Raw genomic sequence first — 144,179 nt, 5'->3', positions numbered from 1 at the left:
CACTGATAAAACATAGCACAAAGGCTATAACTCCAACATGGCATGTTTAACAAATACTGATGATATGAATGAATGAGATGATCCATACTCAAATAACAACAATGCACAGTGTCTCAAGATTGGGAGCGTACTTGTCACAACAGTTTTTGCCTTCTTTGAAGGGATCGAATCCTGCAGTGGAATCGTTTTGTTAGAATGCCTTACATCCCGCAAATTCGATTTTTACAATAAACAAAATCATTATACTAAACAGAATGTATGAACATGTAAATTAGCATGCACTAGGAAAAATATTAGAACGATTCTTACCTTTGTAGATTCCCTAATGTCACAAACAAGCCTCTCCAAGGTTCCAACGAACGGATTTCCAAACAGTCTTAATCACGAAAAACTCTTTAAGTGATCTCGAACACTACCACGAGAATAACCTCGTTATTCTCTTAGGATTCCAATAGAGGATAGGTGGTATCCAACTATTGGGAGAGGGAGAGGAGAATGGGGTTTTGGAGAGTAGAGAGGTCAGAGAAAATTTTGCACAATAACACTAGGGTGTTGTATATTGTTAGAGTTTCTCTGCCGTGAGACTGTATGAGAACGTGTGTTTACAAAGGGTCTTAGGGAAGTCTTTATATAGAGAAGGGTCAAGCCTCTTTCCTAATATGTTTTCCTTTTCTAGAATTAATTAAATAGCATTTGTTTAATTAAATAACGTTTATTTAATCAATTAGCCCAATTAAATAACACTTATATAATTTTAATTTGCACAATAATTAAATAACCATTTATACATTAAACCCAATTTAATGGATATGCTTAATTATAATATACATCGCATGTATATGTGCAACACCTTCTATTAATTAATTATTTGTGAATCTAATTCACTTGATTAATTAATTTGAATCTTATTCTAATATTATTTTTCAATTTAATTATAGATCATATCCATAAGTAATTATATATTAATCACATAAATATATAGTTTCCTCAAATTAATTTGAACGATTCAATAATGCTTATAATGGCCATAACTTTCATGTAACAAAAGTGTATCACATATTCCAAATAATGCTTCTAGAGTCCATTTGATAACTTGATAAAGCTAAGCTAGGGCACCTGACACAAAAGCACTAGTAATAGTACCACTTACCTCAAGGCTTAAGCTTAAATAATAGACAAAATAATCCCCTTGGCTTAGGAATCTTGGATCAAAGTCCCTAATGCAAAACACAACATTCAATTTCAACTTTTAGGGCCAATAAAAAAAAAAAAAATCATTCCAGCAATTCCCAAATAACTTACCGAAATCTTACAAAAAATACCCTTAACTGTGTTGGACAGTTTACCAAAAAAATGCTTTAAAATCTCAACTTCCACCTCCAAGAAAGCGCCAAAATGTCTCAACTTGTTGGGATCCAATTCCCCGCATATGAATATATATATATATATATATATAAATATAAATATAACACTTTCCTTTTCCTTAATACATTCTAATTCCAAATCCAATATTCCTATCATTTTTCTTCTTAAACAACGTATTTTGATCAAACAAACATCTCAAATTAAAAAGAAATCAATTAAATCCAAATAATCCAATTATCCCCAAAATTAGAGAGAGATAAATTAATTATTTTTTAATCAATTAAATTCAAGTTAACTAACTACCTTAAATTTTCTAGAAACTTTCTAGAAACTCAGATGTCACATTTGGACTTGAACACACAACCAAGAGGTAAAAGGAAATTGTGGACATGTAAAAGTATCAATAGGCCAAGAATGCATCTTGTTAAATTGGAGACATGGTTTAATATAAGAAACAAGGAATTTTATTTTTTTTTGTAGTATCTCAAAATTTGCCTTTTTCTTTTTTACATTCCTCAAATTTTAGAAACAAGAAATGAGAACAGTTATTAAATAAGTCTATTTCTTAAAAAATGAGAAACAGAAAATGGAAATGTTATCGAATGAGTCCAAAACTGCCGCCAAATTTGCCTCCCACAGACAAATATATAATAATAATAATAATGAAAACCAAAAGATAGATGTGATGGCCCATCATCACATCACAACTTCTTTTTCCTTTTGTCTTTTTCCTTAAAAAGAATAATTATAATAATAGTGATAATATAAATAAAATTTCACAAAACCAAGTATAGTATTCATAAATCCACATAACTTCTTCCCTAATGAATCTCACTTCCCTCCTTTATGATATTTTCTCTTCGTATCTACACTTCTGTATATATTTTTAACTTCAAAACCCTCTCCACATCTAAACTCAACACTTCCTACGGTTTTACCTTTCAAACTACAAAGAAATATCTCTACTCTAAAGGTAACCTTCTTTTCCTTTTCCTTTTCCTTTTTATTTTTTTTCCTCTTTTTTCTTCTTTAAACAACATACCAACACACACTTCTTGATCAATTTCTCTTTTTTTTTTTTTTTTTTTTTTTGAAAAAAAAAGCCAAAAATAAAATAACAATAACAATAACTAAGAGACGAGAGAAAGGAAAAATACTAGTGATGTGAAAGGAACGAATAGGACAAAAAGTAAAAAAAAAAAAAAAATTAATAAAATTACTGACAATAATAAGAACGCAAATATTATTAGATGAACATAAATGCAAATAGTAAATATTAATAAAGAAATGAAGCAAATGGACGTAAGAACGGGAAAAATTGAAAAAAGAACATAATAAACCTGGTAAAAATGAACATAAATGCACTTTTTTTTTTCTTTTTTTTACAGATTTGAAGAGACAAAGGTTCTTAAAAGAAAATTTTCTAAGCTTTTTAACAAATGGAGAGAAAAGGTATGTGGAAAATACTTTCTTATTACTTTCACTTATAGTATTTATATACTTCAAGTTCCTTTTATAGAAGAACTTGTTAGTTTGCTTGACTAACTAACGGAAAATACAAACAAACTCAAATAGAATCTTAACTGTTGTAACAAATAAATTGTTATAACAGAATGTAACAAATAAATTGTTGTAACTAATAAACAGAATGTAATTGTTTTACTATTGATTCTCCCCCTCAAGTTGGACGATGAATGTCAATGATGCCCAACTTGGATACTAGTTTAGACAAAACAGATGTAGGCAATGCTTTAGTGAACATGTCTGCGAGTTGTTGACTAGATTGGATAGGGAGAACCTTAAGGAACCCATCAGCTATCTTGTCCCGAACAAAATGACAATCAATTTCTATGTGTTTTGTCCTCTCATGAAACATTGGATTAGAGGCAATGGCAATAACAGTTTGATTGTCACAGAATACAGTAGTGGGCATTAGGATCTTAACCTGAAGATCTTTGAGGAGTTGAGAGATCCACATTAATTCACTAGTAACTGAGGCTAGTACCCTGTACTCCGCTTCTGCAGAAGATCTAGAAACGTGGCTTGTTTCTTTGATTTCCATAATATGATAGATGCCCTAGGAATATTCAGAAACCAGTAATGGATCTTCTAGTATTAGGACATGATCCCCAATCAGCATCCACAAAGGCTTTTAAATGAAAGAAAGTGATAGGGCTGATTAAAATGCCTTATCCAGGAGACCGTTTTAGGTACCTGAGTAAGTGATGAGTGGCATTGATGTGAGCTTTAGTGGGCTGTGGATGAATTGGCTTAGCCGATGAACAGCAAAGCATATGTCTGGCCGAGATATTTGAAGATATATAAGCCTGCCAATCAGTCTCCTATAACATGTGATGTCATCTGCCTTTAGAAGCTCTCCTTCATTCTTTGATAGTTTCAAATTGGGATCCATAGGAGTTGTAGCTGTTTAGCTTCAAGAAATCCAGTATCCTCAAGTATTTGGAGGCAATATTTTCTTGGAAAATCATGATCCCTTGTTGAGATCTGGATAATTCTAATCCTAGAAAATATTTTGCATGGCCTAAATCCTTGAGTTTGAAATGTCCTTTGAGGACTTCTTTGACTGAGCTGATTATTTGAGGGGATGGTTCGGTTAGTAATATGTCATCTACATATACCAACAATGCTACAAAATCATGTCCATGTCTTCAGGTAAAAAGAGAATAATCAGACTTGGATTGATGAAAGCCATGTGAAGATAGAGCAGCTGTAAACTTGAGGAACCATTGTCTCGAGGTTTGTTTCAGCCCATATATAGATTTGTTAAGTTTGTAGGCCAGTTTCTCACCTTTCTGTGGTACTTGTGAGGTTTGATAACCCAATGGCAAAGACATATGCACTTCTTCAAACAAATCACCATTTAGGAAGGCATTATTGATGTCCATTTGAGTGAGTGACCAATTGTAGGATGTAGCAAGGGCGAAGAAAACTTTAACAGTGACAATTTTGGCGACAGGTGAGAAGGTGTCTGAGAAATCTATTCCTTCTTGTTGATTGTAGCCTTTTGCTACAAGTCTCGCCTTATATCTGTCAACTGTTCCATCTTGTTTGTACTTGACTTTGTAAACCCATTTACTGCCTACAGTATGATGATTCTTTGGAAGAGAGACAATAGTCCATGTATTAGTTCGTTCCATGGCTTCTATTTCCTGAATTGTTGACATTTACTGACTTGTCCTGAATGATACAATTGGTGTTAGTAAAGGATATAGAATATCTTCCATCCTTAAGTAAAGGACTCACTGATAGCAAGCTGTATTTGAAATCAGGAATGTATAGAACATCCTTCAATATCAACTGTTTTGCTATTAGAATGTCCCCTATATACTCAACCTTCAAATGAGCTTTAGTTGGTAGTATAACTGACATATTTTGAGTGTTGTGTAGTTCTTTAAACATAGATTTATCATGGCATATATGAGAAGAGGCTCCAGAATCAATGATCCAACAAGAATCGATGAGTGAAGTAGAAAGACATGTACCTACTATGTGGGTAGTATCTATCTTAGGGATCTCATCAATTTGTTGAGTATTTAAATGTGTTTGCAGCATGTTCAAGAGCTGTGAGCATTGGTCATTATTCAGGCTGGCAAAGAAGGCAGACTAATTGCTCTTAGGAGCTTCTAATGGCTTTTCATTACTAGTTTGCATAGAGTTCTGCGGCCTTTGTTGATGGACTGAATTGTTATTTGCTAGTCTATGCCCTGGTGGATAACCATGTAGTCTATAACATTTGTCAGAAATATGACCTCTATATCCACAGTTAGTGCATACTGATCGAGTATCTTTCTTCTTAGATTTCTCAGATGTAAACCTTTTCTCAGCATTAGACATTAGAGTTATACTTTCAATTGTAGGTGTGGATCCAATGGATCTTTGCCTTTCTTCTTGGATGATAAGAGAGAATACCTCGTTTATTGTTGGCAGAGGGTCGATCAATAGAATTTGTGCTCTGATTTGTGCATATGACTTGTTTAAGCCCATAAGGAATGTCATTACAAATTTTGCTTTCAAGAATTCTACCATCTTCTTTGACCCTTGACAAGTACATTCATCCATTGGTCTGTATTCAACAATTCTTGCCATATTGTAGTGATTTTTGCGTAATATACTTCCACTGAAAGGTTTCCTTGAGTAGTAGTTATAAGATCCTTTCTCAACTGGTATATATGTGGCTCATTGGACTGACGGTACCTTTCTTTTAATTCATCCCATATCTCTTTGACGCTTCCCCTGTAAACTAAGCTGGCAGTAATTTCTTTTGAGACTGAGTTGATAATCCATGAGGTTATCACATCATTATTATATCTTCATGCTGATTGTAAGCTTCCTTCTTATGGTTTTTCAATCGTTCCAGTAATAAAACCAATCTTGTTCTTCCCTGAGAATGCAAGTTTCATTGCTTTGCTCTATGAAGAGTAGTTGCTTGATCCTGCAAGTGGTGTAGATACCAGATTAGTGGTTGGGATGATTGAATGATGAAAGATGAAGGGATTCATTTGGGCGTCGAGTTCCGAAGAGTTGCCGGACGTTGAACTCTCTGATATCGTCATGATAGGACTGCACGAGGGTAATGACGTTCGGGTGGGTTTTTAATTTTCTCTCTTGCGGAAATGCTCTGATACCATAACAAATGGAGAGAAAAGGTATGTGGAAAATACTTTCTTATTACTTTCACTTATAGTATTTACATACTTCAAGTTTCTTTTATAGAAGAACTTGTTAGTTTGCTTGACTAACTAACCGCTGAAAAATACAAACAAACTAGAATCTTAACTGTTGTAACAAATAAATTGTTATAACAAAATGTAACAAATGAATTGTTGTAACTAATAAACAGAATGTAATTGTTTTATTGTGATACTTTTCTTTTTAGTTGAAGGTTGTTTTAGCTCCATCAACTTCAAGAACTAGCTATGGGAAGGGAGATCACGGTTCGTGGCTCAAGGTGCAGATCCTCGGGACATCCTCCCTACCGTGCAATCTCAACTGAGCATGAAACATTCAATGATTTCTCTCTATTCCTTTTTTCTAGGGTTCTCTCTGTAACTTTTTTGCTATAGGGTTTGTGTAAAGGCTGGATTTACTCTCCTTCACTGTGTTCCTAGAGTTTTCTTTCTGTCTCTCTCCTCTAGAGATTCTGTGTCGTTGTCTATATTTTTTTAGGGGTTTTCTCCACTTTGTAGCCTCCTTTTGCTGAAGAAACAATCAGTTTTATGGCCAAAAAGTTTTCCCCATTTACCAAAAATATTTACTCGCAAGTTTCTCTTCCATTTGAAAATATGTCATACATGGCTTACACCATAAGAGGAAATGAAAATTTTGGCAACCAAAACCTAATGCAAAAAGTTACTTTTTTTTTTTTTTTTTTCTCAACTAGCTTAATTACTTTAACTTAACCACACATAAAAGTTAATAAAATATGTAAAAACATTCTTAAAAAAAGTGGGTGACCAACAAATTAGAAAATTAGGAACTGTACTTGGAGCATTGGATCACTCGAGCGACTGAAAAATATGATTAATAAGCACCTCAGAATCCAAAAATATTTGCAAGACAGATTTATCATCGAAAACATGATACATGAAGAAGAGGAAGTATTAATTATTATTGAAGTTGGAAAGATGATATTATAATTAGGAAAGAACCGGCGTAACGAGGACTTTGCCGGAAGAGTCGACCACTAACTTAACACGATCAAACGATAATGGAAGTTCTTGGGTACAAGAATAGCCTGGTGGAATGACCTCAATCTTAACTTCCTCACCCATTTCTTCCTTTATCTTCTTCGTTGCTTCTTCGACTGTCAAACCCACCAATGAAGGTGCTACCTTCAGTTCTTTAGGTCTAATTGGTTGAACTGAATCCCAATTAAATATTCCTGCCACATACACATAAAAAGGTTTTAATTTTAGATTCAGTTTTTATCTGATTCATAAATTTTAAAAAAATTTTACTCTTTCAATTCCATATATAGATTTCTAGATTTATACTTTTAGTTAACCTCAAATTTTCACTAATTACTCACTTTCGTCTTTTAAATTAATTAATACTAAAGTAAAAGTGAGTAATTAGTGAACAATCGAGGTTAAGAGTGTAAGTCTCAAAACTTAAGAACCAAATTAATACAAAACGTAAATTTCAAGGGTAAAATTGTAAACATTTTGAAATCTAGGGATTAAATTGAAACCATACTCAAAACCTAATAATTAAAATTATAATATTTTGAAGCGTGGGGACAAATAAAAACTAGACTAAAAATCTAGGAACGAAAAATGTATCGTTCTTTAGTTTTCAAGCTTGAACTTTGAAACATTATTAAAAAAATAGAAGAAAAAAACTGTTGCAAATATAGACATTAGACTCAAAATATTAGCAGATATAACCTAATATAAAAAATTACAAATATGGTCAAATTTAAATAGTCTATCAATGATAGACTATAAGTAATAAATCATATCACCGGTAAAAGTCTATTAACGAAAAGACTATCGCTAATAGGCTTATCTATATTTGCAATTTTTTTTAAATGATGTTACATACATGGTTATTATTTATAAAAATACTACCAATTGCAATTACCAAAAAAAAAAAGTTAAAGAAAAGTTGAAAATGAAAATAGGTGTTAATAACCTTAATTTTGAAAAAAAAGAAAAAAAAAACTAAATACTTATGGAACGAAACCGAATGTTAAAGAAAAAAAAATTATATAAAATGAAAATCAATATTAATTGGCAAGAAAATAAATGAAAATCAATATTAATAAGAAAGAAAATAACATTTTAGGAGTTTGAACATAAAGCCTCAAAAGTTTAAGCTAAAGAATAAAGATAAATTTAATATTATATCATCTAACGAATAATCAGGAGAGTAAAAAAAAAAGTAAAAATGACTTACTAAGAATGGTTGGTGATGCTGATTTACCAAACTTCTCCTCTTGAGGAGCTTTGGTGTTTTCTGTCATCTTCGGCGATTTTGAAACTATTTCCAAAACTAGAAACAACCAATAAGCAAATTTGTCAATGATTCAGCTATGTATATATAAGGCTGTTTTTAAATGTACAAAAATAAATCAAAATAGATATAAAATATAGAAAAATTTTAGAATAATCAACGATAGACACTGATATTGATAGAAGTCTCGACTTCTATCATTAATAGTACTAAAATTTTACTACATTTTGTAAATATTTTCAACAATTTTATCATTTGAAATAATTTCTTTATATATTATTAAAAAGTTATGGGAGAATCAGTTTTGGCCAATACATATTTAAAACAAGTTATATTTTTTTGCTAGTTAATTGATCTATAATTAAACTTTTTAATTTATGGTTCGAATTATTAATAAAAAAAATGAATAAGTGAAATGTACATATTAATTTTGTATGTGTAAAAATCTATAAAAAAAAAGGTTGTTTATTTAAAAAAAAATAGAAATTAAATAAAACTTTTTTTGTTCTAATAATAAAAAGATTTATATGAAACGGAATTTTTATTAAAAAAAAACGAGGAACCAATTTAAAATCCCTTGAAGTTAAAATTTCTAATATTTTTCTCCCATTTAAGGAAGGGAAACAAAAAAAAAAAAGGTGATATATGATTTTAGTTTTTAACCATTTCTCTTTCTTAAAAAAAAAAAAAAAAGAAAAAAAAAACTTTCAATGGCGAAGTAATATATTGCTAAAGATTATTAACCTTTAGTGACGCACGATAACCTGTAGCAAAACCTTTTAGTAACATTGATTTAGACTTTTCCATTAATAATTGTTGTTTGTGATATGTTTTTGAACGTGATTCTATAAATTAGATTTAGCGAAAAGTTTTGCTTGTGTTATTAAAATTTTTTCACTAAAAGTGAATTTGATTAGATCACTCAAGTGATTGAGAATATTAATAAGCACCTCAAAACATTATAATATTTGTCATCGAAAACGTCATAAAATACATTATTTGAGCAATGGTTGGATATATGGAAGAAGTATTAATTATTATTGAAGTTAAAAGATGATATTATAATTAGGTTTCAAAATTTACACATTTAATTAATCTTGATTTATCATTAACATCAAATAGTGAAAGTGAGTATTTAGTAAAAAAGTCGAGCTTCAAAAAGTACAAATCTCAAAACTGAAGAACCAAATTGATACAAAATTCTAATCTTAAAGATAACATTATAAATATTTTGAAATTTAGTACTAAATTGAAAATATATTCAAAATTTAAGGACTAAAATTATAAAATTTTGAAGTTTAAGAACCAAATGAAAACTATACTCAAAATCTAGGGATCAAAAACATTTTTTTTTTTCTCTTTCTTTATTAAGTATCAAGCTTGAACTCCGAAACATTATTAAAAAGTACGGGGAAAAAGTTAGAAAATGAAATAGGGGTTAATTAACCTTAATTTTAAAAAAAATTAATATTTATCAAATGAAACTTAGCGTTAAAAAGATAGATTAACTAATTTAAAATCCCTTCAAGTTAATTTTTTTCTAACTTTTTTTCTGTTCATACAAGTGTCCTTGAGTCATGTGTATAGTAGTTTAAATTCAAAATTCCAATTTGCTAATATATTAAATTATTCGTTCAAACGTCTAAGTCATCTCTATTTATTCTAATGTCAGTAAATTTCATATTATATCATCTAACACTTCCACTCACTTGTGGGTTTAAAATAAATATATGATCAACAAGTAAAAATTAATATTAATTGAGGAGAAAATTATAACGTTACAGGAGTTTGAACATAGGACCTCTTAGACCAGATATCATATTAAATTAAATCATCAATTAATTCAAAAATTTAAAATGACAAGTAGTAAGTCATAAAAAAAAAAAAAAAAAAAAAGAAGATAGAAATGACTTACTAGAAATGGTTGGTGTCTCTTGAGGGACTTTGTCTTTTTCTATCACCCATTTTGAAAGGATCTCCAAAACTAAAAACAACCCATAATCAAATATAAAGCAAAGGTGTCAATAATTCGGTTATATATAAAGTTACAGAGAATCTATTGGAATAAATGGTACGTGACCATTTGTTAAAGATTGTATACTTTCAATTTCGATCATTAAGAGATGCATCTTTTCAATAAATAACCAAATTAAATAAAGGATATAACTATTCGAATGATCATGAATTAGTCTATAAATATGACATTTCTTCAAATTGATTTTTCATGTTTTTCATAAACATTTTCTTCCTTAAAATTTTTTTTTGTTGAAGTTCAGTATATTAATAAAGTATAGTTTGTTGATCTTATTGTTATGGTGCTACTTCGATAGAAAATGTAATCCGTTTTATCTTCAAGCATTTTTAATCTCTAAATTTAAATACTAAAAGTGAGTAAAGTTTTCTTACACAACTTAAATTCTTTTATTGTAAACGAATTATGGTTCTATGTAATCTGATTCATCTAACCGAATCACTATTCATTTGAACCCAAAACCCAAAACAAAGCAATTGATCAGGTCATCACATATATATATATAGCCATTGCACTAACTGTATAAAAACTTTGGAAAAGTTCGACAATTTAGTGAGAAATTCTTAGTTTTGGCCTATACATATTTAAAATAAATTAAATTTCTAGTTAATTGAACTATAATTAAACTTTTTAATTTTTGGTTCTAATTATTAATAAAAAGATTTATAATAAACTTTCTAAAATGTACATATTTATTTTGCACATGTAAAAGTTTATAAAAAAAAATTTATCTATTTAAAAAACAAATAGAAATAAACATTTTTTTTGTTCTAATAATAAAAAGATTTATAAGAAACCCAACGTTTAAAAAAATGGGTGTTTTCAAATATAGAAAAATGAACTAAAATATTTACAAATATAACAAAATTTATTGTCTATTTGTGACAAATCACAATAGACCGTGATAGACTATGTGTCTATTTGTGTCCGGATAAACACAAATAATAGTTTATTGTGATCTATCATAGATACATGATATATTTTGTTATTATTTATAAATGTACCACAAATTTATCATTTAAAATATTTTCCTTAACAAATACGAGGAACCAATTTAAAATCCCTTTCAAGTTAAAATTTTCTAACAAATCTTTTTTTCATTCAAGTGTCCATGAGTCTTGAGTGTACTAGTTTAAATTCAAAACTCCATATTTGATATATCATATTAAATTATTAGTTCGACATTACCACAAACATAACAAAAATTTCTAAGATCAAATTTAACATTTAAGTATTTACCTATCTTTTTTTTTAAAGATATATATATATATATATATATATATTTAAAGAATACTATATTCTAAAACGAAATGGTTATTGGAAAGGAAATAACATTACAAGGGTTTTAACACAAGATGACTTTCTAGCTAATCTGTTGTGATACAACGTTAAATCATACATTGATTCAAAAGCATGAGGACCTAAAGAAAGCGGCAAGAATTAAGGAAAATCCAAAACAAAATAAAAATAAAAAATGACTTACTAGAAAGGGTTGGTGTTGCTGATTCACCAAGCTGCTGCTCTTGAGGGGCTTTGTTCTTTTGGTCATGTTCAACCATTTTGAAAGGATTATCAAAACTAAGAACAACCAATAAACCAAATATGAAGCAAAAGTGTGAATAATTAAGCTATATATATATAGAAGGCAAAGTTATGGGAGAATCACTATTCATTTGAACCCAAAATCCAAAACAAAGCGTTTGATCAAAGCAATTGCTTAGGTCATCCCAATATAAGTATATATATATAAAACAAAGCGTTTGATCAAAGCAATTGATTAGCTCATCTCAATAATGTATATACATAAAATATACACACAAATACTTTGGAAATTGAGTTCAACTATTTTGAGAGTTGGTCAATACATATTTAAAATAAGTTAAATTGCTAGTTAGTTGATTAATTTTTATAATAATAAAAAGATTTACAAGAAACTTTATAAAGTATACATATTTATTTTGTATATATATAATTTTTTTTCTTTATTTAAAAACATATAGAAATAAACCTTTTTTTTTTGTTAGTTAAAGTAAATAATAGTTTAGAATTTTAACATTTTCTATATTTTTTATTATTTATATTTCCTTATAATAATTGAAATATATACTAAAGTTTCTTTAAATAAGTTCAAAATTATTTTTTTAGTATGAATTTTGAATCTCCTAACAAAACTAGATAGGTCAATACATCATATCCCCTTTCAAAATATTTCATTTATATGTAGTTGATGAAAAACATATCGTAATTGTAGGCAAGTTTAGAAATTACCAAACCCTAGCATTTTTAATATAACTAATGGAATATAAAGACATGAACTTCTCAGTTACTGTTTAATTATGTTCATTTTGACCCTACTGTTCAATTATACTCATTTTGACCCTGACTTTCAATAAGTGAGATAAGCAAATTCATTTATTCTAAAAAATAATTAATAGACACTTTTGCTCGGCCATTATGAAGATTTGGAATTATGATTCCAGAGATTCTTCTTAGTTAAAAGTGCCTACCACCTTGTTGTCTCTTTGGATGGTTATAAAGAGATTTCCTCCTCCTCTAATGACCAACTTCTTCGAGTGTGGAAGAAGCTTTGGAAAGTGAAATGTCCTTCCTAGAGCGAAACACTATATTTGGTGAATCTTTCAAGATGTCATCCCGACCAAAGTTAATATTATTAAAAAATGAATTACTACTAACTCAATTGTATTTGTTTTGCAGGAAACACTTAGAGACTTCCTCTCCTGTCTTCTGAACTTGTAAGCTCTCTAGAAGCATTTGGCTTTATTATCTTTCTAATCTCGAACCTGTTTACTGATTTTAAGGAAGATTAACCATTGACAACTTTCTAGGAATGGATTGTTGATAAGCTGAGGGATTTTGATAGAGTCAAGGCTATTACCATCATGTGGATCATTTAGAGCTATTGAAACACTATCAACATTAGTATGGCTGATGCATCTTTGAAGAAACTCCACAAAAGGTTAAAACTTTATATTGATGAGGGGACTAATTTGCCCTCTGTTCCTTTATAGGTCGATCAGGTGGAGCGACAAACTAGTCATGCTTCGTTGTCCCCTCAGGGCGAACAAGTGAAGAATGAATCCTCTTGGAATGCTATGAAGTTATATAGCGCTGCTGGGTGGGTGGTCTGTAACTCCTTTGGAGCTATTATTTGTGTCGGGTTTTGGTAGATCTCATAGAAGTGGTTGATCAAGTTGTTAGTGAAGAAATTGAATTCCTTAGTGGAAGTGTGTGAACGCAGTGGCAGTGTTTAATCATTTTCGAAAAACTTAAAACTAGAGAAATTAAATAGAACATAGAATAAATAGATCTAACTTAAGCATGCTTTTAAGAGAAGGAGAAGAGATTAGGAGAAACTTACCCTTGAAAACTATCTTCTTAGTTTTTCCTTTCCGCGTCATGGAACAACACAATTTAGGTCTCCCTCACACTCAACATAGTGTAAGTTCTTTCCATGAACACAATCGATGACAAATAGAGACAACACCAAAAGGACTTCCTTTCTATTCTCAGGACAAGGAGCACAATTGTGGGATCTTTTGTGTTTTTAGGAAAGAGAAAAGAATTATGCAGAGAGTTTTTTTAGAAAAACTTAAGAGAGAGTTGTTGAGAGCTTTGTGTATTCTCTTTTATAACTCTTACCGAATAATACATTGAAGAACAACAAATACCAAAATTGTATTTGAGAGGGATAACTTCCCCTCACTAAATATATATAATTAATTAATCTTATTAATTATTTATAAAATTGAATAATTAATTAATTTTATTAATTAATTATGAACTTAATTAAATATCACATATTTAATTAAACATGCATTTAAGTCATATTCAAATGCATAACTATCTCATAACTTATAGTTTTAATATGAATCTCATTCATAATTTTAGCATATAGTTTTTATATGAATCCTATTCATATATAAATAGTATTTGGATCTTATTCAAACATATTACTCTCATATATTATATAGTATTAATTATAAATCATATTTAAATTAATTATATATTATAATATATCAATATACATTATATTAATTTGAATTGAATCTTATTCAAATATTTATCTCTCTTATATATAGTATTAATTATAAATCATATTTATAATTAACTATATATTATAATATATTAATATACATTATATTTTATATTAATCATATTAATATTAAATTTTCTTTAAACAATTTGAACAATTCAAATTATTCAAAAAAACATTTATTCTTTGTTTTATCCTTAGTGAGTTAGCGATGGAAACTAATGGACCTACAGATTAAAAGCTTCAATGATGCAAGATTAATTAATTAAATTTTTAATTAATTAATCAACATTCATTAATTGTTGATCACTCTACTAAAGATTCACAGTTGCCTTCTTTGCACTGTAAATATATTTCTGTTTTCACGGACAAAACCAATCAACAGTAATTATGCCTTCACAAATTGCCCATAACTACAACTGGGTCAAATTACTATTTTACCTTTTAATTACATCTAACTCCTTAAGTACCACTAATCCCTCTAATGAACAATTAGTTATAGTCCAACTATAAACTAGGTCTCTCGTTGACTAGTGAGAAGGTGAGACACTTCATTATTCAAGACGCTAAATCAGCCCTTAAGGTCGAGTCACCTATGGTCATCCTATTGAAATGTTAATCTCTTCAAGTAACGACACTATAAGAGAAATTAGTCATTTCATGATCCGGTCTTATACAAACTCTTTGTATAGGATACCTCCACTCACATGCCTCCACATGAACAATTAAGATCACATCGTTTGTAACACTTTACAATTTGTAACAATTACAAAGTGGGTTGCATCCGTAGTTTCACCATGATAAGACACCTAACCTTTACCCATATAATATAGATCATTTAGGTTATTACTTAAATATGATCTTGTATGCCAACCACATACAAGTTTAAGTTACATAAAATAACCTTGGATCTTAGTTTGGATTGAGTTAATGCACAAATAAAATAATTCTTATTTTATTAATAACAATTTGTTTATAAAAATTTATAAACTATGAGGACAATGAGATTTAGGACACCAATCCCAACAATTTCCAATTTGTCCTAAAGCTAATGGGTGCAGAATACAAAGTACATTACAAGTAAAGTACACAATACAATAAACTAGGGTATGCACTATACCCAGTAACATCTCTCACTTGCCCTAAACAATGTGATGCATATCTCGTAGGCTTAGACATTTTAGATGACCCTCGAACACTTTAGCCGTGAGAGCCTTTGTAAGCGAATTAGTGACATTATATTTTGAAGCAATCTTCATGACTATCACGTCACCTCTTTGCACAATCTCCCGAATCAAGTGATATTTCCTTTCAATGTGTTTACCTCTCTTATGACTCTTGGGTCTATTTGAATTTTTCACAGCACAACTATTATCACAATAAAGTGAACACTTGTGGAGTTTATGATGCAGTCATGAACTTCCTTAGCCAAACAGCTTCCTTAGTAGCTTTACAAGCAGCTACATATTCAACTTTTATTGTGGAGTTTATGATGCATACTTGTTTGATGTTTTGCCACACTATAGCTCCTCTATTAAAAGTGAACACTGATTCTAATGTAGATTTTCTAGAATCCTTATTAGTCTGAAAATCATGTCTGTGTATCTTGTAAGAAAAAATTCCTTAGCCTCATACACAAGCATATAGTCCCTCGTTCTCCGCAGATACACTAGGATTATTTTGACCATTTTCTAATGATCTAATCCTAAATTGGATTAATATCTACTGAAAATCTCTACTGCATAGTGTTAGGAAAATGATTCTTGAAATTCTTTATTAACGTGACAGTAGGTATAATCTTCTGGAAAAGAAATTAAACGATGAACAACTTCTTTATTAAACGATAAGAATCAAACAAGACTAATGGTTACGTACAGTTGATACTCGATTGCTTACCAAACGCTAAATGATCGCTTAAAAGTTCTACACGATCTCTCAGTGTTACTAAATGATCGCTTGCAAAATACTCCGCGATCATTCACAAACTCCTACACGAACGCATACAATCTATTACACGATCGCTTACCAATATCTATACGATCGCCTACCAAATGCTACATGATCTCTGAGCTTTACTATACGATCGCCTAGTGGAAGTAGACGATAAGCGGCACACTATGATGGCTTTTCCACGACAGCGTTTTCCGAACTCCCCCTCTCGAGAGCTCCTCTCCCTCACTTATGATACTCAGAATTCACCCTCTCCCTTCTGTTTTCTTCCTTCTTTTAAACCTCAACTTCTCCCAACAACCTTGACAATAACTCTTAATAGATTCAACCGCCGACTTCCCCTTTTCTCTTTTATTCTTTTTGTTTTGATATTGCCACATAATTGGAGTTCTATCATTACCCCCGCCCTCCACTTTTACCTTGTCCTCAAGGTAAAGCTCTGTTTGTTCAGCTAACTCTTTGCCATTCTTCTTCATTTTCTCTTGAGTCATCCTCCAATGCTTTCGAAGCACTCGAAAAGCCCCATCCTATATCCTCATCGTACATTTTAGACTAACGCCGACCTCTGTCCGACTTGGATTCTCTTGCAAAGTAATCTTTCGTCCCTCACGAATAAATGATATTGTTAGGTTTTGCCAATCGACTTATGTTTTCCCCAAAGAGTGTAGCCATTGCATCCTTAAAATTACATCAACACCTTCCAACTCTAGTGGAATGAAACTGTCACACATTCTCCAATCTCCCAGTATCATTTCCACATTTTGGTATACTCCCTTGCCTCGTAAAGCAAGTCTCAATCCCAAAACTATTCCATAACTGGTCGTGGTTGTGATGTTCAACTGCAAACGATTCACTAAACCCTCTTATATGAAGTTATGTGTCGATCCATAGTCTATCAATACCACTACCAATTCTCCTTTGATATCCCCTATAATCTTCATTGTTCGTGGATTTGTCAATCCCACAACTGAGTTCACAGTCAGTTCAGTAACAGATGAGATTTCCTTACTCAGTGTCAGCATACGCAATTCTAACGTCGTTTCTCTTGCTTCGTCTTCCTCATGCAACTCCCACTCCTCTCCAAACGCCTGCACCACCAGCAATCTCAATTTTCTCAACTTTCGCCCTTTGCACCGATGTCCAACAGTGTATTTTTCATCGCACCAGAAACAGAGCCCTTTTTCTCTCTTCGACTGAAATTCGCCATCTGTTAATCTTCTCACCGGAATTTCTCTTCGGTTATCATTACTCGATGTTTCTCACAAGGTAATGGTCCTCATCGGAAACGACTCTTCGGTTTCTCCCCCTCTTTCATATCATTTTTGCTTACTGATTTACTCACATTGTCAGCATTGGATTTTGAAGCGTTCGAATTATGGAACTTACCCTCATATGACCGCGCTCGTCTGGCTTCGACCCGTGCATTTCTCTATCTTCAATATGTTATGCTAGCGACATCATTTGCACTAACCCGGTGGGTTCTTAGCATTCAACTTTCGTCTTTATCCATGGCGCCAAACCATTCATGAATGTCTTCTCAAGAACCTCGTTCGGCAGATGCGGCAATGGCGCAACTAACTTATCGAACAGATTTCGATATGCCTCCACCATTATTTCTTGTTTAATAGCCAGGAATCTTCCACAGATCGATCCCTCTCTTAAAGATCGGAATCGCACCAGTATCCTTTTCATTAAATCTTCCCAGTCCTTGAATAGTTCTCTACCCTCCTTCGACCGGTACCAATCTAATGCTGCTTCATCGAAACTCACAACTGTTATGTTCATCTTCTCAGTTTCAGTCAACTTATGAATTTGAAAATAGCGGTCTGCTCTGAATAACCATGCGTTTGGATCACTTTCGCTAAATACTGGCATTTTGATTTTCTTGAATTTGCTTCGGTTGCAAATCGGATCTTCTCCGGTGGCTTTCCCCGAACTATTTGCTTCGCACCCATTACGGGTATTCGATCTTTCTACCTCCTCTATCACTTTTGCCTTTCCCTTGGTCAGTTCCATAACATACGAAAAGAGCATCTGTTGATGCTTCTCTGCTTGCAATCCCAAATTCTCTATGTTCTTCACCAATGATGCCGAATTCTCCTCTATGGTTAGCAATTTCTATATTTCGACTTTGAATTCAGAGATCTCTTGTTCTAATAATTCCAGTTTCTCTTCAAAACATCTCTGAACCATGCTTGCCCAGATGGTTGCTCTGATACCAGTTTGTTAGGAAACTGATTCTTGAAATTCTTTATTAACGTGACAGTAGGTACAATCTTCCAGAAAAGCAATTAAACAATGAACAACTTCTATATTAAACGATAAGAATCAAACAAGACTAATGGTTGCGTACAGTTGATACTTGATCGCTTACCAAATGCTAAATGATCGTTTACAAGTTCTACACGATTGCTCAGTGTTACTAAATGATCGCTTACAAAATACTCCGCGAACGTTCAGAAATTCCTACACGAACGCATACAATCTATTACACGATCGCTTACCAATATCTATACGATCACCTACCTTTTNTCAGCATTACTAAAAGATCGCTTAGAAAATACTCCGCGATCGCTCACCAACTCCTACACGAACGCATACAATCTATTACACGATCGCTTACCAATATCTATACGATCACCTACCTTTTTCTATACGATCGCCTACAAAATGCTACACGATCGTTGAGCTTTACTACACGGTCGCCTAGTGGGAATAGATGATGAGCGGCACACAGCGATGGCTTCTCCACAACACCGTCTTCCGAACTCTCGCTCTTGAAACCTCCTCTCCCTCACTTCTGATACTCAGAATTCACCCCCTCCCTAATGTTTCCTTCATTCTTTTTAAACCTCAACTTCTCCCAACAACCTTGACAATAACTCTTAACCGATTCAACCGCCGACTTGTCCTTTTCTCTTTTATTCTCTTTGTTTTGATATTGCCACATAATTAGAGTCCTATCACATAGCAAATGTCAGACCTCGTACACATCATGACATACATAAGGCTATCCACAACCGATGCATAGGGAATCTGTCTGATTTTCTCAACTTGTTAAGCAGTCTTAGGATATTGTTCCTTAGACAATATAATTACGTGCCTGAAAGGTAATACCCCTCTTGGAATTGTGCATCAAATATCTGACAAGCATCTTGTCAATATACAATGCCTGAGATAAAACAAGTGTTTTCTTCTTACGATCCTTAATAATCTGAATACTTAGAACAAACTGTGCCTCACCCAAGTATTTCCTTTGGAATTGGGCGGCTAGTCATTTCTTTACATCTGTTAATAAGCCTACATCATTCCCAATGAGTAGGATATCATCCATATACAACACTAAGAAAGCTACTAAAATGTTGATTATCTTCTTGTAGTCACAATGTTCATCAACATTCTGGTCAAAGCCATAAGACTTGATCGCAGTATCAAATCTTATATTCCATGATCGAGATGCATGTTTCAACTCATAAATGCACTGATTAAGCTTGCAAATCTTTTGGTCTTTACCTTATTCAATGAATCCCTCTAGTAGTTGAATGAACTCTTATTCAAGAGTACCTACCGAGCAGAAGTAGATCTTTTCAATTCATTGTAACAGAATTACCACATATACATTCAAAACATACTAATATGAATTCATAATGCTAAAGAGATCAAGAGATCATACCAAATGAAGATTTCTTCTTCACAGCGAGTTTAAAACCCAACTGTCTATCTCGAACAATCACCACTCGGACAGAAGAAAATGGAGATGACACCACCACTTAGAGCCCCCAGTATTCTTGGAGTGAGAATCCAAAGTGTGGGCTTTGTTCGGATTTCGTAGAGGGAAATAGGAAGAGAGATCATACACAACGATCAAGCAAGTGGGAGATGAGGTCGTCTATCGCACAAACAAGATACTTGATCATTTAGGTGAAGTACATGATCGTGTAGGAAAAAATAAGTGATTGTCTAAACGATCGTGTAGGAAAGAGTAAGCGATCGTCTAAACGATCGTGTAGGAAAAGGTTGAGTGATCGTCTAAACAATCATGTAGGAAAAAATTAAACGATCGTCTATACGATCGTTTAGTAAATATCGGGAGCTAAACAATCGCTTAGGAAAAGTTAAACGATCGTTTAGTTAATAACGCGCAAAGGTGTAATTGATAAGGGATCGCTTAGCAATATCATATATGTAAGCGATTGTGCAGGCAATATATAAATTAATATCATATATTAATTATAATATTTTCCTCTACTAGATATAAATCATATTTATATTCAATTTCCTCCAAATTAATGTATCTCATACATAAAGTTAATTATATCATATTTAATTAACTCGTTCAACTATATCATATATAATCGAACTCCCTCTTGTCAATTTGAACATTTCAAACTGATCCAAAAACTGACTCTCAACTTGTATCCAAGCTACCAAGGGGACCTAATAGACCTATAGCTCGAAGCTCCAACGGTACGTGAATAGCTGTCTAAACTCTTTAGTCACGATATCCCCCATCCGTTAACTGTCAGGCATTCCACTAAAGACCGACAGTTGAACTCTTCTTACCATAAATATATTTCTATGTCCATTGTGTTGGGGTTTATGCCATAAAGTCTCATGTCCAGTAGTTTGTAAACAACTTTGTACGAACACTTGTGATGTATAATATAAATGATATTTACTTCACTACTTGACTTTGCACATTTAGATTTTACCACAAACCAATAAACTTAATATCACTGGTTATCTGTATGTAACTTAAGCATGTATGTGATGACATACAAGTGGATCATGTCTTGAGTGATAACCAAAATGGTTTGTAGTATATGGATATAGGAGCGAAACCTTATCCTGGTAATGCTATGGATGCGGCCCACTTTGTGGAATGGTTACAAATGTTGTGACTTGTCACAGATGGTCTGATCCTGATCATTCGTGTAGGGGACATGCGAGCGGGGGCGTCCTATACAAAGAGTTTGTATAAGACCTGACCACGAAGTGTTAACGTTAACACCGTTCATAACTAAGACTTCACTTCACTAGGATGACCATAGATAACATGACCTCAATCCTGAGTGAGTTGGGAACTCCTGCCATTGAAGGCGATCATTTGATTTGCATGGGTGCGAGTGGCCAGAACATCGACTCAAACCTACCATTTTGACTGCCAAACTTTAGTGGGATGTCTGGTAGTTAATGGATATCGTGACTATAGAGTTTAGTCAGCTATTCATGTACCGTTGAAGTTTCGAGCCATAGGTCCATAAGGTCCCCTTGATAGCTTGGATACAAGTTGAGTCAGTTTTTGGGTCAATTTGCAATGTTCAAATTGACAAGAGGGAGTTCGATTATATATGATATAATTGAACAAGTTAATTAAATATGATATAATTAACTTTATGTATGAGATACATTAATTTGGAGGAAATTGGATATAAATACGATTTATATCTAATAGAGGAAAAATATGATATTAATTTATAAGTTATGAATGTGATAAGATCACGTTCATTGGATGGTTATAAAGGAAATAGGAAGGCGTCTCTTCTGTTCTAAATAACGGATGAGTGCATTATAAATAGCAGACAGTGTGTTGATCTCGGCGTGCGCAGATATTGTGAAAAAGATAGTGTCATCGTTTAGAAAATCAGTGCCTATACAATAGTGACTCCATGATCACTTACATATACAATATTACTAAGCGATCGCAACCGATTACACCGTTGCATGCTATTATCTAAACGATCATTTACCTTTTTCCTAAGCGATCATTTAGCTCTTAATATTTACTAAACGATCGTATAGTTTTTCCTATGCGATAGTTTTGGATAATCGCTCACCCTTTTCCTACACGATCATTTGGACAATCATTTACCTTTTCCTACACAGTCGTTTAGACGATCGCTTACTTTTATTACACAATCATATACTTCACCTAAACAATCAAGCATATTGTCTATGCGATAAACGACCGCATCTCCCACTTGCTTGATCGTTGTGTACGGTCACTCTTCCTCCTTTCCTATACCAAATCCGAACAAAGTCCACACTTTGGATTCTCACTCCAAGAATACTGAGGGCTCTGAGTGGTGTTGTCTTCTCTGTTTTCTTCTGTCTAAGTGGTGACTGTTCGAGGTAAACGGTTGGGCTTCAGACTTGCTGTGAAGAAGAAATCTTCATCTGGTATGATTTCTTGATCCCTTTAGCATTATGAAAGTATGTTTGAATGTATATGCGGTAATTCTGTCACAATGAATTGGAAAGATCCGCTTCCGCTCATAGGTACTCTTGAATAAAAGTTCCTTCACATTAGATATAACCAATCATCAGTATGATGACTCTTCACAGATGCTCGTAATTACAGTCGGCCAATTTACCTTTTTTCCCCTGTAATTACATCTTCCTCCTTAAGTACCACTGATCCCTCTAATGAACAATACAACGTAGTCCTACTATGTGTGAACACCTCTCAGACCATGAGAAGGTGCGTGGCACCACATCGTTCAAGCCCCGGGATTAGCCCTTAAGAGAGCAATCTATCTATTTACCCCTACTTTGGGGAAGGAGTGAACTCCATCTTGTGAAACTGAGTTCCCAGCTCCCAAATCAGAAGAATCCCCAAAATGGTAGGTTTGAGTCGGCGCTCTGTCCACTCGCATCCATGCACATCAAAGAACCACCCTCAATGGCAGGAGTTCCTGACTCACTCAGGATTGAGGTCATGTTACCTATGGTTATCCTAGTGAAGTGAAGTCTCAGTCATGAACGGAGTTATATGACAAGAAATTAGCACTTCAAGGTCAGGTCTTATACAAACTCTTTGTATAGGACGCCCCCGCTCGCATCTACTACACGAATGATCAGGATCAGACCATATGTGACAAGTCACAACATTTGTAACAATTCCACAAAGCGGGCTGCATCCATAGTGTTATCAGGATAAGGTTTCCCTCCTATATCCATATACTACAGACTATTTTAGTTGTCACTTAAGACATGATCCACTTGTATGTCACTCCATACATGCTTAAGTTACATAAAGACAACTAGGGATATTAAGTTTATTGGTTTGTGGTAAAATAAAAAACATCTAAATGTGAAAAATCAAGAAGTGAAGTAAATATCATATATATTGTACATCACAAGTGTTCGTACAAAGTTGTTTATAAACTACCGGACACGAGACTTTAGGGCACAAACCCCAACAATAGTTTCATGTAAATTTTCTCTTCATGATTACAATTCAAAAAGGCAGTATTGACATCCATTTTCATATCTTATAGTCATAATATATGGTAATAGACAAGAGAGTCCAGATAGACTTAAGCATGACAACAGGTAAGAAAGTTTATTCATAGTCCAGTCCCTCAACCTGGGTATAACCCTTTGTCACCAGTCTAGACCTTAAAGGTTTGTATTTTACCCTTTACACCCTTTTTCTTCTTGTAAATACATTGCAACCTATTAATTTTACCCCATCAGGTTAATCTATAAGATCCTAGATAGAATTGAAGTACATGGACTTCATTTTTAGATTCATGGCTATAATCCACTCATCTTTGTCGACATCTTCCATTGCTTGCTTGTAAGTCAATGGATCGTCAACCCCATCATCAAATATGATGTCTTGGACTTCTGTTAAACCCATATAGAAAATAGTTTGGCTCATAAACCTCCCACTACGTCAAGGCATTCTCAATTCTTGAGATGGATGTGCTTTACTAGATGAACCAACAACAACAACTCTTATTGATATACCAGCCTCTACAACAACTCTTGTTAAGGTTTCAATAGTTTCATTAGAAATTTCACTTAACACTATTTTGCTTCATGGTTTATGATCCCTCATGTGGTCTTCTTCCAAAAAGGTAGCATCTGTGTTGATACAAATACTTTATTCTCTTTAAGATCGAAGAAGTATTCATATCTCGTTTCCTTGGGATGGCATACAAATAAACACACTTTTGAGTGAGGTTCCAACTTCTTTAAATTTGTCATTAGTACGTGAGTCAGACATCCCCAAATTCTGAAGTGGTGTAAACTATCTTTACGACCTCTCCAAAGCTCAAAAGTGTTTCAGAAACACTCTTTGATGGAACATTATTCAAAATGTAACATGCAATCTCCATTGCATATTCCCAGTTGAGCATAGCTCATCATAGACCAAACTATGTCCAACAAGGTTCTATTTCTCCTTTCTGATATACCATTTTGTTGAGGTATACCAGGTGCTGAAAGTTGGGACATTATTCCATGTTCTATCGTATAGTCCTGGAATCTCAAGTTCATATACTATCCACTGTGATCAGATCGAAATGTTTTTATCTTTTTACCTAATAAGTTTTCAACTTCAGTCTTATACTCATTTAACTTTTCAAGAGCTTCAGACTTATGTTACATTAGGTAAATATACCAGTACCTTGAATAATCATCTATGAAAGAGATGAAATATGTGTACCTTCCTCTTGCTCTTGTTAAAAATGTCACAAAACTCGCAGTTTATAAATATTAAATATATTTTATTCACAATAAAAGTATTATTGAGATTTCTTTTAATAAAAGTATTATTGAATTGCATTCATTCTTATATCCATTAAACTAGACCATGGCTATAACATGAATATTTAAACTTTATGTAGAGACATAAAAGAAGATCAAGTTTAGTATATAGCCAAAAAGGTATATAAATATATGGATAGGTTTGGGTACTTTATCCTGGGGACACTATGGATGCAACCTGCTTTGTATATTGATACAAACAATGTGATCCCAAATTCGTTCATATGGAGACATGTGAGTTGGAGCATTCTATGCAAAGGATGTTTGCATAAGATCAGACCACAAGATAGTCACTTGTCTTTATAACGACCATTTATTGTCAAAACTGACTACTTCAATTCGATGACTTAAGGTAACACGATCTTAATCCTGAGCTAACTACGAACTCTTGTGTATTCAGGATTATCCTTTAATTTGCATGCACTGAGAGTGGCTCAACATCATTGCTCAATAAGCCTCCCATTTTAGGGGTAAGACCGGATAGATAGTTGAGGACATAGTCCTACAAGATGAAATTCACTCCTACCCATTTTTGGATTAGCAAATAGGTTGTTCTCTTCAATACTGATTCTTGGTCTTGAACAAAGGGGCCTCGCCCTCTCATATCTGAGAGGGATTCAGTTTATTAGGTAGGACTATATACTAGTTGTTCATTAGAGGATCAATGGAGACTTAAGGAGCAAGATGTATTATAGGGGTAAAATAGTAATTTTGACCTAGCTATAAATACGAACGACCTGTGAATGATCGACTTACTGATTATGGTTAAATCAAGTGGAGAGAGATATATCTACAGTAAGGAGAGTGCAACTACTAAGTTATAGTGGTATGTCTCGGTAATTAACGAATATTGATTAATTCGGTTTAAAAAATTTAGCCAATTAATCCCAAATCGTTGGAGCTCATAATTTTTAAGTCTATTAGGTCTCTTTACTAGCTCATAAAAGAATTAAACCTTAGAATAGCGTGTTAAGAGAATTTGAAATGTTCAAATACGGTTTAGGGTTTGGATTATTATATCTAATATAATTAAATGTTTAATTTACCAATTAAACGGAATAAAAAAGTTGAAAATATTTAAATTTAATTTAAATATCAAGTACATGAATAGTGTCATGTATGGATTGGGTGTTTTATTAATTTAATATTTGATATTAAATTAATTAATTAAATTTTATTTAAAATAAAGTATTTTAAATAAAATTAGAATTTGAAAATTCACAACTCAGATTTTAAATTTTTATTTTAATTTTTATTTTAATTTTTATTTTAATTTTTTTTAAACTGAAATTAATTTAAAAGGAAAATTTTTAAATTTTGGAAAGTGGATTTTTTCAACTTTTCCAAGTTTTCTACACCTTATCCACTCAATTGAGTTGAAGATTGAGCGTCAATCTCCATTACCCACTAATTTGCATGTTAATGTTGAATAAATAGAGATCAATTTGACTGGAATTAGGGGATGCAATCTGAAATTAAAAATGTGAAAATTGTCTGGTTTTCTCTTTTCATCGAACTCCCAAATCACACCAAATTCCCTTTCAATTTGAGTTCTACCACTCAATCTAAGGCCTGACTACTTAAGGATTGTTGAAGAAATTCATGCAGATTAGACACAATTTGGAGGAATCTACAAAGGTTGTATACTAGAAACCTTATTTTTGTTTTCTCCTTGAATATGCATGATTTTCCTCTAAAATTGATATAGTTAGAGTGCTTAGATCCTTAATTACTTTCGTATTTTGAATGTCAACTCCATCAGCTTTTACATTTTTCAGACCACAAAGATCTAAATGTATAAGCTTCATGGGCTCTTTGACTTTATAACCCTTTTCAGTAAAAGGTTGTTTTGTCATTTTGTCTTTAAGGCATGCCTCACATAATGGTAAAAAGTTTTATTCTAAACCATTTAGAAGTGAACTCTTAACAAATCTCTCAATCCTATTGAGATTAATGTGACCTATCCGTAGATGCAAAAGGCGAGTATTTTGTTCAGGAGAAATTCTCTGTCTTTTAACTGTTGTTGGTAATTTTAATTTAATTATCTTGAGTTATTTGGGTGATAATTTCAATAGTGGAGCTATAATTGAAATATCGGGTTAAGATAATTTAATTAAATTTATCCGTGGAAAATGTTTGAAGATTTTATTTTAATTTTGGATTTTATGGAAGGTTGGTTAGTTATCTGAAAATTTGGATTTGATTCAATCATTAAAAATTGAATTTAAATGGAAGGATTTAAGAGTTTTTAGTTGGGAGATTTTGGTGGAATTATTTCAATTGGTATTTTGTAGATGAAAAAGCAAGAGAACAGTTAATAAAGAAAAACTATATTTTTTTTTTTTTTTTTTTTTTTAAGTTTATAAACATTTATATAGGTATCAGGGTTTCAATAGAAGGAAAATAAAAAAATAAAAAAATATGTATATTTTATTATGAAACTCGATTAGCGTGCAAGAAAAGAAAAAAAAACAAAGGAATTTGTCTTCTTCTCCTCCTTTGTTTTAGCCGTGGGGAATCCAGCCACCGCTGTCCACGATCCACGATCGCCGCGCCTACAGAGACCCAACCGCCGGCCTAAGCTCCGCCTGGTCATCCGTCCGTGTACGCCGCCAGTTTGCGGGTTTGCCGTTGGAGTTGCAGCAGCTCATCACGCGTCCGCCGTGGAACTTCTTAGTCCGTTCTCGCGTCGTCCACCGTCGCAGTAACCTATCCTCATGTCGTCCGCCCCCCCTATAGCCACCGGTCATTGGTCTCGTCCTCCACCGCTGTCGTTCGCTGTCAGTTGCCGTAATCTTGAGATTTGGGTAAGATTTTGGGGTTTTGTTAATTTTCGTCGATGGTCTTGAATACCCATTCAATTTTAGCTTGGGTTTTTCCTTACCCATAACTTTTGGATAATAGATTTGGAAATTGAAGGTTACTAAGCCGCTATCAGCAATATCAAAAGTGTTTTTGCACGTTTTGGTGAGTGTGTAAAGCTTTGAAACCCATTGTTTTAAATATGGTTTGTTGAAATTTTTGGATTCTAACCCTTGTTATGGAAATTTTACCTAGATTGGGAGATTTGTTTGGGAGTTTTGAAGCGATTTTTGGGAGTAAACTACACTTTGGGTAGTGAAAACTAGAATGGAGGTTGGTTTGTTAAAGTTTGGGGCTTAAAATTAAGGTAAGCAATCTCGTTACTAGAGCCACTCTTGATTGCATAATTTAATAGATTTATCTAAATGATATTGAGAAGCAAGATATATGACTAGAACTATTTTATGAGCATGATGTTTAAAGTATGTTACTGATATGACTATGATTAAAGTATGTTACTGATATGACTATGATTAAGGTATGTTACTGATAGGATTATGATTTAGTTATGTATTACTAATATGATTGTGTGTGGGACTTTAAGACATGTACTATGATTTATGATGTGGAATTTTCTGAAAGCATGATATGTCAATAGATAAGAGTGACGATTTACTTTCCTAACACTTTTATGCTACCAAAAGCCAACGAGTTTCCTACTATGTTACCGGAAGCCTACAGGTTTCCTACTATGTTACCGGAATCCGTCGGATTTCCTACTATGTTATTGGAAGCCTACAGATTTTCTACTATGTTATTGGAGGCCTATAAATTTTCTACTATAAATTGACAGGTTTTCTACTACGTTACCGGGTACTGATGGGTGGCCTACTATATTTGTGAGCCTTTGGGCCACTAGATGTGTGTTAGGTTAAGTTAAATCACTTACTAGTTGGCCATCCAGGATTTAGTTAATTGGATGCCACTACAACAAATACTTTCCATAACATATAATTATAGCTTTTGGCAAAAAAATGTTATAAAAATTTTACCAAAGAAAAGGTGCGGGTCACCAAAATTAAAAAACAAAACACGGGATAGTATTGTCATTGTTGCGTGCATAATAATATAATACAGAAAAAAAGTCCCTCCCTCTAGCTTCATTCTTCTCAATCGTGTTCTCTTTTTGTTGCCCTAATCTCCACTTCCTCATTTCAAGCAGAAGCAGGTTTCCTCAAGCCATTCTTCCCTTTCAAATTTTCAAATCTTTACACTTTCTCTCTCCTCATTCGTGTACTTCGTCCCTCAATTTTCTCCTTCATTATTTCGCTCCATCGTCTTTGTGCATTCTCTCCACTCATCTTTTCTTTCTTTTTTTTCGTTCGTTTAGCAATTCCACCATTCGAATGGTAGTTAAGAACCTCGTCGTTCGAACAACCGCATCATTCAAGCACTCCATTCGAGAAGCTCAATCGTTCGAGCAGAATCTGGGCAATGTGTCTAGAATCTGTATGTGAAATCCATAAATCAAAATCAGCACATATATAACCGAAGTAGAGAAGCCAAATCAGGGCAACCGCGAACTCGATTGAGTAGATCTTGAGTGGAACTAGGTAGATCTACATGAACTCTAGGCGGTCCAAAAGACGGACGGACCTGGGTTCACGACTGGCGGCAGATCTATAGCAGGGGGTGGCGGCTTGAGTTTGCCACACAAAGGTCAGTAAATTTTTCTTACACAATTTCAAAATCTCTTTTATTCAAAGTATTCTCTATTTTTTTTTTTTTTTATGCAATCTGAATCACATTTAAATTTTAATGTCCTATTCTGGATGTGAGCAAAAGTAGAGTTGTATAATGTTTGGATGATAAGAAGATTTATAGGCATTATATAATTGGAATGGTTAATTTCTTCTTTAAGAAAAAAAAAAAAAAAAAAAAAAAACTTGATTTTGTAGCTTTGTAGATAATGAATTATGAAATTTTGAAGTTTTGGTTTTAATGGAAATTCTGAAATTTTAGTGTGTACCATATTTTAGTATGAAACTTAGAAAGTGTTTCATTCTATTCTCAATTTTATATTGATAAAATATACATTCTTCCGAGAAAAAATTAGCGATAAAGTATGAATAGAAGTTGAGTAATAAGTTTCCTTTCACTTCCCGGTATAAGAAATAAGTTATTCTTGAATCTCTTGTGAACTAAAAAAATGTAATCAATTTCTTTAAGATTTATTTTTTTTTATAAACTATATCCATGTTCAAGTTTTTCTTTTATCTCTTTTCTTGTGCTAATTATGCTTTTGGGTGACGTGAGAAAATATACTAAAACAGTTGTTCTACTGTTTATGATGCCCTGTAATTAAAAATTTTATTGCAAGTTGCTTGACTTGATTGTTCAAGCAATTTTGGGAGTTGGCCTCACATATAAAAAACTGCTAGAGAACCAAATTTCAAAACAAGAACATTTAGTGGATTTAGTCCTTCTATAAGTTAAAAAAAAATTGAACCATTGGGGAAAATGCATTCTATATATACTGTTGCTGACAAATTATATAGTATATTGAGGAAATTATTGGTATACCTAGGGATTTTCTTATACTTTTTATTAGGAAGTGATGAGAGATATGGATGCAAAACTAATTTCACTGAAAAAATGAAATAAACAAGATCAAAGCTTGCAAATGTCAAAGAATTATAGAGTGTCAGTTTATTTGACATTTCTAGTGGGGTGGTATCTTTACTTTAGTATGTCAGTATTATTTAATTTTTCATAGAGAAGAGTATTATTTAATCTGAGGGTGAGGGGCATTGTTTGTATTTCCTTTTTAGTACCCTTTCTGCTGTACCAGTAAATATTTCTTTCTATGTTGTCTCTTTGCATTCAAATATTTCTTTATTTTTTAGTACCCTTTTTGCTGTAGCTTACACACACATATATGAACTATTCTTTGTTTCTTGTTGTCTTATTGGTCATTTGAAAAAAAAACGTAGTAGTTTCTAAGTTGTGATTCAAATAAATGCTTCAAGATATCTCCTATGTGGTTTTATTTATTTTAGTAATAGGTGAAATTTTTTCCCCTTGGTTTCCTTTATTAAAGTAGTAATTTCAGCTCATTTTTTTGTTGTGTAATAAGCAAGTTTCTTTTGCAATTTAGAAAAATGTTAAAATGTAGTAAAATGAATGCAAATTTCTCTTAAAAAAATTACTTGTTAGTAGGAATATTTGCTTCTCTAGATGGATCTAAGTTTATTTGTTTTGTTTTGCATTTTTCTACTTTGTATACTTTCTTTAAAAAAGAAAAAATTTGCACCATATTTAGATGTACTCTATTCTAGAAAAGTTTTACCACATCGGATGAAAGAATTTGATGGTAAGTATGTTTTCATTTTGCAACATTCAAAGATAAAAGATTAGTCAAATGGTAGGAATTGCCACATCGTATTTAAAAAAAACAAGATTAAAGGATATGTGTGTATCCTTAGAAAGTAGAAAGCCAGGTTATTTTTTTGTATGGTGACTGCACCTAAAAAAAATATGGTTCTTTAAGTCTTTGGAGTTTTGTAGTGTTTGAAGTACCACCTTACAAGTGATATATAAGTTTAGACTTTTGAAAATATATATTGATGTAAATGCACTTGGTTAAATTAAATTGGCTATCATATAAAATATTAATTTTACAATAACACTTGTAACAATTTATTAATCGTATAAAATGTTATATTGTAAATATACAACTTGATTATAAGTGAATATCATGACAAGGTTAAAAATACTATATGTTTTGTAACATTTTTTAAAAAATGCTATTAAAAGTCAACCCTAACATATTCACTATTAGAGAAAATTCTATACAATGTAAATCACAGCATTTTTGTAATGCTATAAAATATTTTTATTACATTAAAATTATGCAATTAAAGTGGACTTTTTATAGTTTTTTTTATAGCATCGAAAAAATGCGATGGAAAGTCAAAGACTTTCAATAACATCGACTATCATAGTATGCCTAAGACACTATAGAAAGTTTTTTATAGCATTTTTTTACGCTATAAAAAACTCTATAAAATACCTTCTATAACATTTTTTACTAATATAGAAAGTTTCTACAACATTAAATATATGCTATCGAAAATGGACTTTTTATAGCTTTTTCATAGTGGTGAAAAAACGCTATGGAAAGTCAAAGACTTTCAATAACATGGGTTATGACCGCGTTCCAAAAATGCTACAAAAAATCTATGATAGCATTTTTTTAATACTATCGTAAGTGATATTTGTTGTAGTGAATGGTAATCTAAAAAGTGAGCTCCAATTGATTACTTTTGTTGTTGTTTACCTACTTTCCTTAATCCTAATGAGATGTGGGTCCCCCTTTGAAATTTGTAATCAAATCATAAAATCTAATTGAGGAATTAAGGGTGCTCAATCTGATTGTGGTTGAAACTTACGTGGGACTCACTACATTTATCATATCGTTACCATTATAGATATTTTTACTGTAACAGTATGAAGATTATGAATTTTTCACATTTATTGTTACCTTAACCTTTTCCGTTATTATTACCGTTACAGTTATCATTACCGTTAAGGTTAAGCAGTAATGGTAACGATAATGATAACAATAAAATGTAACATATACATAATTTTAGGTAAACACGATTAAAAGCAATCCAATTAAGTTTATGATTCACGCCTATTATGATTCATCCATCAATAAAATCTCATTCCGATTACACCAATTTTTATAAATGTGGCATAAATAACAAGTAATTAATTTATAAAAATTTTAAATTGTGCATGGTTTTAAAGGCCAAATATATAATTAGTTAATCGGATTAATTAATATTGAAATAATCACTGCTAATACAATGATAAGGTTGGCAGTAAGCGTAAGTGCAATCGCAATCCTTATAAATTTCATTAATTAATATCTCTCCCGCCCTAATGCACTCATGCAACCCTGTTGGGTTACTTTTGTTTCACGTATAATGCATTAGACCCTAACAATTAGAGCATTAACTTAATTGATATATTACCCACTTAATCATAGATTAGTTTTTGAAAGAGTCAATATTTAAATTGTTTAATATTACTTACACTCCTTAGTTCTTTCGTATTGTTATCTATTTTTTATTGATGTTTAAAAATCAAATCAAATCTTGAAAAATAAAAAAAATAAAAAGTATTTTTCAAAATTTATTTTTTTTTTAGAATTTGACTATTTTTTTATAAATACAAGTCAAACCATAATAGAAGAATGAAGAGAAAATAAACATAATTTTAAAAATAAAAAATTAATCGTTACCAAAAACAGAGTTTAATAATACGACTTTAATAATGTGTGCGCCTCATATTTTATCGTTTACATCAATAAATAATATTCTAAAAAAGGAAGCTTGTGGTTCAAGCTAATTTGACGCAGAGATTTTTTTATTTTTATTTTTTTCAAAGGAAAGCAGATTACATCAACATGGGATAAGTTAAATTATATGTTATAGATTTTAGATAGAAAATCCTAGAAATAGACAAAAACTTGGGAGACAAGTTACAAATTTTCAACAAACCTTGTGGAAGAAGTTAAAGCATATGAGCTATTATGCATAGACTTGGGAATAACACAATTTCATAAGTCTTCTATTGGTGAGACCAAAATGTGAATGAGCTCATTATAGTTTATTTGAGAAAATTGTAAAAATTAAACCACCTTTAAAGTATGGTGGTATATACAATTATAACCTCAAAATTTCAATGGTAAAAATGGAGCCATCAAATTTATAAATGTTAAAATTGGATACTCAAACATAGATAATTTTAATAATTGTATAAGTTTGAGGGTTCCATTTTTATCATTTGAGGGTCCAATTTCAACAACTATTGTATATTGAAGCCGGTCTAATCTTAAACATTTTGTATAAGTTTAAGGGTACAGTTTTTATAATTGAAAGTTTGAGGGTGTATTTGCAACTACCACCGAACTTCAATGGTGGTTTTGCAATTTTCCCCATTTTTTCCTTCCAAAATGAACTTGGAATTGTCCTAATCGTTGTGTACATGATGCAAAAGCACCATTAACTATATATATAGATAAGTTGTTTGGGGGACTAAAATTTAATCAAGATTACTGAGAATCAAAGGAGTGTTGGAATGAGTGAGAAATTGAGACCGGAATGAAAATGGAATCGTGAAGTGTGGAAATATTAGGAAAGAAGGGTGGGTTCAACTGTGGAAAAGGATTGAGTTTGGTATTACAAATTAGGAATAAGATGCTCAATCCAAACGTGGATTTTGGATTACATTACAATCTCATTCTATTATAGACACTCCAAACACCATAAAGACATGGTTCTGGAAAGGATGGAGTGAATTAACTCCTAAAAGGAAAATTTAAGTTGAATAGCTTCGTAGTACATCATCTTACAAGGAAAAACAATTTGTCTTTGATATATTCCAAAAAAAAAAAAAAAGCTCTATTATTAAACCCTTTAGGAACTTCACTTCATTTAACATTATTTTCGTAAGGTATACATATATGGTAAATATTATACAAACATTTCAAACTAAGAGACTATTTGGAACAATACTTTGGACAGCGTTAAGAAAATTGTATTCTTAAACATTTGAAAAGTCATTCCAAACACACTCTCTTAACCAATAACAGGTGTTTGTACAACTTTACCAGAAGAATCAACGAATAACCAAACACGATTAGATCTAAGATCAAAAGTTATGGCGTAACTCGGAGGAACCACTGAAACGTAAACTTCAGCCATTTCTTCCTTTATCTTCTTCTCTGCCTCTTCTGCTGTCAAACCCACTAATGACGGCCATGCCTTATTTACCGATGTTTTGGGTTGAAATAATTGCATAAACTCCTCGTAAGATTCTGTGTAATATGATTGTCATAATCGATGCATAACTAATTTCTTTTTAATCGCTTTTAATACAATATATAGATGTTGCTGCTATATAGATTTGAATGTTCGAAAGATTAATCAAAAGTTATAGATATGCATGTTTCTCAAGATCAAGTTTGGATATATTTTTCATGTCTTTGTTTATCCTTACCCATATAATTAAGAATATGATTATAGTTAAAAGGAAAGAAGAAAAGGTAACATTACTTACTAGGAATGATGACGGTTGCTGATTTACCCAGCTGCTGATCTTGAGGGGCGTTGGTTTTTTGGTTGTCTTCAGCCATTATGAAAAAGCAAACAACTAAAACCCAAGACCAAATCTGAAGCAATGATGCTTTATGTACCTTTTATATATATATATATATAATAGTTCAATACACTTTGTCACTGGGTAGACTTTTAAAACGAATATTTTATAGACACAATTTTTATGTTCAAATAGGAATGTTGAAAAATGAGTGCAATTATAAATAATTCTTCGGTGTGAACTACACTTATCTTTGTGCAATCTACTCTTATCACACAATAAAAACAACCTAAAACTATTTTTAAAAAGAAAATTAAAAGATTTGTAACATAATAAATTATAGTTGGATAATGGGGTGGAATACACTTTGTGCAATCGAGATGCACCGAGATGTGTGTATATATGAAAGAATGTTTATATGAGTATAAAACAATCTCGGCTCGTATTTTAACCTAGCAATAAGTGTGGAGAGAAAAAGGTTGAACATTGTCTTTTCTTTTTTGAGTTCAACTGTGGCAGAGACAAAACGATTGAACCATTGATTGTTGAATGATAATTAATAATTTATCTATCAAGTCATGTGTAGATTTAACTATTTTATTTATTACAAAGGGAAAAAAAAAAAAGTCTCTTTCTTGTTTGATCGCCCATATTATTATATTTTATTGCAATTGTGTTTTTTGGACAAGAAAAATGCTTTATATAAAGGCTTGGAAAAGTTCAACTATTTAGAGCAGGGAGACCTCAATATTTTGTTAAATTATTACTTAGTCTTTATAGTTTATGATTCATTTCTATTTTATTGTCATTCATAATAATAATAATAATAATTTGGTTCATATAGTTAAATTAAATAAACATAGTAGGTCTTTGTTACTAATCATATCTTTTATGTCACGTTATTTTTAGATGGGACCAACAGTGAATTTACATAAAGTTAGGGAATCACCATCAATATTAATTAATATTTAAAAATCTCCATTTTCATTCATAAATTTAGTTCTTGGTCGACTGAGTCAGCGTACCTTCTACTTTCTCTCGAGTAACTATGATTGAATGGGAGAATCGAATATGTTGATTGTATAATACTGTGCTAATTGAGCTATACTCATTTGACAACTATAATCGAATCTTTGTTATATTATATTATTAATTACAATATTTTTATAAAATATATTGTATATATAACAACATATGAATATAGTTCAACCGAATATAAAATATGTATTCTTAAACATCCTAGATTAAATGTGAATTTATCATACCTCTTCCTCTCAAATTATATGGAGGTATTAGACTTAGGAGATGACTTAATTTTATTGTATATATATGACAACAACACACATTTCTCTACAGTTGATGAAATTATACATTTTGTAAAATTAACATGTATTACTATAAAAAAGGAAAAAGGTTAGGAGAATCATATGTTCAAACATGCATATATGTTTGCTTTCATAACACCACACCAAATCTAAATCCTGAATCGGATATTTTCAAGTTTTAAATAAATTCAAGTTTTGGGTATCAGCATATAAAATATCGATTTTATATAATTTTTCCGTGATTTTTTTTTTTTTTATAGATTTAGACCGTTTGAACATTTGATCTTTGGTTGATGATAAGATGTCTTTAATTTTTAGATTACAACTTAAATTAGATTCATGATGATAAAACATCTCACTAATGAACGTTGTTGGTTTTTTAATTGAGAAAATTAAATGATAAAGTGAGAGAATGATTAAAAGACAAAAAAAAAAAAAAAAAAAAAAAGTTCATTTGGAATATATTCCCGAGTGTTTAATTTAAAAAATAAGTCATTTTAAAAGAAGTTGAAGTGTTTGACAACCACTCTTCAACCACTCGAAATAATTTTTCTAGTGTATTTTAATAAATTTTTATCAAATTATATTTAAACAAAAATGAATTTTTTTAAAACATTTTTTTCCAAATTAATTCAAATGGCACTTTAGAGAAAAGGGCTATTGACTTTCTTCATTAACCTCCTTTGGGGACTTTGTCTTGATCAATTCAAATAGTTAATAATAAGGAAGAACAATGTGGTTAAGACGGTGAATAAAATAAATCAAGAAATGGTTTAAATATATTTTAATAAATTGAATAAAAAATATTAAACAGAATTCTTTTGTGAAAAATTAGGTGTAATGCAATGCTTGTAATATGTCTTCACTTTACATATTATATTTACTTAAATATTTCATTTCAATTCTCACATGTGAACCATATCTTAAAAAAGTTCCCAAGCTAAAAGAAGGAGAAAGAGAAAAACAGATTTATTGACTCATCATTCTCCATTTACATTAATTATCATATTTCAACAACCAAAAGTTATAAATTCATTATTCATTATATAACGCACTATTTAATTTCTTTTGAGATTTTGTTTGAATTCTACAGTTTCGAACTATACACATTTACGTTTATCATTAGTTTTCAATCATTCGCAACAACTTTTGAAAAGTGAGTCAAACTTCATTTAATAAAATTAATTTTATGGAGTAGGTTGTTGGCTTTATAATTTTCTCCAAGGCAGTAGTTCTGTAGATGTCTCAAATAAAATCTTAACATTCAGTTGTGGCATCAAATTACTTTTCTGTAGAATACTTTTCTTATCTGGAAATATCCAGCTATGATATTTAGATTGATATTTTCTTTTATTGCGACGCGACTCATTTTCTCCATTTGGGGAGATGTTTTATTTTCTGGTTTTGTCTATAAAAGGAGTGTCTTGGTTTACTTTCAGTGAGTAGTTTTATTACGCATATTTGTGTTTTTTAGAGCAAGACGTTTGTAGTATTCTAGCTGAATTGTTCTACATTGTGTTCTTGTTCGTTGCTCACTTTATTCTGCTGTGTAAGTTCTTCATCCGTTGATTGCAACACTTTGAAGATTATCACGATTTTGGGGGAGCCTGAACCCTAGCTGCTAGAGAAAGGATCCTCAGTCTTAGGGGAAGTTCACTGACATGAGGAAATATATCATCGTGAAAAGGAGTCTCACACACTGTCTGGTATCGAAGTGTTAGATGCTAATATTAACATACTTAGGGGGAACCTAAGTTCAGTTGAGAAGGAGTCTCACATCTAGGGGGAGACTAGGTACTGTGTGAGTTAAGCTCTACATGAGCCACTATAGTAGTTAATGTACTACAGATAAGTACTATGTTGTAAATTGCTTTACTCTTTAATATTAGTGGATTGTGTTTCCTAGGCTTTCTACCCCAACTACTATGCTCATTTACTTGTTTTATTGTTGTTAGTATTCTATAGTTAAATGTTTGTCAGTGCTTTCTATTTTACATCTATATATCAAATGGCGATTCACCCTAACGCTTTTTCAATTGGTATCAGAGAATATTACTTTTATCTCAGGTGTTCCGATCATGGATGGGATCAAAGAAGGTGGCTCTACCACTTGTCCTCCGATTCTAGATGGAACTATTTGTATTGGAAAGCTCGAATGACTGCCTTCCTGAAGCCAATCAATAACAAAACATAGAAAGTTGTGGTTGCTGAGTAGACTCATCCTACCATTAAAATTGATGATGGGAAAGAAATCTTAAACCCAGAGTCATAGTGGTTTGGAAAAGAAGATGAAGCTTCGATGGGGAATTTTCATGCCCTAAACACCATATTTAATGGTGTAGATCGCAATATATTTAGACTAATTAACACGTGTGTCTCTACTAAGAAGACATGGGACATTTTGTCGGTAATGCATGAGGGAACATCGAAAGTTAAGATGTCAAGGCTGTAGTGATTGACATCAGAATTTGAGAATCTTAAATAAATGATAATGAATCTAATGTTGATTTTAATGTCAGACTGTTAGATATTGCGGATGATCATACATTCTTGGTAGAAAATCTCACAAGAAAAACTTGTCTGAAAGGTGCTTAGGTCTTTACCTAAGAGGTATTATATGAAAGTTACTATTATTGAGGAAGCTCAAGACATAACCAGGCTGAGAGTAGATGAACTGTTTGGTTCGTTGCTTACTTTTAAGATGTCACTAGATGGCAAGATCAAGAAAAAAACTAAGGGTATTACTCTTCAGTCCTTTGTTGAGGAAGAGCTTGTTGATCATGATAAAGAGTTAGAAGATTTCCTTGCTGAATCAATTTCATTACTTTTGAAATAGTTTAATCGTGTTCTAGAACGTTTTGAAAAGAGGTCTGACACGTCCAACAATAACTAGTTTGGTGGGTCTCCCTCTGCCCCCCAAACAATTTAAAACTCAGAGTAGTAAAAAGGAAACTGAAAAATCAGGTACTTTATTTTTCGAAAAAGAAAAGAACTTCAGTGAGTAGTTTTATTATGAAGATTTGTGTTTTTTAGAGCAAGACGTTTGCAGTACTCCAGCACAATTGTTCTACATTGTGTTTTTATTCATTGCTCACTTTATTCTACTGTGTAAGTTCTTCATCTGTTGATTGCGACACTTTGAAGATTATCACGGCTTCAGGGGAGCCTGAGCCATAATTGCCAGAGAAAGGATTCTCAATCTTAGGGGAAGCCTAATACTCAGCTCTAGAAGAGGAGTTCTTCGTCTTAGGGAGGTTCTAAGATTCATCAGTAAAGGAAGTTCACTGACTTGAGGAAGGATATCATCGTGAGAAGGAGTCTCACACACTATCGATATCAAAGTGTTAGAAGCTAATATTAACATACTTAAAGGGAGCCTAAGTCTAGTTGAGAGGGAGTCTCACATCTAGGGAGAAACTAGGTACTGCATGAGTTAAGCTCTACATGAGCCACTATAGTAGTCAGTGTATTATAGATAAGTACTACATTGTAAATTGTTTAACTATTTAATATTAATGGATTATGTTTCCTTGGCTTTCTACCCCAACTACTGTGTTCATTTACTTGTTTTATTATTGTCAGTATTCTGTAGTTACAATGCTTGTTAGTGCTTTCTATTTAACATCTATATATCGAGTGGTGAGTCACCTTAATGCTTTTTCAATTGGTATTAGAGAGGGCCGCCTTTAAATCAGGTGTTTCGATCATGGATGGGATCAAAGAAGGTGGCTCTACCACTCATCCTCCGGTTCTAGATGGAACTATTTGTAATGAAAATCTCGAATGATTGCCTTCTTGAAGCCAATCGATAACAAAACATGGAAAGTTGTGATTGCTGAGTGGATTCATCCTACCATCAAAACTGATGATGAGAAAGAAATCTTAAAGCCAGAGTCACAATGGTTTGGAAAAGAAGATGAAGCTTCGATGGGGAATTTTCATGCCTTAGACACCATATTTAATGGTATAGATCGCAATATATTTAGACTAATTAACACATGCTCTCTGCTAAAGAGGCATGGGATATTTTGTCGGTAATGCATGAGGGAACATCGAAAGTTAAGATGTCAAGGCTGTAGTAATTGACATCAGAATTTGAGAATCTTAGAATATATGATAATGAGTCCAATGTTGATTTTAATGTCAAACTGTTAGATATTGCGAATGAGTCCTACACTCTTGGTGAGAAAATCTCACAAGAAAAACTTGTCTGAAAGATGCTTAGGTCTTTACCTAAGAGGTTTGATATGAAAGTTACTGTTATTGAGGAAGCTCAAGACATAACCAAGCTGAGAGTAGATGAATTGTTTAGTTTGTTGCTTACTTTTGAGATGTCACTAAATGGAAGATCAAGAAGAAAACTAAGGGTATTACTCTTTAATCCTCTGTTAAGGAAGAGCTTGTTGATCATGATAAAGAGTTAGAAGATTTCCTTGCTGAATCAATTTCATTGCTTTCAAAATAGTTTAACCGTGTACTAAAATGTTTCAAAAAGAGGTCTGACACATCCAACAATAACCAGTCTAGCGGTTCTCTCCCTCCCCCCAAACAATTTAGAACTCAGAGTAGTAAGAAGGAAACTGACAAATCAGGTACTTTATTTTTCCAAAAAGAAAAGTACTTCAAATATAAAGAGTCAGACGACTACGAACACTTTCAAGTAAAATGTCCTAATTTTCTAAAGAAGTAGGGTAAAAGTTATATTTTAACTATGTTTGATGTTGAGTCTGGAGACAACAGTGACTTAGAGGAAAATATTAAAGCACTTGTTAATAATATCTCATCTGATGCCCTGTCATGTGAAGTTTCTGAGTATGATGTGTATGCAAAAAATGTTCATAACATTGCCAACCATGGGTCTACAGATCCTTCTTATCAAACTTCGTTTATAAAATGGCAAAACGATCATAAGGCACTTCATGTGCAAAAAGAAAGAATTTAGACCTTGATTGCTAACAATCATAGGCTTATGTCTATGATTGCAAAGTTGAAGCTTGAATTTTCACAGGTTAAAGTTGAAAAAGACATTATGAGCAAGAATGTAAGAATGTTGAAAACTAGTACTGAGACTCTTGCGAAAATCCTAACAAAAGGAAAGGAGGACAGGTGATAATGCTAGGCTTGATTTTTCAAAAGGTAGTAGTCAACATAATAAACAGTCTAAAGGGAAGCAAAAGATTGAGCTTGTTAGAGCTCAAGAATTAGAGTCCTATGGTTTATTGGAACTTCCTTCTTCAATCCTATTAAGAAAGGCAACTGTATATTCTGGAAAAGATGGATTTGTCACTGTTGTAGCAAAGTTGGGCATAAACGTCCATTTTGTTATCAGTTATTGAAAGATCTTTACAGACCCTCTTTTCCCAAAAGGATTCCTTACTTCCATCAAAAGTATAGACCAAGACAAAGCAAGATAAAACATGTATGGAGAGAGGAGAACACTCAGAACAAATGCAATGTTGTCTTCAACTCCCTCATATCATCTGCCAAAGGTGATTAGTACTTCAATAGCGGTAGCTCGCGTCATATGACAGGTGAAAAGAACTATTTATCTCATCTCAAATATGTTAGCTCAAGAAAAGTCACCTTTAGTGATGGCACGTGTAGTAAGATCATTGGAAAAGAGACTCTGAATTATCCCGTGAAAGAGTAAAGATGCAAAATATGGAAGCTAACAAAATCATTAAGCATTCTAATTATACTTAATTTGAGTTCAAGACATGCTAAAAAACAATTTTTCTGAAACAAGGGTTTCTAGAATGAATACCTTTGTAGATTCCTTCTTGATCCTTATTCTCCATACGAAATTGGATCTCCAAATCACCAGTAGACCACCAAGAGAACCTTCTCTACTATTCTCAGCCTTGGATTGAGTGGCAGAAACTCAAAATTAAAAGGAATTGAATAAGGGACTAGAGAAAGTTTAAAAAATTCTTAGAATTTTCAACAAATTAGCATGCATCTCTCCTTCAATTTCTGAAATTGAAGTATTTAAAAAATTTAAACATGCAGCACTTAATCTATCAGCTAATTAACACTTCAGTTAGCACTAAGTGCGTAGGCAAGATGTTGGTTTGTGGAAAAATTTACTAAAATCTCCAAATTTCGGATAAATCCACTTAGATTTTCATTTTCTTAATTTGAATTAATTCAATTTAAGAATAATTTAAATCTTAATTCAAATTCCATAAATTGAATTTTAAAATAAAAAATTGATTTAGATTTAATTAATTAATTAAATTGTTATTGATAATTTAATATCAAATATTAAATTAATAAAACATCTAATTATGTAAACAATATTTAAATCAATATTTAAATATTTTAAACGCTCTAATTTACATTTAATTTCGATAAATTTAAACGTTAATTATATCAAATATAATTATCCAAACTCTAAAAATTGAAATTGAACATTTCAAATTCAAATTCAAATTTCGAATTTGAACACTCCAAAATCGCTCAATATTCTAATCCAATGTGTAATGTTTTACGAGCTAGTAGAGGGACCTTATGGACCTATAGATCATGAGCTCCAACGATTTCAAATTAATTGGCTAAACTCTTTAAGCCAATTTAATCAATATTCGTTAACTACTGAGACATACCACTATAGCTCGATAGTTGCACTCTTCTCATTGTAGGTATATTTCTATCCACTTGATTTAACCATAATCAGTAAGTCGATCTTTCACATGTCGTTTGTATTTACAGCTAGGTCAAATTATTGTTTTACCTCTGTACATACATCTTGCTTCTTAAGCTCCCAATGATCCTCTATTGAACAATCAGTTTATAGTCTAACTAATAAACTATGTCCCTCTCGGCCATGAAAGGGCGGGGCTCTTTTTTTCAAGACCAGGAATCAATACTTAAGGGAACAATCTATTTGCTAACCCTAAAATGGATAGGAATAAATTCCATCTTGCAGGACTATATCCTCAGCTATCTATTCAGTCTTATCCTCAAAATGGAAGATTTGTTGAGCAGTGCTTGATAACTTATAGAAATATAAGTTATTGTCTCTCAAAAGTTGGAACAATCAAGATTCTTAATGATAAAATATCATCTTTCTTAAAGGAAAACACACGAAATCCTTCAAACATTACTAATTTTTACAAAAACATTCTTTTTTATAAAACTGCATCACTAACGCATCTCATCACAGGATTTTAGTAAATTTCACTAACTGTCGTAGGCGCAACTAACGCAAAGGCATGTGTCTAAAGAATTCCAACGCATAACAGGTACATTGGTTCGAGCTATTCCTATCAAATCACCCACTTACAAGTATGGGTATCTGAATGTCAACGTCTGAAAAGCAACTGAAATGGCAGGCGGTTGACCAGGGTACCAAAATTAATGCTATCATATCACAAGTTGCAGAGGGAAAACGCCTATAAATAGAAGACTTGCAACCAGAAAATGCAGCATAACATAGAGAGAACATCTTAGAGCTTAGAATAGAGTAGTTTTGTTGTTGCAAGAAGATCACAGGAGGAAAAGAACCATCACCATTGTTCATCAAGGAGAATTGAAGAGAACCAAGCTCGAGAGAGAAATTTTCTAGCGACCCAATTCCAAATGAAAGATTTGGGAGAGGCTCAGTTTGTTCTTGGTATACAGATCTTTCGGGATCGTAAGAATAAAGTGTTAGTGCTGTCTCAGGCATCATATATTGACAAGATATTGCTTAAGTACTCGATGCAGGACTCCAAAAGGGACCTACTACCATTCAAGCTTGGAGTCACTTTGTCTAAGAACATGTGTCCTAAGACGCCTCAAGAGCTTGAAGAGATGAGAAGGGTCTCATATGCATCTGTCGTTGGCACTTTGATGTATGTGATGCTCTGCACTAAGCTAGACATCTGCTATGTTGTGGGAATAGTCAGTAGGTATCAGTCTAACCCAGGCAAGGGTCACTGAACAGCAGTTAACAATATCCTCAAGTATCTTTAGAGAATAAGGGACTACATGCTCATGTATAGGTCTGGGGATTTGATCCTTACTGGATGCACGGATTCTGACTTTCAGACTGATAAGGACTCTCGAAAGTCCACTTCAGGGTTAGTTTTTAATCTTAACGGAGGAGTTGTAGTGTGGTAGAGCAATAAGCAGGGGTGCATCGCCGACTCCACGATGGAGGCCTAGTACGTAGCGGCTTGTAAAGCTGCTAAGAAGGCTGTCTGGCTCAAGAAGTTCTTGATAGAGCTGGAAGTTGTTCTAGATATGTCTAGGCCTATCACCCTCTATTGTGACAATAGTGGTATTGTGGCGAACTCCAATGAGCCTAGGAGTCACAAGTGCGGTAAACACATAGAGCAGAAGTATCATCTGATCCGTGAGATAGTGCATCGAAGAGACATGATTTTCACGAAGATCGCCTCGGAGCACAACGTTGCTGACCTGTTTACGAAGGCTCTCACGACTACAGCGTTTGAGAGTTACCTTCAGAGCATGAGTCTAGGGGACCGCCCACGGCTGGACTAGGAGATTTTATTTGTATTGGATTTTTATGCCCTAGTTTATTAGTTTGTACTTGTTTTTGTACACCCCATTTCGCTTTAGGACAAGTGGAAAATTGTTAAGGTTGATGCCTTAAAGTCTCGTATCTTGTAGTTTGTAAACAGTTTTGCATGAATATTTGTGATGTATAATCTATGATATTTACTTCACTTCTTGACTTTGCACATTTAGATGTTTTATTTGCTTTACAACAAACCAATAAACTTAAAATCCTTGGTTGTCTTTATGTAACTTAAGCATGTATATGGTGACATACAAGTGGATCATGTCTTAAGTGATAACCAAAATGGTCTGTAGTATATGGATATAGGAGGGAAACCTTATCCTCGTAATGCTACGGACGCGACCGCTTTGTGGAATAGTTACAAGTGTTGTGACTTGTCACAGATGGTCTGATCCTGATCATTCGTGTAGGGGACATGCAAGCGGGGGCGTCCTATACAAATAGTTTGTACAAGATCTAACCACGAAGTGTTAACGTCTCGTCATATAACCTCGTTCATGACAGAGACTTCACTTCACTAAGATGACCATAGGTAACATGACCTCAATCCTGAGTGAGTTGGGAACTCCTGTCATTGAAGGCGGTCCTTTGATTTGCATGGGTGTGAGTGGCTAGAGTACCAACTCAAACCTACCACTTTGAGATTCGTCTGATTTAAGAGCTGGGAACTCAGCTACACAAGATGGAGTTCACTTCTTCCCCGAAGTAGGGGTAAGTAAATAGATTTCTCCCTTAAAGACTGATCTTGGGGCTTGAACAATGTGGCGCCACACACCTTCTTATGGCCCGAAAGGTGTTCACACATAGTAGGACTATGTTGTATTGTTCATTAGAGGGATCAGTGGTACTTAAGAAGTAAGATGTAACTACAGAGGAAAAATAGTAAATTGGCCCAGGTGTATTTACGAGCATCTGTGAAGGGTCATCGTACTGATGATTGGTTATATCCGATGGACATAGAAATATATCTGTGGTAAGAAGAGTTCAGCTGTCAATCTTTAGTGGAATGTCTGGCAGTTAAGGATAGTGGATATCGTGGCTAAAGAGTTTAGTCAGTTATTCACGTACCGTTGGAGCTTTGAGCTATAGGTCCCCAAGGTCCCCTTAGTAGCTTGGATACAAATTGAGAATCAGTTTGGGTCAGTTTGAAATGTTCAGATTGATAAGAGGGAGTTCGATTATATATGATATAATTGAACTAGTTAATTATATGATATAATTGACTTAATGTATGAGATACATTAGAGGAAATTAAAAATAAATATGATTTATATCTAGTGGAGAAAAAATTACCATGGTTAATATATGATATTAAACCATAGGTTATGAATATAATGTGATTATATTTATTATTTATTAATTGGATAGTTCTGGGATAATTGGTCGGCGTCTCTTCTGTTTTTGCAACTGATGAGTAAGATGAAGAATTCTTTTGGGATGCTTAAATAGCTCACGGTGTGTTAAGAATTGGAGGATATAGTGTTTGAGACAGTCATCGCTTAGTAAATTAGAGCCTATACGATAGTGCTATTTACTAAACAATCGCTTACACCTGCGTACGCCATTTACTAAACGATCGTATATACGATCGTTTAGCCTTTCCTAACGATCGTATAGACGATCGCTTAGTTTTTCCTACACGATCGTATACTTCACCTAAACGATCAAGCATTTTGTTTATACGATAGACGTCTTTCTCCCAATTGCTTGATTGTTGTATACGATCTCTTTTCCTCCTCCCCTCTACCAAATCCAAACAATGCCTACCCCTTGGATTCTCATTCTGAGAATACTGAGGGCTTCGAATGGTGGTGTCATTCATGTTTCCTTGTGTTCGTGCGAAGCTGTTCGTGTAGACGACCGGGGTGTGGCTGGATGATTACTTGCTGGTCGTTCGTGGAGAGAGCGAGATTTCAAGTGAAGAAAAGTCTTCTACCAGTATGTTCTCTCGGTCTTTTATTTATTTATCCTTTAAGCATGCCAATAGTTTAGCATTGTGAATGCATATCTGTATGTTTGAATGTATATGTGGAAATTATATCTCAATGAATTGGAAAGATCCGCTTCCACTCATACATACTCTTGTATAAGGGTTCCTTCAGTAATGTGCCTAAAAATGTGAGGGAATGGCGTCCTCTAAGAGATTTAGTGTTTGAATTATCTAGAGAAGCTCGTTTCACTTGATCATGAAGGGATCAACTGTCTACAACCGGTTTGAATGTTAAAGATGCCCTTCTGCATAAGATTTAGATTGATAATTGGTACCCTTCTTCTCCCAAATATGGTTTGTTCATTGCTCTTGCTACTTTGATGTATCAGATTGGGATTAGAACACAATTCAATAATGAAGCCTGATCTTTTTGCTACTTTAGAAGTTGTTGGATCATCTCCAAGTCTATTCTTCATCAATTCTAAGCTCTAGCAAGGTCAATAAGTCGATCTTTAATAGCTCCTTCGTTTGGTAGTCATATCCTCCAACTTCTTTCCCCCGAATCTTGTGACCTTACGTCTTTGGTGCGCTAGCTTCAAGAGAGAAAGGCTGAAGTGGAAGAGGTTTTCTTGATCATGCGGTCCGTCTTGTCCAAGGATGCAAGAGTTTCCTCTTCTCAACCACGGAGTTGTTGTTTTTGGGTGTTTTTTTTACAGCCAGACAAGGAAAAGTGGCGTGGTCGGGTCAGTTTTGATTGGTTGTGTTTGGAGGGTTCTGTTTGAATTATGTTCTCGGTTGGTTATGGTTCTAAATTATTGATGTTATTATTTTGTCAAGCCTTTCTTTTAGACACCTGTGCTTATTGTTGAATGGTAGTTTGTTTTGTGTTCTGCCTATAAAAAAAATTATGATAACCCAAAGGAGGAGATTATTGGAGATTTGGTTGGTTGGCTTTATAACTTTCTCTAAGACAGTGGTTCTACAGATGTCTCAAATAAAATCTTAACATCCTGCTGTGACGTCAAAATATTTTCCTATAGAATACTTTCCTTATCTAGAAATATCTGGCTGTGATATTTAGTCTAGTATTTTCCTTTATTGCGATGAGGCTTATTTTCTCCTTTTTGGGAGATGTTTCCTTTTCTGGTTTCATCTATAAAAGAAGTGTCTTAGTTTACTTTCAGTGAGTAGTTTTATTACGCCGATTTTTGTTTTTGAGAATAAAACTTTGCAATACTCTAGCCGAATTGTTTTATATTGTGTTCTTGCTCGTTGCTCACTTATTGCACTGTGTAAGTTCTTCATCCATTGATTACAACAATTTGAAGATTATCACGGCTTAGAGGGAACCTAAGCCATAACTGCAAGAGAAGAGATTCCCAGTCTTAGGGGGAGTTTAAGAGTCAGCTTCGGATGAGGAGTTCTCCATCTTAGGGAGATCTTAAGATTCATCAGTGAAGGAAGTTCATTGGCTTGAGGAAAGATATCATCGTGAGAAGGAGTCTCACATACTATCGGGTGCTGAAGTGTTAGATGCTAATATTAACATACTTAAGGGGAGCCTAAGTTCAGTTGAGAGGGAGTCTCAATCCTAAGGGGAGTCTAGGTGTCGTGTGAGTTAAGCTTTACATGAGCCACTGTAGTAGTCGTGTATTACAGACAAGTACTACGTTGTAAATTGTTTAACTCTTTAATATTAGTGGATTATATTTCTTGGGTTTTCTTTCCCCAAAACATAGGTGGTTTATCGCCGAATTGATTTACTAACTCCTATATTAATTTACTCGTTTTACTGTTGTTAGTATTCTATTGTTACAGTATTTGTCAGTGCTTTCTGTTTAACATCTGTATATCGAGTGGCGTGTCACCCTAGCATTTTCAGAGTAGATAATCCAACTATATGTGAAGAAATTTTAGTTTATTTTCCTCATGTCTTTGTCTACTCTTGATTAGAGTATAGAGAGTTGAAAGATAATATAATAGAAATTTTTTGAAAAATGGTGTATTTGAAATTTGGAATTTTGTTGGTTAAATGAGACATATAACTTCTTCCATTTCAAAATGTGCCACTTTGAAGCTTAGTTATTTTTCAAAAACGAATGATTTTGTCAAAATTTCACAGGTTGAATCTTTAAGGTCCCGTGTGGTTAACTATTTTTTTTATTATTATTTTGTAAAGTTATACTTATTTTCTCACCGTTTCTCAACCATAGTGATATTCGTCCTTTTTAGATAATGGCAGGTGAATTAGTAGAATTTGAAGAGGGTACTATAGGCATAGCTCTAAATTTAGAATCAAATAATGTTGGTGTTGTATTAATGGGTGATGGTTTGCTGATACAGGAGGGAAGTTCTGTAAAAGCAACGGGAAGAATTGCTCAGATACCAGTAAGTGAGGCTTATTTAGGTCGTATTATAAATGCCCTGGCTAAACCTATTGATGACTGAGGTGAAATTTCATCTTCTAACTCTCGGTTAATTGAATCCCCCGCTCCTGGTATTATTTCGAAACGTTCCATATATGAGCCTCTTCAAACAGGACTTATTGCTATTGATTCAATGATTCCTATCGAACGTGGTCAGCGAAAATTAATTATTGGGGACAGGCAGAGCGGTAAAACTGCAGTAGCCACGGATACGATTCTCAATCAACAAGGGCAAAATGTAATATGTGTTTATGTAGCTATTGGTCAAAAAGCATCTTCTGTGGCTCAAGTAGTGACTGCTTTACAGGAAAGGGGGGCAATGGAATACACTATTATAGTAGCCGAAACGGCGGATTCTCGGGCTACATTACAATACCTTGCCCCTTATACAGGAGCAGCTTTGGCTGAATATTTTATGTACAGAAAACAACACACTTCAATCATTTATGATGATCCCTCCAAACAAGTACAAGCTTATCGACAAATGTCTCTTCTTTTACGAAGACCGCCGGGCCGCGAAGCTTATCCGGGAGATGTTTTTTATTTGCATTCACGCCTTTTGGAAAGAGCCGCTAAATCAAGTTCTGCTTTAGGTGAAGGAAGTATGACTGCTTTACCACTAGTTGAGACCCAATCGGGAGATGTTTCAGCTTATATTCCTACTAATGTAATTTCCATTAACGATGGACAAATATTCTTATCTGTCGATCTATTCAATGTTGGAATCAAACTTGCTATTAATGTGGGTAGTTCCATCTCAATAGATTTTAAATTAACTAAATTTCATAGACAAACATAAATTTTTAAAAATTAACTTTTTCAATTTGTAAAACTTAGCTTGAATTTTGAAAACACTTTTCAAAATAGACAACAATGTAAAGAAATCAATAGGTGAAAATTGTATTTATAACCTTAATTTTTAAATATAAAAAATCAGATGATTATTAAAAATATGGGAAATTTTATTCTATAGTTAGATTTGGTTCAAATTTTCAAATACATTTATTAATTCGAATGGAACATTTTTTTAGTACAATAATTGTGAGGATGGAGGATTGAATCTCTAGTTTACGGAGATCATACCGATATCATTAAGTCAAACTTACTTTATAAATTATATCTTATTTTTCTCAAATTCAATATAAATCAATATTTCGTAATAAGTAGTTAATTAATTGGTAAGGCTTTGCTATATAAATATAATAATGATTATTAATTTGTACTAAACAATGATCATTTTCTTTTCAAAACTGCATTTAAATCTTGATTACTGATTATCTAGGATAGCGTGACATATATCTCCGAGAATTATAATAACCAAAAAAAAAACATAAACTTTCAGGGTAGATATCAATTTATATCTCTAAATTTTGGATGTTGTATCAATTAAAACCCAAAATTAATAATTGTATCAATTTACACCTGGAACATTAGAGATTGTATCAATTTAAACGCCAAACTAATAATTGTATCAATTTAAACCTCGAACTTTTAAACTTTTATAATTGTATTAACTTAAACCATTCATTATGTTTTATTTGGATACAATTATGAATGCTCAGGTTTTAAGTTAATAAATTTATCAAAACTCAGGATTTAAATTGATACATATATAAAAATTTAGGGTTTAAATTGATATAATTATTAGTTTGAAATTTAAATGGATATAAATATTAAAGTTTAGATTTAAATTGATACACCCAAAGTTTAAAGCTTAAATTGATACAATTTTTAGTTTAGGGTTTAAATTGATACAATTCCCAAAATTTAGGAGTATAAATTGATATTTGCCTTAATTTTTTTATTTTTATGGATTTTTTATATTAAAGTAGCTTTTCAATTAATAATAATGGAGTTAAATTTTAGAAGATTTATCTATTTGATAACCATATTATTTATCATGTAATTTATTTATAAAACGTTTAGATTTTTTCTGTACTGTATAAATTTTGGTTGATATTTTATAAGTATTGATAAGAAGAAAAACAGAAAACCTAAGGTCCAATAATGTTCTCATTTTTTATTTTCTATTCTCGTTTTTTATCTTTTTTTAAAAAATTAAATAATTCATTTTAATTTTTATTTCTAAATTTTAAGAAACGTTTCTGAAAATAGGATAAATTTGAGATAATTGTTTCTCTTTTATATAACATTATTTCCTTTATAAATCAAAAGGCTATCCCTGGCCTGTTGGTAGATATGCAAGCCGTCTTTCTAACTCTTTGACTGTACACTAAAGTCCTAGATACGCCTCTTTCATTTATTTTTATTTTTATATTTATTTCCATCTTTTATATTTTATTTATTGTCTTTAATTAATTTTGTTGGTTTGAAAAAAATATTTTTTCTATATTTATATTTTATTTTATTTTAAAATTTTAAATTTTTCATAGCTCGCTGAGACACTCATTTAGCTTATCTTTGATATTTTACAACCACGATATTTACATAATAATATAATTGAATTGGATTTGAGTTGAAATTATTTAAAACGAATGATTCGAGTGAAAAATAATATGGCACATCAGATTTGAGCAATATTAAAAGATAAAAACAATAACTTTATTATTATTGTTAATTTTACATTGGGATTTATTTATATTTGATGATGTGATTTTTTTATAATTATTATTTGTATTTGATAATAAAATATTTGATAATTATTTTTTTATATTTTAATGCATGTAGCATATCTTTTATTTACATAATTAAATTATATTTTAACTTAAAATAAGAAGAAAGGTAAGGAGAAAAAATACAAGAAATAAGAAATGGTTTTCAAACAAGTTTTGTTTTTATTTTATTTTTTCAAGAAACAAAAAATATAGGAAGTTTTATTACAATATTGTAGTTTGGAGAATATTAAGTAAATAAGGGTAGTTTAGAGATATATTGGAGTTTGGTAGGATCGAGGAAGAGAGAGGGATTAAGTAGAGTTTTCAAAACCCGACAATAAAGTTTATACTGAGGTTGAGTGTTGAAAACTTGGCCTACATTTTTCGAGTTTTCAACACTCGACACATTGTCCCATTCCATCGTCCATCAGACTTCAATGTCCAGCCTTTAATCTTGACCTGCATCCTGTCAAATTTCAACGCCTAGTCAATGCCAACCACTTGCAACTCTGCATGAATGTTAATCTGTGGGTCAAGTTTTGAAAACTCGACCTATAACTTTTTAAACCCCACCATAAGCTTCCCAAATCACAATTTTCCCTCTGCCTTGCTACTGCCTTCGGTTGCTCTCTGCCGTCTTCTTCTTCTTTCAAAACTTCTCAAAATTTTGCTCTATTCTCTTTCCAAAACTCATAAAAAACCACTCTCCCTTTTTGACTTTTTGTCTCTTAGATCATCTTTTCCTTTTCTTCTTCCAAAAATTGTTACTAAATCCTCTTCTTCCCCACATTCGTCCATCAAATTGTGAGGTTAGTATATTTACTCTACAAAATTTCAATTTTTCTAAAAAATAATTATAAATTTTATTCCTATTTTTATACTATTATATTTTTTTTTATAGTTTTTGTTGCTATTGAGAAACAAAATACAAAAAAAAAAAAAAAAAAAAAAAAAAATTTCTAGTTTTTTTCTAAATTAAAAATAAGTTATAGATCCATATTTTCATAGTATTCTATTTTTCCTAGTTTTTGTTATCGAATAACAAATNTACTAAATCCTCTTCTTCCCCACATTCGTCCATCAAATTGTGAGGTTAGTATATTTACTCTACAAAATTTCAATTTTTCTAAAAAATAATTATAATTTTTTTTCATATTTTTATTCTATTATATTTTTTTTTATAGTTTTTGTTGCTATTGAGAAACAAAAAAAAAAAAAAATAACATTCACTCAACAAAATTTCTAGTTTTTTTCTAAATTAAAAATAAGTTATAGATCCATATTTTCATAGTATTCTATTTTTCCTAGTTTTTGTTATCGAATAACAAATAACAAAGAAAAGAGGGATCATTGTCACTTTGAAAAAAAAAAAAAAGTAAAACCACTATTGAATTTGAGAGTTTACTTTTTATTTATTACTAGTTTTTTTATATCTATATTATTCTAGATATACCATTTTAATTCTTTATATATTAATGTTAGTAGATCTATCAAGTTAATTTTTTTAATAGTTGTTGAATTCAATAATATTTACATATTGATGCTAGTAGTTTTTTCTCTATTTATTTTAATAATCTTATTTATATTATGTTAGACTTACTATGTTAATTTTTTTTTTTTTTGCATTTTAAATAATATTAGATTTTGTTAGTATTAGTGTTATTCTTTTAGTATTAGTGCATTTTAAAAAGTTTAGTAGTTGTTTTTGTTATTTAATACAAAAAAAAATTGTTATTTAATATATATTTCTTATAATATGCGATTGTTTTAGTATTTAAGTTTGATGTTCAAAGTTTTTTTTATTAGTTTTAAATATTTTAAATATTTTTTTATATTTTTGTTTGTTTTTATTTGTATTTTTTGTATTTAAATTTGATAAGTAGTAAAATAATTAGTAATCTATTGTTTGTCCTTTTTTTTAATTTATTACTAGTTTTTTTATACTATATTATTCTAGTATATAATTTTAATTTCTTATATATTGATGTTAGTAGATCTATCATGCTAATTTTTTTAATAGTTGTTGAATTCAATAATATTTACACATTGATGTTAGTAGTTTTTTTCTCTACATATTTTAATAATCTTATTTATATTATGTTAGAACTACTATTAATGTTTTTTTCTGCATTTTAAATAATATTAGACTTTGTTAGTATTAGTGTTATTCTTTTAGTATTAGTGCATTTTAAAAAGTTTAGTAGTTCTTTTTTGTTATTTAATACAAAAAGTTTTTTTTTTGTTATTTAATATATATTTCTTATAATATTTAATTGTTTTAGTATTTAAGTTTGATGTTCAAAGTTTTTTTATTAGTATCTAATATTTTTAATATATTTTTTTGTTAATATTTAAGTTTGATAAGTAGTAAAATAATTAGTAATGTATTATTTGTCATTTTTTTCGAAAATGGCAGACAAATGTTTGGGACTTATGTTGTTTACAAATGGTAGTATGATGGAATTGATTATGACCAACCACAATGTGGGATTTTAGCATCAATGTGAACAATGGACTTGTTTTTTAATAATTGGTTGAAATAGTATGGATGTCACTTGGTATAGATATGAGAGCAAATCACTTAGAAATAATGTATAGACATCATAATCTAACACCATCAGGATTTTATGTCATTCCATGTTCCTAATGAACAAGTAATGAACTTGTTTTTTTCAATCGCGATGTCACTCCTGAATTTAGTGCATTTATATGTTAATGTGAATAGGATAGGGTTGGATATAAACATGAATGCACCTTTTAGTAAGTTTGAAGATTTGATTCAATGTATTGACCCTAATTCTGAATCAGTTGCACCACCTTGTGATGATGAAGATATGGTGACCAACAATCAATGAACTTGAAGAGTTGGAATTGGATGGTCATGAACATGAGTTACCTTTAGATACATTCAACGATTTGGATAAGAATGTAATAGATAACATTCGAGAACACGACACAATTATAGTCTTTGTGGATGTTGACAATATCCAATTGTTACACACGGGGATGGTTCTTGAAATATTCGAGAGAAATTGTTACAAACGAGGAGGCATGTTTAATTTTAAATCGACATATTGACATTACTCAGAAGTGAACAATCCAGCAAATGGTTGGACATGTCCAAAATGTCACCATCTATTTTGCTTACGATATATCGTCAAAAGAATTATGTTTATCATGTCGAATGTCAATTCCAAATTTAAAAATTTAATAAAGCTAGTGAGGACATCAAAGGAATAAATTGAAACTGTCTGAGTTTTTTTACAACATTGGTATGGAGCAATGGACTCAACTACACGATGGAGGGTTCAGATATGGGTGAATGATGACAAATCTATTAGAGTGCATAAACAACACTTCAATGTCTTGTAGAGTGATAGTGCACTCTCTAGTGGGCATATGAAATATATGCATCTAAGGCCTCAATCTCTCGACCAATGCTGTGATGAGATGCCAATCTAGCTAAATGAATCCCAATCTAACAACTCCATAAAATTCAAATATACGAAGTAATGGTAGTATTCGAGAGTGGAATGGGATAGTGCGATGAACAACTGTCCCTTGACATCTACAAGATATCTCGCCAGTAATATGATCTTGCCGTACAATTGATGAATCGATTGGTCGTATAGAACATTTGGATCAATTGGTCTTGGATTTAAAGCCATGATCTAAAAGAAAAAAAATTATTTATTTCTCGAGTAAATAATGTACAACTTAATAAAAAAAAATGTACAACTTAATAAATTATAATAAAAAATTACTTGATATGTCTGATAGAGGTTAGCTGTATAGAGGTTAGCTGTATAGATAGATGTGCAAAGAACAAAACTTAACGTTCATGAGATCACTGAACCTCTGATACTTTTGCAAATATGGGCTTGGGAACAATCTCCAACAATGGCTCCACAGCTCCAACCTATAAATGACACTCAATTAGTTGGAGAGCCTATGGTTCTGTTATTAATTCAATTTAATTTAACAAATATTTTTATATAGTTGATCTAGTTAATCCAAGGTCTAAATTATTAATTTAAAAATATAGGTGGAGAGACAAATTTTGTGTAACTAACAACTACACATGTAGAGCTTTCGTTGATGAATGGTTATACAATGGTGGTCCTTATGAGCTAATTGTTCTACACTTCTGACTTGGTGTTAGTCGGTATAGATACATATTTGATCTGCTTCAACTTGATCAGGTACATTGATACTGAACCAATATGAATTTTTTATACAAATTTTTAATGTATTTGTCTTTAATATTTTTAATATAATATTTTATGTTTCAGATTATTTGGGAGTCATACAAAGTTGTCATGGACACTTTACCCAATTTCTGTACAAACGGTCAAAACGTATGGTTTATAAGTCCTCTCATATATCTTCACATTGGTGAGTGGCATCTTCCTAATAGGGTAATGAGACAATTCGGATCCCAGCAGGATGTCTCATCGCCTTGTAATACTGAACCCCTGTTGTATGACATCGACTTAAGAACTAGAGATTGATCTGAAAAAGTTGCACATTTGGTAGTGCGATGACATTATCGTGCAACATTTATTGCAACAAGGGTTTCTATTGGACAATTTGATAGGGACGTCACTCAAAATTACTTCAATTGGTACAATAATATTATAAGGTGCTATGTTACTCGTCAGGGAGCAGCGATGGGTCATCTGGTACATAAATAAATATTGTCTAATTTAAATTTATTTTAAATATTGTCTAATTGTTTTATAATTCACAGAGATTAAACAACGGTATACTTCGTGATGTTGCAAATGATTCGAACCAGATTCTTACTATATCCAGTAACAACGAGAGCTATATGGAGGAGATACATTATATGTACGATATACCTATTGTTCCTCCACCAGTTCCCAAACATAGGGAACCTGTTCGAGAAGAAGAAGATGAGTTTGATGAGATTGCCCACAAGGTGGAAGAATTGCCTCCTATGATGCAGATGCAGCGCCAAACTAATTATGTTATTCCGATGATGATGATTCCAACATTTGGTTCATGATATTATGATTCAGAGATTGGTCCATCGTCTTCATACATGCATGGACATGGCCGTCGTCGTGGAGAGCATAATGAATATTTATATTATGAAGTACTAGCAGAAGTACCAGAGCAACATCAAGAGGAACCAGAGTAACCTCAAGTTCGAAGTTGATGATGACAACTAGCTCGAAAACTACGACGTCTACCTTGTAGGACACATTGATTTTTTTAACTATTTTTAAATGAATGAGATAATAGTTGTATTAATATGAATATTTTAATTTACATTTTATTATTTTTCAATTATGAAAGAAATGTGAACACTCGACATACTGTTATTAAGAAATTGATAGTCGAAATAATAACAAAGAAAATGAAAGTGGTGGTCGAAAATAATAAATAACAAAATGCCTTTATCGAGTGTTCAACACTCGACTTGCATACTTGTCGAGTTTTCAACACTCGACTTGCAATTGTCAAGTTTTGAATACTTGACAAACTGAAATTAAAAAAAGAAATATAATATTTTTTCTAAATTGTTTTCAAACTACAATATTTTTCTAATTAGTTTTAAAAACAGCAATATTAATCTAAATTTCTAAAAAATATAAATATTTAACCAGTATATTCCTCCTTTTAGTTCTTAAAAAAACAAGAAATATGAAAAATGAAGCAAGAAACCGAAAACGAGTTATCAAACGGGTTAAACAACCAACTTTGACTTTAAGATTTAAAAATTTTTATTATCAAATCAGAATTATAATTATAGCTATATTGACTTTTTTCTAAATAAACTATATTAAATAAAGTGAAAAGTAATAAATTAACTTCACAATGTATAACAAAACAACCCAACTCAAGTCAACCTGTTTGATTTAAGAGAAAAGAAGTGAATATCACTGTTGAAAAAGATAGATACACAAAATTCAAATTTGTTAATTTCAATATTCCAAAAATTATTGGTACCACTATCAAAGTCATTCATTAATATGTTTGTATTTTTATAGTTTTTTCATAGACTACACTATCTTCTCCTAAATTTTTTTTGAGTAAATACAATTTTTTAAATCAAATTAATGAGGTTGACCATTTATACACAAACATTTTAACTTATGACCGTTTATAATTAATGAGAACTTTCTATATTGAATTTTTCAAGCTTTTTTCCTCATATTAATTAAGTCTCACTTTCTAGAAAAGGCAAATCAAATAATTAATACTAAGCAAGCCAATTAATTTAGTCATTCATAACAATTTCTTGCATAAAACAATCCATTTTATATTTTTTTTATCAATCAAACTTAAATAGTCTCCATTTTCTCCTTATTTAAAAATTTTTCCCTAAGTTTATAATTAAATTTCATCCTAACCAGTTGTTTTACAATAATACAGAATTCAAATAGTGGTTCAAATAAAATATGTTATTATTAAATTTTAAAAAAATACAATATTCTCCTTAAAGAAGTATTGCATCTATATTCATAAGTGAACCGAAAATTCAATAGCTAGGAGATATGATAAATACTTTTGTCATTCTTTTTTTTTTTTCTAGTATAACACAACTCTAGGGTAGGGATTAAACTTCCGAACTCTTGTGACGGAGGTCATGTCAATACCACTAAATCAAACTCATTTTGGCAACTTTTATCATTCATCACCATATATTAAAACTTGACATCCTTACATGTATTTAAAATTAAGGAACGTTTTATTACATAGTTTTTTTTTAATTAAAAAACAGATATATGGATAGAAATTTGAATATTTACCTTTTTAGATTTTTTTATTAATAATGTTTTTAAAAACTTATCGTAATATAAAATAGATTTGAAACTTATTGTTGTCGTCGTCCAAATTCTCATGGTTTTAAAATGCAAGGATTTGAATCTTATTATAGTTGTTTGGTAGATTCTCATGTTTTTAAAATGAAATGATCAATTTTTTTTACAAATCCAATTTAAAAAAGGAATTACAAAATATTAAAAAAAAAATCTTACGCATAAATATGAAAATAAATAAATAAACCCCATTAAATTCCCTCCAAAATACGAGAAAGGAGACCTCACGGACTCTTTCCTTGTATTTTGAAGGTCAAAATCTATTCCACGCTTTTGAAAATGTGATGCATCCCCCATTGTGTAATATTCTTTTTAATATTTTTATAATTCCTTGTGTTTTCAAATGCAAAAATTTGTAAATTAAAAAAAAAAATCACATTTTGATAATACGAGATGATTAAAAAAAAAACAATATTTTTCTAATGAATTTCAAATCTATTAGGTAATTATAACTCGTTTTCCAAAATATTATTAACATACAAAAAAATCTAATTTTTTTTAGTAAAAACATATGTCTAAATCTTTTTTAAAAAATATATGTCTAAACCAGTTGATCCATATAATACTTAATTTAAGAGTGCCTTAGAAAGTAAATAATATATTTGTATTCATTTATGGGTCAACATGCATATTTTAATATTAGAATTTAGTTTTCTAACACGAGAAGTCATTTGATATATATGTTATTATTATAAATATTATGATAATAGATGTCCATTAGATGGACATGTTTAGTGACCATTGACTATGTGTCATGTCTTCATTTTTCAAAGTGTTGTCCATGTGTGTCAATATTACATATTATTAGTGTTTATGTAATCCACCTTTTACTTGCCAAATTGTCTATAAATAGTGGCATTTTGTGAATTTTGGAAGACAGATTGGACAAAATCCAAAAAGGTCGTAGAAGTAAAGAAATCCATCGTTTTTATTTTATTTACTTTTGTTATTTATTTATTTCATATATTTATATATTATGTTTTATTTATTTATTTTATTATTATACCATATTATATCTTATTGGTATCTTTGTTCTCGTTGTACTTCTCAAGTTTACACCACGTTATCAGCACAAGTTTCTATCGTTTTCCTCGCTAAAGGTGGGTCTTAAAGGTATGTCGGTTTTTCTCCTTTGTTATAATTAATAAAATTAAATGTTGTTTTACATATTATATATATATATATATATATATATATATTAAATTTCTAGTATAAGTATAATATTTTGTAATAGCGTTACTATGAAAATATTATAAAATTAGAATTTGTAGCCTTTGATATTAATGGTAATAATTATTTGTCATTAGTATTTGATGCCAAAATATATCTGGATGCCATAAAAATGTGATCATCGAAAAAAAAAATTCCTAAAGCTCGTCGTAAATGGATGCACTTGAGGCTCCAAAATTTTAAATCAATATGTTAGAGAAGATATTTTTTACATTTTGAATATGCTCCTGTAGTAGCAATATCGAGAGAAGGGTTTTTAACAGTATTCTAAACTAATTTCATGTCTTCTCGTGATCGAACAAAATAACGAGTTATTAATGAAAAATCATCAATTTTGACCATGTTCGAGGTCGTGGTCACAGTCGAGGCTGTGACTGTGGCACAGAAGAAAAATAATTATTATTTTCGTGGTAGTCATTCTAATCATTCAAATTTCAAAAGAACAACACAAAATGATGATCACAAAGAAAAAACTCAACAAATAAGAGTTTAAAAAGTGTTAAAATAAATGCTTCCGATGTAGAATGACTAGGCAGTGATCATATACCTGTAGTACGTCAAAACACTTAATTGATCTCTATCAAACCTCAAAGGAAAAAGGGGAAATGTGGAAGCAAATTTTGCATATCAGGATAATGAGATATTTTACCCATCTTGGATGTGACACATTTTTTCAAATCTCCTAAAGATAAAATTGGCACAATTGATGGCATAACAAGCTTTTTTTTATTATTATTATTATTTTGAGAATATTTAATGTTACTGTAGTCCTTTTTTTTTATTATTTTATTTTCACGTTTTTTCATTGGTTAATATTAAATTTTGTATATTCCAAGTGTTGTTTTTCTTATTTTTATTTATTTATTTTTAATGAAGAATCTGGATCATTTTCATATGTTGGGTTACTAAAAAATGAATAAAGAAGATTTATGTCTGGCAGATAGTGCAACTACACATACAATACTTACAAGTAAAAAATATTTTTCCAAATTGACAATATTGTAAGCAAAAGTTAATACAATATCAGGTTCTGCAATAAGGCTTTGGAAAAGCAAATATTATTTTGTCTAGAGAAACAAAATTTACGAACAACAATGCATTGCTCTCTAGTCAATCAAAGAGAAATCTACTTAGTCTTAAATATATACATTGCAATGGTTATCATATTGAGACTGATAGAAAGACTAATATGGAGTATCTTTATTTCATATCTACCGTCTCATATGAAAAACGTATATTAGAAGAGTTGTCTACTTTATCTTCTAGAATATATTATGCTCATATACGAATAATTGTAACATATGCAACAATGAACCTAAAATTCATAAATCTAGACATATTTACAATTCAAGAAAACATATAATAATTCTCGCAATAGACTGGTATTAATTATGAGAAAACTTATTCTCTAATGGTCGATATACAATACCATGAGATATTCAATTTATCTGACTGTGTATGAAAAGTTTAATATACATCTTATGGATGTAGTCATACCACATTTATATGAATCTCTTAATAATGATATTTATTTATGAAAATTCCTGAAGAATTAAAGATATCATAATCTTATAATTCAAATATTAGAGAATCATATATATATCATATAGATTCTTATAAAATATTCCTGACGAATGTGATATAATCATCTTATTCAATATTTGTTGGTATGAGAATACAAAAATAACCATATTTGTCATATCCTTTTATAAAGAAATCACAATCTGAGATTTACTATATGTTGATGATTTGAGAAGAAACTCCTGAAGAGATTTCAAAGACAATAGAATTTCTAAAGAAAGAAATTGAGATGATAAAGTTTGTCTTAACTTGCAAATAAAGCATAGAGCAAATGGAATTGCATCAATTTATAGATTAAAAATCTTTCGTGGATTATGTACATCATCAAATACTCCTATGGTGGTTCATTCACTCAATATGAAAAGGATATATCATCAAATCTCAGAAAGATGATGAAGAATGTTAGGTACTGAAGAATCATAAATTTTGAGAAATAAGTGCACTTATATAACTTGACTAGTTTATACATTGCATTTAAGAGTATTTTTCAGTAATTTCATTACATATATATGATATTCCTCCAAAATGAGGATAATGGAGTAGAGTTAAACATATGGTACGTTTTATTTGAGAAATTAGTTTACATTGATTTATTTTATTCTAATAAATCTAATTATGATCTAGTTGGTTTTGAATATGCAGATTAGTTATCTAACTCATACAAGCTAGATCTTAACCATGTTACTTAGTGCATGAAGAAGAATTTTTATAACATGACGATCAGGGAAACAGGCCATAAAGGCTACTTCCTCAAATCATGCTGAAATTCTTGCAATTCATGGGGCTATTCGAAGAATATAGCTAAGATCAATGACTCAACACATTCGTGGAACATGTGTTTTGTCTTCTAGTAAAAATCTTCCAATGATATTATACAAAGACAACACAACATGCATATCCCAAATCAAAGAAGGATATATTAAAGGAAATAGAACAAAGCATATTTCACCAAAGCTTTTCTACACCCATGATCTAGAAGAAAATGGTGACATCTTTGTCCAACAAATTTGTTCGAAGGATAACCTAGCAGACTTATTTACAAAATCATTACCAACCACAACCTTTGAGAAATTGATGCACAATATTGAAATGCGGCGACTCTGGGATCTCAAGTGATGTTTCCATGAGGGGGAGTAAATATATTGTATTCTTTTTAAAAGTATTAGATTATATAAAATATATACTATTTTTCCTTCACTAGGATTTTTTTTCCAACAGGTTTTTTTTAGTAAAGTTTTAACGAGACATATTTCATATATATAATGGACATCTAAGGGGGAGTATTATAAATATTATGATAATAGATTACCATTAGATACTCATGCTTAGTGTCCATTGACTGTGTTATGCCCTCATTTCCTAAAATATTGTCTATATGTCTCAACATTATACATTATTGGTGTCCATGTAATTTACCTTCTACTTGCCAAACTACCTATAAGTAGTGGTATTTGGTAGGTTCTAGAAGACAAACATTGGGCAAAATCCAAAAAGATTGGAGAAAGTGGAGAATTCCATTTTTTTATTTTATTTACTTTTGTTATTTATTTATTTCATATATTTATATATTATGTTTAATTTATTTTAATATTTATTTATAATTATTATTATATTATATTATATTATATTTATTTTAGTATTATATTTTATTGGTATATGTGTTCTCCTCAAGTTCACCAATAGTTATATACTTTTCTTAGGTGGCCAAAAATAGCTTCTGGTACAAAATTTATATACGCGACTTTAAATAAAGTCCTAGATATGGATGAGGTGATATAAAATATGTTAAAATATTATTTTGGACAAATATTAATTTATACCTCTGAACTTTGTGTGTTGTTTTAATTTAAACCTTAAACTATTAATTGCATCAATTTAAACCCTGAACTTTGAGGGTTGTATCAATATAAACCCCAAACTAATAATTGTATCAATTTAATCTCTGACCTTTTATAAGGTCAATTTATACCCTGAACTTTTACAATCGTATCAACTTAAACCCTTCATTGTATTTTATTTGGATATATTCATGAAAGTTTAGGTTTAAATTCATATATCTATAAAAATTCAGGGTTTAAATTGATACAATTCTAAAAATTCAGGGTTTAAATTGATACAACCTCTAAAACTTAGGGTTTAAATTGATACAATTCTTAGTTTATGGTTTAAATTGATATAACTGTAAACTTTAGAGATATAAATTGATATTTGTCCTATTATTTTTTGCGAAATTTGTTGAAATTTAATTTACATATTATTAATTATATAATTTCAATATTTTCTTTTAGTAAATCTTAAATTTAGTTCCTATGGATTATTGTTCTAAAAAAAATTGTCTTATTAATATTTTTACTATAAATTTTAAAGATGTGTTTTATTATTATTTTTTTTTCATGAAAATTATTTTTATTATTAAACTAATTTCCGCGAAAAATAAATTTTGGAATTGAATTTAAGATTTATAAAAAATGCGTAAACTAAATAAAATATTTAAAAATACCAAGATTAAAATTGAACATACAACTATCACAGTGATATTTTAATCTAAAAAGTAAACTTTGGGACAACTCAAGTTCAATTTTTAATATTTATTCTTGGTCAAAAAGTTTTCACGTTTTAGATTTTTTTTTTTTTTTTTTGAAAAAAGATCTTGTTTATTATTTGTGGAATTGAATCAAACAATATAATATGCAAGAAATTATTTCATGGATATTGAACTTGGTTTTTTTACTTTATCAAACCCCATTTTGCTAATATTTTTGGTTTGTTTTACCGAATTTTACTTTTTAAAATTTGTATATTACAAATTCAGCGAATTTTAAAAATCTTTTAGACATGCACTCTCTGTGTAGATTAAAACTTTTATAGATGAACAATAATAATAATAATAAAAAAACATAACTTAATTAATTAATAATTAGATTTAATAATCATTACTAATTAGTTTTAATTAATTATTAAATATATGTTAATAGTATGAGCGCAGTTGAGTGCTTAAAATATTTATTTAATTTTACATTTTAATAATTAAATAAGTAATTAATATAACAATATACTAAATTATGCAAAATTTAATTCATGACTAGTTTTTCTACAGGTAATTAAATATTATTTTTAAATAAAAAAAAAAATTAGTGTTTATAATAGGTAAAATAAACACATAAATTTAACTTCAATATTTTAATTATTATTATTTTGCATATCTAAAACACAACAGAAATTTAAATTTTAGATTTACCCTACCCATAAATATCCAAACGGGCCGTAGTGGGTGCCATGGTTAGAATCTAGACTGTTGAAGCTGAACCTTTGAACGGCTACGATTAATACCAAGTCGCTACGATTAATACCAAGTCAAATTCGTTGACAAGAAATAAGATGACTCCCGTTCACTCACGTCGTTCCCCGAGCTTGAAAATCTACCGATACAAATAATATACAAACCAGAGAGATACAAACTTCATAAGAAGAGACAATGGCGGCGATTGTCTTCTTCACCTTAATTCTTTTGATTTTCATTTCATTATCTTCTGGAGATCAAAGCTTCACCTTCAATGGCTTCCACTCCGGCGATCTCTTTCTCGACGGCGTTGCCGAAGTAACCTCCAATGGCCTTTTGAAGCTCACCAACGACTACGACCAACAAATTGGCCACGCCTTTTACCCAAATTCCATTTCCTTCAAAACCCCATCAAACAGTTCCTCAGTTTCCTCCTTCTCTGCAACTTTCGTCTTCGCCATAATCTCAGAATACGACGATCTCGGCGGCCATGGAATCGCCTTCGTCGTTTCTCCAACGAGCGGTCTCCCCGGAGCTCGGCCGAGCGAAAGCCTCGGTCTATTCAACGAGTCCAATAACGGGAACGAAACGAATCACGTCTTCGCTGTTGAACTCGACACGATTCAGAATCTTGATCTTAGAGACATCAACAAGAACCATGTCGGAATCAACATAAACGGACTAGTATCGGAGAAGGCGGAGCGAGCAGGGTATTGGGTTGACAGCGACTTTAGGAATTTGACGTTAATCAGTGGTGAACCCATGCAAGTTTGGGTTGAATACGACGGTTTTGAAAAGCAAATTAACGTTACTTTAGCTCCAATTGAAATCAGAGATAAACCCAAAATTCCCCTTTTATCTTACCGGCGCGACTTATCGTCGGTCATCAACGATATCATGTACGTCGGATTCTCATCGTCGACAGGCTCCATTACGACGTCGCATTACGTTTTAGCTTGGAGTTTCAGCGTCAATGGCGAAGCGCAGAGGCTTGCTCTATCTCAACTCCCCAATCTTCCATCTCGGCCGGGAAAAAAACAGAGACGATCTAAATTCTTGACGGTCGGTTTACCGTTGATTTCTGTTTCAGCAGCTTCAATGACAGTTTCGGGGGTAATTTATTTCATATACCGGAGACGAAAATTCGGAGAGATTCTAGAGGATTGGGAGCTGGAATACGGACCACAAAGATTCAAATACAAGGATTTATACAGAGCAACAAAGGGATTCAGGGAAAAGGAATTTCTGGGATTTGGTGGATTCGGTAGAGTTTACAAAGGGGTATTACCAAATTCAAAGATGGAAGTTGCAGTGAAGAAAATCTCTCATGAATCGAGACAGGGGATGAAGGAATTCGTGGCGGAGATAGTGAGTGTAGGGCGGCTCCGACACCGGAACTTGGTGGCGCTGTTGGGGTATTGCCGGCGGAAAGGGGAGCTGTTTTTGGTGTATGATTACATGAAGAATGGAAGCTTGGACTCGTATTTACATGAGTGGCCAGAAATTACGATAAATTGGGAACAGAGATTTGAGATAATAAAAGGGGTGGCGTCGGGGCTGTTTTATCTTCATGAACAGTGCGAGAAAGTGGTGATTCATAGAGATGTGAAGGCGAGTAATGTGTTGCTTGATGATGAATTTAATGGAAGATTGGGGGATTTTGGTTTGGCTAAAATGTATGACCGTGGCGCTGATCCTCGAACCACCCACGTCGTTGGAACTCTTGGGTTTGTTCTTCAATTCCATTTACTTTCTTAATCTTTATTTATTTTTTTTATTTTTTTTAGTTGAATTTGACTCTTTTATCAATCTTTTAACTCTAAACTTTTGATTCTATTCATTTAAATATTGAACTTTTTTTTTTAAAAAAAAATATATATATAAACTTTCAATTTCATCCATTTAAATCTCAAATTTGAATAATTGTAACATTTTACATCATCTAGTAAGTTTTATTAGGATTAAAATTGACACAATCAACTAGAATTTAAGTTTAAATTAAAAATTTAAGGTCAAAATAGATACAATTTTCCATGTCTGAGGTTTAAATAGATGAAACTAAAAATTTAGGATTAAAATTGATACAACTTTTATATATATTGATTTTTGGTTTGAAAATTGAAAATTTTGTTTTTTTTAAAAAAAATTTGGAAAGTTTTGTAATGTTTTTTTACTTTAGGTATAACTTAAATTGCTTTTAGAAAAAAAAATACATTTTTGATTACTAAATTTGAGATTAATTTTGATCTTTAAGTTTCAATATGTTACAATTTTAATCTTAAATTTTGAATTTAATTTCTATTTGATTTCTTAATTTTAAAACGTTACGTTTTTTTTCTTTGAATTTTAAATTTATTTTTTATTAGGTTTAATATTTTATAGTTTTGCCCTTGTTTTTATAGGATTTATATATAAATCTTTTTATACTTTTTCAAAAATATTCTTCCCTTGTTTTCCTATATCTTCTAGGAAAAGTTATAAAGAAAATTGTTATCTATGGTCTAAACTTTCAAATTTTCTCCATTTCATATTTGAATATCTTAAAGGTAAGATTTTGGTGTTTGACATTTAAAAAGTAAACTTTTTTTTTTTTTGTCAAACTTTCAAATTGTTTATTTAATGTTGAAAGAAAAATGTTGCTTCATCAAGAGTAGATAGTAATTCTTCGACTACCTCAAAATATCTTTATGTGTGTATATATAAGTAAAAATAAAACATTATCTTTTCAAAGTTTTAATCAATTATCGTGCTTGGTAATTATTTATTTTACCATTTTCAAAATTAAGTCTACAAATACTTATTTTAACTCAATATTTGTTATCTATTTTTTCTAATATTTTAAAAAATCAAATCAAAATTTAACAATTAATAAAAAAAAAACTTATTTTTATTTTTGAAATTTTATTAAGAATTCAACTCTTGTATTTAAGAAATATACAAATCATGGTAATAAATTAAGAGAAGTTATACACAAAATTAAATGTTCAAAAATTTATTAGACACCATCAATTCAAACATATCTTAATAAATAAAGACACCTATTATTTTTCTAAATGTTGATGGCTCAGTCTTTCATTCATGATTGTTAAACTTAAGAGAAAATTTAATATTAAAAAATCAAAACAAAATTTGAAAACTAACCAAAATAGTTTTAAAAAAAATTATTTTTGTTTTTGGAATTTACTAAGAATTCAACTCTTCTATTTAAGAAATATACAAATCATGGTAATAAATTAAGAGAAATTATGCTTAAAATTAAAAGTTTAAAATTTTATTAGACACCATCAATTCAAATATATCTTAACAAATAAAGACACCTATTATTTTTCTAAATATTGATGGTTCAATCTCATTCATGATTGTTAAACTTAAGAGAAAATTTACTAAACAAAATCTTTTACCATTAAGTACCAAACTCATAATTGAACTTAAAAATTAGAAGGCTTAATTACAAATTTAGCCTTTAAACTTTGAGATTTGAAAGTTTTATTGATCCAAATAAATTTGAAACCTAAACTTTTTAGTATCATGTCTAAAGATGAATGAATAAAGATAAATTTTAAAATTTTAAAAGTTCACACATATAACACCAAAAAAATATTAGAAAGTTGTAATATAAAACTAAAAGGATTGCATTGAAAATAAAATAAATAAAAGGTTAAGATACAAACCTATTTGGCCCTTGAATTTTGAAAAGTGTAGGGCTCCAAAATATTTGATTTTATATCAAATAATTGAGAATAATTTTAAAATCGTCAATATCTCTTTTGTTATTTTTAAAATCATTTTAAAACACGTTTTTAAATCTTTAAAATTTTAATTGAAAGGGATTTTAACCATTTTATTCATAATCTCAAACATGGCTTCTGAGTTCTTGAGCTTTAAATATTATTTCTCCAAAATTGAAATTTGAAAGAAATATTAGAGATTTTGAAAATTTAGAAATTGTTTAATCTAAAACTAAAAAGAGTGATGATTGTGGAACACAGGTATCTAGCGCCAGAGCACATAAGAACAGGGAGAGCCACAACAAGAACAGACGTTTATGCATTTGGGGCATTTCTTTTAGAAGTGGCCTGTGGAAGAAGGCCAATTCACCCTCAAGAAGATGCCGACGATTTCATTTTAATGGATTGGGTGTTCTCTTGTTGGATAAACGGCCACATTCTCCAAACCGTTGATCCCAAATTGGGAGGAAATTTCGAACCTTCACAGCTTGAATTGGTTCTCAAGCTTGGCTTGCTCTGTTCCCACTACTCACCCTCAGTTCGCCCCACAATGCACCAGGTTTTGCAGTATTTGGAGGCCGCTGCGCCACTGCCGGACCTCTCTTCGCTCCGGTGGCGCCTCTCCGGAAGTGGGTTTTTCAATTTGAGGCCTCGCAACGGCGATGACGATGGGTTGGACGATTTTACGGTGTCTTATCCGTTATCGACGGAAAGGAATGTGACGAGTTCTTCGTCGGTTGCGGAGTCTATTCTGTCGGATGGCCGCTGATTTTGAATGCTTTTCTTTTAGGTAGCTTTGGTTGGGAAGACGATGACTATTGAGCCGTGTAATGACGACGTCGTCTAATTTGTGAGTAATTATTATTTAATCTTAAGGCTTTCAAAATTATTTTTAAAATAGAAATTTTATTGAAATGTTTTTAATATGTTCTCTATCCGAATGATCTTAAGATACTAATGTACTGATGGATGAAAGGAGGAAATTAACGCTGGCAAACGATAAAGATCGACCAAACGACAAATTTGAAGACATTCACGATGAGAAAGTTAATAAACACCTTGAATGATAAAGAATGCAATGTCCAAAATCCATTGACTTCTGTCCTTGACGAACTAGAAGATGTTAATGAGATGCCAAGATCCAGCCCACATAACAACCTCACTCTTGACCTTAAGGATTATAGGTGGTGAATTTAATGAAATCTTATGGAATTATGAAAATCATGGTGGTCCTTTTTGAGCCAATATGATTATGGAAAGATTCAGAGACGTGATTGATGATTGTGCACTCAAAGACTTGGGTTATTCTGGCATGGATTTCACTTGGTCAAGTTGATGTGGTATCAAAATTTGGAAGACTTGATCGTTTTCTATGTAATGCTACCTTTGAGGATCTTTTTTCTAATCTAAATATCTTTCATCTTGATTTGGCTGGTTCAATCATAGACAAATGTATGCAACCTGGAAAACACTAGACTAAGAAAAAACAAGAGTAGGAACATGTCATTGAAATTTGAAGAAGCCTAAACCTTACATGAGGAATGCAAGGAGATTATATGGTCTTCTTGTAACTGGAACAACGGAATATTAACCCAGTCATCTCTTGAAAGCAATTTTTCTATCTGCTCAAAGGTTCTCCGTAAATGGGGGGAAATGTTCTGAATAACAAAAGAAATAGAATTTCTAAATGCAAACGAGAACTTAAGCTGGAACATGACCACTGTCCTTATATTGATTTCACCAAGTTCATAGCCTGGAGTTTGAACTTGATTGATTGCTTGAAGAGGATGAAATTTATTGGAAGCAAAGATCAAAGGAGAATTGGCTTCAATAGGGAGATCAAAATTCTAGATGGTTTCATAAAAAAGCTACTATAAGGAGGAAGCAGAATGAAATCATTACCATTATGGATCATCAAGATGTTTTGAGTGCCGACCCAACAATGATTGAAAACATCTTTGTTTCATACTTTGAGGACATCTTTACATCATTAAATCCTAATCATTGAGAATGTCTTGAAAGCCATCCAACCTAAATTTACAAAGGAAATGAATGAAAAAATTGTTATCTCATTTCACTTCCAAGGATATGGAGGTGGCTATCCATCGAATGTTTTCGACGAAAGCTTTAGGTTCGATGGATATTCGGTTATTTTTTATCATAGATAATAAAATATAGTAAACAAATGTACAATATAACAATAATTAGAAGTTGTAAATGATAGGTGTTGAAATATGATGCATTAACTCTAAGGGCATATTTGTCTTTTACTTTATGCCTACTAAATTAGGGTTTCCCTTCATTCTATTTATATCTGAGATTGGGGTCTCTTGTACATATGACATTAAATAATAAAACTTTTCTATTGTGGCCTTTTCTCCCTGTATTAGGGTTTTCCACGTAAACCTTGTCTTGTCTCTTTTTTTCTTATCTTTCAATATGGTATCAGAGCAAGGTGATGAAACTCTAGCCCCGATAGAAGAAATTCAATCATCAAACTTGGTAGGTGAGGGAACAATGGCAGACACAACTAATATGGCTATGATTCAAGTAGCCGTGGATTGATATCTCCGGACCATCTTGAACCTGGCGTAACCACGACCAGGCCCTAGAGTCGCGCCGCCAGATTTCTTAAACCCATCCCTTGGAATCGCGCTGCTGAGCATTCTCAACCTAGCTAGATCGCGATTTACTCAGACACCTAATGGGTTCGTTCCAGCCAGTGCACCGAATGCCTCCCAGCTCTAGCAATATGGTTCGTTCTAGCCAAACGCTGCCGACGGGGTTGCTTTAACTTCGTAATCTATCGGTTTGCTTTAGACACTTCCCATGGTTTTGCTCCAACCACCAGGTCGGGTCAGATCGATGCCTTTGCTTCCAGTTCACAGCCGATCGCCAAGCCATCCTCTCACTATCAAACTTCGCAACCATCTAGGAGCAACATCGACCGTGGGCAATCTCCGTTTGCCATTATTGGAGTTCCAGCAACATCCTCCTTTCCACAGCACCATGGTGGATAGCTTCTCCCTTACGTATACTTGGTTCAACCTTAGTTTCGAATGGGTGATTCTATTGGAGAAAATTCCATTCCCTATGGACAGAAACATCCCAGATTTGAATGCCATGGGGAACTTCAACAGCAATTACCTAGTCTCCAACAACAGATGGCCGCCCTTGGAGCCAAACTGAATGGCCATGATTCTTCCAGTGTTCCAATCTACTCAGAAAATCTGGTAACAATGTTTCCTACTCTTCCTACTACTGATCTTTTATCTGGGACTATAGGAAACTCTACAGGGATGATCATAGAAGAGAAGCTGAATGGCCAGAATTACTTTTCCTGGTCCCAAACAATTAAAATGATCCTTGAGGGACGTCATAAGTTTGGGTACTTGACCGAGAGATACCACGACCAAGCCCTAGGGATCCTCAAGAGCATGTCTGGAAGGGAGAGGATTCATTGCTCCGCTCGATGTTGATAAGTATCATGGAACCACAAATTGGGCAACCCCTGCTCTATTCAGCCACCGCACAGGATATTTGGGATGCAGTCTGGCAGTTATATTCGAGACGTCAGAACGCATCTCGCCTGTATACTCTACATAAACAGATTCATGAGTGCAAACAAGGGAGCATGGATGTAACGTCATACTTCAACAAGATGTCTTTATTATGGCAAGAAATAGATCTATGTCGGGAGATCATCTAGAACTGCCCACATGACGAAATTTAGTACTCAAAGATAGAAGATGTTGATCGTGTGTTATTTTCTTGCATGATTGCACCCTAAATTTGATACGGTTCAAAGTCGAATACTAAGTCAGAAACCGATACCGTCTCTCATGGAAGTCTATTCAGAGGTTTGATTAGAAAAGGATAGATTAAGTGCAATGAATGTGTCTAGTGTTACCATTGTAGAGTCGGTTGCCTTTGGGGTAAAATCCTCTAGATCTGATGGAAACAAACAGAATGGCAAAACACCCCCAATATATGAGCATTGCATTGCAAAAAATCATGGAACACGAAGGATCAGTGTTGAAAACTGCATGGTCGACCTCTTAATGGAAAACGTCGCCCTCCAAATGACAAGTCAAAGTCTGGTCGTGCCCTTGTGAGTGAATCTATTGAGGGCGCCATACAACCTCCAGTGACGAACCCAAGTGATTCAGGTACCATAGGGATCAGAACAGTTGCTCAGTCAGGTACTCCTCAATCTTTTAGTTTCTTTGTTGAAGGGAATGAGTAATGGATTCTAAATTCAGGAGCGATCGATCACTTGACTAGCTCATGATCGATTCCTCTCGTATTATCCGAGTGCTGAAAATGAGAGGATTCGAATTGCAGATGGGTCCTTCACTCCTGTTGCTGGAAAAGTCTGGTTGTCATCGTTTCAGGGATTAATTCTACAGAATGTCCTACATGTGCCAAAAATTTCTTATAACTTGTTATTAATTCTATAGAATGTCCTACATGTGCCAACAATTTCTTATAATTTGTTGTTAATAAGTAAAATAACAAAAGATTTGAACTGTAGAGTTATCTTTTCACCAGATGTTACTTTGTTTCAGGACTTGAGCTCGGGGAAGACGATTGGTACTGCCCGATATGACAGGGGCCTCTATTTCCTTTCTGAAGATGCTTCCTCTAGGAATTTGTTTAGGACTAGTCTTTTATCTTTATTTACTATATATGAAAAAGATTATTTATTGTGGCATTTTCGTCTTGGACACCCAAATTTTCAATATATGAGATATTTGTTTCCCCATTTATTCCACAATGTGATATTTTCTTCTTTGTCTTGTGATGTCTGTATACATGCTAAACAACCTCGTGTTTCTTTTGTTTCTTAGCCTTATAAACCTAAATAGCCTTTCCACTTGATCCACAATGATGTTTGGGGTCCTTCAAACATCTCTACCCTGTACTTAAACGATGGTTTGTCACGTTCATCGATGATCATACCTGGCTTATATGGGTATATCTCCTTACTGACAAGTTCAAGGTCCTATCTACCTTCCAACAATTCTATACCACTATTTTAACTAAGTTTAATACGAAATTGCCATTCTTTGGAGTGACAATGGACGTGAGTTCGTCAATCACACCCTCCGGGAATTCTTAACGTCAAAAGGCATCAATCAAAACTCTTGTGCTTATACTTCACAACAAAATAGGGTTGTTGAACGAAAAAATCGCCATCTCATTAAAGTTGCTCGTTCTTTTATGATTCCGGCGTCTCTTCCATCGTACCTATGGGGAGATGCGATCCTTACTGCAGCCCATCTTATTAATAGGATGCCTTCACATGTTCTAAAGTTTCAAACACCCTTTGAGGCTTTAAAAAGTCTTACCAGTCTACACGTCTTATCCTTGAGGTTCCTCTTCGCGTGTTTGGATGTACAACTTTCGTTCACACTCACGGTTCTCACTGGACTAAGTTTTCCCCACAAGCTAAAAAGTATTTGTTTGTCGGGTATCATCTTCATCAGCGAGACTATAAATGTTTTCACTTACCTTCCAGAAAGTACTTTGTCACTATAGATGTCACGTTCCTTGAAGATAAACCATTCTTTCTGTTAGTCATCTTCAGGATGAGACCATGAGTGAAGAGACTAATAGTTCCACATACTCCGTATCTATTAATTTCAATCTTGAACCTATTCCTAATGTTTCTAAACCCAGTCTACCTAGTCTCGAATCTGGTTCTGCTAGACAAGTGCCCTGGATAACATACTATAGGAAGAATCTCAGAAAGGAAACCCAGGAAACCTCTGTTGTTCCATCGGAAAGTGTCCAAGCATCGGAACCAGCTCAGGTTCAAGATCCTGTTGTTTTAGAGAAGGTTTTTGAAGAGAAGTCTGGGCACATAGAAAATGGTGAGACGAGCTCAAAGAATGTTGAAATTACAGGAGGTAATGAGGTGCTGGAAGATCCTCAGGAAGATGAAGAATTGTCTCAGACGTTTGAGCAGAGTCGGTATCCTAATACTGGAGAGAGGCCGAAGAAAACTGGCAATTAGTGTACCACTCTTGATATGCCAATTGCTCTGAGGAAAGGAACCAGGTCACGTACAAAGTACCCTATGCACAGTTTTCTGACCTATAGTAACTTTTTTCCTATTTTTGAGGCTTTCACTATCCAACTGGATGCTCTAGCAATACCTACCAGTGTACATGCAGCCATGGAAGTTCCCGAGTGGAGAGTGGGAGTAATGGAAGAAATGAGAACTCTCGAGGTGAACAAGACTTGGGAGTTAGTGGCCCTCCTTAGAGGTCATAAGATAGTTGGTTGCAAATGGGTGTTCACAGTGAAGTATAGGTCTAACGGAATGCTCGAGAGATATAAGTCCAAGTAGTTACTAAAGGGTTCACTCAGACGTATAAGATTAACTATTCAGAAACTTTTTCCCCAGTGGCTAAGTTCAACATGATCTGAGTTTTTCTGTCTGTTGTCGTGAATAAGGATTAGTCCCTACATCAACTGGATGTAAAAAATGCCTTCCTGAATGGTGAGTTAGAAGAGGAGGTTTACATGAATCCTCCTCCAAGTTTCGAAGCTAAATTTGGGAACCATGTTTGCAAACTCAAAAAGTTCTTATATGGGTTGAAACAGTCTCCTAGAGCGTAGTTTGATAGGTTCACAGTGTTTGTTAAATCCCAAGGGTTTGTTCAAGGGCATTCTGATCATACATTGTTCACCAAAAAATCACTTCAGGGAAGATTGCTATTTTGGTGGTTTATGTCGATGATATCATTTTATCATGAGATGATACGACAAAAATTGTTAAGCTAAAACAAAGGATGGCAGGCGAATTTGAGATAAATATCTTGGTAGTCTAAGGTATTTTCTCGGGATGGAAGTCGTAAAAATCGAAAGCAGGAATATCCATGTCTCAACAGAAATACACTCTGAACTTGTTAAAGGAAACAGGAATGACTGGATGCAAATCCATTGACACTCCTATTGAGGTCAATGGCAAACTGCAAAACACTACGGAAGGAGTTCTTATAAATAAATAGAGGTATCAATGCCTTATAGGAAAACTTATTTATCTGTCTCATACTAGACCCGACATTTCCTATGTTGTGAGTGTGGTAAGTCAGTTCATCCAAAGTTCGTATGAGAAGCACATGGAAATAGTGACTTGAATTCTGAGATATCTGAAATCCACCCCAGGGACGGGCTCAGTTTTCAAAAAATGTGACACACGGAGCATCGAAGCATATACTGACTCAAATTGGGCAAGATCAATGATCGATAGAAAGTCAAACTCGGGATATTGTACCTTTGTATGGAGAAATTTGGTGACTTGGCAGAGTAAAAAACAGGGTGTAGTTGTCAGAAGTAGTGCTAAAGTAGAGTATAGAGCTATGAGCTTGGGAGTGTGTGAAGAAATATGGTTACAGAAAGTTTTGTCTGATCTTCATCAGGACAGTTCGGGTCCATGAAACTATATTGTGATAATAAGGTTGCCATCAATGTTGTCAACAATCCAGTACAACATGATAGAACCAAACATGTTGAAATTGACAGACACTTTATTAAAGAGAAATTAAACCATGGGGTTATCTGTATTCCCTATGTCCCTTCAGTCAAATTGGTTACAGATGTTCTTACTAAAGGATTACCGAGACAGACGTTTGAAGTTTGTGTTAGCAAGTTGGGTCTTGCTGATATCTACGCCTTAACTTGAGGGGGAGTGTTGAAATATGATGCATTAGCCCTAAGGGCATATTTGTCTTTTACTTTATGCCTACTAAATTAGGGTTTCCCCTCATTCTATTTATATCTGAGGTTGGAGTCTCTTGTATGTATGACATTAAATAATAAAACTTTTCTATCGTGGTTTTTTCTCCCTGTATTAGGGTTTTCCACGTAAACCTTGTATTGTCTCTTTTCTTCTTATCTTTCAATAATAGGAAAGGAATTAATTCGTTAAACAATACCCAAATTATTCTTCAAAAATTCCTAACCATTCTTCAGTTGGTGATTTGGGACCTATAAGCCTTTGCAATGTTTCATATAAAATTATTACAAAGGCTATTGCAAACATAATTAAGCATTTCTTAGATTCTCTGATTTCTAATTCTCAACCTGTCTTTGTTCCTGGAAGAGCTATTATAGACAATGTCATAATCGGGGATGAATGCCTACATGCTTTGAAAATCTTTTTTTTTTAAAAAAAAAAAAAAGAAAGAAAGAAAAAGATGGTGTAGCTGGAAAAAGATGGTGTAGGTGTAATAAAGTTGGATTTAAGTAAAGCTTACGACCGAGTTGAGTGGATATTCCTTTAACAAGTCATGGAAAAGCTTGGTTTTGATCCTTCATGGATATCCCTCATCATGGATGCATTTCATCAGCAAGATTTTTTATTCTTATTAATGGAGAAGCTAAAGGCCATATCATACATTCTCGAGGCCTTAGAGAAGGTGACCCGTTATCTCCATATTTTTTTTTTATTTGTAACTGAAGTTTCTTCTTCTTTGGTGCAGGATGCTATTATCATAGGTACATTGTCAAGATTTTGCTTTAGTGATTCAAGTCCTACTATCTCACATCTTCTTTTTGCTGATGATAGTTTGGTCCTTTGCAAAGCTTCTGAAAGAGAATTAATCAACCTCAGAGATATTCGATTTCTTTATAAATCTTCCTCGGGGGAAAAAAATCAATTTCCAGAAGTCTGTTGTGCTCTTTGTTGGGATTGGTGTCCTAATTCTCCCTGAATCTCATAGTTTGTAAACTTTGTACACATTGCTATTAATAAAATAAGAGTTATTTTATTTGCATTTACTCATATACAATAAACAAAGATTCGTGGTTATTTTATGTAAACTTAAGCATGTATGTGAGATATACAAGTAGATCATGCCTTAAGTAATAACCTAAATGGTTTGTAGTATAAGGATAAAGGAGGGATACCTTATCCTTGTGACACTACGGATACGACCCGCTTTGTAGAGGTTTATAAGTGTTGTGAACTACTACAGATGGTTTGATCCTGACCATTCATGTGGAGACATGCAAGCGGGAGTGTCCTATACAAAGAGTTTGTATAAGATCGGACCATGGGAAGATTCGTCTCTTTATATAACGATGTTAATAATTGAGACTTACATCTCACTAAAACGACCATAGATGACATGACCTTAATCCTCAATGTTTTGGAAACTTCTGTCTATGAGGATAGTCCTTCGATTAGTATGGATGAGAGTGACCAGATTGCCAACTCAACAAGCCTACCTTTTTGGGGATTTGTCTGATTTGGGAGCTGGGAACTCAGTTACACAAGAAGGAATTCACTCCTTCCCCAAAGCAGGGGTAAGTAGATAGATTGCTCTCTTAAAGACTGATTCCAAGTCTTGAATATAGTGGTCACACCTTCTCTTTGGAAGAGAGAACTCATTCATAGTAAGACTATGACTTACTGTTCATTAGAGAAATCAGTGGTACTTAATGAGTTAGATGTAACTACAGGGGCAAAATGGTAAATTGGCCCAATTGTACTTATGAGCGATCTATGAAGGGTTATCGCATTGTTGATAGGTTGATATGGATACAGAAATATATCTGTAGTGAGAATAGTGCAACTGTTGGTCTTTAGTGGAGTGTCTGGCAGTTAACGGATGGTAGATCTCGTGACTAAATAGTTTAGTCAGCTATTCACGTACCGTTGGAGCTTCAAGCTACAGGTCCATAAGGTCCCCTTGGTAGCTCAATAGATTCAAGTTGAGAATCAGATTTTGGGGTTAATTTGAAGTGTTCAAATTGACAAGAGGAAATTCAATTATATGTGATATAATTGGTATGATGTATGAGATACATCAAGTGGAGGAATTAATGTAAATATGATTTACATTAAGTACCATAAAATAGAAAAAGAACTATGGTTTGTATGTTTCATGAGATGAAATATTAAAACTATAGGTTATAAATATAATATGGTAAGTTGGTTATCATATTTATTTATAATATATTAATTATATGATAATTAATTACTTTTTCTCCAATAACTAATTAAATGGGAGGTTATTGATAGTTTAATGGTAACCGTGAAATAAAAGAAAAATTGTTTTCCTAAATTTTAGTGAGTTACTTCATTCAGAAAGTTCTCACAGTGACAAGCTATCAAGTAAAAGTGTTTTACTAAGCGATAGTAAAGAGAGACTAAACGATCAGCTAAGCAGTCGCTTAGAATGGACTATATGATAGTCAATCAGCTAAGTGGTCGCTTAGAGTGGACTATACGATAGTCATTCAGTTGATCGTATCTACACGATCGAGTGGCTAAGTCTATACGATAGGCTGCCATTTACTAAACAATCGAGCACATCGTCTATACGATAGACAGTGTCTTATCTCTCACTTGCTCGATTGTCTACTCGATCATAGTTCTCTAGTCTCTTCCTCAAGCCAAGATCATACAAAACCCACCACTCTTGGATTCTCACACCAAGAATACCAAGGTAACCATTGTGGTGGTGTCCTCACTCTGTTCACGAATCAAGTTGGACTCGATTAGGTTTGTTTGTTGTTCATGCTGTTGGTGTTTCTAGTCATTACGTTCGTGTGCTCGTTTGGATGATTATAGACTAATCGAGGGAATCTTGAAGAATGGTTCTTCAAAGGTATGCATCCTCTATCCCTTGTATCATCGTTTAGCATCCTGTAATTTCTGTATATGCATGACCTGCTAGTTTTCGTTTTAAGACTGTAATTTTTTGTGTTCATTTGAATGGAATTTAGAATGATTCCTTTCGCTGCTCATGGAAATCCTCGTTTTTAATTTCCTTCATTCTTCTCTACAAATATCAGTCAAAACAGGGCTGAATTTCTCAACAATTTGTTGGGGATCTCTTATGTTAACAATCTTGGTCACTACCTAGGCCTTCCATCTCATTATCAAGAAGTAGATGTGCTGACTTTAGCTTTATTCAAAAGAAAATTTGAAAAAAAAAAAAAAAAAAAAAAGGAACTCTAGGAGGACTGAATTTTCGTGATTTGGAAGGTTTTAACCAAGCTCCCATTGCCAAGCAAGTTTGGAAGCTGCTAGATGATTCTAATTCTCTTATGTCTATGGTTTTAAAAAGCATCTATTATGAAAATTATTCAATCCTGGAAGCTAAGGTTGGTAATCGTTCCTCTTTTATATGGAAAAGTTTGATTTGGGGCAGAGAACTACTGACTAAAGATATCATATTTAGAATTGGTAATGGAAGAAATGTAATGATGTTTACTGATCCTTGGCTGCCAAAACCTTCACTTTTCAAACTCATTTGCTTTAATACTCTGATGACCGATTCCAAAGTTGTTGATTTTATAATTCCTTGGGAATCCTGGAATGTTGAGAAGCTGGAAGACTTTTTATGTGAAGATGATGTGAATTGTATTAAGAAAATTCCTGTGAATAACAACATCCAAGACAAAATCATCTGGCACTACGGCAAAACAGGCATATACACTGTTAAAAGGGGATACAATCTTTTCATAAAGGGTCTAATTGAAGAGGAATACTCCTATTTAAACTCTTCCTTTTAGAAGAATCTTTGGAAAATGGACACTCATGAAAAAGTTAAACACTTCCTTTGGAGAGCACTATACAACATATTACCAACCAGATGTAATTTAAGTATAAAAGGTCTTGATGTCTTACCTTTTTGTCCTTGCTGCTACGAAGAGTTTGAATGTATTGTCGTGGGTTCGTCCTCCATCTGATCTGATGAAGATAAATGTTGATGTTGCTTGGCACGAGAATCCTTCGTTCAATGCTAGGAATTGGAATTGTCTGTCGTGACTCTTCAGGAAGTTTGAAATTCCTAGCTATACCTGAGATGAAAGCTATTCTAGAAGGTTTTCACCCTTCTTTCCGACAGGGTGTTGAATCAGATTGTTTAGTAGCCGTCAATTTGCTTAATCCATCCACCTATGAAGCAAAGATACTTCATGTGAGGCAAAAAATCCGTATCAAGCACGTATCAAATATCGATACTTCTAGATATTTTCCAGATACGTATCTGACACATATTTGATGTATTTATTTCTATGCGTACTTTTTTTAAAGAAAAAATACAAGCAACTCATCTAATCTTTCCCAATCTAAAACTAGGCAACCTATTTAAAAAGCTCACTACTTGAGACTAGAACTAAAAGGAAAAATAAATAAATAACGAACAAAATCCTAGACTAGAATCATCTAATCTCCATTTTTACATTTGAGTCCCCACAAAATCCACCAAAATATAAACCATTTGGATATTTTCAACAATTTAATGAAGAAGTTCTTCGTTTATTTTCATACTTCTCCTTCTAATCTTCTTCTTCTTTACAATATGAATCACTTTTCTATTGCATTTTATTGACTATTGTACTTCAACATCTTAGTTGTTTTTTTGTATTGTGTTTCAGTATTTGTATTCTATTTTGTGCTATTGTTATTAATTTGTATGCTAAATTTATCTACATCCTAGATTTTTTTTAAAGAAAAAGAAAATGTATCTTCAACGTATCAATATCCTCGTTTTTTAGAAATATATATATTTAAAAATATATATAAAAAAATGACGTATCATTAGACATATCCATATCTTAATTTTTTAGAAATTGACGAATCGTCGTATCCGATCGTATCCGTATCGTGTAGCCGTATCTGTATCTGTGCTTCATAGCCATTCACCTTCTCTTTCAGTGAAGTCGAATGTTTGATAGAGAAAATTCTTAATTTTGCTTCATTTTTAATGGAAATTTCCTTTACTCATGTGAAGAGAAACTTGAATTCAGTGGCCCGTAGGAGATTTAGAATGTCTGGTATTTGGTGTAATTCTTTCCCAAAATGGGTTGTCTCTTTAGCTACTAAACACACGTGTAATTCAAATGCCTTTAAGGCTTGATGAAGTATTTTCTTTCAAAAAAAAAAAAAAGATTGTGATATATGGTTTTACTAATCCATCTATAATTTGTATTACCTGATATTTCTTTTTAATAATAAACTAAGCATTCTCCTACTTGTGAACATAACTAATATATTGTTAGTGAATCACATAAGTCTTCGTGTCGATTTTTACAATTTATGTTTTCTTGCTTTCTTTATTTATCGAGTCTCTTTACTAAGTATTCTGTCAGTGGCTTCTGGTGGTATTCACATTTGGCATATGTCTGTTCTAATCGAGATTTTTGGAGATGATTCTGTACTACGATATCATTCGCTTGTTAAGTCTCAATTTTCATCTAGAGTAATTTTAAGATATTTTGAAATCTTGAAGATAATATTGTAACTTATGAAAGAATATAGGTATTTTCTAATCACATAGAAAAGTCTAAGATTTGCCGAATCATTAACTTTTAAAATGATAATTGATATAACCATCAATCATGGAAGTGCATTCAAATTAGTAATAAGAGTTAGTGTTAATGAATTAAGCTATATAAATAACAACAGTCAAGATTTTTGTTTTAGTTCAACAAGGTATAATGACTTTTTTATCCACATAAACTTCAATAGAAATATGTTTCAGTTGAACCCATGACTTAAATTAATAAGGATGTTTTTATTAAAATATATATATATATATATGCTTGACAAAGTATCATATGTAGGGGTGTTTATGGGTGGGGTTGGGTTGTGTTGAGGAGATTTTTTGGACCAACCAAAAAATTCGAATTAGTTGGGTTGGCTATCGAATGACTCGAATAGGGACTCCAAACCCAACTCTAACGGGTTATTTATTTTTTCTTTTCTTTTTCTAATACATTTTTTTATTAACTTAAAATTATTAAAATTGTCTAGAACACATGCTAATAATTAAAATTTCATAAAATGCATGTTAAATAACAAAATCCAACATATCTATTACAAACTTCAAATAAACATCATAACAATATATATGAGTTATAAGTTATAATATATATTTTTTAATAATATTAGAAATTTGGGTTGAGTTGGGTCAACCCATATTTTTAAAAGTGTAACCCAAATCTGACCCAACTCGAAATAAACATAAAAAGTACAACTCAACTCGAAATTAAAACTATCCCAACACAGCTCTTATAATATGGGTTAGATAGTCAGGATTGTCGGGTCATTTGAACACCCATGAACTATTGAGCCAAATTATTAAAATTATATTTCTAATTAAAAATGTTAGAGGTTAATTTTAAAATATTTTCATCTAGCATTTGGTCCCTTTGGCCGCCCAAGAAGCCACTTAGATAGTCCCTTCTTCCAGGTTCGGTTTTACGTTAAATAAATAACCGTTAAACTGCTCGCTAATTGCAACCACCGGAAATTTAGCGGCAAAGCGATGCCGGTGCGAGTTGAGAGCTCAACGCCTTCTCAAATTTCAGGTAATTCCACTTTTCATCATCCATCCTTCTCCTATATTTCTCACCTCTGATCGATTCTGAAAACTGGGGTTTTTCTTCTGCCGATCCATCCATCCATGAATCAACGTGTATCAATTAGGGTTTTTCTTCTATTTTCCTGTTTTTGTTCGATTTCTCCGGTTAATTTATCGCCTTGTTCTTGGACTGAATTTACTTGCGATTCCATTAGAGTCACTGTTTTCCCTACTTAAGTTGCTTTTGGAAAATTGATTCGAGTTTCTCATTCATAATTTTGCTGCTGGTAGGTGCTGATCCTAGGCAGACCACTCCTCAAGCTTGTACACTGTTGAGTGTTGGACAGGTTTCATATTCGTCAGTTTTTTCGTTAACTCAGTACTCAACCATTTGCCATGTTGATTTAGGTTGAATAATAGTTGAAATTATCTTCAAGTAGCCTCATGATTTTTTGTACCAGGCCTTCTCCGGTACTCAGAATGTCTCTAATAATCAAAAGGATGAGGCATGGAGGGTGAATGTACGAATACAGGGATTGGACCTTGAACATGGGTACCTCTGTGGCACGATGGAGGCTCTTAATGTTCCTATGGCGGACACACCGGTAAATAAACTCTTGGTTTGTTTTCTGTGAAAATTGAGTGTAAACATTAACTTGTTTATGATGCTTAACACGAAGCTAAAAACTACTCTTATTAATTACTTTCATATGTGGCTATATGGAGTATGATTTCTGCATACTTTCTTGTATAACCACAATTTATGACTTCCGTTGGCTGATTGATCTTATTTAATATATTGTGTGTGAACTCTATGGTTATGATTCTACATTTCTTTTTCATTGGGTTATCCTATGGTAAGGCTGGGGTTTCTATCATATTGTTAATCACCTCCATATTTCTCTTCTGCTGCAAGAAACACGACCTGCTTGTTTTAATTGTTGTCATACTCTTTTATAAACCCATTTTGCATTACTACTAGATGCACCTTTTAACTTAGCAAATGAGCGTACTTTCCTCTTTGACTTTGATTTGAGAATGTGTTGCACATGCTTGATGATGGATTTTATGAAATGTATTGCATTGTTGCTCATCATTCCTCTCTTAAGAACGAACGTACTTTTGAGAATTTCCTTTAAAAAAACTCTGTAGGTGCTGACAATAAGCATTTGGCTCATTTTAATCAACTAAAACCACACAATGTAGTAGCTAAAAAACAGTATGGGTATGACGATGATTATATTTACTTGTTCAGAGAAAATTAATTTTCTCTTATTTCCATTCGCATTGTTTACTTGAGTGGGAACTAAAGAATGATTCTTACATATTCTGTACCTGAAAAAAAATTGCTGTTTCTTACCCAACAAGAAGGGCTCTTTCTTATTTTCATTTCCATGTTTTCCAAACTAAAAATGATTCTTAACCTCTGTACCCATCTCAGACTGGGAAATATTTTCATTGATCGATTTTGTCGTGGGTGGAGGATGACATTCTTATCATCCCACTTTGTGAGCCCATCAAAACAATATCACTAACAACCTCTCCATATCTATTCCAATTGATAATAAAAATCTTCTCCATTTTCCTTTTTCTTTTGTGTATGCCCTCTTTCTTTCATTGTTACTGAATGAAAGATTGAAATAAATAAATAAATAAACGCCGTAGCATTAGACCATCAATTTTTTACTTTTCTTTTCATGGCAATACTTACACAAGAAGATCCAAGACAACCTTTAGAGGTCAGATTTTTGCTCATTTCCATATTTCAATAGCGTGCATCAGTGGCAACTGCCAAGAGAAGATGTCATCTTCTGAATAAAGTGGGAGAGATTGGGGTAAATGGAGCCAATGATGAATTGGTTAAAATAAAATTTTTTTTATTAATGAATAATGACAAAGCATCTCATATATCGATCTAGTAGCTATATTAGAACTATAATTACTTCAATACAAAAAAAAAAATACACAATTTACATTACTTGATTCCATTCTATTTGAGAAATTATACTTGCTTAAATTCATGTTTTGAAAACCTTGGGTGCTGGATTCTACTGAATTTATCTAGTGCCTTGTTTGGAATGATATTACTATAGCTTCATTTGAAAATTTGTTTGGCTTTTCTGATTGTGACAGGTAGTAACCTTTTGGGAAGGAGAAATTGTGGATGGCAAGAATTATAATTTCTTCACTGGAAAATGGCAAGCAGCGTATGTAATTAATATATAAACTAACAAGAATCACCAAGCTTATTTGTATCGAGCTGTTGAAAACAAGTTTATTTCTGATGTGAACTTTAATATCGGTAAGAACATAAAAATCTTAACCTCTTAAGTCCTTTTTTACAATATTTCAGACCAGAAGATGATATAAGGCACTGGACCAAATTTCCGTCATTTGCTCCCCTGATGGTGAGGACCCCATAGTCAATACATCCCTTCATTTAGTACTTTTAGCTCCATTGATAACGGTCTGTTTTTTTTACGTTTACCTTTTTTAAAAAATCTGTTCCAGAACCAGGTGGAAGTTGATGGCGGAAAATCTTTGGACCTTAGTAATTATCCATGCATCTTTATGGTATTCTGACCTCCTTTTACAGTTACTGTTTCAGTGTCCATAAACATTATTACGTTCTTAAGACCAAGGATTATGGTTGCTTTGCAGAGATGGAAAGAGCAATACTTTGTGAATGTTGGAACCGATTGTGGGTTAACTATAGCTGGCTTTTATTATGTTTGCTTCTCTTGTAGTGACGGTTCTATCAATGGCTTCTACTATGACCCTAATAGTAGGTATGAATCTTAATTATAACCACAGATTAAATACAGCTTTCCTCTGCTTTAACAATGTAGTTAACAAGTTACTGCATGAAATCTGCAGCCCATTTCAGAAGCTTGAACTTAAATCCACAAACGAGGGAAGATCAGGTTTCAGCTTCTCATCGTACGTGCTGCAATGACCCTAGGTGGGAAATTCCTTAATACAATTATGGTTGGTTTAACTTATTGCTATATATGAATTCCATGGTTTTCCTGCTTCAAACCACTGAAGTTAAAGCAGGGGCTTAGTGATACCGAGATTTTGCTTCGACATTTGGAGACTCGCCATGAAAGTTAATGGGAAAGGTCCAGTGTACCAAGTTCGGTTTATGAAAATTTTGGTCCCAAAAGTTGCAGGATTGAAGACTCAAGCTACAGGTTGTAATGATTCTATCTCTGTTCTGTTGTTTGTTTCTCAAGTTTATAATTTCCTTTTTGGTGCACGTAGATATGTGAAATTGTGGGAATATTGTACTACATATGGTAAGAAGTTTTGAGATTGTATGTGTGGGAACAATAATGGCAAAAGCAAAAGAGAACAGCCATTTATGGATGAATGCTGGGTCACTCACACTTCACCTACTCTCAAATAATGACTCTCATGCACAAGTACACTGTTCAAGTTGAACCTCTCTTCAATTACAGTAACAGTAGTAATTTACCATATAGTTTGGTAGTTGAGATATTTCTACTAATGAATAGAATAACTTCTCTTGAAGGCAAGCTTTGGTGATTTTTAGTTTGAGATAACTAAAGGGTTCTTTTCAAATATAGGAAAATGAACCAAAATATTTACAAATAATAGTAAAATATCACAGTCTATCTGTGATTGACAGCGATAGACTATCTATGTCTACCATGATGCAGATAGATACAAATAGTAGTTCATCGCTATTTGTCACGGTTTATCACAGATAGACCGTGATATTTTGCTATTATGTATAAATATTTTTAGTTGTTTTATCATTTAAAATAATTTTTTTCATAACTAAAATAACTTTTATTGTACTCAAAATAACTTCAAATCATGCTTTTAATCATTCAAAAATTAATATAAGTCATGTTTGGCAATCATTTTACTTGTGTTTAATTTTCAAGTAATTTTTTTATTTGAAAATTAATCCTATAAACTCTCATTCCATCAATTGGTTTCTATGTTTTGTTGTTTACATTTTAAGAGTGTTTTCAAAATTTGTCTTATGGAAAACTAAAAAAAGTAATCTCTATGATTAGGAAAACGTTAGAATTTAGATCCTATGATCCTCAAATAATTTTGTCTTAATAGTTTGACAAAATGTTATGAAAATCTTAACGAATTGGAATTAAGAACTCTTTTGGCATGAGAGCTTCTAATTCTCCATCACTAAAATTCTTAAGGCGACAATTTCAATTCTAGATTGGATTGTAGATACATATTATCTTAAGATCAAAGCGCTTGAGACAAAGAATAGGTTCTTTGTCCTAAGATTCAAACACTCCACAAAATGAATGTTCTTGACATGCAACTTAACATATGAATTACAAATTCAAGAAGCTCTCCTAGCTAATTAATCTTGAAAGACATACAAAGACTAAAACCTGATTTATCGTAAACTAATCTAAACAATCTAAAGGTAAGGTTTTAATAGCCTCCCAAAGAAAACTCTAATGGCATATCATAGTTCATAGTAAAATTGACTAAAATACCCCTACTTAAAATGTCCTGAAAATGATAAATTTAGAAAACAATAAAATTACATCAAAATTATTATATAAAATTTAATTGATAATTTGATGTCCTAGATGATTCATATCACAAGGACCATTGAAACTATTTAGGAGTATTTTCTCAAATAAATTCTAACTTTCTCCAACAAATTTGTAATATAATCTAATTTTAAGTTTCTAAGAATTAAACTAAAATATGTCCATGCTAAATCAACTAGACTATTACTAACAAGCAAAAGTATTAAGTTATTGAATTAAAAGTAAACTCTTATTTACTCGAATGCATTTTCAAATGATTGAAGAAAAAGTATGAGCAATTGGGAAAGAAGTAATTGATTCCAGTTGGAGAGGGCAGTTGAGTTGTTGAAAACAGCTTTTCCTTCTGAGCCAAAAGAACTTATTTACTTCAATTTTAGGGTTTTGTAAGGGCTCAGCTTCAACCAGCATATCCCTCGTGCTCTCACCTAAATAAATGACCAAAAATATCCCATACTTAACCATTTACCCTTTTCATGTGGGACATGCTTTCTCCTCCTTAAATTTCCCACTCTCAACCTTCATGATCATCTACATCTTATCAATTTACCTCTTTAAAAAAAAACATCACCTTAACAAAATACGTTATCAAATGAGACGTAAATATATCTAGATCTTACGGGCGTGTTAGCTAGGTTATAATAATTCTCTTTTTCATTTATGAGTTTGTTGAAATATCTCGAGAAAAAGAGGTATTTAACTTCGTCGTTCGAATTGTCGATCGACTTCTATTATTCTTTTTTTTTCTTTCTACCCAATATGGAAGCTTTGCTTTGTGATGAGGATTGGCTCTCGTGTTCAACTGAGACTCGTAACGAAAAGCATGGTGGTTACGGTAAAAGCGTCATGGGTTCGGTTTGTATGACTACGACGATGAAGGAAGAAGACGAGCAGGCCGTGTCAGTGTGCATGGAGAAGGAGATGAGTTACATGCCTGAACCTCATTATAAGGAGTTTCTTGAAAGTAAAAGTCTTGTTTTTGTGAGGCTTAGATGTATTCAATGGCTTATCAAGGTCAAGTTTTTCTTCCATTGATTTTCATCTAAAAGAAAAAAAAATAAATAAGTAAATGAGTTCTTTTAACATTTTTATTCTTAAATATTTTTCAGTGTAGAAGTCGATGGAATTTCTCATATGGAACTGTTTTTCTTGCTGCAAATTACCTTGATCGCTTCATATCTAAGAACAGATCCAAAGTAAGCACATTTCTTCATTTTTTGTTGATGGGTTTGAGAAACTTAAAAAGTAAATTTCCCATTTGGGTATTGTTGATGGATTCATGCCGAACTCTTAACCCGAATGTCTGTCATATTAAAGAAATATGGATTACATTTCATTATAAGATAGATTAGATTCTCAACACTAATTAATTCAATAAACCTTAACTATCTTAAATTAATTAGTTCATTTTACAAGGAATAACCAAAGTATTTACTTAATTAGCAAAAGAATAATATATATAATTGAAATGGCAGGAATGGAAGGATTGGATGGTTGAATTATTGGCTGTTGCATGCTTATCCATAGCCAGCAAATTCCACGAGACCTATCCTCCAACTTTAAGTGAAATTCAGGTAAATCTTTTTAAATGATTTTTTTATGAACTAATTAGTTTTCCTTTTTTCTATAATAATAATAATCATAATTTTGGTTAGAAATTCAAAAAATTATGAAAAGTTAGATTAAAAGAAACCTTTTGGCTACTCTAACGTTTGATGTAAATCGAAAGGTTGAACATCGCTATTAAATATGTATTGATATTTCTTAAAAAATTTATAAATCTATTAGTATTAGGTGGTTTTTGATCTTTAAGAACATAAAACAAATCATTAAAAGAATCATTATATATATTGTAATGAATATTGATGATTTGGATAATACTATTATTGAAGATGGAGGATTATATGGATCATGTGTTTGATCAAAGCTGCATTGAAAGAATGGAGATGATATTGCTAGAAGCATTGGATTGGCATCTAAGTTGTCCAACACCTTATTATTACATCCAACTTTTGGGTCTGAAATTATTGGAGTCTTCCATTGGAGAAGAAGCTGATTATGTTTTGATGGTGAAGATCAAAGAGTTGCTTATTGGAGCAGTGTTGGATTACAGGCTCATCCCTTTCAAACCAAGTCTCATTGCTATCTCTTCAATTTGGTGTTGTTTAGATTTGCTTCCTCCAATCACCTCTCAATCTTCTCTTTCATATTTTATGAGCCTCTTCGATCAGCATCATAAGGTAATTAAATTGGCCTATCAATTCTTTCTTACTTTTTAATTCTAACATATTTTTTATTTTATTACACTCTTTTGAGTTTCATATTAAGTGGTTTTAAATAGGATCGTCATTGGATGCCCTAATTAGAAGGATAACATATGACAATTAAGTTGATGTGATTTGACTTTTTTTAACATGATCCATTCATTTAAAGTTATCAAAAGTATATTGGGATTGCATGTTTGGTAACCAATTTGAAAACAAATGATTCAATGAAAATAACTTTAAAAAATTAAATCTCAATTTGAAAACAAATGTGTTTAATAGCATATTAAGAAATTTAGTTTCAATTTTAAAAATTGTTCAAAAATGTGTTTGATTATATGTTTATAATCTACAAAACTAATTATAATTGCTCACTAAATATTCAAATGAATATAAATTATTATTGATTAATTTATGAACTCGATTTATGTTAAAAAATTTGTAAAATATTTATCTTGTAATATATATATTTTTTATTAAATGAAATACTATATTTATTTAAATTTTATCTTTTTTTTAATACCCACCATTTTAAAATTTCAAATTCAAAATTTGAATACCCTAAGACATAAAAATGTTATTTTCAAAATTTTCACTATTTAGATCAAATAATTCGAAAACAACTTTCGAAAATGTAACAAAATTCAAATTGTCTACCAAACCGAGACTCATTAACTCAATGAATCTGAAAACATGAACAGAATTTGAATTGTCTACCAAACAACCCTTATGTTTTCTTTTAGAACAAGAATTAAATGCATCCCGGATGGACCCAGATCACTCTAATTAATACACAAAAAAAAAAATCATAAATATTTCTAAAATGAAGTAAGAAGAATTTGTCATGTGACAAATTATGATTACAGAATTGGATGAACATAGATTGACAAATCTATGATATTCTTTCTCTTCTACCTAGTTGCATCACACGTTGACAAAGTTTAATCACCAACTTAATTACCATATCATCTTCTAATTAACTAAGTTAGAACAGATCATTTAGAACTATTATCCAAATTGATTACTAATTATTTCATGTGGTGTTGAACCAAATTATATAGGATGAGATGATGAAATGTCGAGCCATTATGGAAGCTGTTCAATCTTCTTGCTGCCCTCAAAGCCCCACCTCTGTATTAATGAAGAACCATTGCTGCTAAAGTCAAGAGAGCCAACACAAATCATTTCTTTAAATTAATAATCAACGGCTCATTTGATATCCATTTTGTTTTTAGTTTTCTATTCTTAAAGTTTACGTTTACTCTCTCCTAGTTTCGATACCTTTCTTGGAAAAAAAACAAAGAAAATATTTTGATCCTTTCAAAAACAAAAATTGTGTACTCTTTTAATTTTCAAAATTTTGCTTTAATTAGGTTTTGAAAATATTTTTAAAAGATTGATGGACAAAGTCATATTTATATTTATAAGGTTAATTTGAAAAAAAAATAATTAAATAATTATCAATTGAGGTCCACTAGAGTTAATATATAGGAAAAATCAAGGATAATTGTAACAATCATGGAGCTTCATTTATTATTATTTTATTCATGTGGCAAAGAATTTGTCATTTTTAGTGAAACTAATTTGGAGCTTACTCTCAATTTTCTTTCTCTCTGCGAATTAATTTTTCATAGCTCATCATCAGTGTAATACCCTCGATTAAAAACCTTAAAATTTAGGAAAATTATTTCAAATGATTAAACTGTTGAAAATATTTACAAGATATAGCAAAATTTTAGAACTATCAATGATAGACGTTGATAGACAATTACTTCTATTAGTGTCTATCAGTGACATTGATAGAAGTCTATGTGACAATAATAGACACTGATAGAAGTCTATCAGTATCAGTCTATCAGTGTCTATCATTGATAGTTCTAAAATTTTGTTATATTTTAAAATAGCCATAAAATTTATAGCCACACATTTGGTTTGAACTTTAAAGAAAAAAAAAAGTAGATCGTTTATCAATAATGTTGTACATGTCTGCATCATTTCTATGGGATTTGGATCATAGATAAACCCAAATTTGTAAAAAGTAGAAAATGTAATTTTTTCGAAGGTTTTAACAAACTATTAAGATTAAATTTATAATTTAATCAAAATTATACCACATAAATGTTTATATGATTTACATATTAAAAAGATCAATATTATTATACACACAAACATAATAATTTATACAAAATATATATATATATATATAATATATTATATATATATATATATATAATTTTGGGGAGATGGCCTATGAAATGGAGCTTTAGAAGTAGTATGCTTGAACAACAAATATTCCAACTTAATCCCTTTAAAGTTTAAACCTATTTCTTATTCAAAAGATTTTAAAAGAGCCCAAATCTTAACTTTTGAAGAGCCATTTGCCATAATCTTTCCAACTCCTCTTTAGAATATGCTTATTCCAAATCTTACATCTTATATCTAAAATATTAATAATATTTGACAAAATATAATAATAACAAAAAGTAACAAAAGTATGTATTGTTACAACTTCTCTTTTCATTTAAAAATATATGTGATAATGATAGTAATAATAATAATATTTAGTATAAGACAATATGAAGATGGTTGAATTGTTTCAATTCAAAAAGAGAGGGAGGTCAAAATATTATACTTTCAACTTTCTTTCTTTTTTTCTCTCGTCAAGTTTTATTATTATAAGATGAAGATCGAACTATTGACCTTGAAGATGGTGATTATAATTAATTTATTTTCTGAGCTATGTTTAGATGGTCTCTAATATCATAAAAAGGAGGATGATAAACAAAAGTTACCTTTTTTTTTTAGTTTATTATTTGTTATTTAATTAAGTTGTTATCCAGTAATTTTGTAATGGAGGTAGATAGAGTTCTAAGATATTCATTTACTATTTTATTTATAATTTTTTAATTAAAGAAAATGTTAAGTTGGTATGAGATTCTCAAATGGCAAATCATTCTCCAACTTCCATTCTTTCTGTTTCCTTTTTTATTTGGTTATTTGTAACTTTTAAATGCAATCTTATTGGAGAAGAATCAAAAAGATAAAATCATTATATTCTCCCTGCAGAATTTAAACATAAATAATCCCATAAAGTAAAATGTTAATTATTCCAATTTGTATCTAAAGCTTACCATTTAATTACTTTAATTTTGTTCTTTTATGTAGACAAAATTGTGTATAGGATGGAAATAAAAGGTTTTTAGAATTGATGCCATATAATTTATAAGGCTACTCTTTCATTTTTAATTTCACAAAAATATTTGAGTACTTGGTGGCTTGAACCTTATAAATGAGAATTTTTAAAAGATTATGTACGTCTACATGTTTGGTATGATATTGAATTTGTTAAAATCTATCTTTAAAAAAATGTTTAAATCACTTTGGTTGTGTTGAAAAACATTATGAAACACACATATAATCACTTAAAACTAATTTATAAATATGTAATTTTACATTTTAAAGGCAATATTCATATCATCAAAATTATTTCCGAAGGACTAAAAATTTATAAGTAATTTTGAAAATAATAAAGGAAATTTTAACCCTTTTAATATCACTCTCAAACATATTCTAGGTAAATTATATTTTTAATCTTGAAAGCAACCGGTTCATCAAAAGAGAGTTGAAGAAGAAATAGGAGAAACGAGTGAGAAAAGGGTTTTTGTTATAAAAGTTGTCACATCAACTTTCGATTTATGGATGTTTGGAGACTTATTGTTCAACTTTATTGTACATAAAAACTAATTTGACACAAATCACAAATCTAAGGAATCAAAAATATAATTCACTTAAAAATTAAATTAAGCTTTGTCGTTAACCATCTTCTTTTTGGTTTTCTTATTTTGAAAATTATACTATTTTTTTACAAATTTTTTGTTAGGTTTCTCACATTCTTTAAGACCATACAATTGAATTCTAAACCACATAAAATATATATATAATCAAGTTTTCAAAAACTACTTTTTTTCGTTTCTAAAATCTGTCTATGCTTCTTAAAAAGTAAGTAATAAAGCAAGAAAATCATGAATGAAAGTAGTGTCTATATATACTTAGTCTTATTAACAGAAAATACAAAATAATATACTTTTTAAAAATTAAGCTCAAAGACCTACATCTACCTAATGATTTTTTCTTATCTACTTTTGTTTTCAAAATCAAATTCAAATTTTGAAAACTTTATAAAATATATATTTTAACAACTTGTATTTTAATTAATAGAAGAAATCAAATATTTGCTTAAGAAAGAAAGATGATGATGTAATTATAAAATTTAAATAAAAAAAATCAATTTTCATAAGAATTATAATACCTTTCTCCTCTTTTTTCCATTTTCTATCTTGAACTACTTTGCAAATCAATTAAATGAAATTACTATTTATAAAGAAAGATATAATCAATTTCATCTTGAATTTAAATCAACCCATCCCAATTGTCTTCACAAAAAGAAAAGGGCAAAAGACTACACCTTTGAACGACAACCTAAGAAGAATATACAATAAATTACAACAAAAGAAAATTATAGCCATGTTTTAGGATTCCAAATGGTCGTGTCTTTAGACACAAATCCAACTACTTCAGTGGGTTAACCACGTACAACTAACCAACATATTATATCACAATGAGAGGGGAAAAAATAGAAATAAAAGAAAGCCCCATTAAGAAGAAATGAATATTGCCCTTTATTTGAAAGTGAAAGTGATACACCAAAAGGAAATTGAGATAAAGCAATCGTAAACTCAAATATATAGTTCTTCATTGATGCCCATTTTCAATTTCACTTCTTCCCCAAAACTCTCTTTTTTTTGTTTACATTCTCAAGATCTTCTGAAGCTATGGCAGCTGTTTCACTTCTCATCATCTACATTCTTCTCTGTTCATCAATGCCTTTCTTAATCACAAGTACTACTCTCTCCTGGTCTCATCTTGAATCCGTTGTGTTCTTTTTCTAGAGAACAGAGCTTTACAAATGTACTGATTTGTGTTGTTTTTGTGCAGATGGGGAACAAATCATCATAGTCAACAACTGTAACGAAAGCATATGGCCGGGAATTCTTGGCGGTGCAGGGCAGAACACGCCGAAAGATGGGGGTTTCTTACTCGGAAGTGGCCAGGAAGTAGTCATCGACGTACCCGACAAATGGTCGGGGAGAATATGGGGTAGGCAAGGCTGCAACTTTGACTCCAACGGTAAAGGCTCGTGCGACACGGGCGACTGCGGCGGCCAACTACATTGTGGAGGATCTGGGGGTGAACCACCAGCCACATTGGTGGAAATGACGCTAGGGTCGTCGACATCACCCCTACATTTCTACGATGTGAGTCTGGTGGATGGGTTTAACTTGCCTGTGTCAATGAAGCCGGTCGGAGGAGGGGTTGGCTGTGGGGTGGCGTCTTGCGAGGTCGATGTGAACGTTTGTTGCCCGTCGACGCTAGAGGTGAGAAGGGGCAGCAAGGTTGTGGGCTGCAAGAGTGCTTGTTTGGCTATGCAATCGGCTAAGTATTGTTGCACAGGACAATATGCAAATCCAAATACTTGCAAGCCTACTCTGTTTGCTCACTTGTTTAAAGCCATATGTCCCAAGGCTTATAGCTATGCTTATGATGATTCCTCCAGTCTTAACAGATGTAGGGCTTCTCGTTATGTCATTACTTTTTGCCCTCCTCAGTTGTTGTAGATGGCTGTTAGGCTTCGATGTCTTTTGGTTTTATTAGTTCTTCATTGCTAAGGTTTTGTTTTCCTAGCTTATGTAACTGTAATGGGAAGATCCTTCTATCAATGGAAGAGAGAATTTTCGTTTGTTTTACAAACTGTAAAGTTACATCTAATTCTAAATGAAGTTGATTTTGGAGGATTCTCATTGAATACTGTCAAACTCCAAGCATTTTTTATTCAACCTCAAAAACATTAATGACGATAATATAATATGTTCTACCTTTTGTTGTTTTTCTAGATGATGCAAGCATTTATAACTTAGAGAATATGGGGAAAATGTCATTAAAAATCGATAATGAATGAAAGCGAGAAAAAAATTGTAAACAGTAAAAGGAATCATATTAGCTACACGAAACATTGAGATTTATATAATCTCCTCCTCCTTACAGTATATTTAAACTTCATTACAATATATTAGCTACACTCACGAAAAGTGAGAGATTAATTTATTATTGTAAAAAGAATATATCAAAAATAAAGATTGCATAATTACTTCTATATAAATTCGTAAATAACGCACAAATCATTCCAAGTGAAGTCTTGCAAAGCAATATCTAGCAACTAAAATGGACTCTTTTTTCAAGTTCAACAATAATTGATTTTTCATTCTTAATCCAACTAATCACAAAAAATAGAATTCTATCGAAATGAAGTTTGGTAATAAATATCTCAAAGATGGCATAAAACTACATCACCCTTGACTATAACAGAGGAAGTGGTGAGGCCACTACCTATTTGATGTGCCTTGGTGGTGCAAGTTCAACCATGGCACAGAGGAAGGAAAAAGTAGGATCATTGAACAGGTGTTAAAACTAGTAAATATACAGCCTAAGTTATGAAGTCGAATCCACTTCTTCTTTCGTATTCGATGTGGAACTGGAAGTAACATCTCTAGCTTCAGGTGCAGGTGCAGGTGCAGGTGCAGAACCTAAGCCCAGCAATAAAGGAGTTTCTTTCTTTTCGGTTTTAGGACTTGTATCAGCCGGAGGCCTTCCCGACCAAGCTCTCAGAGGAGGTTCAAAATGCTTACTAGCAACATCAGGAGGTGGTGCATCCTCTCCAGGAAGAACAAGAAGACCCTTTTCACGGAGAGATGATGGTTCTTTGTAGCAGGTGTTCCAGAGTGAATCGACAAGCTGCCTTTCTTCCCTAGCTGCCCCAAGATCTTCAGGTGACAGTAAACTGATTCCCTTTATCCGTTCCTCCAGAACCTGCTTTAACTTGTCATCATCTTCACCTAACCCTCCACCATTCTCACCTGTCTTGTCCTTGGCAAGTTCGAGGAGGCCACGAAGAGCAGCTTCCCGTACCTCAGCATCATCACTGGATGCCAGGTGTAGCATAATACGAGGAAATCCGAGTTCATTCACTATGTGGCAATCTGAAGTATTTTCATGCAGCAGGTAATGGACTAAGTTAAGGGCTTTCCTGCACAATGGTTCCCTCAATGAGTAGTTGTATAACAAAGAAACAGACTCGATCAATTACAACAGCTATCCCCAAACAGAGGGATTTACACTATTTGTCATTCAAACCTAAGAACTTATTGCATCGAAGTAATGAACATTATTATATTCATTCCTATAGCTCCTAAAACTCCCAAGAGGAAATGGGATTTTCCTAAGGTCGTGAAGGCAAGGTGGTTGGAGGTGATGGATTATGATTCAATCATAATTACCTTTGAAATCTTACACTCTCGGAGCCAAGAGCATCTCTCAAGCCTGCATAACCATTTGCAAGTCGGAATGCAGCAATACCAGGTTTGTTGTATCGGATTAAAGCTGCAGAGAAAGCAGCCAAAGGGAAAACAAAAACAAAACCGAAAACAAAGTCAGCAACATACACAAAAGCCCCTAAAGCCTATACAGAAACAAATTGAACACTTATTCACCAAAAAAAAGAGGAAAAAAAAGGAATCTGTATACTGACAGGATATAGCACCAAGAGCTTTGGTCCGAGCAGTGACATCAGGGTCTGAAGTAAAGTTCATGAGAAGCGACTCTAAACCATTCAATTCCATCACCAGTTGTTGACTTCGTGGGTTATTCTGAACGATAGTGGTCACAACTTCTGCAGCTTTGGCTCGAATATTTGCATGGGGATTCTTAAGATATCCAAGAAGAGGATGCAGCCCACCAATAGAGTGAAGGTCTGTCAGCAATATGATTAGTGTGAAGAGGATGAGAAACAATTTCACTCAAAGAAGTGATACCATAAACTCAACGGTGACATTTTATTCTTGGAAAAAAGTTCAACAATAATTCCACAACTTGGAAACATTGCTCAGAATGTAACAGTTCAAAACCCATTTGCAGGTAATTTCTAATCTTTCTACGTAAAAGCACCCCAAAAAATTCTACATTAGTTATTGTGGTGACAGTACGCCAGAAACTGCAGCAGCTTCTCCCTTATTCCATGATATATATCAAACTAGGTGCCTAACCTAACAGCAACCAACCTAGAGCAATGAAAAGCCCTCTGTCTCAAAAGCATATAGAAACTACAAAGACCACGGTCAATTGAGTGCAATTCGTAGATTCTACCAACTGTTTTTCTCTTAAAGAAATGAAAGCATGTCATGCTTCCCCGTAAGGTATCATAGAAACAATCCACATCCACCCAACAATTAATTTATATAATGCAATAAAGAGAGTACTTTACCATTGGCCATGTCAATCGACTCGACATGCTCTTGTAGCTCATCAAGCATATCTACAAGGATCAGAAAATGTACCACAACAATTTAGAAAATGTCCTTAAGAGGAAATAGAACCCCTGCCCGGAGAGACTAGGGAAAAGGATAGTTCTGAAAATGAAAGTACCTTCAATATCCTCTGAATTAACACCTTGAGCTTCCAAGACTTGCTCAGGAGTCTGCATCACTTGAGTTATCTCCTTCATGCGCTGGACAACATCAACACTCTGAGCTTGCATTGCTTCCATAAACCATCTCCTATCCTCCTCACTGGGAAAAAAATAAAAAAGACGTAATTCAACACCACCTTTTAATAAATCATCCAGGAAACACATCGTGCAAAACAGATAAATCTAACCACGGCCACACAACATAATTTGAAACCAAGGTTCACATCTTCAAAATCAGCAACAATAGCAACAACTATGGTATACACCCACATACTAACACAATTAATGCTGGAAGACGACTTAAAAATCATTGCAGATATGTGTTAAAGAGATGCATAGTCAGTTAACCTAGTAAATTGATTCCATTACTGAAATGGGTATTAAGCAAATAACGTCTCCTTACAGATTAATAATTCTTATTGTTCTTCGCAACTAAAACAATCTTCTAAAATAACATCTACAACAGTTAGAGAATGCAAAAGCACCACAATAGCTTCAACAGCAATAACCCAATAAAGCTATTAACAAATACATGAGATATCAAAGACGAGAAACAGATCTTAGTACTTGATTAATCGACAATTCAAGCAGACAGAGAGAGAGAGAGAGAGAGGACCTCAAATTACGATTAGGGCGAGTTCCGTCGGAGTGAGCAAGACTCCATTTGAGCAACCCATCCCAGTTGGGACCGTCTTTCGCCATAGCCGTTCAGTAATTGAAGGAAGCCCTAAGTAACGAAGACGATAGATTAATGTGCAGTGAAGTACGACAATTAGGAATTGTAAGAATCAAAACATGGAAACGGGAAGGTCGATTTATACAAAAGAAACGCGGCAAGTAGACGATTCGTGAACCCTCTTGATTCTTCGGTTCTAGAATTATACCTTCAATGACTTTTCTTCGGAAAATGCTAAAAAAAATAGGAAAATTTCACAAAATAACCCGAAACTCAAAAACTTTTCTACCAATAACCTTTTTCTAAAAACTTTTGTATCACTAACCTTGTGTCCATGTGAAATTCCAAAATTACCCTTAATTTTTAAAAAGTCTTCAGACCGTTTGGTGAACGCACGTCTCTCAACTATCAAGAAATGAATGAAATTGAGGGAGACCTTATAAGTTGTCAAGTATTCGTAGAGAGAATACTAACTGATTGGATAGAGAATACTAAGCGAGCATTTAGAGAATATTAAGCGAGCGTTTAGATATTACTAAGCGATCAGATAGAGACTACTAAGCGATCGTTTAGCTAACTGTTATGCAGACATCTGTTATGCGATCGTTTAGCTAACTGTTATGCGATTGTTTAGATATTCATTATACGATCGAAACGATCATTTAGTTTTTTTTATAGGGTCGTTTAGATATCTATTATGCGATCATTTAGATATCTATTATGCGGTCGTTTAGTTTTTGTTATGTGATCGTTTAAGTTTTGTTATCCGATCGTTTGGCTAACTATTATGCGATTGTTTAAATATATGTTTATGCGATCGTTTAGTTTTTGTCACATGATCATTTAGATGTCTGTTATACAATCGTTTAGATATCTGTTATGCAATCGTTTAGTTTTTGTTATATGATCGTTTAACTTTTGTTATGCAATCATTTAAATTTTGTTATGCGATCGTTTAGTTTTTGTTATGTGATCATTTAGATAAATTCGTATTAGATTTGTAGAATATAATTGGTGTCGTACATTTAACTAAGCAAATAAATAACTAAGTGATCGTTTAGATAAATTTTGCTAAAGTTACATGTTGTATAGTATAATTGGTGCTAAAATTACATATTGTACAATATAAATTTGTATAGTATAATTGGTGTTGTACAGAAAAAACGAAACAAAAATTACATATTATTTAGTTTAGATGGGTCAACGCCAGGTGTTATAAATGTTTTTCTGCACGTTTTCTTGTTATGTCCTCTCTGACCACATCGTGTACACCTATGTATTTGTCGTGGCTTCTCTCCAATTGAAGGTATCCTGACGGTTTGACATCGACCTACACTTCCTACTTTTTGCAGTGGTAAAATTGGTTCAAAATCTCCAACATATGGTCTTCGAACTCATTCTTGTCTGTGTCCGACTGGGAAGATTGATTCGGCGTAAGCAGCAAGCACACACTCAACTGTGAACCATTTTGCACATAATGTTTGAACATTAATGTTTCTCAAGGTCACTGCAGATATTGAATGGGAGCACAGGATCTCAAGGCAATTAAACTTCATACACGTACATGTCCATGAACGAAGATCAACCAACCCCCCCAAATATCCATCGTTCACATTAATTATATGCATATCCACCAGGGAAACACAATATGTTCTAGACATCAATTCTGATTCCTTAAGAATACTCATTGCATAATCAGTTACAATGTTTGTGCATTCCATTGCATGTGTACGTCAGATATAGAACCAACCTTGTAGCCATTCGCAGATATACTCTAATAGCTTTGTGATTGGTAGTTCTCATGCATCTTTCAACACTCCATTGAGGTACTCTACTATATTTGTCGTCATCTTGTCATACCTACAATGAACTAGATAAACACTTGCACACCGTTGTAATCCAACCTCCTCAAAATAGGCCGTCACACCAAGATATTGATGGAGCTTAGCCCAATACATCTAAAAGTCAGACATTCTATAAGTTTTCGCCGCTAGGTAAAAGTATGAGATTATGTCCTTATTCTTGAATTTGTCAACCAAATTGTTCCGAATATGGTATATACATTGGGCATGAAATGCATCAGGGAATATACTTGCAACATCCTTTACAATTGAGATGTGATGATCTGATATAATCACTAAATTAGGAACGTCTCCTATCAAAGCCTTCAAATGAGTCATGAACCAAGTCCATGATGCATTGTTCTCACCATCTACAATACTGAAGGCAATAGGATATATGTTATTATTGTCATCGATACACGTTACTATTAACAACATACCTTTATATTTCTCATGCAAATGGGTCCCATCAACAACGATTACTGGGTGGATGTAGTTTAGAAAACCCCTGATACACGGACCAAATGCCATGAAGACGTACTTAAAGTATTATCTGTCCTCTACTTCAACCTCAAATATTGTACCTGGATTTGCAAGCTTAAGTGCCTCGCCATATGCCCTAACAATAGCATATGATCCTTCTGGCGACCCTCATGCATACACCAATTCGTACTCTCTAGCGTGAAAGCCCGCCCGTAACTTATGTTCACTCTATAATCTCGCCGAACGTCCTTAATTATATCCCTTGGGCAGTAGGTTCGACCAACTTATTCGTATTTGGACTTGATTAAATGTCCAATAACCCAACTTTTTGCTTGTCGATGATTACCAATTCTCATTTCAAGAGAACATGTATGTTCGCTGGGATATTTCGTCACTTTGAAGGAATCACTTTCTTTCTTTCTTTTTTTTTTTTTTTTTTTTTTTTTTTTTTGCACGAACCCTCCATTTGTATTCCTCTACCGAATACCAGATAGTTAGTAAGCTCTTTGTTGACTTTTTTACACGGTAGTCAAAGTTCTTTCTTATTGTAAGCATCGATAATTTAACTGAAAAATCATATTTCGAAAAGAAAATTTGACCGGCCTTTATATCCTCGTCATTCAGACAGTCATGAGGTATTGTGATGAGGTCATCATACAATGAGCCCTCTGATGGTCTAGGTATATCAACAAATGATTTGGTTGGAACGGTGGAATGCATGAGAACCGAAGGCATCACAACTGGTGGATCCTAAATATTGTCCATATCAAATTGTGAAGTACATCTGGATTCACTGTTCTGACTAAACCAAGCTTCACTTCGGTCATCCCCCCAAGTTACATGGCTCAATATGATCATCAAGTAAAGACATGGTATGAATTGGATTGGGTTGATCGGTTGGATTGCAATGCTGGTACGTATCATCCCTGTGTACTCCATGACTTTCGCAAGGTGTAACTGATACAAATAACGGCATCTAGGATGCATCATTGCCTTCTAAAAAGAAGCTAAGATCTTCATCGTCGACTATGTCAATTGGGGGAGTCAGGACCAATAGATTGTAGCAACATTTGATGTGTATATCAAACATATCTAGATCGATATTCAGTCGTTGTTGCATCATGCTCACTAATTCACTGACTGTTATATCATTTCTGACTTTCAGACCTTTCATATGACCACCAATATAATTTCTTCCGAACTCATCTCAATCCCCACCAAATCGTACAAAGATGTGAAGTAGCGTCATTGATCTACATTGAGATAAATAAATCATTGATAAGTGAACGATCGTTTATGCATTATTATGCGACCGTGTATAAATTACTATGCGATCGTTTATACATTACTATGCAATCGTGTATAAACTACTATGTGATCGTTTATACATTACTATNGATCGTTTATACATTACTATGCAATCGTGTATAAACTACTATGTGATCGTTTATACATTACTATATGATTGTGTATAAATTACTACATGATCGTTTATAATTTACTATACAATCATATAGTAAACGATTGCATAGTAATGTATAAACGATCACATAGTAATGTATAAATGATCACATAGTAATGTATAAACGATCGTATTGTAATTTAATGCTAAACGGCACTTATATTGTAATGAATGATTGTATATATATTGCTACATGATTGTTTATAATTTACTAAACGATCGTGTATAAATTACTACTCGATCGTTTATAATTTACTATACGATCGTATTGTAATTTATGAACGATCATATAGTACTTTATACACGATTACATAGTAAATGATTGCATAGTAATATATAAACGATCGCATAGTAATGTATAAACGATCATATTGTAATTTAATGCTAAATGACACTTATTATGAAAGCGATATAGGACAAGAAATCATACATTGAATGAAGGACTGAAAAAATCGTTGAAGAAAGAAGAAATATGGACTGAATCTGACGATGAAAGCGATCAACAAACATGTTGGGTTGAAACTCTGAGAGAAAGCTACAAGAGAACAATGAGAGAATTTCGTGGGGAGTTCAACAACAAAAAGTGAATACTGAGAGTGACGTTCCATTCTCTTCAATGCTATTGGAAGAATATGATTAGGAATAATGTTTTGGAGGAATGTTGGTGGTGTATTGAATGCACAATGAATGAAGGGCTGAAGAAATCGTTGAAGGAAGAAGAAATATGGTGCGGTCTGAAGGCTTTTTAAAAATTGGGGGTAATTTTGAAATTTCGCTTGGACAAAAGGTCAGTGGTAGAAAAATTTTTAGGAATGGGTTATTGGTAGAAAATTTTTTGGGTTTGGGGTCATTTTGTAAAACTTTCCCAATTGGAAAAAGGTTTAGATTTTTACCTTATAAAATTAACATGCTTTTTGAAAATTCAAAAAAATAGTTTTTCTTGATTCTCTCGGAGATCGACCACTAAAAATTAGTTAAAACATCAACTTTTTCTGAGTTTCATTACACACCAAAATTTTCTCATGTTTGTATGTAATATTCCCAAATCTTATACTAAATCTTATATTATTTTTAAATTGTCTCCAAATTCGTTTATGTTTACTAAATATTATATTTTCAAATCTTTAGCATAATTTATGTTTTCACAATTATATGAATTTCCAAAATTCTCAATGGATTTTTCAATTATCAAAATAGATTTTCTAAATTGATTCAACATTTTCAAATTTTGAGAAAGATCAAATTTTCGAAAAATTGGGTAAGATTTGGGATATATATAGAATCTCAATGTTAATACCCGAGATTCCACCAATAAAGCTCAAATATATGAATTTTGGTGTTAATTATGCTTGGGATTTCACCAAGAAAGCTCAAATATATAGAATCTTGGTGCTATTTTGCTCAAGATTAACATCGAGATGCACATAATATCAGTGTATAATCTGGTATGTACCGAGAAAGCCCAAACAATCGATAAGTTGAAAAATATTGATTTTTTAACTAAAATCCGGTGGCCAATGTCGTCCTAGATGGATCGAGAAAAACCATTTTTACGAGTTTTAAAAAAAATAATTTTGTAAGGTAAAAACGTAAACATACTATTTTTTCCATTTTCCTTCTTTTTCTTTTCTTTTTTTTTTCTTTTTCTTTCTCTTTTTCCATTTTGATAATATAGGAAGTTTAATTTATGGATTTACCATATCTTATCTATATAATGAGTCCGTGAAAAACATAATGCTAAATTACAAATTTATTCATGAAACTTTGAGGAGGCAACGTTTGTTTAGAATGTTGATATTGATAAAAATGTTTGGGTCTCGGTTTTACAAAAATGTAAACAAAAATTGTCGATGTCAATGAAACATTATTAAAAATAATAATAAATAAAATTATATATTTAAATTAATAAATAAACATTTTACGCGGTGAAAAAATTTAAATATTTATTATTTATATCATATTCACATTATATTATTATGTTGTTAATTTCATACATTTTATGATTTTTTAACGACATAATGGAAATGTTGATTCATCCTTGTGTCAGTGTTGAATCTATGGATATGTATAAATATTGATGGACATATCGATATGTTGATATGCTGATGAAAATTTAGTATCATGTATCTATTTAGTTCATAAACTTTCAAAATTAGAAATTTAATTTTTGAGTTTTTGAATTTTTTAAATTTTATAAATCTACTATACATAAGATTGAAAACTTGTATCTCCTTTATATATCAAATTTAAATTTATAGATAACTAATAAGTTAATTTTAGAAGATTTTTATTAAAGTTGAATTAATTTTGTAATTAATTAATTAATTACAAATTTAGTTTAACTTTAAAATATATATTGTGAATTTCTAGCCAATGGGCACTATTGTGCCTAACCTAGCATCACGGTCGAGGTGAATATTTGCATGGACGTCGATATGGATTGTGGATTAAGCTTATGCACATTCCATTTTTAGCCACCTTTTGGTCATTGTATCGTGCACTCTCTCAATAAATTTATTTTGAGAATGATTCAACACCATTTATAAGAGCAATGATTAGATGTTGCCTAAATTGTATCTAGTTTTATACATGTTGGAACGGCTACCTTCGGTGGATAGAAGATAATTGCGATCAAACGGTGTCAAACGTCGAAAATTAACATGCAAAAAAGAAAACTGTTATAGGTTGAGTAGCGATGTGAACCCTGAATTCTAATTTCTCTACTTGAGTACATTCCCTACTAAGACTAGTGTGGTGAGTAGGTTGATGTGGAAACTAGTGTGTAATGGTAGAGAAAAGAGTGGAGATTAGAAGAAAATAGGGAAATTGGAAGGTTGACTTTTAGGGAAAAATTTGGAAATTTGGCTAAATATAGAATTTTGTGTGGGATGCGTTGGAAGGGTTGTTGGTGATGGCATACGGGTGGAGGAAGAAAGATGGAGGTGATGCGTTGGAAGGCAGCTCATGCGTCGAACAAGCCAAGCGCTGCCAAATGCCCAGCCAAGCGCTCCTGCCATGCGTCGAGCGGCCATGCCTGTGCAGTGAGCGTCCTGACCGAGCGGCCATGTCTAAGCATCGAAGAGCCCTACTGAATGGTCGTGCATCGAACACCCCTGCCATGCGGCCAAGCACGTCCATGCAGCCGAGCAAGCGAGCGATGGCCAGCCTATGCCCCACATCCATGCATCAAGCGGCCAGCCTATGCAGCACGCCTATGCGTTGGTGGCCAACACCATGCACCCATGCCAAGCAAGCCGTGTGATGCTACCTAGTGAGCCACATGTCGAGGATAGGTGGTCACCCTATGCGTTGGTGATGGCTAGCTCTTGCGATGGTTAAGTTGGATTGTGATGGCTAAGTTAGATTACGATGGTAGTGAATTGGCTAGCTATGCGTTCATTAAAGGCTATGCATTGAGTATGGACTATGCGTTGAACATCTAAGAGTTGGACGCATATAAAAGATGAGATCATCTAAAAAACGTCATCAAACCATGTGTCTTCTTGGGAGGTATCCTTAAGCCTTAAGAATTTGAGATAGTTGCATCAGATTGGAAGCTCATGCTTTGGCTACATAGGAGAAGGACACTTAAATTATGTTGATCAAAGAATTGTGTTGTTGGTGTGAGGAGGAAACACTTGGACATGCAGCCAAGTAGGTGGTGTCGACTTTGGAGAAGGTTTGGACGCCTATAAATAGGGCCAGAAGACTTTATTTTTAGATCACAATTCAAAATACAGTAAAAAGAGTGGGAGAGTTGAGCAAATCTTGCGTTGAGGCCAAATTCCATTCGTTGATCATAGAATTTCAAAGAGGACGCATTGGAAAGTGAAGCCTGGAAAGCAGCATCAATTTGGGACGAGAAGTTCTCCCAATTTACTCGTGCGTTTGGAGTGATTTCAAATCCATCTGAAAGATAAAAGAGTCTAGTTTTCATGGTGGGGCTTCCGGAGAAGAAGCTCCAAGGAATCGGGATGGAAGCTGAGAAAAAGACATAAGGGTTAGTATGTTGGATAAGCTGGGCCAGTATTGATGTTTTGAAAATTCTGGCTAAACCACAAGGAGTTATGAGTTTAGATTTTAGGGTAAGATTTCTGAGACATTTTAGAGCATATTTGTAGAAGGAAGTATCTCTAGATAAAGCCTATAACTATGAGTAACTAAGCTTTAAACTAAATCTGAATTTTAGGGTTCAAAAGGGAGCCCGAGGTGACAAAGGAACTTCTAGAGAGAAAGGTTCCTAAACGATCAAGGTAAGTGACTAAAATATTAAAATGTTTTAAGAAACCATATGTTAAAGAAAGATCTTTCAGATAAAGACATGTTTTCTAAGTTTTATTGAAGAAAGTCATTGTATGACTAGTTTTATTTGAAACTCGATAACGAAGAACATTTGAGAAGGTATCTGAGTAGCTCGATACTAAAGGACACAGTTGAGAAGGTATCTAAGCAAAAGTACCCAAGTGTGAGGTAGTTCTTTTGATAAAAATCAGTTTTCTGGTCACTCACTGGGCTTTATAGCTCATGCTTTCCAAATATTTTTCTTTTTCTTCCCAGGTAGCAGAAAGGTGAGGAGTTCCAGGGTGCTGCTGAGGTCAAGGTCTTCCACAAACCATAGTTACACTTCCAGACGGTTTTACAGTTGTTCTTGTAAACTTCGTTATTAAGTTTTGGAGTTGTATAAATGTTACGTTGTTGTAATAAAATGGGCCTACTTAATGAGTTATAAGTTGAATTTTGTTCATTGGTATCAGAGTTATTTCCGCAAGAGTTATTAAGCAGTAAGTATCAACAAAAGGGTTGATACTGCTGCAGTCACGCCCTTCCTCATGCTCGGAGGGTATTCTGGGGCGAGGTGTGACAACTTGATATCAGAGCATAAGTTTCTGGGAAGGTTAAGGAATTAGTTTATACTAGCTTAGTATTAAAGCATAAGGTTTTGGGTGAAAGAGAGAGTTCATGCATTAGATTAAGTCCCATAAATAAGTCCTTAATATATGTACTTAATAATTAGGCAAAGATGCTGAGGAGAAGTCACAGGCGGAGCAAGCAGACTGAGGAAAGGAATGTTAACCCTACCAGCGGAGGTCCTGAAGCTAGACGGGACCCAGATCCATAGGGGAAAAGAGTTAGAGACTCAGTAGAACAGGAAGCGACTTCTGCAACGAGTCGAGTACACCACGGGTAGATGTAGATTCCCAGATGTGAGGATCGAGTGTTTGATAGAATCACTCAGAGATTGGCGACGAGTGTAGGATCGATTCAGACCAATCCAGAAAAGCAATTCAACGTTGAGAGGCTGAAATCTTTAGAAGCCACGACGTTTGATGGAGCCACAAATTTAGTAGATGTTGAGGTCTGGTTGGACTTGACTAAGAAATGTTTTAAGGTTATGAGGTGCCCTGAGGACCGTAAGGTCGAATTAGCGGCATTCTTGCTACAGAAAGGGGTTGAGAAGTGGTGGAAAGTGATAGAGGCCAGAAGGAATAGTTCGGAAACTATGACTTGGTATGAGTTTAGGTAAGTATTTGAGGATAAGAAAAGAATGAGGAGTTTCTTAGGCTAACTCAGGGAGTAATGACGGTTGCTGAGTATGAGCAAAGATTTATTGAGTTATCTCAGTATGCCCTTCCAATCATCACGGAAGAGAATGAGAGGTGTAGGAGATTTGAGAATGGCCTGAGAAGAAAGATACGTACACCCGTTACCTCTACATCCAATTGGGTGAATTTCACTCAGTTAGTTGAGACTGCTATCCAAGTATAGCAGAGTGTAGCGAGGGAAGATATACTCCAGCCAGGTGAAGGATAGTTTAGGACTCTTGGAGAAATGAGGAGTAAAAAATTTAGACCCCCGTTCTCTGGACAGTCAGGTATGAGAAGTTTTGGAGGCACGGGCCAACAAAGTTCAGGTCCAAAGAGGTCAAGACCTACAGCTGGACCGAGTGGTAGATCGGTATCAGGTCGTGCTAGCGAGTCAGTAGCTAGTACAGGGAGAAAACCACTTTGTGTAAACTGTGGTAGGCCCCATACAGGAGTATGTTATGGCAATAGAAATGTGTGCTTCCAGTGCGGACAAACGGGGCATTTCAAAAGAGATTGTCCTCAGCTAGGTCATGGAGCACAGAGTGAACAAAGAAGGGTTACCCAGGTTGTAGACCAACCAAGAGCGACTGGAACTAGAGGTGAGGGATCCGGTGCAGCTAAGCAGAAAGGAGTAGCTGGACGACCCCAACAACAATAGCAACAGCAGCAGCAGGAAGGTAGAGTATATGCTATGACACACCAGAAAGTGGAAGAAGCTCTAAATGTCGTAAATGGTACGATAACTTTATGTAATCAATCCGCTTATGCATTATTTGATCCTAGTGCTACGCATTCATTCATATCTAGCATATGTGCATTACATATAGATAGAGTGCCTGAGCGTATGAATGAGGATTTGTTTATCTCTACGCCTGTAGGAGATACTCTAGTGGTATGTGAGTATTATAGGAATTGAGAAGTAATTCTTGGAAATCAGAATTTATGGGTTGACTTGATTTCATTAGAATTAATGGAGTTTAATGTTATCTTAGGTATGGACTTCCTAAGTAAACACTATGCCATTATGGATTGTTTTAGAAGAGAAATAGTATTTAGAAAACTGGGTGAGAAAGAAATAACCTTGGTAAGAAGTAAAAGAATACTTCCAGGAAGTTTAATATCAGCAATGAAGGCTAGGAAACTGTTGAGTAAGGGATGTGAAGCCTATTTAGCCTATGTAGCAGTTTCACAGGATAAGAAACTCGTATAGATGATCTCTTCGATCAGTTAAAGGGAGCCACAATGTTCTCTAAGATAGATTTGAGATCAGGTTATCACCAGTTGAAGGTGAAAGACATAGATATTCCAAAGATTACATTCAGAACTAGATATGGACATTATGAGTTCCTAGTAATGCCGTTTGGATTGACAAATGCTCCTGCGGTATTTATGGACTTAATAAATAGGATATTTCATCATTATCTGGATCAGTTTGTGATAGTCTTCATAGACGATATACTAGTGTATTCTAGTAGTGCAAAGAAGCACAAAGAACATCTGAGGATGGTGTTGCAGATGCTAAGGGAAAAGAAGTTATATGCCAAATTTAGTAAGTGTGATTTTTGGTTAAATCAAGTCGTATTCCTTGGGCATATAGTTTCAACTGACGGAGTTAGCGTAGATTTCCAAAAAATAGAAGCAATAATCAATTGGGAACGACCCCTGAATGTAACCGAAGTACGCAGTTTTCTGGGTTTAGCAGGTTATTATAGGAGATTCGTGAAGGGCTTTTCTAAGATCGCTCTGCCGTTGACAAAATTGACCAGAAAAGATGTGAAGTTTGAGTGGTCACTAGAATGCGAGCACAGTTTTCAGGTATTGAAACAGAGGTTAGTGTCAGCACCAGTATTAACTCTACCTACACCAGGTAAGGAGTTTGAAGTCTATTGTGATGCATCCCGACAAGGGTTAGGATGTGTGCTGATGCAGGAGGGAAAGGTAGTAGCTTATGCTTCTTGACAGTTAAAGAAGCATAAATTTAACTACCCTACGCACGATTTGGAGTTTGCATCAGTTGTGTTAGTTCTAATGTTGTGGAGACATTACCTATTTGGTGAGCATTGTCACATATTTACGGATCATAAGAGTCTGAAGTATATCTTTGATCAGAAGAAGCTGAACTTGAGGTAGAGAAGATGGATCGAGTTGATAAAAGATTATGACTATACCATTGAAACTAAAGAGAAGAGAGTTCAGTCTACAAGAAGCTGGCATAGGACGTGGATCGATCATGACGAAAATGGACTTCTCCGTAATGTAATAAAATAGTCACAGTCCCTTCTCGACCAGACGAAGAAGATATGAATTCCATGACTATCACCCAGGTAAAGCAAATGTGGTAGCTGATGCTTTAAGTCGAAAGACCAGATCAGCTAGAGCTAGTATCAATTCAGTGAAGGGTACACTTATTCATGAGTTGTATAATGCTAAGGTAGCATTATCAATCAGTCAAATAAGAGGATTACTAGCTTCATTTGAAGTACGTCCTACTCTCATAGAAGATATTCTACGTGAGCAATTAAAGGATTCTGATCTTTAGAAGTTAGCTGAAGAAGTAAGTAAAGGATTGAGGACGGACTATCAATTAAGAGCCGACAAAGTGCTACTAAAAGAAGGAAAGGTATGCGTACCTAAGGACTTAGCACTTAAACAAGCTATTCTAGAATAGGCACATAGTTCAGCCTATGCTATGCATACAGGTAGTACGAAGATGTACAGAACATTAAAGAGATCGTATTGGTGGCCTGTTATGAAATGAGAAATAGCGGAGTATGTTGACAGGTGTCTAATATGTCAACAAGTTAAACCGGAAAGACAGAGCCCAACAAGATTACTTAATCCACTCCCAGTACCAGAGTGGAAGTGGGAGCATATTACAATGGATTTCCTATTTGGATTACTTAAGACACCAACGAGCTATGATGGTATATGGGTAATTGTGGATAGATTGACAAAAACAGCTAAGTTTTTACCTTTTAAAGTTATTTATACCCTAGACCAATTAACTAAGTTGTATGTTGATCGAGTTGTGAGTCAGTTTGGAGCTCCAGTTTCAATTGTATCAGATCGAGACTCCAGATTTACATCGAAGTTTTGGCCTAGTTTGTAGAAAGCTATAGGAACCAAATTATATTTCAGTACTGCTTTTCATCCACAGACAGATGGTCAGTCTGAGCGGACAATCTAGACATTAGAAGACATGCTGAGAGCATGTATATTACAATTTAAGGGCAGTTGGGATACGCATCTGTCATTAATCGAATTTACGTATAATAACAGTTACCATTCGAGTATCGGGATGGCACCGTATGAGGCACTATACGGAAGACCATGTAGGACTCCGATATGCTGGAATGAAGTTGGTGAAAAGAAATTACTAGGTCTAGAACTTGTGCAACAAACATCAGATAATGTTAAGATTATAAGAGATAATCTTAAGACGGCTCGAGATAGACAGAAGAGTTATGCCGATAAGCGGAGAAGAGAATTGAAGTTCGAAGTTGGTGATAAAGTATTTCTTAAGTTTTCTCCATGGAAAGGAATACTCAGGTTTGGTAGGAAAGGGAAATTAAGCCCGAGATATATTGGACCCTACGAGATAATAAAAAGAGTTGGCTCGATGACAAATCGATTGGATTTACCTCCAGAGTTATCTCGTATTCATGATGTTTTTCATGTGGCAATGCTTAGAAAGTATGTGCCAGATCCTATCCATGTGTTGCCGGAGCAACCAGTACAGTTGAGAGAAAATTTGTCTTATGAAAAGAAACCAGTGGAGATTCTTGACAGAAAGGAACGGGTCTTAAGGAATAAGACAATCCCATTGGTAAAGGTACTATGGCGAAACTATAGCACAGAAGAAGCAACGTGGGAAGCCGAAGAGCGAATCAGAAACAAGTATCTGCAGTTGTTTAATTGACGGACTTGTAGCGAAATTTCGAGGACAAAATTTTCATAAGGGGGAGGTAAATGTGAACCCCGAATCCTAATTTCTCTACTTGAGTACATTCCCTACTAAGACTAGTGTGGTGAGTAGGTTGATGTGGAAACTAGTGTGTAATGGTAGAGAAAAGAGTGGAGATTAGAAGAAAAGAGGAAAATTGGAAGGTTGACTTTTGGGGGAAAATTTGGAAATTTGGCTAAGTATAGAATTTTGTGTGGGATGCGTTGGAAGGGTGTGTTGATGCGTTGGAAGGGTTGTTGGTGATGGCATACAGCTGAAGGAAAAAAGATGGAGGTGATGCGTTGGAAGGCAGCCCATGCGTCGAACGGGTCAAGTGCTGCCAAATGCCTAGCCAAGCGCCCCTGCCATGCATCGAGCAGCCATGCCTGTGTAGCGAGCGCCCTGACCGAGCGGCCATGTCTATGCGTCGAAGAGCCCTGCCGAGTGGCCGTGCATCGAACACCCCTGCCATGCGGCCAATCACGCCCATGCAACCGAGCAAGCAAGCAATGGCCAGCCTATGCCACACGCCCATGTGTCGAGCGGCCAGCCTATGCAGCATGCCCATGCATCGAGCGGCCAGCCTATGCAGCACGCCCATGCATCGGTGGCCAGTACCATGTGCCCATGCCAAGCAAGCCGTGCGATGCTACCTAGTGAGCCACGCGTCGAGGATAGGCGGCCACCCTATGCGTTGGTGATGGCTAGCTCTTGCGATGGCAAAGTTGGATTGCGATGGCAGTGAATTGGCTTGCTATGCGTTGATTAAGGCTATGCATTGAGTATGGACTATACGTTGAACATCCAAGAGTTGGATGCATATAAAGGATGAGATCACCTAAAAAAGGTCATCAAACCATGTGGCTTCTTGGGAGGAAGCCTTAAGCCTTAAGAATTTGAAGTGGTTGCATTAGATTGGAAGCTCATGCGTTGGCTACATAGGAAAAGGACACTTAGATTGCGTTGATCAAAGAATTGCGTTGTTTGTGTGAAGAGGAAACACTTGGACATACAGCTAAGTAGGTGGTATCGACTTTGGAGAAGGTTTGGACGCCTATAAATAGGATCAGAAGACTTCATTTTCAGATCACAATTCAAAATACAGTAAAAAGAATGGGAGAGTTGAGCAAACCTTGCGTTGAGGCCAAATTCCATGCGTTGATCATAGAATTTCAAAGAGGAGGCATTGGACAATGAAGCCTGAAAAGTAGCATCAATTTGGCCCAATTTACTCATGTGTTTGGAGTGATTCCAAAGCCATCTGAAAGCTAAAAGAGTCTAGTTTTCATGGTAGGGTTGCTAGAGAAGAAGCTCCAAGAAATCGGGATGGAAGCTAAGAAAAAGGCAGAAGGGTCAGGTTTTCGGATAAGTTGGGCCAGTATTAATGTTTTGAAGATTACGGCTAAACCATGAGAAGTTCTGAGTTAATATTTTAGAGTAAGATTCTTGAGAAATTTTAAAGCATATTTATAGAAGGACATATCTCTAGATAAAACCTATAACTATGAGTAATCTAAGCTTTAATTTGAATCTGGATTTTAGGATTCAAAAGGGAGCCCGAGGTGACAAAGGAACTTCTAGAGAGAAAGGTTCCTAAACGATCAAGGTGAGTGACTAAATATTTAAAATGTTTTAAGAATCCATGTGCTAAAGAAAGATCTTTCAGATAAAGACATTTTTCTAAGTTTTATTAAAGAAAATCATTGTATGACTAGTTTTACTTGAAACTCGATATCGAAGGACATTTGAGAAGGTATCTGAGTAGCCCGATACTAAAGGACACAGTTGAAAAGGTATCTAAGCAAAAGTACCCAAGTGTGGGGTAGTTCTTTTGATAAAAATCAGTTTTCTGGTCACTCACTGGGCTTTATAGCTCATGCTTTCCAAATGTTTTTCTTTTTCTTCCCAGATAGTGGAAAGGTGAGAAGTTCTAGGGCGTTGCTAAGGTCAAGGTCTGCCACAAGCCATATTTACAATTCTGGAGGGTTTTATAGTTGTTTTTGTAAACTTCGTTATTAAGTTTTGGAGTTGTATAAATGTTACGTTGTTGTAATAAAATGGGTCTACTTAATGAGTTGTAAGTTGAATTTTGTTCGTTGGTATCAGAGTTATTTTCGCAAGAGTTATTAGGCAGTAAGTGTCAACAAAAGGGTTGATAACTGCTGCAGTCACGCCCTTCCTCAGGCTCGAAGGGTAGTCTGGGGCGGGGTGTGACAAGCAAAGCTTACTCTCTTTAAGACGTTTCGCAGCTCTGCCCCTTGTGCAAGCAGTTCAACAATGATCATGTCGTCCCAAGATAAAATAGTCTAGATAATATTGTCTCGAACAGAACTGCACTGGAACTGATCAGAAAATTGACACCCTTCAAGATTAATTTGCTCGAAAAACGTAAATGCAGAATGCAGAGGAGAGAATTGGTTTATGTTCTGTGTCTTCCTTCTGAAGCACTGAAGGCCAATTTATAGGCCATGGAAGTGCGTGAAGAAAAGGAAACGAGTGATTGACCTCACAATGCAGCAACAGTACGAGCGTGGTGGACGACCATGCCAATATCGATTTTCTTTAATAAAAAAATCAAAAGAAATTTGTAAAAACTTATTAATTTTTAATAAAAATAACTTGACCAGACGAACGGCGAAGTGTGCGTATGGGATGACCACCATACCCACATTTGCCTATCTTCTCACCCCTCTAAAACATGGACACCCCTTGGGGGCCAAACCCACAACTAGAGGTGAAGGTATTTGAAGGGGCTTCTCCTTGTTGATTTAAGTAATGTGAGATTCCCATCTTCCATTTTTTTCAATTTAAAAATGAATTTTCACGAACAATCTCCCGCTTGAAAATTTAAAAACCATACGAAAACATTTTTTCCTGTCATTGAGCAATATCAGTCTTGACAATAATGTGCTTAAGCAAAAATATCTTGCGACTTGAACCTTTACGTAGTAAATATGATTCAGAACATACTACAGTAACTCTTGATTTTTGAACTTTATCTCTAACAATATCTCACACACAGCATTATTAGGGTATAGTTCGAAAGCCCATGCGTTAAAACTTAGCATGTGTATCCCAGTTTAGTCAATGCTCTAGAGAAACAAGGTCACCTCTTCATCAATAGAAAGGAACGCCAGAAAAAACATTGTGAACTCCCCCCAAGAAAAAATAGCGGTAAGTGATGAGGGGGCGGCTTAATTGTGGTAGTCATTGCGACCTCATTCCATTTTTGGAGGATTCGTTCCTTTTCCTGCAGCTGAGAAGCTAGGATGGCTCTTACGTAAGGATTATATTGCCCTCAATTTTTATGAAATACAAGATGCTCATTAAATAATACGAAACTAATCTTCACTTCGACAACTCAAAATATTCAAATACATTTGTACGTTCTATTATAGATATAGCATAGTAATTGAAGTCTCATTCATCTTATTATTATTTATTTGAAATATATATAAAAAAAAAAAAAAAAAGACAATTAGAGATTTGGTGAGATTATCAAATTTTTAAGATACTTATTTTGAATTACGGGGCGTAAAACAAAAAAATATGCTGATTCGGGTTGGGTATACTATATTTAATTTATAACGAAACCCCCGCCCTTAACCCATTAACGAAAAAGTATAAAATTCCATAGAAAGCGGCCTCCACTTCCACATTCACATAGGTGAGTCTATCAAGAGTACTTCTGTAGCTAGGTACTCCACTTGACATCAAGTATAGATCTCATTAATAACTAAGTTCAACCTTTCTTATGCTTCCGGATATCATGCTCAACCCTAGACCATTGGAAGGGAACTCTGTGTTGACATGATTCACTTCATATCACTTATGATCAATTATTACCCGTTGAATATGTTTCTTGGGATCTCCAGTCTACAATCTGGATTTTTCTCACAGTGATTAATCTTTCTATAGATATAAGTCTCATCCTTAGTTTTGAAAACCTTCTCTAACTAGTCCTATCGTCAAAGAATCTGCCAAGTTTTCATCAATCGTTATGTGATCCACTCTAACTGCACTAGTAGTGAGTATTAGAGTATATCAACAAGCAGCAGAAGCAACAAGGATCAATAATCACTTTAATTCATTAAATTTGGCAGAAACTAAAGCAAGCTCATACTAAAACAAGAGGGTTTCAAGTCATACCTTTGTAGAACTTCTTCAAATCTCGATTTTCAACTGCAAACTTCTCCAAATTTTGTTGTAGACCACTTCAAGATCTTCCCCACTATTCTCTTGGAGCTTTAGATTGAGTTGTGGGACTCAAAATAAGCTTGAATGAAGGGAACTTGGAGAAGAACTCACAGCAACAACCCATTTGAAGAACAACTTCTTCAGCACAAAATTTTCAGCAAAAAATCTATAGATGCATGCCTCAATTCCACTTCAATCTTCTCAATATATTGCAGGCTATCATGCAAAGAAGATGGTTGCATGAGATGCAACTCATGCTTGGAATTTTTGAAGCCAAAATAGGTGATTTGATTCTTGCTGAATAGAAGCCAAGGAAGAAGGTTTAATGGAAAAAAGCATAATTCCATTTTTGTGTTTTTCTAAACTTTTTCCAATTTTTATCAAATGAATTCAAAAATCAATTTGATTTCTAAAATTAAAAATATTATTAATTTTACAAAATTAATTTTTTAATAAAATTATAAATTATTATTATTTAAAAAGTTTAAATAATTCTAATTAATTTAATATTAAATATTAAATTAATTTTACACAAATCCACCTTCATATATTTAAATAATATTTAAATATTAATTCTCCTATTTCGTTTAATTCTTAAAATTAAACGTGTAATTATATCTCATATAATTACTAATTCCTTTAATTATAATTTGAACATTTCAAATTAACTTATCACGCTACTCTAAAGCTTATCCATTTACGAGCTAGTAGGGGGCCTCGTGAACCTACAGATCATGGGCTCCAACGATCTGAGATTAATTGGCTAAACTCATTACACCGAACTAACCCTCATTCGTTAACTAATGGGTCACTCCACTAAAGCCCATAGTTGAACTCCCCTTCCTGTAGATATATTATGTTCACTCGATATAACCATGATTAATAAGTTAACCCTTCACAGGTTGTTCGTAATAATGGTTGGGTCAAATGTCTATTTTACCCCCGAGATTACCTCTTGTTCCTTAAGTCCCACCAATCCTCTAATAAACAATTGATTTGTGATCCACTCCACAAACTGAGTCCCTCTCAGGCCAATGAGAGTGTGGGGCCCCTTGTTCAAGACCCGGAGTTAGTACTTAAGGGAACAACCTCTCTACTATCTCTAAACGCGGGTACGAGTGAATTTCTTCTTGCACCCTAGTCCCCATCTATCTACCCTGTCTTACCCCTAAAATGGAGGTTTATTGAGCCGATGCTGCTGAGTCAATTCTCACCTATGCAAATCTAAGGATAATCCCGAATAAACAGGAGTTAATAGTTAGCTCAAGATTAAGGTCAAGTTACCTAGGTCATCGCTTTAAAATAGTCAGTCTTAAACAGTAAAAAGCGTTATAAAGTAAGAGTGACTGATTTCATGATCCGATCTTGTACAAACCCATTTGCACAGGACGCCCCACTCCTCATCTCATAACATGTATGAATTAGGATCATTTCGTTTGTAGCACTTTACAACTCTTTATAACAACTACAGAGTAGGCTACATCCAATAGTGTTACCAGAATAAGGCATCCAACCTTATTCATATACTATAGATCATTTTGACTATTTACTCGAACCTGATCCACTTTTATGTCTCCACATAAAGTTCAAGTACTCATGTAATAGTCGTGGGTCTTTTAGGTTTATTGAATTTCTAATAAGCAATACATTTATTCAATAACAACTTATTGAATTTTCAGAATAAGTTTTATTGTTTACAAACCATGAGTTTTAGGACATAAAACCCAACAATGAGAAACTCTCTAATGGTACAGTGCTTATGGCATTTTTTCGTCTCTTTCCATTGTAATAACGGATTCGAACTTTTGCGATTGCAGAAGTACTATCGCAATGGACCAATACAACTAGTACCGGTTTTTCCTATAGGGGAATCTCTAATTGCAAACTTATAAGCCAACCTGCTTCATCACTAGTTGTTGCTAGTGCTATAATTTTTGACTCCGTCATAGATCGGACTAAAATAGTCTGTTGTAGATCCACATTGAAAGGACCTTTGAGCGAAAGTGGATCCCCCAAATCCCAATTTTTTAGAATTGAAAAATTTACAGAGAAGAAGAAAAAACTATGCATTTGAACTTAAACAAACATATAGCATGCTAAAAATAAATTAGGGTTACAGTAAACCTCACCTTTGAAGACAAACTTCACAAATTCCTCCTCTATGAAATTTACGAATCGAAAATAAAATTGGCCAATTGGGCACCACCGCAAGGAGACCTTAGTATTCTCTGGGATGAGAACCCAAGAAGAGTGGGCATTAACTATTTTGGATTTTTTATGGAAAAAGGAATAGAGAGGAAGAGATGAAGATGATACTGTAACTTTTCTCTATGATCACTTACCAAAAACTTAACCCTATGTGTTTTTGCAGGAATAAGAAGTTACCAACCAATTTTCCCACTTCCACGATTAGGAGAGAAAAATATCCCTTAATTAATTTTAAATAATTAAATATTAATAAATATATTTAATTAAATAAATAATTTAATATATATTAATATGATAACTACCTTATCATATAATATTTATTAAATTATATGTTATATCAAATATAACATATAACCTATAGTTTTAATATTGTATCATATACAATATAACCAATAGTTTCTTTTCTCTTACTAATGACATCTTTTATAAATCACATTTATATTAAATTTAATAATATGAATTCAATTCACATAATTAATATTCAAATATTTATTTCCTCTCAAATAAACTTTATATTATAATGTATCAAATACATTATAACAATTATATCATATATAATTAATTTAACTTAACTTAATTATATCATATATAATTCATTCCCTCAATTAATTTGAATAATTCAAATTAATCTAAAAACTAATTCTCATTAAATCTCGTTGAGCTACCGAGGAGACCTCATGGACCTGTAGCTAGAAGCTCCAATGGTACATGAATAATTAATTAAACTCTTTAATTAAATTATTCAGCATCTGTTAACTATCGAGTACTCCACTAAAGACCGACAGTTTTATTCTTTACACTACAGATATACTTCTATGTCCGTTGGATGTAACTAATCAACAGTATGATGATCCTTCACAATTTGCTCGTAAGTACAGTTGGACCAAAATTACCGTTTTGCCCCTATAGTTACATCTAACTCTCTAAAAACCACTGACCCCTCTAATGAACAATAAATCATAGTCCAACTATGACCAAATCCCTCTCGTGCCAGGAGAGGGTGTGACACCACATTGTTCAAGCCCTAGAATCAGCTCTTAAGAGAGCAATTTATCTACTTGCCCTGACATTGGGAAGGAGTGAATTCCTTCTTGTGTAGCTGTGTTCCCAGATTCCCAATAAGACGAATCCCTAAAATGGTAGGCTTGTTGAGTCGACGATCTAGCCACTCTCACCCATACAAATCAAAGGACTGCCCTCATAGGCAAGAGTTCACACTCACTTAGGATTCAGATCACGTTACCTATGGCCATCCTGGTGAAATGTAAGTCTCTATTATGAACGGCGTTATATAATGAGACTACACATTTCGTGGTCCACGAGGCAACCGTAGGGAAAAAACCGGTTGGGACATGAAACTAAAGCAACCCTATCCATTTCTAGAGATCGAATAAAGCGTCATGCAAAAATGTCATCCTTTAGAGACCGAGGGATGTGTTGTCACACGTCATGCTCCCACTTATTATAAACACTTTCTCCATTCACCTTGATAATAATCTGTACAAATACCACCTGTAGAGGGGGACACCCATGGTGCCTCGAGACCGAGTATAAATCTAACAGTGTGAAATTTAAGGAGAAACATGAAAAGGATAAAATGAAGTATCATATACCCAATTTTTCTCGAGGTGAGTATTTTACCTAGGGTTAATTAACTTATTAGAAAAAATTTGCCTACTGATTTTGTCTAAGTGCTTGTTTAATTTGTCCAAAAACAACATTTTTATTCGAATAGTTAAATAATTTTGATTAATATCTATTAAACTCTTTGATAAACTTTAATCAAACTTGCATGCATGTAACAAATCTATCTAATTCACCTTTTTAGGTAGGTAGAGCTGTTATGTTTCCGTCAACTTAAATACCCCAACTAGACAGAACTCGCCTTAGACAAAAGGTTTCTTATAGATATATTTGTTATATTGTTAATTTTTTATTAAGAATCAATTTAATCCTATTAAACTGATTAAAAGATTAAACAAAGATTTCTAATCTTTTTAGAAACGTGATCTTAGGTCTATGTGAATCGTATTTTAAAACAAGTTTAAAAGATGATTATAATCTAAGGTTTACATGCAACTCTAATTATTGATTTTAATTTCAAATTTCATTTTGTTATAACAACTATAAACAAAATAAATAAATTAGAACCATACATTGCATGTTTTGACAAACTTTAGTAAATTATAACAATTATAAATTAACTTAAAGTAGTGTCATGTTTTATACAATTTTATTTCATTACTAACATATAACAATTATGTAATAAAGTAATAAAATTATTAATAACATACTATAAACTTACATTCATACTATATATTATAACTCTTATAATATAAATTATACATGTATTTGTTAATAATACATGCATGCATATATTATAACATTTATACTATATGATGCATGAGCATGCTATATTAATTTAAACATGTATATATATATATATATAATATAAATTAATATATATAAAGTTCATTTGTATATGTATGTATATATGTATATGTATGTATATATATGTATATGTATGTATATATATGTATGTATGTATATATATGTATGTATGTATATATATGTATGTATAAAACATACATCACATGTATATTAATAATAATAATTAATGGACCGAGATAGGACACCTAAAAGAAATATGAAGGACTAATTATTATAAGAATAAAAGTCAATCGGTTCAAAACAAGCGAACCGGGCCATACAAATCAAATGACAACCCCCCATAGGCAGGAGTTCACAATTCACTCAGGATTCAGGGCATGTTGCCTATGGTCATCCTGTGAAATGTAAGTCTCTATTATGAATGAGTTATATAATGAGACTAAATATTTCGTGGTCTGGTCTTATACAAACTCCTTTATATAGAATATCTCCGCTCACATGTCCCCACATAAATTATCAGAATCAAATCATTTGTAGCACTTTACAACAATTGTAACACCTACAAAGCGGGTCATACTCGTAGTGTCACCAGGATAAGGTATCCAACTTTATCCATCTACTACGGATCATTTAGGTTATCACTTAAAATATGATTCACCTGTATGTCTCTACATACATGTTTAAGCTATAAAATAACTTTAGGTGTTAGTTTATTGGTTTGTGGTTAATGCAACTAATTTTGAAATAAAACATCAAATATTTTATTACATAAATAAAATGTTTACATTACAATTACAAACTAAGACCCTATGAGATTTAGAGCATTAACCCCAACATCTTGGACTTCCGAGAGACGGCTCCGCCTACTATATTAAGAATATAGACACTAATAGCCTTTAAATCATCTGAAATATAGTTCATCGTTGAACCGTTGGACAACGGAAAACTTCTGATAATATAATCTTAGGTTATGGGTTTTCTGTGTGAATGAAATAAAAATTGTCTATGTGAATGAAATATTATTAAGAAAATAATAAATAAAAATATATATTTAGATTAATAAAAAAACATTTTACACTTTGTAAATAAATTTAAATATTTATTATTTATATCATATTCACATTAATATTATTATGTTGCTAATTGCATATGTTTGATAACTTTTTTACAATATAATAGAAATGTCAATTCATCCTTATATCAATGTCAAATCTATGGATATGTATAAATATTGATGGACATATCGGTATGTCCAATGGCGAAGCCAAGAATTTTATATAAGGAAGCACTATATGTACAAGTCTAACAAAAAATCTAATAAATAAATATAAAAACATATTCATAACTTTATATATTACCTAATTTATTATATTACAATTGCTCTCTACAAGTTTTCATGTTTTAAAATCAATTCTGACTCTTCACTTACTTCTGGTTTGAATAGATAACAACATAAACAAAATGTAATATCCTTTAAAATGTTATATTCTGACTAATTAGAATATTCACCTAACCAAGCTATATTAAATCGTCTTGACTTTATACCATAATTCTTAAGTGGAAAAATATGATTTCGAGGTTAACAATGACCTTTTAGTAAATATGTTAAATGAACTTGATCTCGAATATTATAATTACAATAATAAATTTTGGTTCTTAGACCAGGATGTGCAAGAAGTTTTTCTAGATTGATTTCTGTATCAGATCGATTAGAATCCAAAATATTTTTCTTCTTTGAAAAGATGATACATTTACAGTCTCTATTGTTGTTTTTCTTTTATAATATCTCTTCATATTAATTTTGAATTAACTTTACAAAAGTATTAATAATAAGAATATTACATTCTATTATATAGATTTAAAGGCATAAAAAACTTAAAAGTCTAAGAAGATTTTAAAACTTACTTGTCAAGTTTGAATGTCTAAACGATTGACAGCAAATAATCCTCTTGCTTGAATTTTGAAATTAATTTTAAAAACCTATATGAGTAAATGTGAATGTAAAAATTACGTGGAAACAAACAAAAAAATATATATAAAGTGTAATGTGAATATAAAAATTATGTGCAAAAAATGAACAATGTCTTTTTAATCGAATGTTATTGAGATTGAGAAGTGAATTTCGAAAAGAAAGGAAAAAAAAGTCTATAAACTTGTTGCTGATAAAAAAAAATATTGTTTGATTATTTATTAAAAAATGGCACATTATAATATTCTAAATGTCATTTATTGAAGAATGACACATTATTATATGTCACATTATTTGACCTACTTTCCTTTATTATTCTTTACATGAGTTGGGTTTAAAAGCCCATTAGAGACGAAAAATTTGGATAAAAACTCATACAAAAGTCCAAAATAAAATGTTAGAAGTAGTAAGAATTGAACTTCTATGTGCTACCAAACAACATTACACGCAAACAAGCCAACACTATTCTTATTATGCAACATGAACAGTTTTATATAATTAATACATATTACTTTATAATTTATATTAAAAATATAAAAAAGGATAAATTGAGGGGGGCATGTGCCGCTTCTAGCCCCTATGTGCCTCTGCTCAAGGATATGTCGATAAAAATTTAATATCATGTTTTGAGTTTTATATCTATTTAGTTCATAAACTTTTAAAATTAAAAATTTAATTTTTGGGTTTTTGAATTTTTTTAAATTTTATAAATCTACTATGCATAAAATTGAAAATTTGTAGTTCATTTAGATGTAAAATTTAAATTTATATATAAGTAATAAATTAATTTTGAAAATTTTTATTAAAAACATAATAGGCACAAATTTTAGAGTTCACTAAATGTAATTTATTATATATATATATATATATATATATATATATATATGGTAAATTATTTTAAATGATAAAGTTGATGAAAATATTTTACAAATAATAATAAAATATCCACATAATCTATCTACGATAGGTCAATTATACATACTAAACTTCTAGTTAATGGGCACTATTGTGCCTAACCTAGCATCACAGGTTGAGGTGTGAATATTTGCATGGAAGTTGATATGGATTGTGGATTAAGCTTATGCAAATTCCATTTTTAGCCACTTTTTTTTGTAATTTTATTTGGGTGGACTCCCTCAATAAATTTATTTCGAGAATGATTCAACACCATTTATAAGAACAAGAATTCGGTCGAGTTGCTTCGCTCAGGTCCCTCGCTTCCTCGAGAGTTGGATCTTCTGCCTAAGTTGTATCTAATCTTATACATCTCCTTTTTTTCACATAGCAAATAAAAATAAAAATAACTCAATTCAAATAAAAATAAATAAAAACTTCCACATGATAAATTTTTATCAATGAACAACTTAGCTTGCACCCAAATTTTTTTCTTTACCTTCTAACTATTAAAAAGTAGTGATAGAATATTAAAGAAACGCCCTTTCAAATTGTGTTGGAAAACATTTGTGCAAGATTTAATTCAAACTACATCTATGGTATTTGATGATAATAATAATAATAATATAATCGGTAGACACGAAAGTTGGTAGTTCAATTTGGTGCAATATTACATATGTTTAGAGCAATATGCTAAGTAGAAAGAAACTTCACTAATGAATTTTTTTTAGTAATTACAACACAATACTTATCTGTCAGAATTTCTTTACAACGACTCATGAATAGTCAATTCTTAGGTTTTACGTAGGCTCTAAGTTTATGTTCCCCTCATCTATACTATCAAAGGGACCACAGGGGAGAAGCATTTATTTTCCCCATTTGCCCCTTTTAATGATTAGTTATAGGGTTATATAATGTAATTTTACATTAAAATTATTTAAAAATCACTTCACTTATGTAAAAAAAAATTATTTCATCCACGTGGATTTCAGAATAATTATCATTCACATGGATTTTAGGGATGTATAATATAGTAAGATAAACCAAAATATTTACAAATATAGCAAAATATCACTGTCTATCAGTGATAAACACTTGTAGATATTAATAGACTACTATCATCTAACACTGGCTATCATGTCTATCGATGTATTAGTGTCTATCACTGATAGACTGTGGCATTTTGCTAAATTTGAAAAAATTTCAACACTTTTTCCATTTAAAACAATTTCTCTAGATTTTATTGATTTAAAATTTGGTTATCTCTAATATTTGATTTAAGATTCAAAATCTATCATTGAAAAACAAAAATTACAAGTAGTATTAAATTGATTTAAAATATATTTATCTCGAATATTTGATTCTAATATTTCATTTAAGATCCAAAATTTATCATTAAAAGAAAATTATAAGTAAATTAAATTTGTTTAAGACTTGGTTATCTCTAATATTTGATTTAGATCAAAATTTATCATTAAAAAATTATAATTCACATGTATTTTATTGGTTTAAAATTTAAAATTTGATTATCTCCTATATTTGATTCTAATATTTAATTAAATCCAAAATTTATTATTAAAAAAAAAAAATACACGTGTAAAGTAATCTGGTTTAAAATTATTCATTAACATGAATAATACAAACCATACAAATGATACAAACAAAAGTTTGGGAAAGAAACATGGATTCTATTGATTTAAATTTTGGTTTTTTTCTAATATATTTGTTTATCTACATAATTTCACATTTGTTATTTTTTAGATTTTATTTTTCTATATATAGTCCCTTTTTTCTCAATTTTCTTCAGTTTTTCTTTTTTCTTTTTTCAATTTAATTTTTTTAACTCGCTCTCTCTATTTTATTTCATTTATCTAGAAATTTTGTTTGTAGCATTATGATTTTTTCTTTTTGTTAATGGTTACATCGTTTCTAACCATTTTTTTTTCTTTTAAGCTTTTTCCTAGAAATAGGGATTACTTCAAGATTTTTTTATTCAAGTATTTCTCTTATAGATCGAGGAGGAGATACCACATTTGTCTCTCTTTCTCTATTTATTATATGTCCTATTCTTCCTTTTTGTTTAACATATGTCCTACTACAATTTTTTATATGCGTTCGTAGCTTTTTTTGTTCTATACACACACATTCATCTATTCTTCTTCACATATTAAAGAGGTGGAAAAGAAGACCATGCTTTTGAAGTTCATAAAATTTGTTAAAGATTCAAGCAATTTAGAGATATAATTTTGAAATAAATATAACAAAAAAAAGTTTTTATTTCTAATACAAGTAACAAGCTTCTATTTAGAATTTTTCTTATTATAAATGCAAATATTATTTGTTTGTTCGTTCTCTTACTATCGAAAATTTGAACTAAGAGAAAAAATTCAATTCAAAAGCCTTTTTGAAAAAAGTTTAAAGAATATATATTAATTTTTTAAAAAATATAAAGAAAAATGAGTATTAAGTAGAAGACTTATATTTCAACTTATACATGTACATTTTGTTTTCGACGTTACTAAACATGTGCAACGCACGTATTTCTGACTAGTTTACACAAATGCTCCACTTAGCAAAAGTTTGAGATCCCCTCATTCTAGATGATTGAACCAACCTATATAGTCATCTTGCCACATATTCATTTAGTCATTTTTTTATATTAAATTTAATGGTTTTATTAGTAAGAGGGACCCTATAAACCTATTTTTTAAAACTCGATGAACAAAATGACCAATTAAAATATTAGAGACCAAATGCATTTATTCTTAAAAATCTATATTTCTCTTTATTTTTTAACATTTCTCTCTCCTCTCCCCTCTCTTCTCCTCTCCTCTTTTCTCTATTAATCGCAGGAGAGAGGGGAAAACCTCTCGTTTTCATCTCTTTTCAACAACATTTTCTTATTCTTCATTTCCAACACTCTCATCTTCATCATTGTTGCTGATTATAGTGTTTTTTCTCTCTCCCAACACAAAACTTTCCATATTTATGAAGATTACTCATTAGCAAACCCAAAGTTAATTCATTTTCAACTTCAAAGCTCTTTATTGGTAGTATATGATGAAAAGAAAGAAATCCCAGATGAGAAATTGGAAATTTTGGTTCAAGGTCAACTATTCGATTATCCATCAAAGACGACAGGAGATCATGAAAATGATGGAAAAGAGAAACCATGGTGTAAAATAGAGCCATTGGGGGAGGAGAAAGGAATCGAAAAGCTTCACGATTAAGAGAGAAGAGAGGGGAGAGAGAACAAGAGAGATAAGAGAGGAAAGGAGGGAGTAAGGAAAGAGAAATATTAAAAATATAAAAATTTTCCAAGTCATTCAACCATGTCCCTCATCTAGTCAACTTTTTTTTATGTTTAAATCTGATGGAATTTTTAGTAGAGGAACATTTTAAACTCATTCTTCAAAATTTATGAATTAAAATGATCAATTTAAAATATAAGAGACTAAATGTGCACGTTCTTAAAAACTCATGAATCAAAAGGATAGTTTTTCCTTAAAAAATGAAAAAAAAAAAATAGTAGTAAAGACTAATTTAAGATTTGTTGAAAGTACATATAGGTTAAAATTGAACATTTAGAAGTATGTGGTGCACAATTCTTGTCCAGGCCAACTGTCTTTGCACTAATGTGATATCGACCCAGACACACTTTAAAGGGTTTGGTTAGACTTGATAGGGACAACAACCCTCCAACTATGATATTGTCCACTTTAGACATAAACTCCCATACCTTTGCTTTTGATTTCACCCAAAAAACCTCATATCAATAGAGATAGTTAACCTCCCTTATATACTCATGATCAATTCATTCTCTAATCAATGTGGAGATATTGTTCGCACTCCTAACAGGACAAAGCACTGCATCTATCGACCGGGCTAACTGCCCCCGTTGACTCCCTTTGGGCGGTGGTTCCTCTCTTTTTCTCTTTCACCTCGAACAAAAAATCGATCTCGCCATCAGCTCGACTAAGAGTTCCGAATCGAAAAAGTCAACTGAACGTCGACTTGATGATGCAAAGTCGAGGGGAACCGAGTGCCGAAAAAAACCGGTTGCACTTAGAATATTGCTTACCTATGAGGTGGAATAATAGAATTATTTATAAATTCTATTATCTAGCATCCGTTTAGAACATGTGCAATATCGACAACGTCAATGTAGATGTATCCGTAAGGTTACAAGGTTCTAACCAGTAAACTCGACTCGATTGTTACCCACTCGATGATATAAAACACGTTTGATTAGGTTGACCCAAGACTCAAAGCTTTGACTTTCTTTTTTAGAACACGTAGACTTTCATAGTATCCTATGACTTAGAACTACTTGTAGGTCCGGATCTTGCCTTGGACTATACTCCACATATTACATGACTAAAGTCAAACCTCTAAAATAGTATCTCAACCTATTTACTATACTACTACTAGAATACAATAATACATCATTAAACGACCCGTCGAATCGAACAAATATGTGTTACCACCGAAAATTTCTGTACCCAGAAAACAAATTATAGGGAACCTAGAACCTAATTGAAACTTTAAAATTATAAAAGGTTAAGAAACTAGGAAGAAGGGATATGTAATGTAGAGTACTCCACATACGCCGTCAGAAAGGCGGCAGGAAAAGACGTGCCATTCGCACATCACATCCCACGACAGCCAAAAAGACGTCGTTGCAAAGCAGTGAGTGAGTTGAGACAAGAGCATTGGAAGTAATCATGTGCAGTATGCTTCCTTAGCCTCGGCCAGGTGCCCCTTGGAAGGATAAATTCAAAAGCCAATCCTAAACACAGAGACATATAATATATAGATAAATACGACGCATAAACAAATACTAAGATTAAAATATTTTCAAAGTCCTCGAATCCAACCTCTCTTTCCCAACCCTTTCACTTGCTTTTATTCATCAACACGATCGAAACAGATGGTCTGGTTGGCTTCCTGCCATTTCCATCCTTTCTTCACCATCGATAATGGAGCAAAAGAACCAACACCATCATCCATCTCACTGCGACACTGACAGGTACCTCTCCCTATCCCTCTGTTTTGGCTGCCATGCCTGGTGTGAACAAGTTGTGATGTAAAACATACAGAAAGAAAACACAGATCTCGAATCTTTCTTTTCAATGGCTTCTGCCTTTATGTGCAGTTTCTTTATGGCTTCTTTAATGGGTTGGGTTCTGTGTTTGTTTGTTGCAATTTCCAGTCTTTCCCAAGATTGTACTCAATTTTGACTTTGGATTTCTGCATTTTGATTGTGTCTTGAGGGGAAATTTCGTACACTCTCTTTCTTTCTTTTAGGGGGAAATTGGCTATCTTAAAATGAATACTTCCTTTGTTTTATGATTTGGCCATATTGATTTTATAGTGGCTTGGCTGATATTCATGGTTTTCTGTGTTTTTTCTTTCTTTTTTGGGTTAGGATTGGACGTTTTGATCTGGTTTTTCATTCCCTTTTAATGGGCACCTATTTTTATGTAGTCTATTCATATCGCACATCACACAACAAAAAGTACATTAAAAAATTTTGAAAGAAAAAAATAAAACTTCGTGGTAAACTATGGTACGACAATTGAAGAGTGAAACCTAAGATTTACCAAAGCAACTTTAAACAAGCCCTAAAATACTAATTATGCAATGAAACTTGACAGAACCGTTAGTAAACTGACATCACTGGAGTTTGAAAAGTTCTTGCAGCTTCACTGTCTTTCAACCATGGAATACAGAAGGCTTGGATGTAAAGAAGAAAAGAAGGCTGCTAATTGATCAACTAAGTCTACCCACATCGAAGCTACCATGTTGGGGTCCAAGCTCAATTAGCATTCCCCATGGAGCAGATAACTTCAAGTTTGATAAAAAGCTTCAAGAAGAAGAAGAGGGAGAAGAAAGCACCCCTACAGAAATAGCAATAGAAGGTAAGGAGACGTCCAAAGAGCAGGTTCAAATGCAGGGTGAGAAAGATAAGTTGCAGCGGAGCTATGGCCATGAGGAAGATCTATTGGAGTTTGGAAGCCATGGACATAACTGCATTTATGAGCAATGTTGCAGTGACAGTGCTCAAAGCTTGCTGCTCCTCCCCACAAACTCCAAGCATGACTTTGTTTTGTCATCTGGGAGATGGAGCGTAGACCCAGGTATTGAAATTCTCATTCCATCTTTGCATGTTATATAAAGATTTAAATGAAATAAGTGGCAAAAAAAAATTCAATGATGGTGTTAAACACCAATTGATCCAACTTAAGCTAAAGGCAAATTTAACATCATATCATCTAAAATTCCTCACCTGTGGACTTGAAATAAAAAGAAGAAGCAACAAATGGAAATCAATGCTAATTGAAGAGAAAATAACATTGCAAGGGTTTGAACACAAGGCTTCCCTAGGCCACCTACTCTGATACTATGTTAAATCAACCGTTGACCCCAAAAACTAGGTGATTTAACCATGGAAATAAGATTTAGACCAAAGATCAAAATAATTTAAACTTTGTCATTAGGGATAATAGTATTTATTAGGGATAATAGTATTTTCTTTCTTTCACTATTAGGTGTTTTGTGTTTTCCAAGCAAAAAATTGTGATGTTGGGTGAGTTTTGTGCTTTTTCCATACACAAACTAAAACTGAATCATTCAAATATGCAGAGGCAGAATCCAAGACTATCAAACCAACTATTGATCAAGAGTTTGAGCAGTACTTTTCTGTGTTTTTGCCATCCTTGGATCCCTGATATTTACATCTTGAATCCGATGTGTAACTACTTTCAAAGAATTTGGAAGTGTGTTTGTGCATGTGCGTGTGCCACAATTCAATTTAAGTGATATCTATGAATGTGAGATAAAGTGAATGAGATTCTACCGAACTGGTTTACGCAATTCAATTGATTTCAAAATTATTTCATCCAACATTTCCAACAAATTCTCATTTACAACACATATACCAAAGTTTTGCCTATATGAAATCAAGTAATGAATCTATGCCCTAGGAAGAACAAGAAACCGCCAAATTTAACAAACAGAGGATCCAAAATGACGAAACTAATGAACGAATCGATAAAACAGATAAAATTTCGACTATGATGTTGTAAATTTGTCGAATCGAATACCGTGATGCAGCTAGGCACACGCTTCCCATCGTGATGAAGGCTGCATGGAAAACAGAGCATCGAGATCGGGAGGCTGGAAATAACCGCTAGTCGGAGGGGCCAGCTTCCGGCTGGTGATCGCTTTCTTCTTCGGCGGTGGCGGGCATTTGGACAGCGCCGGAATTCTACAACCGCAGCTCCTCGGAGTTAGACATTCGTCGCCGTTCGTATCCTTCTCCATTTCCGTCGGCGAAATTTCGAAGGAGATTGGGAACCGCGAGAGTTTGAAAACGGGAATGTATTTTGGAGGCTTTTACTTGAAAATGGGTTTGAAATTTCAGACATTTGAAGATTTGGTGGGAAACTGTCGGTTGCATTTCCACCCTTTCACATACCCACAAATTTTCAATTTAATGGTTTAAAACGTAAATTTTTAAAAACTTAAATTTGGTCTTTAAACATTCTAATTTGATCTAACACAAAATTGGAAATTTGAGGCTCTATTATGGATAAATTTTGAATCTAATCGAATAATTGTCCATAGCTCAAATTGTTTTTTTTTTTTAATGTATAAACACATTATTATTATTATTATTATATTCTAAAAAAAACACATAATTATTACCACAAATGTGTGGGTACAAGTTTCGTGTAGTCCATAAGCTGTTAAGCTTGTGGTTTTTTAAAAAAAATATATATTTTTTTAAAAAAGTTTGTGCCTTTTTAACTCTAAAAAGTTTTGGTTAAATTATAACAAAAATTCTTAAACGTCAAATAGCAATATTATCCATAAATTTCATGAGCGTAAGTATAAATTCTTTAATTTTAATAAATTTCATGAGCGCATAAGTATAAATTCTTTAATTTTGTTTACTTAATTATATGAAATAGTGTAAAATTCTTTAATTTTGTTTACTTAATTATATGAAATAATGTAGCAATACTGCAAAGGAACTTTAGATCACCACATTATTTTAGGTCATCACCACATTATAAGTCTTAGTTTCTATTAAGGGTACATTTGAAACATTTTTTAAATTTCAATGGTAATGTTGCAATTTTCTAAAATATAGAAGTATTTTTTAAATAAATGGCAAAGTTTATTGGGGTTTGTTATAATTTAGCTAAAATCTTTTATTAAATCCTTGAAGTTTCAAATTTTGTTTCAAATATATTTTTGAGTTTTAAAAATATTTGATAAGTCTCCAAAATTTTAATTTTGAATGTATCACTTTGACATATTCAATATTTTAAAAAATTGATTGATTCACTATATACAAAATTAATGCCTACTCTTTGTTTCTTTTTTAAGAAATCAAAATCAACCTTTAATAAGATTATAAATTTTCATCTTCCTAAATAAATCAAAACTTTATTTAAAAATTTATTAGGTGAGTTTTAAATAAGAAAAATTTTCACAAATATAAAAAAATATCAGACTACTTATAGAAATAGCAAAAAAAAATACTGATAATCTAACCGTAATAGACTTCTATTAGTTTTTATTCACGGATATACTTCTATCAACCTCTATCAACTAAATATTAAAAATTTTCTATTTTGTATAAATAATTTCTCTTATTTTTCTATTTTTGAAAATTCTCCAATTTATTAAATGCAAACTTCGTTGGGAGACTTTTAAAATATTGTTTTTAAAAGTTAAAAGATCAATTAAAAATAAATTGAAATTTTAGTAACTATAGTTGTTATATAATTGTTGCATTTTCAGTACCATGATAGTATGAAAAAATTTTACTTAATTGTTTGTCATAAAATTATGGTTTGTTTGGATTAATTTGAGAAAAAAAAATTCCAAATAAATTGTTTTTATTTTAAACAATTTTTTATAAACACTTATTAAAAGACACTTGAAAAGCAAGTTGTGTTGAGTAGTTGATACTCTAATTTATTCTAAAATGAATTAATTTTTAAATTAAATATTTGAAGATATATTTCAAACCCATCTTTAATATTTTAAATATTCTATAAAATCAATTAATATAAATTAATATATTATTTGATGAGATTTTAAATTTTGTTCTTTAATGAAATGTCTCTTTGAATCGACTTGATAAAAAGAGTATTTTTCAATAAATTTATTTTTATTTAAATATTTTTATAAAAATTATTGAAAATATTTAATATTTGGAGTGATCCTCAAACATTTAAAATTCGTTTCTAGCAGATGATATTATGGCGGAGGCTTCTTCGCCGGTAATCGCGCGGAAAAAACCAGCGCTTCAAATTCCGACCACCACCTGAGCCTACGTGGAGCCCACTACCTGACGTGGACTAGCATCGTCATCTCGATCCGTTAAAAGATGAGCCTCGCAGTTCCATACCCATGGACTCTTCGGCCCGAAAATATAGAAGCCCAACAATGCTCCGACGGGTAAATTTTTCATTCCCAGTTTTATCCCTGTAAAAGAAAAGTATTCGAGGGGTTTCAAGGGTGTTTTTGGGATTAAATTTGATAGCTGCTTTGAGAGTGATCACGGAAGAATTTTAGCCAATTTTTGTATTCGGGAGAATTAAATTGTGAATGAATAAATCATCACTCTTAAAAATACGTTTGTTCATTAAATTTGTTCGATGCCAACTTTTAAAATATAGGGAAATATTGTTAAAATACATATATCTTTTGTCTTAATTGAGTTTTATATTTGGCTTCTATTTAATCCATAAATTAAAAAATGTTATATTTTTAGTCTAAGTTTGATCTAATTTAGTATTTTGGTTTTAAATGTTACAACTCTACTCTTAAAGATCATAGCAAGTATTTAGTAAAAAAGTCAATGGTAAATGTATAAACCTTAAAATTTATAGACTAAATTGAAATTTTAAGGATAAAATTGTAAGATGTTGAAACAAAAAGACAAAGTTGAAATCAAATTTTAAACTTAAAAAATAAAAATGTAACATTTTGAAATCTCAAGATCAAATGAAATGTGTGAATATTTAAACATTTGACGTCTTAATTGAGAATATAATGTTAATCTTTAATTACAGTAGATTGCGACAATGATATTGATCGATTTTTTTTTTTTATATATATATAAAATGTGATTTTGATTATTGAGATATGAATTTAGTGTTATGTATATATATACACACACGTACCTACATGCATTAATTTAGAAGATTTAGAATGGGAAGAGCAATGTCATCCTCCATACTTTATAATCTTTCAATGACGAAATTTTGAATGTAAACTTATACTAAATTAAAATAGACTAAATTTTAATTTCCATCTTTTCCATTAACATTTCCACAATACCTATTTTACTCTTAAGAAAATCAAAATCATATCATTTTGCTTCGTATATAGATTTTATGTCTTTTCTCCTCGAAATTTTTTCATCTTATTTTTTCTAAAGTAGATCCTTAAACAATCTATTTTTTGTCTTCTTGTGTATAAATATTCAACTTCTTTTTCTTCTTATTCATGAAGCCTCTTATTTTTTTTCTTCCACTAATAAAGAATTAGTAAAATATTGTTTTTTTTTTTTTACGAAGATATTGAATTAAATACGTGAGGTTGGGAAATCGAACCTCTATCATCAAGATCGATGATACAAACACTATGTCACTTAAGCTATGTTCATTTTGACAATAATAAAGTAAAATTTTAAAATAATACACATTTCTTAATAAATATACGAACTTCTTCGTATAATAACTACGATCTTACTTTTTCTCTTGCACCCTTTTACATGTTACCTTTAAAAAATGTTATCATATTTAGAATTATAAATCAAACCATCTCATTTAACTTTAGTTAATAAAATATATTTGTGAACCATTTCAAATTTTAAAAACTAAATGTATATCCCTTTTAAGATCGTAACTAGGTAACCAAAATTAGATATATTTTATAGGAGTGTGTATAGGTCGGGTTAGATTGAGAAGATTTTATGGACCAACTCAAAAATCCGATTTAATCGAGTTGGTTATCCGAATGACCTGAATAAGATCTTTAATCCAACCCAACCCTTAAAATTCGGGTTGAGTTGTCGGATTAATTTTTTTATTACATTTTTTATTAACTTAAAATACTTAAATTTATATATAACACATACTAATGATTAAAATTTCATAAAACTCAAATGTTAAATATCAAAATTCAGAATATCTATTACATACATTGTAAAAATATATATGAGTTATAATATATTACTTTTAATAATATTAAAAATTTAGATTGGTTTTGATCAACCTAAAATTTAAAAAGTGTAATCCGAACTTAACCCAATCTAAAAAAAAATATAAAAAGATTCAATTCAATCCAACTCAAAATTAAAATCAACTCAATCCAATCTTTACAATTTAAACTGAATAGTGTAGATTATTAATTTATTCATTTTTTTTCCCCTCCACAAAAAGGAAAAATAGTTGGCGTGGAGGAGGGGATCTCTAGGGGTTTTATTTTTGTTTGGATGTAAAAGAGTCCGACACGAGTCGTGGTCAAGTGTCGGATCCAAAGCAGGACTGGGACACCTCGGAGCCGCTCCATCTTTCCCACACGGGATCCTTGCGTGAAAAGTGGGGCCCAATACACGTGTCTCACAGAAATCGTTGACTTTATTTCTATCAAAACCCAAACCTGCTTGGTTTTGTGTACCGTAGCTAAAGCTCGGAGCCTGACACTCGGTCAAACCACCGGTCTGGTTCGTAGGCTCGGGTCTATTTTATGTTGTTGTCCTGTGAAAAGTCAAAGCCACAAACAGACAAATCTTTGCTCACTTTGAAGTAAACTAATCAGACACCCATGGTGGTGGGGTTCCATTATTCAGTTTTCAGATTTTTTTTTTTTTAATAACTCATTTTTAAAAGTTTTCAAAGAAAATAAAATCACAGATTTGATAATAGTTACAATTATACCATCGATTTTTCAATAGTTATAGAAATTGAATTCCAAATGATAAAAATTGAACTATCGAACTTATATTATTATTGCAATTTCTACAATTATCTACAATTTATTTGACAAATTTTAACACTTGTTTTATTGGTGGTTTTAATAATTTGTGGAAAATAAATTATTGTTGTAATTGATCGTGATAAAGATAGAATATCCACGTATCATTACTACATATATTTATAATAGTATAATATTGTCCAATTTAAATATAAATGATTTTTTTTTTCTGAACTACTTAAAATGTCTCATAGTAAATGCAGATAATTATCCTCACATGTATATGTAGTACTAAATTTTCTATCAACATTTCAATATTTTCACGTTTTCATAGATTTAATATCGACATGAGGAGTCAATCAATATTTTTATTGTATCGTGGTAAAATCCACAAAACATAATAATAAGCAAAAGATACCACCAATATAAATATAATATAAATAATATACATTTTAATCAGTTTAAAAATCACAAGAGATTTATTTACTCATTTAGATTTTTTTTTTGAATTGTTTGTTTGTTAACTTTTTTTTAGAAACATCTATCAATATTTTCGTAAAATTAGATGTCGATACTTTCATTGTCGTTGATATTTTAAATTTTATTTATATATACTATGAATTTTTTCCTCCCCTAACTCATCAATGAGTACAGTAAAATTTCATTCTTATTGAACTAGATTATAAACCTTCGTAAGTTTTTTATGATCTTATTATACTTTTATAAGTATAGCGTCATAAAGTTTACATTTTTATAGATTTATAGACGAATTGTTAAAATAAAATAGTTTTACATGTGTGGTTAATGTATTATAAAACATAAATATCATCAGTTCAATTTTAAGTACATTTGTGTCTAGTATAGATGAATGAATTTATAATCGTTTTTAATTCATCGTCAAATTATGTTTAATAGGTTATCGACATATTCCATCTTTCATAAAATTCATAGATTCGTGGATATACAAAAACAAAATATAGAATTTTATTAGATATTAAATCAAATTTTGTGTCTTGATAGATTCGTAAATTTTAAAATATATTGAATGCCATAAAGATCAATTAGACTCAAAATTAACAAAATAATTTAGAGATGTATAAGACGTTTTAAAGGTTTAGGACCCATTGAACTGAAATTTAAAAACTTATAAAAACCGACAAAATATAAAGTTGAAATTTTAGAAACTAAACTCAATAAAATTTAACCAATATTGTTTGAGGAATATGATGGAACTTCAATTACAAAACTTTTTATTCATAAAAAAGTATAAAGAGTTTTGAGAGATTTACTCAAGGTCGATTATGGATATTAATTGGATTTGATTTTTTCCTTTTAAATTGATTGTTGTTCAAATGAATGTGGGTAGGAATATAATATTATTGTTATTTTTTGTTTGTTAAAACCAGGGGGTCAATTTTATAAAAGCAGAATGAAATGTTTTATCTAAATCTAAGAATACATTTGATGAAAGTTTAATGTTTAGTGAGAAAATCAATAAATTTATAGTCGTTAATCGCCAAAAACCAATTCAATATTTGATTTTATACTTAACAAAAATTTCATACTATAATACTTAATTTTTAATAATTAAAAACATAATAGAAATAATTTTAATAATTTCAACATCATTCTCAAATCTGTCGTAAATTGTTTTATATAACTTACGATATTAAAACTAACACAATGACAAAGAATACCGTAATTTTTACTCTTCTTTTCCTTCCAATTTCCAAAGACTTAAAACTTGGGGTTTTTTTGTCCTTTTTTATTTGTATAAAATTTTGACATTATCCAACTCTCTTGTCACACAATTCAAGATTGCTTGTAATTATTTGAATAAGGAAAGAAAAATGTGCCCTCATTTAGGGTTCCACTGATTTTTATATCTAATTCTAATATATATGTTTAATTCACGAGGTAATTATGAAATTTTTTAGTACACATGGAATATATTGATGCCTAATTTCATCTATATCCATAGTTTCACTTTTTATTTATAATAAAATGGCAAATTTAACTTTATCATATAGAGATAGAGAGAGTTAATTTTTTTAAAAAAAAATGGTATGCATGTTTTTTCTAGTAATAAGTGTTGAATCTTAACTAAAATCTAAAATCTAAAATTACTATTATTATTATTTAAAATTTGACTTACTTTATTAAAACATTGCTAAAAAGTAGATAACAAAATAATAGATTTAGAGATAGAATCAGTGTTGATACTTAATTTTAAAAAGAAAAAGAAAGAAGGAAAAAAAAAAAAAAACAAAATTGCTACCAAATCCCCTATATATATAAATATATCATTTTAAATTCAGCTTATAAACATATGTTCACTCATACATTTTTATATCTTGTCATCACAACTTTCTATTAATATTTTAAAAAAACAAAGCTAAAATTTTAAATTGATACACTTTAGAAAGTTTAGGATTTAAATTGATGTAACCTCCAAAGCTCAAAATTTAAATACAAACAATTATTAGTCTAAGGTTTAAATTGATACAACCCTAAAGTTTAGAGGTATAAATTGATATTTGCCATTTTATTTTTTGAATTTTACCATAAATTCAAGTATTTGTTTAATCAGGGTAAAATCATAATTAAAAAAAATAAGAGAAAATAAATATATGTTTTAGAAATAGAAAATTAAATAATTATCAAATGGGATTTAAATTTTCAAAGATATTACGTTATTAATATAAACAAAGACTAGTGTATGACACAAATTGTAGGCTTGGCCACATGGGGCATTTTTTTTAAAGGGCAATTGCTGCCCTTTATGTGATTCTTTTCCATCCTTATGTGTTATGTATTTTTATCCATTTACCATAGTGTTGATTTGATTATTCTCTTTTATAGGAAAATTCTCATAGATAATAGGTGACTCATATTTGAAGGTAGATCTCCATGATTTAAAAGATAAAAATAAAAAATATACAAAAAAATTCATAAAGGAAGGAATTAAAAAAAACCAATTTTAATTATTATATTATTTATTGAAATTTTTAATACTTTTTTTATATTCTTAAATGTTCTTTCTTCAGATTAGGCATTCAACAATCAATTTTTTTAAAACAATATGAGTACTTAATACATGCTTCAATTAAATGTTGATATTAATAATAATAACAAGGAAAAAAAAATTTAATTTAGGAAATGTAATTTAATAACCAAAATATCATTGTTAAAGATTGAAAATTTATAGTTCACTTGATAAAAGTTCTTTTTTTAAAAAATTAAAATTATTGTTTATTAAATTTCTGACAAATCGTCTTTATAATTCTGATCTTATAGTATTTATTTTTACGATTTTTTTTTACCATTTGATTTTTAGTTTCTTGTTTTTGAAAACTAGAATTACTTTTTTCCAATTTCTTACAATGATTGTCATATTTCTTAAGTGAAAAATAAAATTCTTGGCCAAATTTTTTTAAAGAAAAAAAAATCTATAAGAACTATTTTTTGGATTTCAAATTTGACTTGGTTTTTAAAAATAATAGAAAAAAAAATAGATAACAAAGCAAAAATTTAAACGTGAAAATGTGTGTTTCTAAGTTTATTTTTTTAAAATTATAAACAAAAAATCAAATAATTAACAAATGGATCAAAACAACGAAATAATTAGTAAACTAACAAAGTTTTTACATTTAAAAATAATTCAAAATAAAGTCATTATCCAATAAAGTTTTATAAGAAGTAATTCAAACATCAAATAATATATACATTCATTTGATTTTTTTTTAAAAAAATACATTATTTTGATTTAGTATTCTTCTTTATAATGTATTGTTATATTATGTTAAAGGTTGAATCTTAGCCAAAATATAAATATAAAAAATATTTTTTTGATCATTCAAAACTTGGCTTGCTTTTTTTTAAAATACTAGTAAAAAGTAGATAACAAGACAAAAAATCTAAAGGTGGAATTAGTGTTTATAGACTTAATTTTAAAAAACAAAAAACTAAATGGTTATCAAATGTCCTAAAAAATTCATTTTTTTCATTAACGTATATTTCCACTCATAAATTTTTATGTCTTGTTATCACAACTTTCTACTAATATTTTAAAAAACAACGTCAAAATTTTAAATTGATACGCTTAAAAAAGTTTAGGGTTCAAATTGATATAATCTCAAAAGTTAGGGGTCTAAATTGATACAATTATTAATCGAGTGTTTAAATTGATACAATCTTCAAAGTTCAAGGTTTAAATTGATACAATCTTCAAAGTTCAAGGTTTAAATTGATACAATTATCAGTATATGGTTTAAATTGATACAACCCCGAAGTTCATATGTATAAATTCATATTTTTCCTTTTTATTTTTTGAATTTTACACTACATTCAAGTGTTTGTTTAATAAGGGTAAATTCATAATTAAGAAAGTTGAGAGAAACCAAATATACGTTTTAAAATTAGAAAATTAAACACAAAATCATGCCTAAATAATTATAAAATGGGATTTAAATTTTTAAAGATATTACAGTATTAATATAAACAAAGACTGGTATATGACACAACTTGTAGGCTTGGGGTCAGACTCCCAAGACTTGAAGCACATGACATGGCAGGTGGGCCATGTCCGATGGGCGGAGAGCACGACCAAAGCTAACGGAAGGTTAGTCGAGACAGACACACCCAAAGGCATTGGGGCGTGCGGGCTAGCGCACAAGGCTGACCATGAAACATGAGATGTGGGCATGTGGCCTACGCCCTGTGCTTGGAGTTAGTGTTGGAATTGATGCCCTAAACTCTCGTTGGGTCCTATAGTTTATAAACACATGTATTGAACAAACGCTTGTGATGTAATAATATGAGATATTTTCTTCACTATTGTCCATGAAACATGAGATGTTTTATTTGCTTTACCAAAAACCAATAAACTAAGAACTCTGGTTGTCGTTGTAACTTAAGCATGTATGTGGAGACATACAAGTGAACCATGTCTTAAGTGATAACCAAAATGGTCTATAGTATATGGATATAGGATGGAAACCTTATCCTGGTGACACTACGGATGCAGCCCACTTTGTAGATAGTTACAAGTGTTGTGTATGCTACAGATAGTCTGATCCTGATCATTTATGTGGAGACATGCGGGAAGGGGTGTTCTATACAAAGGAGTTTATATAAGACCGGACCACGAAGTATATAGTCTTGTTATATAACGCTGTTCATGACAGAGACTTCATTTCACTAGGATGACCATAGGTAACATGACCTTAATCCTGAGTGAGTTGGGAACTTCTGCCTTTGAGGGCGGTCCTTTGATTTGCATGGGTGCGAGTGGCCAGATCGCCGACTCAAACCTACTACTTTGGGGATTCATTTGATTGGGGAGTTGGGAACTCAGCTACACAATATGAAATTCACTCATTCCTCGAAGTAGGGGTAAGTAGATAGATTGCTCCCTTAAGGGCTAATTTTGGGGCTTGAACGATGTGGCGCACACACCTTCTCATGGCCCGAAAGGTGTCCACTCATAGTAGGACTATGGTGTATTGTTCATTAGAGGGATCAGTGGTATTTAAGGAGTTAGATGTAACTATAGGGGCAAAACGGTAAATTAGTCCAGCTGTACTTACGAACATCTGTAAAGGGTTATTGTACTGTTGACTGGTTATATTCGATGGACACGGAAATATATATGTGATGAGAAGAGTGTAGCTGTCAGTCTTCCCGGTAGTTAACGGATGGTGGATCTCATGGCTAAAGAGTTTAGTCAGCTATTCGCATACCGTTGGAGCTTCAAGCTACAGGTCCATAAGGTCCCCTTGGTAGCTCAATGGATTCAAGTTGACAATCAGTTTTTGGGTTAGTTTGAAGTGTTCAAATTGACAAGAGGGAGTTTGATTATATATGATATGATTAAAGTGGTTTAATTATATATGATATAGTTGACATGATGTATGAGATACAGTAATTGGAGGAAAATGATATAAATATGATTTATATCAAGTAAAGGAGAAAATGACTATGGTTTAAATGTTGCATATGATGTAATATTAAAACTATAGGTTATAAATATAATATGATAAGTTAGTTATTATATTTATTTTTAATTAAAACAATTATGAGGTAATTATTGGTGGTTTCTCCATAGCCTGTCTCTTATACACATCTAGATGTGTATAAGAGACAGGCTTATGATCTGATATTAAACAATAGGTTACTTATTATATTTATTTTTAATTAAAACAATTATATGATAATTGTTGGCGGTTTATCCTTTAACTGCTGTCTCTTATACACATCTAGATGTGTATAAGAGACAGGTTGTATTCAGTTTTTATAACTAAAGGATAAAATGAAAAATGTTTTCATTTTGGAGTAGAATCGTTTCATTAGTAATCTATCTGATCGTTTACTCATGAGAGCCTATGCGATAGCCCTCACGAAAGACTAAACGACAGCGAGAGACATACTAACTGATCGTGTATAGCGAGTTTTGCTAAACGATCATGTATAGCGAGAGATTGAACAGCAGTGAGATATTTACTAAACGATCGTTTAGAGCAAGATTTACTAAACGATCGTGTAAACGATCTGAGCGAAAGACTAAGCAATCGTGTAGACGATTCTCACGAAAGCGAGATTTATTAAACGATCAAGTATCTTCTATGTCTATGTGATATACCTTCTTCCATTTACTTAATCGTTTAATTCGATTGTTATCTTCCTCTATCCCTCTACCAAATCCAACAGAGCTCACACCTTCTGGATTCTCACTCAGAGAATACCAAGGTCACTAAGTGGTGGTGTCCGAGAGGCTGCTTATTCGTGGAGAAGACTGTTCGTGTGCTAAGCGACAACGAGAGATTTGGGTAGACGATTGCAGCGACAACGAGAGGTGTTGGTCCGTTCTTCACAAAAGTGAGAGAAAAACAGAAGAAGAGTTCTTTAAAGGTAAGTCTCTCATCCATTTGTATTTAATTTATGAAAGCATGTCGTAATTTGTTCTGAAATGCATAACTTGTTTGTATGTTTGTGAATGCTTGTAATTCTGTCACAATGAATTTGGAACGATCTTGCTTCCGCTCATAGGTTCTCTTTGGTAAGAGTTCCTTCAGTTAGCATGGCACATACGACAGGTAGGCACACACACATGCCAGGCGGACACATTGGTGTCTCCTAGCCCAGACGTAAGCTACGAGAATTGAAACATATTAGCACTATTAAGGACTATGTGAAACAATTTTCCTGGATGATCTTGGACATACGGGATATGTCCGGAAGAGACAAACTTTTCTGTTTTGTCGAAGGTCTGAAACCATGGGCGAAAACAAAACTGAACAAAGAGTATAAGATCTCCCAACTGCATACGCAGCAGCTGAACGATTATTTGACTTAACTGACAAATCTCAAGAGATTAGGCAACCCTCGAGATCCTCAACTAGAGAAAGTAAGAGCAACTACTCAAGCCCACTGAGAAATCGTGGGGGAGACAGGGACACTAATGGGGATGGTAAACCACTTCAACAGAAGACTGAAAGTACGTGGCGGGGGCCAAATCAACAAAATTTTTATCACCCTCTATTCTGTTATATATGCATGGGGCAGCACAAGGCAAGTGAATGTCCAAAACGAGCAACTTTTAATGACTTTCAAGCCTTATTAGCCTTAGACTTGAAAGGCAAAGTTATTCATACAAAGGACAAGATTATGGAAGCAGAGGAAGATGAAACCCCACGAGTTAGGGCCCTAAGATTCTTAGTTGCTCTCCAGAGGAATATGAGATAAACAAATGAACCCCAAAAAGGCATATTGGTATATGTAGATGCTTGGGTCAACCATAAATCGGTCAAGAGTACCATGATCGACTTTAAAGCCACCCATAACTTTTATGTCTGAAATAGAAGCCGGACGATTCAATCTCCATTAGGAAGGAGGTACAAGAAAAATGAAAGCAGTGAACTCTGGTGCCTTGCCTATTACAGGAATGGTAAAGAGAACAGTTGTAAAGTTGGAGGATTGGAGTGGCCATGTCGATTTTGTGATCGTTAAAATGGATGACTTTGACGTGGTGTTAGGGATGGAATTCTTGCTCGAACACAAGGTAATAGCGATCTCCCTCGTCGAATGCTTAATGATCATAGAATCTATGCCCATCGTTGTACATACCGGGATCAGACAGCCAAATGAGAGAAAGATGATCTCAGCCCTTCAGTTGAAAAGGAACCTTACCCACGAATTAGTTGAAACCATGGAAGGGAAATCCCCTCAAGACATTCTGTATGTCTTGGAAAATTATCGCGATGTCGAGTCGGACAGCTTACACTCGTCCATGCCTTCAAAGAGAAGGATTGATCAAGAGATTTTACGTGGTAGACAATCATTCATGTCACAAACCATAGACAACCATTGTGCGTATAAAAGTTCTCAAGCTCGCAACTTCATCAGAA

At 32.3% G+C, this 144,179-nt stretch overlaps 9 protein-coding genes and 2 long non-coding RNA genes across 16 annotated transcripts; 7 read left to right on the top strand and 4 right to left on the bottom strand.

Moving 5' to 3' along the window:
- Positions 1-6,902: 6,902 nt before the first annotated feature.
- Positions 6,903-11,960, bottom strand: LOC120074766. The gene is made up of 4 exons (XM_039028008.1): positions 11,856-11,960; positions 10,256-10,324; positions 8,284-8,379; positions 6,903-7,267 (listed from the first exon to the last, which is right to left on the bottom strand). Exons 1-4 carry the CDS (start codon positions 11,929-11,931, stop codon positions 7,023-7,025), a joined length of 486 nt encoding a protein of 161 aa, XP_038883936.1. The 5' UTR covers positions 11,932-11,960; the 3' UTR covers positions 6,903-7,022.
- Positions 11,961-27,330: 15,370 nt separating this feature from the next.
- Positions 27,331-30,828, top strand: LOC120074309. The gene is made up of 4 exons (XR_005480953.1): positions 27,331-27,739; positions 27,837-27,899; positions 27,990-28,101; positions 29,125-30,828. It is a non-coding gene; the product is annotated as an uncharacterized LOC120074309 (long non-coding RNA).
- Positions 30,829-34,208: 3,380 nt separating this feature from the next.
- Positions 34,209-34,971, bottom strand: LOC120072499 (subtilisin inhibitor CLSI-I-like). The gene is made up of 2 exons (XM_039024866.1): positions 34,863-34,971; positions 34,209-34,620 (listed from the first exon to the last, which is right to left on the bottom strand). Exons 1-2 carry the CDS (start codon positions 34,936-34,938, stop codon positions 34,382-34,384), a joined length of 315 nt encoding a protein of 104 aa, XP_038880794.1. The 5' UTR covers positions 34,939-34,971; the 3' UTR covers positions 34,209-34,381.
- A 13,947-nt stretch (positions 34,972-48,918) lies between these two features.
- On the top strand, positions 48,919-49,863 carry LOC120074140 (ATP synthase subunit alpha, chloroplastic-like; the record flags this gene model as incomplete). Its single annotated transcript, XM_039027156.1, is given in 1 exon segment — positions 48,919-49,863. A coding segment is annotated over 1 exon segment (945 nt), but the record flags the coding sequence as incomplete, so codon positions are not given.
- A 14,770-nt stretch (positions 49,864-64,633) lies between these two features.
- LOC120072910 (L-type lectin-domain containing receptor kinase IV.1-like) lies at positions 64,634-73,157 on the top strand. Of its 4 annotated transcripts, none has more exons than XR_005480626.1 (3): positions 64,634-66,390; positions 68,653-69,241; positions 72,960-73,157. XR_005480626.1 is itself a non-coding variant. In XM_039025440.1 (2 exons), the coding sequence occupies exons 1-2, from the start codon at positions 64,859-64,861 to the stop codon at positions 69,158-69,160; spliced, it is 2,040 nt and encodes a 679-aa protein (XP_038881368.1). In that variant the 5' UTR covers positions 64,634-64,858; the 3' UTR covers positions 69,161-70,283. The 4 variants fall into 4 exon arrangements, 1 of the variants encoding a protein (XP_038881368.1); XR_005480627.1 differs by lacking the exon at positions 72,960-73,157 and adding an exon at positions 69,368-70,277; XR_005480625.1 differs by lacking the exon at positions 72,960-73,157 and adding an exon at positions 69,343-70,277.
- A 9,408-nt stretch (positions 73,158-82,565) lies between these two features.
- Positions 82,566-86,110, top strand: LOC120072609 (glucose-induced degradation protein 4 homolog). Of its 2 annotated transcripts, XM_039025006.1 has the most exons (9): positions 82,566-82,728; positions 83,013-83,068; positions 83,183-83,326; positions 84,855-84,928; positions 85,075-85,129; positions 85,233-85,295; positions 85,383-85,510; positions 85,599-85,683; positions 85,779-86,110. In XM_039025006.1, exons 1-8 carry the CDS (start codon positions 82,686-82,688, stop codon positions 85,675-85,677), a joined length of 642 nt encoding a protein of 213 aa, XP_038880934.1. In that variant the 5' UTR covers positions 82,566-82,685; the 3' UTR covers positions 85,678-85,683; positions 85,779-86,110. The 2 variants fall into 2 exon arrangements, with proteins under 2 accessions (XP_038880934.1, XP_038880933.1); XM_039025005.1 differs by having other exon boundaries at positions 82,567-82,728; positions 85,599-86,110.
- A 191-nt stretch (positions 86,111-86,301) lies between these two features.
- On the top strand, positions 86,302-90,767 carry LOC120072608 (putative cyclin-D7-1). The gene is made up of 5 exons (XM_039025004.1): positions 86,302-88,294; positions 88,390-88,476; positions 88,756-88,854; positions 89,173-89,520; positions 90,606-90,767. Exons 1-5 carry the CDS (start codon positions 87,941-87,943, stop codon positions 90,702-90,704), a joined length of 987 nt encoding a protein of 328 aa, XP_038880932.1. The 5' UTR covers positions 86,302-87,940; the 3' UTR covers positions 90,705-90,767.
- A 3,519-nt stretch (positions 90,768-94,286) lies between these two features.
- LOC120074260 (thaumatin-like protein) lies at positions 94,287-95,395 on the top strand. Its single transcript, XM_039027329.1, has 2 exons — positions 94,287-94,443; positions 94,540-95,395. Exons 1-2 carry the CDS (start codon positions 94,377-94,379, stop codon positions 95,217-95,219), a joined length of 747 nt encoding a protein of 248 aa, XP_038883257.1. The 5' UTR covers positions 94,287-94,376; the 3' UTR covers positions 95,220-95,395.
- A 436-nt stretch (positions 95,396-95,831) lies between these two features.
- On the bottom strand, positions 95,832-99,023 carry LOC120074732. 2 transcript variants are annotated; one of them, XM_039027954.1, is made up of 7 exons: positions 98,944-99,023; positions 98,739-98,849; positions 98,080-98,222; positions 97,919-97,969; positions 97,187-97,408; positions 96,936-97,038; positions 95,832-96,685 (listed from the first exon to the last, which is right to left on the bottom strand). In XM_039027954.1, exons 2-7 carry the CDS (start codon positions 98,822-98,824, stop codon positions 96,091-96,093), a joined length of 1,200 nt encoding a protein of 399 aa, XP_038883882.1. In that variant the 5' UTR covers positions 98,825-98,849; positions 98,944-99,023; the 3' UTR covers positions 95,832-96,090. The 2 variants fall into 2 exon arrangements, with proteins under 2 accessions (XP_038883882.1, XP_038883880.1); XM_039027952.1 differs by lacking the exon at positions 98,944-99,023 and having other exon boundaries at positions 98,739-98,935.
- Positions 99,024-128,029: 29,006 nt separating this feature from the next.
- LOC120074297 lies at positions 128,030-131,205 on the bottom strand. The gene is made up of 3 exons (XR_005480949.1): positions 130,878-131,205; positions 128,649-128,836; positions 128,030-128,560 (listed from the first exon to the last, which is right to left on the bottom strand). It is a non-coding gene; the product is annotated as an uncharacterized LOC120074297 (long non-coding RNA).
- LOC120074296 (protein FAR-RED ELONGATED HYPOCOTYL 1-like) lies at positions 128,668-130,634 on the top strand. The gene is made up of 3 exons (XM_039027383.1): positions 128,668-128,800; positions 129,466-129,911; positions 130,417-130,634. Exons 1-3 carry the CDS (start codon positions 128,751-128,753, stop codon positions 130,500-130,502), a joined length of 582 nt encoding a protein of 193 aa, XP_038883311.1. The 5' UTR covers positions 128,668-128,750; the 3' UTR covers positions 130,503-130,634.
- Positions 131,206-144,179: the final 12,974 nt, after the last annotated feature.

The sequence above is a fragment of the Benincasa hispida genome, chromosome 3, assembly GCF_009727055.1.
Source record: "Benincasa hispida cultivar B227 chromosome 3, ASM972705v1, whole genome shotgun sequence".
NCBI classification, from domain to species: domain Eukaryota; kingdom Viridiplantae; phylum Streptophyta; class Magnoliopsida; order Cucurbitales; family Cucurbitaceae; genus Benincasa; species Benincasa hispida.
This window is presented reverse-complemented; position numbering and strand designations above follow the sequence as displayed.

What these genes read in the sequence shown, in the direction of transcription:
- LOC120074766 (XM_039028008.1), bottom strand. Translation starts at nt 11,931, where the DNA reads ATGGTTGAACATGACCAAAAGAACAAAGCCCCTCAAGAGCAGCAGCTT. An exon ending in AGCAACACCAACCCTTTCTA is followed by an intron (nt 10,325 to 11,855) that starts GTAAGTCATTTT and finishes GGTTGTTTTTAG; the next exon opens with TTTTGGAGATCCTTTCAAAA. An exon ending in AGAGACACCAACCATTTCTA is followed by an intron (nt 8,380 to 10,255) that starts GTAAGTCATTTC and finishes GGTTGTTTCTAG; the next exon opens with TTTTGGAAATAGTTTCAAAA.
- LOC120072499 (XM_039024866.1), bottom strand. Translation starts at nt 34,938, where the DNA reads ATGGCTGAAGACAACCAAAAAACCAACGCCCCTCAAGATCAGCAGCTG. An exon ending in AGCAACCGTCATCATTCCTA is followed by an intron (nt 34,621 to 34,862) that starts GTAAGTAATGTT and finishes CATATTACACAG; the next exon opens with AATCTTACGAGGAGTTTATG.
- LOC120072910 (XM_039025440.1), top strand. Translation starts at nt 64,859, where the DNA reads ATGGCGGCGATTGTCTTCTTCACCTTAATTCTTTTGATTTTCATTTCA. An exon ending in CACGTCGTTGGAACTCTTGG is followed by an intron (nt 66,391 to 68,652) that starts GTTTGTTCTTCA and finishes TGTGGAACACAG; the next exon opens with GTATCTAGCGCCAGAGCACA.
- LOC120072609 (XM_039025006.1), top strand. Translation starts at nt 82,686, where the DNA reads ATGCCGGTGCGAGTTGAGAGCTCAACGCCTTCTCAAATTTCAG. An exon ending in CACTGTTGAGTGTTGGACAG is followed by an intron (nt 83,069 to 83,182) that starts GTTTCATATTCG and finishes TTTTTGTACCAG; the next exon opens with GCCTTCTCCGGTACTCAGAA. An exon ending in ATTATCCATGCATCTTTATG is followed by an intron (nt 85,296 to 85,382) that starts GTATTCTGACCT and finishes GTTGCTTTGCAG; the next exon opens with AGATGGAAAGAGCAATACTT.
- LOC120072608 (XM_039025004.1), top strand. Translation starts at nt 87,941, where the DNA reads ATGAGTTTGTTGAAATATCTCGAGAAAAAGAGGTATTTAACTTCGTCG. An exon ending in GTATTCAATGGCTTATCAAG is followed by an intron (nt 88,295 to 88,389) that starts GTCAAGTTTTTC and finishes AATATTTTTCAG; the next exon opens with TGTAGAAGTCGATGGAATTT. An exon ending in CAACTTTAAGTGAAATTCAG is followed by an intron (nt 88,855 to 89,172) that starts GTAAATCTTTTT and finishes CTATTATTGAAG; the next exon opens with ATGGAGGATTATATGGATCA.
- LOC120074260 (XM_039027329.1), top strand. Translation starts at nt 94,377, where the DNA reads ATGGCAGCTGTTTCACTTCTCATCATCTACATTCTTCTCTGTTCATCA. An exon ending in AATGCCTTTCTTAATCACAA is followed by an intron (nt 94,444 to 94,539) that starts GTACTACTCTCT and finishes GTTTTTGTGCAG; the next exon opens with ATGGGGAACAAATCATCATA.
- LOC120074732 (XM_039027954.1), bottom strand. Translation starts at nt 98,824, where the DNA reads ATGGCGAAAGACGGTCCCAACTGGGATGGGTTGCTCAAATGGAGTCTT. An exon ending in CGCCCTAATCGTAATTTGAG is followed by an intron (nt 98,223 to 98,738) that starts GTCCTCTCTCTC and finishes TTTTTTTCCCAG; the next exon opens with TGAGGAGGATAGGAGATGGT. An exon ending in GAGAGTGTAAGATTTCAAAG is followed by an intron (nt 96,686 to 96,935) that starts GTAATTATGATT and finishes ACCATTGTGCAG; the next exon opens with GAAAGCCCTTAACTTAGTCC.
- LOC120074296 (XM_039027383.1), top strand. Translation starts at nt 128,751, where the DNA reads ATGGAGCAAAAGAACCAACACCATCATCCATCTCACTGCGACACTGAC. An exon ending in TCTCACTGCGACACTGACAG is followed by an intron (nt 128,801 to 129,465) that starts GTACCTCTCCCT and finishes GAGTTTGAAAAG; the next exon opens with TTCTTGCAGCTTCACTGTCT. An exon ending in GAGATGGAGCGTAGACCCAG is followed by an intron (nt 129,912 to 130,416) that starts GTATTGAAATTC and finishes TCAAATATGCAG; the next exon opens with AGGCAGAATCCAAGACTATC.